The sequence below is a fragment of the Garra rufa genome, chromosome 6 (genome assembly GCF_049309525.1).
Source record: "Garra rufa chromosome 6, GarRuf1.0, whole genome shotgun sequence".
NCBI classification, from domain to species: Eukaryota; Metazoa; Chordata; class Actinopteri; order Cypriniformes; family Cyprinidae; genus Garra; species Garra rufa.
The window spans coordinates 38,833,198-38,959,308 of record NC_133366.1 but is presented as its reverse complement, the minus strand read 5'-3'; the positions used below and the strand labels follow the sequence as shown (position 1 = coordinate 38,959,308).

The 126,111-nt window shown below is 37.6% G+C and overlaps 1 protein-coding gene across 1 annotated transcript; it reads left to right on the top strand.

Moving 5' to 3' along the window:
- Positions 1-47,536: 47,536 nt before the first annotated feature.
- ndst3 (N-deacetylase/N-sulfotransferase (heparan glucosaminyl) 3) lies at positions 47,537-118,603 on the top strand. Its single transcript, XM_073842399.1, has 12 exons — positions 47,537-47,896; positions 49,729-50,994; positions 78,725-78,812; positions 80,727-80,881; positions 87,541-87,726; positions 93,591-93,719; positions 108,268-108,450; positions 112,154-112,250; positions 112,834-112,957; positions 114,329-114,503; positions 118,226-118,396; positions 118,490-118,603. The coding sequence occupies exons 2-12, from the start codon at positions 50,011-50,013 to the stop codon at positions 118,601-118,603; spliced, it is 2,406 nt and encodes an 801-aa protein (XP_073698500.1). The 5' UTR covers positions 47,537-47,896; positions 49,729-50,010.
- The last annotated feature ends 7,508 nt before the right edge of the window (positions 118,604-126,111 follow it).

Genomic DNA, 126,111 nt, shown 5'->3' with positions numbered 1-126,111 from the left:
AAAACATGTAACATGGGCAGCATTAACGCATTTAATTTGTTAACTACTTTTTGCCAGCCCTCTCTCCTTGCTTTTCCAGCCTTTGCAGTTTTCCCTTGCGTTTTAAACTTATTATTATTATAAATTAAACTCTGAAACTCCTGAAATCCCTCAATCAAGAGTTCTTGCTCTGCTGCAGAAAAATACTGAGCGCGCTCCTTCGTCATGTTCGCCGACCAATCAAAGCGTTGCCCATCAATGTTTCTACTATCGATACGTAGCCCCTTTTAAGCCACCCAGTGATCTCAAATAACTTCATCCAGCTATACTAATCATCAACAACAGGTGCGTTCGGAGAACCGGAATAGCGAGCTCATAGTTAGCGCGATGATTTGATCTTGGATGTGCCATTTGATCTTGGATGTAGTAAGCGAGGTAGGAAGAACGGACCCCAGTTTGCTTAAAATGAGTAAAATGATCTGCCAGTGGGTAAAGTAAAATACTCCTGTTTTAAGAATATTTTACTTGTTTCCGGGGGGGGGGGGGGGGGATTAAATATCTTATGTAATTTTGCTTATCTAGTAAATGCATCTTAATTTAAGAATTTTTTGATTATTTTGACTAGAAACAAGATAAAAATACTAAGTAAGGTAAGCCTTTTTTGCAGTGTTCTCTACTTTGCAGAAGATTATGCCAGACTGCTTAAGGTTTTAATTTTTTATTGATAATTTTTAGGGGTGGGCATAGATTAATTTTTTTAATCTAGATTAATCTAGATTAAATCTTGGAATTAATCTAGATTAATCTAGATTAAAATGGCTAATTTGAATTCTGCTGAAGGCATTCAGAATATGTGTGCTACCCAAATAATGACTTAAAGTCTTTGAGAATGGATCATAAAGCTCATAAAGCTGTTCTATGATAATTTGTTGATGAAAATAAATTATGTTCAATTAGATGTACTTGTGTTTACTAACTAACTAACAATGAAATTATTTTTTCTACCTATTAGATTGTGTTTTTTTTAACGTCAACACCTACCCAGCCCATTACATGTTACACCGTACTTTTATTTTGACAGGTTGCCGTGAAGTTTCTGTGTCATACAGTATGATATGATGCTAGTTTTCTCAAATGAAACGTTAAAAGTGACACTCACAGCAGTTTGGGAGATTGAGTTTATCTGTTCATGTGAGATGAAAATGCCAAAAATTACCGGGAGCGTCACGTGTGTTTCAGTATGCGTGTAGTAAAAGCTAGTTTCCGCCATTCATACATACAGCTAGGCAAACGGAACATATCGGATTCATATTAAAACGGTCTTTTTGCATTTCAGGTTTCACATACACTAGTCCATATCGCGATTTGAATTAAGTGACTGACCAACATTTGATTTATGAATCCAAAAAACGACGAATTTACGTGGCATTTCGCTATAGTAGATTCGGTTTTTATGAATGGAGGACGACGTAATCCCGTCTGTGTTTTGGCGGAGGAGACTTAAACGCGCGACCATATTCTATAGTCTTCGGTATACATCCGCGTTAAACTATCAAGGTGAAAGTCATCATAGCTTGCGTAGTTTAGACCCAGCTCCCAACCCAAATTTGAGAATAGATTAACGGCGATATTTTTTTTATCGCGCGATAAGAGTTTCACGTTAACGCAGCACGTTAACGCCGATAACGGCCCACCACTAATAATTTTTAATGTGGCTTCTTTTCTTCATTATGATATCAGGATAGTTGTATCATAAAATGTTTTGACTGAAACAAAACTAAGTTGAATTTTTATGTAATCTTGTTTCTGCCACAGGACAAAAAAATATAAGAATAATTGTAACTTTTCATCTCAATTCTTCGAAGTGTTTTGAGAATAAAGAAGTCAAAGTGTTCTGAGAATAAAGTCAAAGTGTTTCAGGAATAAAGTCGAAGTGTTTCGAAAATAAAGAAGTCTAAGTGTTTCGAGAATAAAGAAGTTGAAGTGTTTAGAGAAAGTCAAAGTGTTTCCAGAATAAAGTCGAAGTGTTTCAAGAATAAAGAAGTTGAAGTGTTTAGAGAAAGTCAAAGTGTTTCCAGAATAAAGTCGTAGTGTTTCAAGAATAAAGAAGTCTAAGTGTTTCGAGAATAAAAAAGATGAAGTGTTTAGAGAAAGTCAAAGTGTTTCAAGAGTAAAGTCGAAGTGTTTCAAGAATAAAGTCGAAGTGTTTCGAGAATAAAGAAGTTGAAGTGTTTAGAGAAAGTCAAAGTGTTTCCAGAATAAAGTCGAAGTGTTTCAAGAATAAAGTCGAAGTATTTCGAGAATAAAGAAGTCGAGGTGTTTTGAGAATAAAGAAGTCGAGGTGTTTAGAGAAAGTCAAAGTGTTTCCAGAATAAAGTCAAAGTGTTTCCAGAATAAAGTCGAAGTGTTTCAAGAATAAAGTCGAAGTATTTCGAGAATAAAGAAGTCGAGGTGTTTCGAGAATAAAGAAGTTGAAGTGTTTAGAGAAAGTCAAAGTGTTTCCAGAATAAAGTCAAAGTGTTTCCAGAATAAAGTCGAAGTGTTTCGAGAATAAAGAAGTTGAAGTGTTTAGAGAAAGTCAAAGTGTTTCCAGAATAAAGTCAAAGTGTTTCCAGAATAAAGTCGAAGTGTTTCGAGAATAAAGAAGTTGAAGTGTTTAGAGAAAGTCAAAGTGTTTCCAGAATAAAGTCGAAGTGTTTCAAGAATAAAGTCGAAGTATTTCGAGAATAAAGAAGTCGAGGTGTTTTGAGAATAAAGAAGTCGAGGTGTTTCGAGAATAAAGAAGTCGAGGTGTTTCGAGAATAAAGAAGTCGTAGTGTTTCAAGAGTAAAGAAGTCAAAGTGTTTTGAGAACAAAGAAGTCTAAGTGTTTCAAGAGTAAAGAAGTCAAAGTGTTTCAAGAATAAAGAAGTTGAAGTGTTTCGAGAATAAAGTCGAAGTATTTTGAGAATAAAGAAGTGGAAGTGTTTCGAGAATAAAGAAGTCGAAGTGTTTCGAGAATAAAGTCGAAGTATTTCGAGAATAAAGAAGTGGAAGTGTTTAGAGAATAAAGAAGTCGAAGTGTTTCAAGAATAAAGAAGTCGCAGTGTTTCAAGAATAAAGTCTAAGTGTTTCGAGAATAAAGAAGTTGAAGTGTTTAGAGAAAGTCAAAGTGTTTCAAGAATAAAGTCGAAGTGTTTCAAGAATAAAGTGGAAGTATTTCGAGAATAAATTAGAAGTATTTCGAGAATAAAGAAGTCGTAGTGTTTCAAGAATAAAGAAGTCTAAGTGTTTCGAGAATAAAGAAGATGAAGTGTTTAGAGAAAGTCAAAGTGTTTCAAGAGTAAAGTCGAAGTATTTCGAGAATAAAGAAGTCGAAGTGTTTCGAGAATAAAGAAGTTGAAGTGTTTCGAGAATAAAGTCGAAGTATTTCGAGAATAAAGAAGTGGAAGTGTTTCAAGAGTAAAGAAGTCAAAGTGTTTCGAGAATAAAGTCGAAGTATTTCGAGAATAAAGAAGTGGAAGTGTTTCGAGAATAAAGAAGTCAAAGTGTTTCGAGAATAAAGAAGTTGAAGTGTTTCGAGAGTAAAGAAGTCAAAGTGTTTAGAGAATAAAGTCGAAGTATTTCGAGAATAAAGAAGTGGAAGTGTTTCGAGAATAAAGAAGTCGAAGTGTTTCGAGAATAAAGAAGTCGCAGTGTTTCAAGAATAAAGAAGTCTAAGTGTTTCGAGAATAAAGAAGTTGAAGTGTTTAGAGAAAGTCAAAGCGTTTCGAGAATAAAGTCGAAGTGTTTCAAGAATAAAGTGGAAGTATTTCGAGAATAAAGAAGTCGTAGTGTTTCAAGAATAAAGAAGTCTAAGTGTTTCGAGAATAAAAAAGATGAAGTGTTTAGAGAAAGTCAAAGTGTTTCAAGAGTAAAGTCGAAGTATTTCGAGAATAAAGAAGTCGAAGTGTTTCGAGAATAAAGAAGTCGAAGTGTTTCGAGAATAAAGAAGTTGAAGTGTTTAGAGAAAGTCGAAGTGTTTCAAGAATAAAGTCGAAGTATTTCGAGAATAAAGAAGTCGAAGTGTTTCGAGAATAAAGAAGTCGAAGTGTTTCGAGAATAAAGAAGTCGAAGTGTTTCGAGAATAAAGAAGTCAAGGTGTTTCGAGAATAAAGAAGTCGAGGTGTTTCGAGAATAAAGAAGTCGAAGTGTTTCGAGAACAAAGTCGAAGTGCCGAAGAATTGAGCTGTAAACCTGGCATTGTGAGAATAAACATTAGAATTCTGAGATAAAAAGTCGAAATTACCTTTTTAAAATTATTATTATTATTATTTTACTATAATTTTTTATTCAGTGGTGGAAATGGGCTTCCATAGTTTATCTCATGAGGACCACAAGATCCATACAGTGTGTGGACCAATTCTCAGTAATAACTAGTTGCTTATGCATGAATATTACTGGCATATTGGCTGTTTATTAGTGTCACAGTTCTGTCTGTTTGTACTTGGTTTCTCCCATTGTCTTCCCCCGTCATTCTGTGATCTATTAGTATTGCCCTCGTTTGTCCTGATCCCCGTCACCTGTGTCTAATTATTAGTTAGCCTTTATAAACCTGTCTTTTAGTTCAGTACGCTGTCGGTCTTTGTTCATGTCTACGTGTTCTACGTGTGTGGATGTACCTCTGTGTTCCTGCCTGTTCATTCAGAAGATTATATTAAAATAGTGTTTATTGTACTCTTCGTCTCTCGTCTCGTCCGTCCAGCACCGAACCGTTACAGAAAGACCGACTGAAACAGTTTGCCCGACACCTTCCCCTGCGTTTATTTTTTCGTCTTTTTCTCAGTGTTTTGTTTTTTTTTCCATTATGGATACCCCCGCCGTCCTCCTTCTCCTAGAGCAGGGGAATCGCTCTCTTGAGGACCACACAAGAGACTTTTTGTTCCTCGCGCCGATGACACATTACCCGAACAGCTGCCTGTGCACATTCTACCATGCAGGACTTAACACCACCACCAAGACGCAGCTGTCCGGGGAGGGTCCTCAAGAGAGCTTTGCCGACTACATTGAGTGGGTGCTGGCATCCTGTGGATCATCCTGGACTGTTGACATCGTCGAAGACCCCTCTAGACCCAGAGCCCAGCCAAACATCACCCCGACACGCGGAGTTTGAGCCCGAATTCATCACCGCGGACGGAGAGCCTGAGCCCGGAGCGGCAGTAATATGGAGTGCCGACGAGCTCAACACATCCGACCAGGTGCGAGAGCCAGCCATTACATCCGCGACGGTGGAGTGCTGCGTGGAGCAAGAGAGGGCGGTAGAGAGCCCTGCCCACTGCACCACCACTGGGGGTGAGCTTGAGCACAACTCTGGGGACTTAATAGACTTTTCCGAAGTTTCAATGGATAACTCTGGTGACTTAATAGACCTCCATACTGAAATACCTACCTGTCATATCCAACCTGTCTGTCTGGACTTCCCACCCACGCTCCTCTTCGGTCGATGTCTGGATCTGCCTGGTCTCCGCTGGTTCCGTCCAACCTCTCAGAGTCTCCGCTGGTTTCGCCCAGCCCTCCAGTGACCGCGCCGCCAGAGCGCCCTCCAGTGACTGCTCGCCCAGAGCCTGCTCCTCCAGAGTCTCCGCTGGAGATGCCCAGCCCTCCAGAGTCTCCGCTGGGGTCGTCCAGCCCTCCTGAGCCCGCTCCTCAAGAGCGCCGTCCAGAGCCCGCTCCTCCAGAGTCACCACTGATCCCGTCCAGTCATCCAGAGTCACCACTGATCCCGTCTAGTCGTCCAGAGTCATCGTTGGTTCCGCCCAACCCTCCTGAGTCACCGCTGTCATCTGTCAGTCCCCCTGCTCACCCTCCGTACACCACCTGTGCAGTGGGCTCGCTGCGGGTCTGCCAGCTTCCGTCGGCGTCAAGGCTGGAGGATTCCCTCAGCTCCACCTCCAGCCTCAGAGTCCAGATCTTCACCTCGGCCCTCCGACCCTGCAGCAAATTAGGAGTTTATTAAGACAAAAGTCGTAGTTAATAGTGAGAATTGGACCTGAAATACAGTGTGACCAATGTATATATATATTTATACTACAGGGCCGTTGAATGCTTGAATCTGATTGGCTGACGAACGTTCTAGAGGTGTGCATTATTTTCAGGGAAACGCACGGCGAACATAGTTCCAGGCAGCTTTTGGCCGCAGTACATGTCTATATCACTTCGCCACACAATTTCAGTTATTTCAAAGGTCCTTACAGCCCAAAACAGCAAAATAACCAAAAGCTACAGTGACACTGGCAAAACTAATATACGGTAAACAACAGGATAAAAACGACAGATTATGTCCATTTTTTTTCCACAATATTACGTTTTATTATGTACGGAAAGCACATACTCTATTTCTCTCGCTCTCTCACTCACAGACGCACACACATACAGTTAGCACTCATGTTAGCATTCGCGCTAATGTTGTTAGCGCATCTCTGACGATAAACAACTTAAAAACGACATGACAGTTCTCACGCGAGGTAACAACGGCGTGGTCTTGAAGAAAATTAACTTAAAGTTTAACTGTCAGTAGAGACGATGCTGCCTGTCACCTTTGAGAGACACAGACTTGAGAGAGGTAATTTAACTCTCTCCCCCCTCTCTTGCCGTCCGTCTGCTTGTCTGTCGGTCTGTCTAAACTTCATTATTAACTGCATTAGTTTGCTATCAACGGCTCAAGCGTCGTTAATAGGTCTAAAATGACGTTTTGGAACTAGCAACGAAGCTGTTGGATGAGCTGCGTAAGAAATTAATCCTACTCACAATAGCGTTTTAAGGATAAAAACCGGACGAATGTCTTGAAATATATAATCTGATCGATGTCTTGAGGTGTGGTAACTGTAGTATAAGCGGAATAATTGACTTCGGGCCGTAGAATTCTGCGAAAATAATGCACACCCGAGGTGGAACGGCCACTCCGCTTCGCGTCGTGACCGCATCACCACCTCTGGTGTGCATTATTTTCTAAGAATTCTACGGCCCGTCGTCAATTATTCCTTACATATATATATATATATATATATATATACATATATATATATATACATACATATTACGGTTTTCCTCTTTTCGGTAGCAAGATGACACACACAGTGATTTACCACAGTGTGCTCTGCACTGAGAAAATCGATTAAAACAGGCTGTCACTGGTGGCAGCCGCATTTAAAAAAGTCTAAAGGTTAAAGTGACAATTAAGTAGTGGATGTTTCATCGCCACTCCCCTTAAGATGGAGAGTTGTTTGGCTTGGTTGCGAGGAGTAAGAGGAATCACGCATGCACATACTCACCCTACTTCACTTTTACACGGTTATACACCGAGCGCATATACAATCAACGGGCCTCCACGCAGCAGGTTATGTACTATAACCCACCCCCGTGCATATTGAAACTTGGCAACCCTGGCATTCAGCGAAGCCCATTACAGTCATTAGTTTGCTGTTTGTCTCCGTGCATTACACACAACAGTGACGTGCCATTTATTGAATGGCTTTTGCTGCTGGGTGAAAAAAGAGAACCAGGGAAAGAAAGCCATTACAAACAAGCGCGTGATTTATGAAATCAATCTCCCGCGCAGTCAGTGCCCCTCATTGTGTATGCGTGCTGCGAGACAGACACAAACTACACACCTTATGCAAAAGAAAAATAGCCTTCGAGTTAAACAACGACCGAGAGAGAAGGAAAAGACCTGCGTAATCAGCTCCTGAAATTAAACATCAAAAATACCGAAATTATTGTGTGTGGCAAAGCAATTTGTCTGCAATTAGGTGACTTGCACATCAGTCAGAGTGCAGAGAAGGGGAACAGAACGTTAATGGAATGGCAGAGGCCATTAAGACATTTTAAAATACAGCCCCGACCCGACGTTTAAAAAAACATGCGGAATTAATAAGCAGGTCGGCGTTAACAAGAGCCGCGGTAATTTGTCCCCTGCGACTTCATTTGCTAGTGAGCCATATTGAGGGTTTTTAAAGAGGTCGTTGTTTTTGTTTATTGTCTCTACGGAGGCATTTATTGAGGCGAGAGGGAAATAGAGAGAGCGAGAGAGAGAGCGGGAAGGGAAAGACAATGAAACGCCAAGAGAAAAGGGTGATCAAAGTGCCAAATTGAAAGACGCCGAGTGATTGAAGGTGGATAAAGGGATGCATGAGAAAAAGCTGCTTCTCCGATCGGCCCGCAGAGGTGTGATGCGAGTGTGTGACGTGACATTTATAAACACAGAAGTAATGAGTAACCATCACACTCTGTTTCAGGAGGTGATAACATTTTGCATGTAAGTATCCCATACCGAAATGTAATATATGACATATATGTCCCTATATCAGAAGTGCTACTCTCATATATGTTAAATATAGGGCAATATATTATTATCACATATATACATCTTCTGGATATATGTAGATATATGTTTATAACATATATGTATTTCCCATAGTACAATTTGTATATAAACATATATTGAAAGTAAATATATGGTCAACTTTTATATGGTATTGCATGTTATGACCATATATGTTTACAATATATATTAAAATTGTATATTGTATTATATGATAAGACCATATATGTTAACAATATATATCAAAATTACCAATGTATATATTGAATTTATGCAAGTTTATTAACCATTTATGCCTAAAAGATACTGCTTATTGTAAATCACATAACAAAATATTTTTTTGCTTAACTTTATTATTTCAATTCAGTTTTCTGGGGAAAAAATACAGATGAATATATAACCTGTTCAAAAAATGCCAATGTACTAGTTACTTGTAGTAAAACGAATGTATTATAGAGTTATTGAGGGGGAAAACACTTCATGTAACTGTTTGTCCATATGTGCTGTCATCATCAATGAACTAAAACGCATTTCATTAAAATACATGAGCGATTGAGTGCGTGTCACAATACCGCTACTGCGCATGCGCCAAAATTCAAACACACCCGCGCTAACGGCAGAGAGTCTGAGCAATGGCTGGGCAATGATACAAGTCATCTGCGGGAAGATGTTTTTCTTAGTAAGTGGAAGGATAACACATAGGCCAATACATTCACATAATAAACGACAATGATTTTATAGACGGGCACGAAGACAGACCGACATCACTGAGAGGAAACGATGAAACGCCTTTGAATGTGGCAGCGGTGCAGGTAATTTATGCTAATTTGCTCAACGCTTTATTCCTACGCTAATATTTCATAGAAACTAAGTGTTATATGATTGTTTTGGTCTGCAAGAGCCTCTGTCTCTATATAGAGCAGATCAGTTTTTTAAAATATTCCCTTGCATTGTTTTATATATGATGTTATGTTTACAGCTGCATTGATGTGTTTTGCAATTTGCTTGCATTAAAGTTAATTTTAGCTAACGTTACTGGGTAGGTTAATGAACAATCTGTATGGAGATACTGCGAGCTAATTGTTTTCACTGGATAAGCAATGCCACATTTGGAAATTATTTAAAGCTGTCTGACAAAAATAACGGATGAAAATTATAACGTTTATCTCTGAGATGTAGTCTAGACTAGAACTATAAAACTGCAAAAAATGGAATTATTTAAATAAAAGCACCTTGAATTCATATAGTAAATTACAGTAAGTTACTTGGTTATATTGCACCAAGTGCATTGACATGTCAGTGACATGCCTAGAGTGGGTGCTTAAGAACATGTATGTTGTGTACATTGCATAAAGTACACTAAAGGATGTGATTATGGGGTTTTAAAAATATGGTTAATCTATCGTAGTCAATTTTGTTCATATCTTTGCTGATAATTGTGCTATTCTCGTTTGTGTCCCATGAATAGGTAATGAGTCCCGAAATTCTCATAAAACAGAAATGGAGGCCGAACCTGCAGATGTGGATGGCAGTGATGTGAATCATGGAGCGTACACAGAAAAGGTTAAATATGTAGACAAATCAAATCAACAAAATATGTGTCTCCGTGTACTATTTAATAAAATTCTAGTGCATTTAATCTATAAATAACTAGAGGTTTTGGATATGGTAAGATTAAACTTATTTTAGTGAATGAAGTACCACATTTTAGCTATCATGGTTTTTGGGTGGGTACACAAAATATTATTTTATCCTTGCTTCAAGAAAATCCTCAATCTATCTGCTTTCTAACAGCTTCATATGGCCGTAACATTTATCTTAAACGTGGCTTTAAGCACTATAGATTATTAAAGTTTCACTTTCACTGTGACAAAGGCAGTAAATGTGGTGCGGGAAACTATTAATTGATTATTCTTCAATTAATTGCACTATAAATTACACTACAATGCAAAACACAGTAAATTGATAAACTGTTCGGCGTGATGACGTTTAATGCCTCCGACAGGCCCTGTAGTCCCATTTAGCAGCATGCTAGCAACCATCTTTTTTAAGAAACATAAGAGTTTAAAAATTAAAATACGAATCAAAAGTAGGGTTTAACTGATGTTTTTTTATGTCATAGAATAAAATGTGAAAGGATTATGAGTTTGTGTGAACGGCAGACCTTATTTTAGGGGATTTAATCAAAATTGTCATGCAAAAATCCATGTAATAGTTCCACCCTGTTTTCTCCAGGCCAAAACAATGCACATATTAGGTATTATGAATGTCAACACTTTATTTAATTGATGCTAAATAGCAAGTTAAATTGTAACCTTAGCTGTGAACTCTGTCATTGAGCATTTGGGCTACTATATTTTAGTTCTTCATGTATATAGAGACATATTATTTGAATGGGCATGCAGGCTGTGCTTTGTTGTTCTGCCATGTCCTTGTGGTATCTGGGAATATTTTACAACTACAACTTAAAAACATATACATAATTAGTATTCTGCAGTTTTAAAATAATCTTTAACTTTACCAACTGTTTAATATTCAGTATATTTGTCATCTTATAGTAGTTTATCACTTTGGTACAATGTTGGATAGTATATGGTTCAGAAAATTTATTGTAATTATCTTATCAAAATCTAACTTTTATCTTTTTTTTTATATATACAGATGCTGGAATCCAGACATTTCTTCACCTGGGGCCTTCTGGGGATGGCAATAAACCAAAAACTAACCAAGCTGTGGGAATACAAACCTGTAGACCTTTAGCTGGACCACTACAATTGATGTTTTGTTTCTTATGCCTGTTCAGTGTTTTAATCAGTTATATATGTAATTGTTTCTTTTTTTCTGTTTGATTGTGCATGTCAGTAACATTTTTTTTTCCTATTTAAATAAATTCTGTTTAAATAAAGATGTTTCTTTGTGTACCATTTAACATTTAAGGCTCAAGGTGTGAAATGTGCAATGCACTGCAACTTTGTAGAGTGTAGTGTCTCACATGTGTCCTGTATTTAAAGATCAAAGATCACATATTAAAATATTAAATATGCATGAAATATATGGTTTCATATATGTCTAATTTGTATATAACATAATAAAAAAATGCATATATCTCACATATATTAATAATTATATATATTCCATATATGGCAATACATGTATTATACATACATAAACATATATTTTTGTATGGGGTAGACTTATATGTCAATATATGAAATTGTTCCATTTTCTAATAGGAATCATATATGGATATGGCATATACAAGACATGTATTTAATACATGGGTATTTCATATAAGCACATATATTACATTTCGGTATGGGATGTGTGTGTGTGTGAGAGAGAGAGAGAGAGAGAGAGAGAGTGTGTGTGTGTGTGTGTGAGGAAGGCTGGCCCTTTGCTTTGGCCTACAGGTCTTATTGGCGCTGTAATTTAGTGTGACGGACCTCAGCTCGGGTGATAAAGTGTGACACACAAAGTGTGTGCGCACGCGCGTGTGTGCTCTGGATTGCCAACGCTGCATAATTGCGCAGCAGTGTGGATAATGAATTAGGCAGTGCTGTGAATGATATGTGCTGTATATTATAGAGATGGACTCAAATGTCTCTATCTATCTGCAACGTCTCAACTCCCTGGCAAACTGCCTTTCTCACCTTTTTCAACCCCTCTCTCTCTCTCTCTTTCTTTTTTTTTTCTCAAAAAAACCTAGAAAAGTTAGTTTAAAATGTCAGTATAAAAAGTCCCTTGGGTTGCATTAATTTATTGTCATGAAAGAATACCACTGCCATTACTCTTGTATTTATAGGCATAGCTCTCCTCACACATATCACAGGTTTGCTGGACTTATTATCACATCCCTGAACTTTTGAAAGTTAATTTGACATGCCCTTTAATGTCTTCTGGTAGGCTGCTGTACCTCTACATCCTTTCTGCATGCTACCCTGTCACGTTTGTTGCCAAGTCTCTCCTCTTCATTTCCTCCAGTGTTGTTTGAGTGTCTTCCATGTAGTTCCAGAAGAGAGTGGGCGGCACTCAAGATGATGACAGGAAGTTAAGTGGAATGCTCTGAAGCCTGGTTTGATATGTTGCTATAATGAACATAAGCCTAATATTGCTACTTACTGGCATATTTACCTAAATATTACTTAACTAAATATTGTTATTTATTGGCATTGATGGGTTACTGAAGAACATCCATGGAGACTTTCCATTGCACAAAATGTTTTTGTTTTGTTTTTTTAATAGTGGAAGAAAAATAGTAGAACCTTTATTTTTAGGTACTTTAGGTATTCATTTATTTTTAATTGTAGATATAACAGCCAAGTGATGCAAGTGTTGCTAGAAGAGAATGATTTAGTCTGCATATAAACAGTACAATATAAAAGAAAATCTTTTTTCTTGTAAGACGTGGCTGTTCATAAAAGACCCAGCCTGCAGGATGCTCAGACTGAAGCCAAGATTTAAATTTTGCTCAGTATGATGTGCTGATAAAATTTTCATGTAGCAATGTATTCTGAGTCAATTTTATAAGCTCTGAGGATATTTTTAAAATTGCCAGATAGCTACATTTCAGCATCAAGTACAGCAGGCTGGAATCATATTCCGGCATACTATCTTTTTTTCTTTTTTTGCTCTGAGGAGAGTAGTGCAAAACTGCAAAATCAGCTCCAAGACACACCAAGTAAAGAGTAAACTGAGCTTACTGGTTTATTGAAAGTGAGACTCAAGCCTTCCACTGGCTCAGCGTAGGATTTCAGTCTTGGTTTGATTTGAGGTCCACCTTCTGCTTTTTCTTTTGGTTGTTTTTTGGCTTTTATTTAACTGTTGACAATATAAATAACAATAGAAACTGTGTAAAACACATCAATCTTTCTGGAAAATATCCCATGCAGAATTTATCTTGTTGACTGTCTTAATATAAAGTTTGAATCGAGTGCATACCAGGTCATTCCTGCTATCAACTACTTTTTCATGAACCCATCATCCATCATACACTCTTAAAAATAAAGGTGCTTCACGATGCCATAGAAGAACCTTTTCGTCTAAATGGTTTCATAAAGAACCTTTAACATCTGAAGAACCTTTTTGTTTCACAAAAGGTTCTTTGTGGCAAATAAGGTTCTTCAGATTATAAAAAAGTAAGAAAGAGATGGTTCTTTGACTGAATGGTTCTTTGTGGAACCAAAAATGTTTTTTTTTCTATGGCATCGCTTGAAGAACCCTTTGAAGCACCTTTATTTTTAAGAGTGTATGTATTCTTAATATATCATCATAATATGTTTGTCTTTTTTTTTTTTTTTTACATGGAAAACATATGTGACCCTGAACCACAAAACGTAGCATGCGTATATTTGTAATAATAGCCAAAATATATATTATATGGGTCAAAATGATCGATTTTTCCTTTATGCCAAAAATCATGAAGATATTTAGTAAATTTCCTACAGTAAATATTTAAAAACCTAATTTTTGATTAGTAATATGCATTGCTAAGAACTTCATTTGGACAACATTAAAGGTGATTTTCTCAATATTTAGATTTTTTTAGCACCCTCAGATTCCAGATTTTCAAATTGTTGTATCTCGTTCAGTTATTGCCATAACAAACCATACATCAATGGAAAGCTTATTTATTCAGCTTTCAGAGGATGCATAAATCTCAATTTAAAAAAAAGAACCCTTATGACTGGTTTTGTGGTTCAGGGTCACATATTATTATTGCTGCTTTTGTTGTCCTCAGTTTCACTGCATCAAAATTCAACATTGTTTTCAAAACATATTTAAAAATGTGAATTTGCAAACTGTCAATCTCTCACTAGGCACCGACTAGCTTTTTTTTTTTTTATCCTGTTAGACATAATTTTCTGTAATTAATAGTTAATAAGTTCATTTGTAGCATTTAAATGTATTTTAGCTTTTTATTTCCATCCTGTTAGACATACATTTCTAATTTATAATCAGTAGTTAATAATCAAATTAATTATTAACGTTTAAGTGTCTACACCAAGGCATATTAATGAAAGTCTAGTGCCCCCTTTTAGAAATGCTTACTGAAGTAAAACACAAACATTGTTTGAGTTCAAAACATTAACCTGCATAACAGGTCTGGCTTATCTTCAAATGGACATTTTTTAGATTATTTCCAGAAAAAGAGGAACAGATTGACCCTAATTGAAAATTGCAAGGTCCTGGATGACCCAATTTTTGTCACTTGTAATACACATTCTTCTCTCCACAATCCTTACAACAGAATGTTTGACCTAAACCTATATCCTGTCAGACTTTTTAAAGGAGGCGACTATGAGATTTTACCCATCATGCCAAGTGGTGGGCGGCAGTGTTGTGATTGGTTTCTAAATGGAAGTTGTTTCAAGGCCAATTAACCAGCTACTGAAATTAATCTCTCTACAGCAGTTATAAATTAAAGTCCTTCACTGCTTGCCAAACACTGCTGCAGGAAATGAGAAAGAACTGGTGAAAATGAGGGGACTGGAAAAAGGATGAAATATAGGCAAACTTATTAAAAAGGGGCTAGATGAAAAGAGAAAGACAAAACACACAAACTCAAATATGGAGAGTTTAGTAAGGCGTGATGAAGAGTCAACTGTGTATACTTCACCATATTTTGGTGACAAATTTTTATACCCGGTTCTTTAGGGGATGTCCAAATGGTATGAATAAACAATGTTAGAAATAACAACAAAATTCAGTTACGTTAGGGTTATGGTATATTTATAACTATAACTGTATAAAAAACAATAGTCAGTGGAATTTTACCATTTAGATATTTTAGATTTATATTAAAGTGTGCATAGTACTAAAGGGAAAAAACTATTAGTTTGAAATGCTATGCCAAAAATGTAAGGAAGGAGGCCTGTTTATATTAGATAGATAGATAGATAGATAGATAGATAGATAGATAGATAGATAGATAGATAGATAGATAGATAGATAGATAGATAGATAGATAGATAGATAGATAGATAGATAGATAGATAGATAGATAGATAGTGTAATTGTAACTTTATATCTCATAACTATTACTTTATTTCTCAGAATTGCAAATGTGGTGCCATATTTGACACCAACACATGGTTTTCACATGTCCCTTTACTGATACTGATGTGACAAACCAGGTTTGAATATGTGGAAGTTAATGCAAATGACACTTAAGAGCTACTGTGCAGGGCAAGCATTTTTTACAAAAACCTCAGAGGGTTTTGGATATTATGGAAGGCCTTTTCTATCTTATATATAAATTATTCAGTTCTTTCATTCAGTTTCGGCAGATACATTACTTTTGAAATTTGGGGTCGTAAGTTTTTTTTTTTTTTTTTTTTTTTTTTTTTTTTTAAAGGTATCCAAAATGTAGATGAATTTGTTTCTTTATTGTAACAGATTTGGAGAAATTTAGCAATACATCACTTACTCATTGGAAACAAGTGGAGTGAAACGGGTAAAATCCACGGAATAAGAGATAAAATGCATTGTTGTGCCTTTGGATGTCAGAATCTGAATGGAAATCATTTTTATAGAATACTGTCGTCAAAGACGCCATTTGAAGCTAAAGCAGACAATTAAACAGAGATTAATGGATGAAACCTGCTATGATTACTCTACTTTTAAAGCATAAATTTGATTTAAACAATACATAATATTCACATTTGCAGTTCACAGGGAACATATTATATTAGCCTTACAGGTACAGCATTAAGTACTATAGGAACTAATAACATTTTAAATTCACCTACTTTATCTCCCAATTCTGACTTCTTTCTTGCAAATGCAAGTTTATATCTCATATTTCAGACTTTATAACTCATTTTAACTCAACAATAGCAAGTTTGTCCATTCTGAGAGGAAATCGTCTCTAGATTATGTATGTAACCATGGTTCCCTGAGAAGGGAACGAGACACCGCGTCCCCTAGGGGTCGCTATTGGGGAAATGCTGCAGCGTGACTCGTGTCTGAAGAATGCATATAGAAAAACTCCATGAAATGGCCGGCGACAGCGTATGACGTCACCGCGGCGCGCACGTCGCTGCTGGTGCGTCACTACCGGGCGACACAGTATAAAGAGTCGCCGAAGTAAAGATACACCCGCTTCACTGTCTGAAGCTTCTCGTCCGAGGCATGGTAAAAAGCGTAGGGGACGCGGTGTCTCGTTCCCTTCTCAGGGAACCATGGTTACATACGTAACCTAGAGACGTTCCCTTCCGAGGGAACTCTCACCGCGTCCCCTAGGGGTCGTTATTGGGGAACGGTATACCCACGTCTCCATGCTGAGGGGAGTGCATAGTAGCGAGCACTAAGTGTAAATTCTGTGAAGAATTATCCCTATAGGACGAGGTGACAGCTGTCAGAACGTAACCTCCCCGGCCAAAGCCTGAACTGTTACTTAACTAGAACAGGAACTGCCAGTACTACTGAGTACTACTGAGTCTAGTTCCCTCAGTGAACTGACTCAGAAATAGCGACTAACAGGCCTGTCCCAAGACAGAGACCGTTCTAGCAGGGGTTATCCTCAGATAACGCACCCTGGATAACAGATGGTCAGGAGATATCTAAGGTGATATCGAGTGAAGTTGGGCCCAGGGAGACCGGGGTTTTAAACCAACTCAAAAAATGGGAACGAGGACCGCGTAACCCATACCATATAGGATTTTAGAAAAGAACCCAAAAACTTGGTGGGAACTTACCACTTATGTGGATTTTAGGAAGTGCACAAGGATTGTGTGTGCACTTACCACTATTGTGGATTTCAGAAAGTGCCCAGGGTTTAGCGTGGGACACTACCCTAGTAAAATGGGATTTGAAGACTGTGTTTTCCCCCATTTGGGGGTTTCATTATGGAGCTACTGACCATCATGATAGTGGACGCAGACAGCGGACAGACCCCTAACCCCGACTTGCAGGGAGGAACATCCATCCTTAGAAGGCATATTCTGAAGGGACCCTTAGTGTGAAGGGGAGCATACTAATGCCAGTCCACATGGATGCTTACTAGGAGAAAGTGGTGCTCAAGAATTACCCTTCATTAGAAGGGGGAGCATACTCATCCCACTAGGAGCCGTGCTCTAAAACGGGACCCTTGCGAAGGGGAGCGAACGTGCTCAAATCAGGACCTTGAGAAAAGATAGTGGTTATTTCTTCCTTAGTCAAGGCAGAAAAATTCACCTTGCGGCAGTGGCGCTGCTTTGAGGGAACCTTGAAAAGGTGAGCTGCCAACAGCCTGAAGAGGCTTCAATCATAGGAGCCTTCGCTTCTAGCACGTTAAGGGTAGGCTTCAAAGCCCTGAGAAACAGGGAGAAATGCCAACACCCGCCAGAAGGTGGTGCTCTAGTAGGACCCTTTCCACAGAAAGGGGAGCAGCCAAAGTCATTTCAAGGTCCTGAAAAGGGGGAACTCCTAGTTAGTCATAAAGCCTGAAGGGGAGGTGACACTCGACCCGGAAGTCAGGCGCAGACAGGCTCCTAACCCTGATTAACAGAGAGGAAAACCCGCCTGCCAGGAGGCAGCGCCCGGATTTCAACCTTCTTCAGAAGGGGAGCTTACTCCTCCTGCCAGGAGCAGCGCTCTTAAGTGGAACCCTTTCTCAAAAGGGGAGCAATCATACTTGACTCAGGAAGCCTGATGACAGATTCTGCCCAACCAAAGGGGAATTTGTCCATACGACAGTGGTGCTACTGACGAACCTTGAATTAAGGTGAGCTGCTGTCGTTGAAGAGCTCTGAGAGGACCCTTTCCGCGGAAAGGGGAGCTACTAAAGTTACTTCAAGTTCCTGAGAAGGGAGCTCCTGGATAATCATGGGGACAGACTCCTAACCCTGAAGGCCAGGGAGGAACGCCCGTCCTGATGAGGGGCCCTCATTGGGGACCCTTTCCTCGGAAAGGGGAGAGCCCAGCTCGTGCGTGAGGCTTGAAGAGTGAGAATCAGCCTGGACAAGAAGGACAGGCCCCTAACCCAGATGAACCGGGAGGAGAACCTGGCTCTGTCAGCGAGAAACAGTACTCTAAATAAACCCCTTCCGCAGAAAGGGGAGTACTACCTCGGTTGAATCGACCCTGCCCTCGGGCTAACAGGGGGATCGACAGACCCCAGTCTAGGTGGAATTATGTTCCTGTCTCAACGGGACATAAATCCCCCGGAGCAGGAACTTATGAGGATAGACTCCTAACCCTGAAGGCCAGGGAGGAACGCCCATCCAGCCGAGGGGGCGCTCATTAGGGACCCTTCCCTTGGGAAGGGGAGAGCCCAGCTCGTGTGTGAGCCTGAAGAGTGAGAATCAGCCTGGACAAGAGGGACAGGCTCCTAACCCAGATGAACCGGGGAGAAAACCTGGCTTGTCAGCGAGAAGCGGTACTCTGAATAAACCCTTTCCGCGGAAAGAGGAGTACTACTTTAGTTACTGGAGAACTGAGAAATTGCTCCTTGGAGACAAAACTCAGGAGGTGCTGGAAAGAACCTTCGGCTGATAAGATCACTTCACAGGATCTAAAGTCCACAGAGAGAGTCTGGAAGAGGGATTCTCAGAAAAAGGCCTGCAAAGGACAATGTTAAACATGCCAAGGGCAATCCTAAGAAAGAAACTTAGGGAGCTTACCTTGAAGAGGACATAAGTCCTATGTCTAACATATGCTGAGAGGGTGGTTTTCCGCACGACCTGTGGCGTGGATAGGACGAACACTGCCATAGCCATAATCCGTAGGATCAGAGGGGGAGCATCCGCCGTGGACTCGTCATGTTTTTCTCTGGGAAGCAAAAACACAACACACAGGCCTGAGACAGTATTAAGTTCCTTTTCTTTATTAAAAGAAAAAATGGATCGTACTCACCCATGAGTGACCTGCATTTAACTCAAACTTGAACAAAAACCTGTTTAAGGAGTTAAAATCCAGACCATCGGTAATGGAGGTTCTTATAGGACATAAGAACCGCTACGTGCAGGGGGCTCATGTTGTAGGACTCAGACCTGGGCCTTCATGGAGTGAAGGACTTAAAGGCAGTGATCTACTTAGTCCAAGTCACATAAATCCAGAAAGGCCAATGAGCCTGGGAAAACTAACAGATCAGTAAAAGACCTCCGGTTAGTCCTCCTAAAAGCAGCCCAAACCGGCAGAGTGGGCTGTCTACTTAAACCCTAGCAGGGGAGACAGCACCATCTAGGCAAGAGCTTAAAAAGAACTGTTTTTCTCTTTTTTTAAAAACCCCCAAAGGGGAGTAATCAGTAAGCCAACACACAGACATCCGCAGATATTTGTGTGTGTAGGAGGGACTACCAGAGGTAAAAAACCGACCGAAAGCCTCCAGCCCTAAAGGAGGAAGAATTAACACACAGCTAGCCTCAGACAGCTGTAGTTAATAAGACTGTTCTGCCATAATCATGGTCGAACTAGTCTAGGAAAATCTCCCCCTTTTATATATACACATTATATATACACATACACGCATACATAACATGCATATGTATATACATACATACATTCGTATTATGGCAGTAAATTAACTCCACAATCGCGACGCGCAGCCCATATTCGACGCCGCGAATGCGCCTGTTAATGCCGCGAGAGGCAAACACACTCATGCAAAATGAGGAACAGAGAAACTCACCTCCCTCCTTTGCGACTGCGTTTTCGCGATAAGCCCATTAGTCCCTCGGGAGCTGGACGAGCTGTAATTTACCACACCCACGTAGCAGAGAGTCGTAGCAAGTGGGTATGAGAGCGTGCCTCTCGTTACAAACAAGCAATGAATGCACCGATTGCATTCTACTCTCTCAAGAGCTAATCTTGCTTGCATTCTCCCCTCACAGCTCGGGCAGTGTGAAAGTGCGGGTATCAGATTAACACACACGTCACAAGCAGGCCTCCGGTGAGAGAATATGCACTCCTAGACAAAGAGAAGGCTGAAGACTGCGAAGAGGATGTATCTTTACTTCGGCAACTCTTTATACTGTGTCGCCCGGTAGTGACGCACCAGCAGCGACGTGCGCGCCGCGGTGACGGCATACGCAGTCACCGGCCATTTCATGGAGTTTTTCTATATGCATTCTTCAGACACGAGTCACGCTGCAGCGTTTCCCCAATAGCGACCCCTAGGGGACACGGTGAGAGTTCCCTCGGAAGGGAACTGATCTTTCTCCATATCTGTTCTGATGAAGAAACAATTTGTATTACCTGAGTGCAGTGTTGGAGACGCATTACAAGTAATGTGAGTTACGTAATCAGATTACTTTTTTCAAGTAACTAGTAACACACTTTTTAATTTACAAAAAAATAATAATAATAATAAGTAATGGCAGTTACTTTTTTCCCATTTATTGATTAAAAGCTCTCTTGTCCCCATGTTGAGAGAAATTGGGAGTAAGATGTTACTTTAGTTCTAGAATAAATGTGAACGTGCATTAATTCATCTCACTCCCAAAAAACAGATTCAGTATTCCTCAAAATGAATAAAAGCAGTGAAATGCAACTCAGAATATGACGCACCTGCAATAATTAAATATGTTAAATACAATACAAATATCCTTTATGTATTTGATCCCATTTCATTAACCAGTGTCTTTGCTGCTGACCTTTGATGATCCAATTCAACCATACTAATAAGCAAAAATTACTACAAAAATTATTGCAATTTTACTGTTGTTCTGTCAAATAAAACAAAAAAGTAAGATAAAAATAAAGCTAACAATCATTTTAACAGCTCTATTAATACATTTATTATAACATAATCAGCAACGCTGCATTTATTTGTACATTAAAAAGCACATGCGAGATTCAATAAGGGGGGGTTTAAAAATTAAATATTATTTTACTAACTTATTAATTTTAAGTTAAATTGTGCTTTGTTGGTAGGTTATAATGTCTACTAGAATGTTAAAAATGTTCAGTTAGTAATTTCTTTTTTATTGTTTTGTAATTGATTTTTTATTGATTTTTATTATTTTATTTATTTATTTATTTATTTTGAAAAGCAAGACAAAACTGTAAAAAGCACATTTTGGCTATTTAATTTGTGCCATGGTGAAAAAGAAATTGGCAAAATACATGAGGGAAAAAACACGAAAACCTGTGTTTGGCAATCGGCCTTCGGCCCAGTGTTTAAATTTGTTCAGCTTCAGCAAAGAATTTTCCATTTCGGTGCATCCCTAATTTTTTTATTGCTGAAGAGTGTTGAATTTTCTTATTCTGTGTTCTAAAGTACAGATGTACATTTACTTTTTCTACAGGCTTATTCATTTCACTTTTTGGTGTGAAAGGGCTTTTACATTTGCCAAAATTTACATTTTTATATAAACAAACGCAAGCCCTGCCCAGATTTAAAAATTAACACAATAGTAACATAACGCATTACTTTCCATAAAATGTAACTAAGTAACATGATTAATTACTTTTTTAGGTAGTAGCGCAATATTGTAATGTGTTACTTTTTTTTACTTACTATTCCTTTAATAAATTATGCTATAGAAGTCTACAGGAAGCCCATCTCCACATTTTATAGTTAAAAAAAAATAACTAAACAAATAAAAAAAAGTATAAATGCAACTTTATATCTCATAATTGTGACTTTATTTCTCAGAATTGTAACTTTATTTCTCATGAATGTGACTTTATACAATGCAATTTCACTATTTCTTAAAATTAAAATTTCTCAGAAATTCATGTTTTATTTCTCATGAACATAACTATATCTTACAATGTGACTGTATCATTTTTTTCTGTCATAAATGTGACTTTTTAAATTGCAGTGTGACTATATCTTGCAATTTGACTATTTCTTAAAATTGAAACTTCTCATAATTACATTTTTTATTTTTCTTAAACATGACTAAATCTTACCTTGACAATTATCAAATATTGCAACTTTATTTCTTGTAATTTTGACTTTTACAGTGCAGTTTTTTTTCTTTACAATACTTATTTTAATCCCACAGTCAGTCACAGTCACAGCCACAGTCTTTATTTCAAGACAGGAACAGGTTTCTATAGAAATCACCCATTCACATGTTTAAATTTGCTTAGTCCAACTGAGATTCACCTTTATTAAAAAAAATTAAGTCAGTGTTCGAACCCAGCATAACATTTTTTCCTCATTAGTGTCTCACCTAGAAAACCACCAAAGCTCTTTAAATTAAAAAAGATGCATGACGCCACTGCTACCAGCCAATCCAATCAGCCAGGCCTCACAGCACTACTCCAGTGTGTGTGTGTGTGTGTGTGTGTGTGTGTGTGTGTGTGTGTGTGTGTGTGTGTGTACCTGGTATTCATCACGTTGTGGGGACCAAATGTCCCCACAAGGATAGGAATACCAGTAGATTTTGACCTTGTGGGGACATTTCTCAGGTCCCCATGAGGAAACAGGCTTATAAATCATGCACAATGAGTTTTTTTGATGAAGTAAAAGTGTGCACAATCTCCTGTGAGGGCTAGGTTTAGGTGTAGGGTAGGTGTAGGGCGATAGAAAGTACGGTTTGTACAGTATGAAAACCATTACGCCTATGGAATGTCCCCATAAAACATGTAAACCCAACATGTGTGTGTGTGTGTGTGTGTGTGTGTGTGTGTACCTGGTATTCATCACGTTGCGGGGACCAAATGTCCCCACAAGGATAGAAAAACCAGTAGATTTTGACCTTGTGGGGACATTTCTCAGGTCCCCATGAGGAAACAGGCTTATAAATCATGCACAATGAGTTTTTTTGATAAAGTAAAAGTGTGCACAATCTCCTGTGAGGGCTAGGTTTAGGTGTAGGGTAGGTGTAGGGCGATAGAAAGTACGGTTTGTACAGTATGAAAACCATTACGCCTATGGAATGTCCCCATAAAACATGTAAACCCAACATGTGTGTGTGTGTGTGTGTGTGTGTGTGTGTGTGTGTGTGTGTACCTGGTATTCATCACGTTGCGGGGACCAAATGTCCCCACAAGAATAGAAAAACCAGTAGATTTTGACCTTGTGGGGACATTTCTCAGGTCCCCATGAGGAAACAGGCTTATAAATCATGCACAATGAGTTTTTTTGATAAAGTAAAAGTATGCACAATCTCCTGTGAGGGCTAGGTTTAGGTGTAGGGTAGGTGTAGGGCCATAGAAAGTACGGTTTGTACAGTATAAAAACCATTACGCCTATGGAATGTCCCCATAAAACATGTAAACCCAACATGTGTGTGTGTGTGTGTGTGTGTGTGTGTGTGTGTGTGTGTGTGTGTGTGTGTGTGTGTGTGTGTGTGTGTGTGTGTGTGTGAGTGTGTTTGTTTCCTGGTGCTTCACATCTGACTTTTTCCACTTAAAATGAGTGTGGTGTGTAACATTAGTTTTGTGTGTGTCTGCTTTGTTATAGCGGCAGGTGCTATGGGAAAGTTTTGGCCTCTGAGGAAAATAAAAACTCTGCAGGGATCCTAGTGAGAGCCGTGTGTGTGTGTGTCTATCAGGAGAGTGTGAAGGAGACTATTGTCTATTAATTTTCAGCGGAGTGAATCTAATCTATGTGGCTGATTTTCTTTAAGATGCAGACACGCTCCCGCAGTCACACAGCGTGAGACAGGAGTGTAAACAACGCACATATGCTAATGTATGATAGTTAGTCAAAAACGTGTGGATGTCTTCCTGTGCATGAGTTCAACATGTATGTGTGTGAGTGCGGTGTGTAGCCCTTTTTTCCTGAAAGGCTTTGCAAGCCTCTGAGCTGAATGCTAACTGCCTTGCCTGGGGCACAACAGGCTACTACAACCTACACACACAGACACACTCTTGCAGGGTTAAGCACTGGTGAAGCTCTAGAGCCCCACTTTCATATATTTTGCAACAGAGGTTAGCTTCGGAGACACTGTGTGTGCGCATTTTTGTGTGTTGGAAAGAGATTTGTATCTGTGAATGGTTCACTTTACATACATTTGTTTAATAATAGAAAAAATAGAAATAACTGATTATTTGATATTATTGTACAGAGTTATATTTAATCTATGACAGACATTTGTTTCATTGTGTGAAACAATGCTGTGCCGAATTTGGAACCATTTGTTTCGATTTGTCCCGTAACTGATTGCGACAGACCAAGTTTGAATAATTGCAATTAAGTACAAATAAGACTTGAGAGCTAATGTGGAGGGCAAGAATTTTTCATTTCCTCATTTAGAAGATTATGGAAGTCCTTTTCCATCTTTAATTGTGAGATGAAGTAAAGGCTGAAACAGGCCTTTTTAGAATATAATGGACTGCATGGATGGTGTTCAGTTTTAGTGAATGAGTTTGGACATGATAATATGGTTCAAATTAATGATTCAGTGTTTCACTTGAGTTTTTGAGATTTTGTAATGTTTTCGAAAGTCTCTTATGCTCACCAAGGCTCCGTTTATGTAAAATATTGTGAAGTATTGTTAAAATGTATAATACCTATTATAGTAAATAGTATATAATAAATAAAATATAGTTTATTCATGTGATGGCAAAGCATCATTACTCCAGGCTTCAGTGTCACATGATTCTTCAGAAATCATTTTAATATGCTGATTTGGTGCTCAAGAATTATTTCTTATTATTATAAATGTTGAAAACAGTTGTGCTGCTTTTTATGCATGTATTTATGTATTTATTTAAACGCCGGAAAAAGATTAATCGTGATTAATCGCATCCAAAATAAAAGTTTTCGTTTACGTAATATATGTGCGTGTACTGTGTATATTTATTATATATTTATAAATACACACACATACTGTATATATTTTGAAAATATTTACATGTATATATTTTTGTTAATATAATTAAGATTATATATAAATATTTTTAACAGATAAACATAACATACTTTTCTTAAATATATCCATGCATGTGTGTGTGTAATTATGTATACATATTTAATATGCACAGTACACACATATATTGTGTAACCAAAACTTATTTTGTATGCAATTAATCACAAAAACAATTCATTTATTTTATATATACACTGCCGCTCAAAAGTTTGGGAGAAGCTTCTTAAAAATACAGAAAAAAAATAATATTGCAAAATGTAATTACAATATAAAATAATGTTTTTTATTTTAATATACTTAGTTTAACCCCTTAACTGTCACTCCCATTTTTGAACAGAGACGTGAAAATGAAGAATTCAAGCTTTTTAAATTTTACAATTCATGAACGAAAACATTTTGTATAATATTGATGTGCATTTTCCAAGTTAATGCAATGTCTGATTTTAAAATGGTTTTCAAAAGATGAATTTTGAGATTTTAAGTGTTCAACTGATATATCATTTCTTATTATGTGTGATAGGGAAAAAGGCAATGAGGAAGTCTGTTTGTGACAAAGGTCAGAACTCCTGTTATGAAGGAGATTTTTGAGGTGCACTCTTGTCATAAATTAATCTAATATGTTTTCTACATAATTTGTAACACAAAAAAAGGTAAATATCTATTTAGTAGCCATAGACCTTTCCAACGATATATATTTTGTCATGATTAGATTAGGATTTATTTGTAAAATGGTGAAGTAAATTTTGGGTCCTACAGAGGGGACCGGCAACAGTTAATGGGTTAAAACATCATTTATTAAATTTATTTCATCAGCTGTTACTCCTGTCTTAAGTGTCACATGATCCTTCAGAAATTATTCTAATATGCTGGTTTATTATTAAAATTATCAATGTTGGAAACAATTATGCTGCCAAATATTTTTTTGCAACCTGTGATTCTTTAAAAAGAAGAGCATTTATTCAAAATATAAATCTTTTCTAACCATATAAATCTATGCTATCACTTTTTATTAATTTAACACATCCTTGGTGAATAAAAGCATTATTTCTTTAAAAAAAGAAAGAATAACAATCTACTAACCCCAGACTTTTAGATGGTAGTTTATATTGTTACAAAAGATTTCTATAAATGCTGTTCTTTTCAACCTTTTTATTTGGTAAAGAATCTTGGGGGAAAAATCACAAGTTCCAACAAAATATTAAGCAGCACAACTATTTTCAACATTGATAATAAATCAGCATATTTGAATGATTTCTGAAGGATCATGTGACACTGAAGACTGGAGTAATGATGCTGAAAATGTAGCTTTGTGTCACCGGAATAAATTACATTTTAAAATATATTCACATAGAAAATGTTTTAAATTGAAATAGTATTTCACAATATTACCGTTTTTTCTGTATTTTTGATCAAATAAATGCAGCCTTGATGAGCATAAGAAACATCTTTAAAAACCATTAAAAATCCCAAACTTTGTGTGGCAGTGTATATCTTTTCATTTATTTTACAGAATTATTATTTTTTTAACTATGATTTGAACTGTGATTAGGAACTATGATTATTACTATGAGCTATGATAAATAGAACATTTAAACAAGCAAAATGTATTTGGTTTTTTTTTTTATGTTATTGTTTACGACACTTTATGTATTTATTTTGATTATTTACTTACTGCCTTGACTGACTGATCCTAAATTTTTGAATGGTAGTGTGTATTCTTTGGTTCTCTCTCTTTATTTTCATTTAGTTTAGTTTATTTCATTGCTATGCTTCACTATTTTATAAATGAGGGTGTTTTCTACTTTCAGGGTGTTTTTGGGTGTATAGAAATTATCATTATCTCAGTATAGCCTTTGGAAACTCTTTATAATGATAGGTGTACCAACATGTTTTTTGTGTTTAAAAGTATGTTTAATTTAATTATTTAAATATTTAACTAAACCTGTCAAAGTTTCAACTTCCCCAACACTGCTGTAAGTTTTCATTATATGAAAAAAGCAGCTTGGACATTCCGCAAAATTTCTGCTTAAAAAGGAGAATCGCAAGATTAAGTTACGGCCAAATTTTCTTTCAGTTATGACTGGTACAACAGTCAAGAGAGAAAGCAAAAGAGGGAGAGCTGGTGAAGTAGGGATGATCAAGACTTATAAGAAAAAGCTGTGAACTGTGTGTTGAGCAGGTTGTGTGTATCGGCAGTTATACGCCTACGTCCTCCTCACAAACATGGAGGAGGGTAGAGAGGGATGTGGTTCACCACAACAGCAACCGAGGTGACGATCTACCTTAACACAGAGAAATACTCACATATACGCGTACAAGTACACATACACACACACACACACACAAACACTCACACACACTATGTCAGACTCCCACGCAGCTCCACAACACCCACAGACCCACGTGCTTTCTTCAACATGTTTACAGTTTAAGCCACAAGAACACTTGTGACTGACACACACTTTAACCATACGCTAATAACACAATAATAAACCCCTACACACACTGTTACACAGCCACAAGGCAATTCATGAAGCGGTTCGCCTGTTATCTCAGTGTTACTTCTCAGAGTTTTCAAGCAGCAGTTCATGATTAGATAAAAAAAGAAACCCTGTTTAAACACGTCTCCCACACATACGTTTAAATTCTCAGCTATTTTTGCCCAGATTCCGTGTCATTTCTTTTGATTTGATATAATTACATTCTGCTCTCTGAATGGAAGCACTTTAAAAAAGACACAACTCATCAAACTGTCATAGCAGTCAGACCAGATTATTTTTCTCAGTACAATATGAGGTGAATATTATGTCCTCTGTCTCAGATAATGAATAAATTGTGGATTTTAATGTCTAAGTGACTCTTTGAAAGACGTCATTTCAATGAAGTGCATGACGGTTCTGGAACTCTGGCGCTGTTTATATATTACAGATATTATTAGCATCATTGTGAGTGATTATTTCAGGTTGGGGAAAAGCTGTTTGGATTTATGAAAGGTTGTTACTTGGGAGATGAGGCCCTTTGGTACAGCACTAGTGATAACAAAACACTCTCACGAGATCAGTGTTAATGTCACTGACGTAATTACTGACAAAAATGTTTGTTAAAAAAAGATGTTTTTGATTTCATCTGCAATAGCAGGCAAAGTTTTAAAATATGCATCATGATAAAACGATTTAATAATCTTGACAGAAATGTTACAAGAAAAAATACTTTGCGTGTATATATATATATATATATATATATATATATATATATATATATATATATATATATATATGCTTTTATGAGAGGGTTCTGTTTATTTTATTTTTTTTTCTTTAATAATGATAATAGAAATAGAAATAAATAGAAACAGGAATGGATAATGTAAAGACATTTAACACCAAATCAGCAAATTAGAATGATTTCTGAAGGATGATGTGACACTGAAGACTGAATTAATGGCTGTTGAAATTTAAAAATGTTAAATATATTAAAATAGAAATCATTTCATTTAAATTGTAATTATATTTTACTGTATTATACAGTTTTATTAAAAGTTGGTTAAATAAATGCAGCGTGGAGAATATAAGATTTTTATATATTTATTTTTAGTGATTGTTGCTCATTAGTCCCTTGTTTGTCCTGAACAGTTAAACTGCCCGCTGTTCTTCAGAAAAAAAACCCCACAAATTCTTTTTTTATTTTTCAGCAATTCTGTGTATTTGAACCCTTTCCAGCAATGACTGTATGCTTTTGAGATCCATCTTTTCACACTAAGGACAACTGAGGGACTCATGCAAATATTACAGAAGATTCAAAAACTCACTGATGCTTCAGAAGGAAACATGATGCATTAAGAGCCGGGGGGTAAAAACTTAGTAAATGTAACTTTTTTTGTCTTCTGGGAAACATGTAAGTATCTTCTGTAGCTTCTGAAGGGCAGTACTAAATTTAAAAAATATGATATTTAGCCAAAAATAAGAAAATGTACACATATTCATTATGTTCAAAAGTTTATACACCTGGATCTTAATGCATCTTTTTTTCCTTCTGAAGCATCAGTGAGCATTTGAACCTTTTGTAATAGTTGCATATGAGTTTCTAAGCTGTCCTTAGTGTGAAAAGATGGATCTCAAAATAATACAGTCATTGTTGGAAAAGGTTCAAATACACAGAAATGTTGAGAAACCAAAGAATTTGAGAGACCTAAAGGGTTTTTCTGAAGAACAGCAGGCAGTTTAACTGTCAGGACAAACAAGGGATTCATGAACAACTATCACTAAGCAAAAAAAACACAGCTGTGAATCATTCAGATAACAACACAGTATTAAGAATCAAGAGTATGTAAACTTTTTAATGGGGTCATTTTTAAAAATTCCACTATTATTTTCTATTGTGGACTATAAGTAAGCGTCTTTTATATGAAATGTTTTATTCAGGTAAGTACTAAATAAAAAATAGCATGCATTTTGTGCTGTATGATCCCTGTAACCATAGCCTATATATAGTTTCATACAAGGGTTTTTATTACATGCACATTTTAATATATTAGGATATTATTTAAGAGAATATTTAATATAACATGACCCTAATTTTGTACATTATCTATTTTTATTGACTTATTAAAAATGGAATTTTCAGTCAAGATACAATAAACAAAAATAAATTAATATGACATGACACTATTTTGGTCATTTTTAATAGACAATTTAATCAAAGATCAAATTATCACTGCATAAACCACTGTAACCAACCTACCACTAAACAATGGTGGTTAAATATACAGGCCTAAAAGCTACAAAATCACTGGTCAATTCTGATTTTACTGCTTTGGGTCTGTGAGATGAAACGTTTACTTTATGCTGAGAAAACATTTCGCTGTCACGGGTGCTTAATAAATCAGTTATCAGATCCCAAATATGCGATTACTGCCTGAGCCCTCCGTGTCATCATATTCATATTACTGCACTCAGCAAAAGAGCAGTTGCCAAAAGTAAAGTGGTTTGGCCAGAGTGATGGAGAGAGAGAGAGACAAGGAGGGAGGTGGAAGGGAGAAAGATGGAGGAAAAAAGAAGTAAAACAGTAGAGACAATGTGAGGTGGGAGAGACGGAGAGAGAGCGAGAGAGGAAGGAAGAGAGAGAAAGAGAGATGACTTGTATTGGCAGTGAAAAACGTGTCCAGAATGATCATATCTCAGTGACAGGGAAGCTACTCAGCAGAAGTGGGGACTGTGTAAATGATCTGCCCCTGGACACACACACATACACATGCACACACACTGACCTTGCTCAGTCATGGGGAAAAAAATGAAAAAAAAAAAAAAAAACTTGAGTTACGGTGTGAAATTAAAGGCGATCTACTGCACCTCTCAGTCATAAATCACCATGTAATTACTAGAGTCCATCGATCCCTATCTCGCTCTCCTCTCTCTGCCTCCTCTCTACGTCTCTCTCACCCTCATTCCTTCCGTCATTCTCTCATTTTTGCCTCCCTTTGTCTCATCTCTTTCATTTAACCTTTTACAGTGGGACCATCTCTCTTTCTCTCTTTGAATGTATCTATCAGTGGGGCAGAAGTGAAGAGGTGGGTGTAGGCTGAGGGAAGATGAGCACTTCTCCTCCTCGAGCGGTGAAGCTCTGCTTTGGTTGTCGAATAATGAATAAGGCCCTGAAGTTGCCGGAGGAAACCACTCTGTTATTATCGACAGCCTCAGCCACCACCTTTAACTTTGTTACCGTGACTCTATCAAAAAATCAAGCAGTCAAGGTGCATTCAACACTTCAAACACAAAATAATCATCAGAGGTTCAACTAAATCACACATGAATGATCATACTTAAAGGGATACTTCACCTACAATTTTAAAAATAAAGGTGTTTTTGCAGTGATGCCATAGAACAGCGGTTCTCAATTCCAGTCCTCGCGCCCCCCCCGCTCTGCATATTTTGCATGTCTCGCTTAGTTAACACACCTGATTCAGATAACGAGCTCATTAGAAGTGAGGTGCGTGCAGGATGTGTTCCGATTGACATTGCCTGCACAGTGTTCATTGCTCCCTGCTCCCTAAGCGGGGGAAATCTGTTTACTATACTTCGAAACATTCATTCACATATTTACGCTACGCCACCGCATGTAGCGTCTTCACACACAGATGAAAATTACTAGAGAAGTGTGACATAAATGCATCTGTAAATAAATGCATTTTAAATTTACGTCTCGCACGCTTTAATGACCTTCAAATGGAACACATACGCTCGCTTCGAACTAATGAATAATGGCGGAATATCCCGTGATGTCCACTTCGAAGGGCAGTAACGTTGGAATAGAACAAACGTCGGAAGCGATACATGAAACACGCAAAATGTGCAGAGCGGGGGGGCGCGAGGACTGGAATTGAGAACCGCTGCCATAGAAGAACCATTTTTGCTTCCCCAAAGAACCTTTCAGTGAACAGTTCCTAAAAGAACCATTTTGAAGAACATTTTAAAAATCTAAAGAAGGTTTTTTGACTATAAAGAATCTTTTCTGCATTTGAAAGGTTCCATGGATGTTCAAGGTTCTTCAAAGAACCATTGATGCCAATAAAGAACCTATCTATAGTATTTAAGTATCTAAAGTACTTATGTGAAACACATAAACATATTTAAAAAAAAATGTCAGTTTTAGTTAATATATATATAGAAACATTGTCTCACTGAAAAAAATGTGCCTCTACCAATAAAACTCCAAAAACAGACCTTCAGTTTCCAGCTGAAATAAACACTTATTTCTCTTCACACATATTATAAGTAGTTAATTGATTCAAAAGACATATTTTTGCATGGTTCCTAGAACATTATGAGCTCAAAACACTTTTTGTTTGCATTCCATAACCAGCTCCATATGTATGTCTTTTTTAGATAGTGGTAAACTTGTTTGTAAGCTCACCCGGTACAGTATTGCACTTGCGATGCAGAGCATTCTTAAAGGGATAGTTCACCCAAAAATGAAAATTCTGTCATTAATTACTCACCCTCATGCCGTTCCAAACCCATAAGACCGATCGATCATCTTTAGAACAAAAATTAAGATATTTTTGATTAAATCTGAGACAGTAAAGGAACTACCACATTTAAGGCCCAGAAAGATAGTAAGGACATTGTTAAAATAGTCCATGAGATCAATGGTTCAACCTTTTTATAAGCTAACCAATTTTATAAAGCTACAAGAATACTATCTGTACACAAAGAAAACAAAAATACCAACTTCATTCAACAATTTCTTCTCTTCTGTGTCAGACTTTGATGTGCAATCATGAGAGTACCACAACAACAGCAAGCTAAGATGGCATGGTTGATTCAGCAAATATGTTTTTATCTCACGTTTGTGTCAGTTAACACTGTCGATTAGGTTTACGGTAGAGTTTAGTGTGGGTGGTATGTTATTTTCAAATGCGATAGAGCATTAACCATTAACCTGCTCCACTCAGCTGCTGCTATATGCACAACAACCAACATAATACAAAGGCTGCCAGATTCACATTCATTTTTTCAGATAAAACTGAAAGCAACACTTTCACTTGAAAATTGTTGCAAAACATGCAAGAAACCAACACAGTCTTGCAGACATGGCACCATAGGCATGTTTTTCCAACTTTATTTTACCTGGGTTGGTGCTACCCAAGCTCAAAGTCTTTAAGGTGGGTCAGTTTATGGCCATATTGGGAACACACTTGTAGACTTTATAACCTTTTCAGCACTGTGCTCGTTGTCTTCCATTCATATTTCCACACCATGACTGAGGGTAAGGTTGTATGAATTTATGAATGAACCGCTCATTTTAAAATCTTCCCAGTCTACTGACATTTATTATAACATCTGTTTTGAACATTACAATGCACATAACTTTCGTTAACTCTACAAAAGTTTTGCAAGGCGCAAAATACATACCGCCATGTACATTTTGTGACATATTCGATGTGAAATGTTGAAAAGTGGCACTGAAATAGTGTTTGGTTTCCTATTACCTATTTATTACCTAATAAATCAAAAATATTTTACACTTACCATTAGGGATGTGTCCGAATCATACCATGTTCACGAACATGTTCCTTTCTGCAGAAAAGAAATGACATGTACTACAAAATACAAGATGGGAGATAAAAATATATTTCAGTGCTTTCTCTTGCAATTATATCGTTGGGTAATTATACTGTATATAAATTATAGGCATGAGGGAGGTGTTATTAATATGCGGAGCATTGAAACCGTGTTTGCGCACTTGCGTTTTACTTTCACTTTCAGGATCACACATGGAACGGCAGTAGGCCTACTTACCACATATTTTACAAGATTAGATGTTTGTCAGTGGTGTCCAGGATCTGCAAATCATTCGCCATCATTCTATCAATCAGCTTTTCTTACTCTGTTTATGTGGTAAGTAAAATATATATTATGTACTGTAATAACAGGCTATCGCTAGAAAGCGGCTAACTATATCCCTCTAGTGGCTCAGAACGTGTTGTTTGTTTTTCATGCCTTACCGAATACGGATTCACAACTTGGCTACATCCCTACTTCCTATAATGACAAAAGATCATTAATTAATATAATATTTTTCCAAACACTCGCCCTCGGTGAAAATGCACTCTTAAAAATAAAAGTTCTTCACAATGCCATAGAATAACCTACTACCTCACACTATTCATAGACAGTAACAAGACTGCTCTGACACTTTTACACTTCACAAGCTCTGTTGCACTACATTGTTTACATTGTTTACGTGGTTTGCACTCTCTACCATGTGCCCTTACTTGTATATTGTGTTTTTAATTTTATATATTATGTTTATTTGTATTTATTCATATTATTGTATTTAATGTTACTGTTTCTATTTAATGTTACTGTTTGTATTTAATGTTACTTGTATGCACCATGGGTCTGAGAGTAACGCAATTTCAATTCTCTGTATGTCCTGTACATATGGCAGAATTGACAAAGTTGACTTTGACTTGACTTTGACTAACCTTTTTGTCTAAATGGTTCCATAAAAAACCTTTAACATCAGAAGAACCTTTCTGTTTCAGAAAAGGTTTTTTGTGGCAAATAAGGTTCTTCAGATTATAAAAAGGTAAGCAAGAAATGGTTCTTTAAAGAACCTTTGACTGAATGGTTCTTTGTGGAACCAAAAATGGTTCTTCTATGGCATCACTGTGAAGAACTATTTGAAGCACCTTTATTTTTAAGAGTGTGGGGCAGGATGTATTTGTTTTTCCTCCTACATTGCTGTTGCTGTTTGGTCTAACAACATCATGCTATTTTTATTATTATATTAACTAGAACATGGATTTTTGAAATTTGTGAATCAATGCAAATCGCTAGAAGGCTGAATCGTGATTCAAATTGATTTTTCCCCCACCCCTACTGGAAAGTATAGCTCCTATATAACTGAATAGAAAATACCGAAATTTAAAAAAACAAAACTGCTTGCCAAACTCCAATTTCAACATATTTCAAATCAGCAATAAAATCCTACTCTCAAAAGACACAAAAAAGCTGTATATTTTAGATTGGTGCAGTTTAAATCAAATGTTGAGTGTACATTTCATGAACCCACCCACCATGAAACAGCAAGAACTGTTGTAAAGATATGAATTAGCGAAATTGCTGTTTGGTGAATAACAGCCATATTGTCATTTTCCCATTGATTCTAAGTGGCTTGTCTCTGTTACTGTCTCTGTAGGAACCCTATCTCCAAGCAATCCTGGAGTGAGAGAAAACACTTCAAAAAAATTGTGGGGTAAAATCACACCATCAAGCATATGCCTTCAACAAAGACCAAACTGAGCGATGCAATCTGTGAAACTTGTCCAAAATTAACCAATAAAATAATGTTTTGAATTGAATTTTTTTAACTGAACAGTTATCAGTCACAAAAACTGTGCTTAAAAACAAAAACGTAAAACTGGATGTATAAGTCAGTGAGTAGGTGAGCGGGAACAAACTTCTGTGTGTGTGTGTGTGTGTGTGTGTGTGTGTGTGTGTGTGTGTGTAATTACTGTCTGTGTGCAAGGCTCCTGACACCACGACAAGTGAAACTGCTAAAAACATGCACACTTCCACACCAACTGAAAAGAAATATGACAGCTATGAAAAGAATCTGCATTGCTTTTGTGATACTGAAACACATGGTGCAACATAGAAATGACTAAAATCATTGATAAATACTCTCTGCCGTTCCAGTGAAATTTTCCTTGCACAAAAGGTTCTTTCAGGTGACACTAGTTCAACCTAATGTGCTTAGCTCATTCTCATCTGTTACTGGGTATATGGATATGCGCAATTGTGGTTACTGTGATTCAGTTAGACTGAAACTGATCAATAAAGAAAGTCATTTCAGGAGTCATTTAGGCATTGATCAACTGAAAATATGTGTGTGTGCCTATTGCTCTGGCCTGAGGACAGGTTTATAAAATAAGAGGTACAACGTGATGGATTACAAGTGCTCTATAAGCAGCATACACAGCTTTTAAGGACAGTGTTGCCGTTTTCAGTATAATTTGGAGCATTTTAGATAAAAGCACTATTGTTTCCTTAAAATCTCTGTTTCTTGTAATATTTATGTGCTAAAAAATAATTTTAATATTAAAATATTGCGTATGGTATCATTTCAGTTTAGTTAACACTAAACGCATTTAAAAATGGATGCAAGATTATTTATTAATGATAAAAAGTATCTTCTTGTTTAGAAAAAGTGACTTCCTGTGTGACTCAGAATGATGCCGAAATGAAAATACTGCACCATGTTGCTTGTCAAAACTGAAATGGAAAAGCACTTTTTTTTGATTGTTTCAAACTAGTTTTTCAAAAAATGTTTTTAAAAACTTGTATTTGTGTAGTCTTGCATGCACAGAGCACTTTTTTCTCTGCTAGATTATGTTTGAACACAACAATTCACTGCTTTCTCTAGTACTACAAAGCTATACAGCTCACAGCATCTTTACATCTCTAAAAGTCCTATTTTCACCTGACACTGACCAAGATTATACATTGTGAAGTTTTAATATAACCTTCTCTTCCAATTAAAGTGAGCTGAAGTACAGAAACCTTACCAACCAGTTAAAAATAGCTAATCATTTCAGACGTGCTACATACATTATTCTAGTTTCATTTGCATTGGTTGGACATTCTCAATGATGGGTATTGCTGAGGAAAATCACGGTCTGTTAGTCTCAGGCATAACCTGTTCTCTCCATCCATAACCTTAGTTCATAAGATGTCTTAAGGGTTGTGGATCATTTCTGCTGCAACAACAACAAAAAAGTACCTGGATCTGTTGGCATTCTCGTTCAGTTCAATGTCAGTTGCGTGTTTTTTATTGTTAAAATTTTTTTATTGTTTTATTTAACGCTCACTGCCTGTTAGGGATAAGGTTAAGGTTAACCTAAAATGTTGCTTCTAAATAGTACTTCTTAAATTATTACTAAACAGTAAAATAGCTGAAATCATTAAAACAAGCATATTTACAAAAATATTTACGCATACAAATATTGATTAAAAACGAATGTTCAGTGAACAACAAAATGTTGTTTTTTTTTGGTACAATGTTGCTTCTAAATGCTACTTAAGTTTAAAATATCTTAAACCCTAGTGTACCTAAATCTGTTAGCATTCATGTATATTTCAATGTCAGTTGCTTGGCTGGAACATTCAGCCCCAACAGTATGCAACCTTGAATGCTGCCATTTTGTTTATTATTTTATTGTTTTATTTAAGGGTTGTTAGAAATAGGGTTATAGTTAATCAAAAAATGTTGCTTCTAAATAGTACTTCTCAAATTATTACTAAACAGTAAAATAGTCTAATTTAAATAATTAAATTAGATTTATTAGATTTAATTTAAAGAATTAAATAAAGCATATTCACAAAAATACACATAATATATATATATATATATATATATATATATATATATATATTTTTTTTTTTTTTTTTTTTTATTGGACAATGTTTCTTCTAAATGCTACTTAAGTTTAAAATCTTAACCCTAATGTACCTGGATCTGAGTATTCTTGTTCATTTCAATGTCAGTTGCTTGGCTGGCGCATTAAGCCGCATTAAACTTTGGATGCTGCCATTGTTGTTTATTATTTTTTTACTTTATTTTATTTTATTGTTTTATTTAGGGGTCACTGCCTGTTAGGGATAGGGTTAAGGTTTACCTAAAATGTTGCTTCTAAATAGTACTTCTTAAAATTTAGTTGGCGTCCTCGCGCCGACAAACAAGAAGCTGAACAAAGTCTTAGGAGGGGGCTTCGGCGGAGGATGGACTACCAGAAGGTGGGCAAAATACAGGGAGTCCAGGGAGGTGACGACGGAGGGAGGAGCCAAGGAGGTGACAGGAGGGGACTGGAGCAGGAGGAGCCAGGTGGGACCCAGAACGCAGCCATGATGGAATGCCACGGTGGAGCCGATGGTGGAGGGAAGGCTGACGACTCCATGGGGCCGACCGACGGAGGCGGAGCAGGTGGTGGTAGAGCCCGAGGCGGAGACAGAAAGCCGATGGTCATGGGCGACACCAAGGATCCGGAGAGCCAAGGCAGAACCCAAGGTTCTGGTGACCAAGGCGGAGATGGAGGTCCGGAGGTCCGCGGCGGAGCCGGAGCGACAGAGGACCGAGGCTGTGCCCGCGGGAGGGAGGAGGTCCACAGAGCCGGTGGAACGAAGCGACGAGGCGCAGCCGGAGGAGAAGAGTCCAAAGGCGAAAGAGGGACGATGGAGCCCGGTGGAGCTGGTGGACCGACGGTCGACGGTGGAGACGAGGGAGCAGAGAGCCGGGGTGGAGCCGCAGGGTCGGAGGGCCGAGGCGGAGTCCAGGACTCTGAGGCTGGAGGCGATGGTGAGGGATCCTCCAGCCATGACACCGATGGAGACTGGCAGACCCGCGGCGAACCCACGGCACAGATGGTGGGCTGAGGGTGAGCAAGGGGACAGACAGAAAACAGCGGGGATTCTGGAAGGCTGGGCGGAACCAGCGGAGATTCAGGACAGCTGGACGGAACCAGCGGAGATTCAGGCATAGACAGAAGAGGGAGGGTGGGTGGGTGGGTAATCCAGGCAGACAGGTATTTCCATGACAAAGTCTATTAAGTCTATTGAGTAGGGGATCCATAAAAAACACACGAAGGAAACAAAAGACTGGAAAAAACGAACGGGAAACAAAACGGAGGTGAACACGCAAAAATAACTGTTTTGGTCGGTCTTTCTGTCACGTTTTACACAGGAACACATGAACAACGACGTAGTAAAAGACGTATATTTAATAAATCCAATGAAAACTCAGGAGACACAGGAACACCAGGTGATAACATCAAAGACCGACCAGGATAGAGGACAAACACACACCTTAAATACACAGACTGATTACAAACACTGGTGCAGACAATGAGGGATGAACCAAAATACACAGAGCAGTGGGGGGAGATGATGGGTGAAACCAACTAAATTGTCCAGGGGTGTGACAGTTGCTTCTAAATGCTACTTAAATGTAAAATATCTTAACACTTAAGATATTAACATTTTTGTTAATTTCAATGTCAGTTGCTTGGCTGGAGCATTCAGCCCCCAAAAGTATGCAACCTTAGATGCCATCTTTGTTTATTATTTTATATTAAAATTCAATCAATTATTGATTGAATGTGTAATTTTCCAATAAATAACCAGATGCTTTTTCTGATGTGAATAAAATGTATGATTTTTAAATTAGTTTTACATTTTTTGAGAAATTGTTCTTAAATTTAAGGCTGGTTCTGCAAATGTTTTGAAAATGCCTTTTCAGAAAATGCACCTATGAATAGCTTACTAATCTCCACACATTAAACTAGGAATAGATTTTAAATGTAGATTTCAGCTTTATTGTAAACTTTCCACCAACAAAAAAAGACCATCTGAGCGTTTTTTAATCTAGGTTAATCTACATCTATTAAAGAGCCATTTAAAGTGCTTGTCAAGGATACCTGAAGAACACTCAAAAACGTTAAGAGAACGTTTCCCAGATAAGCCTGGCTGATTTGCTGATGGAAAATGATGTGTGTCTGCTGACAGGCTGCTTGAAGTATAGTTGTTGGCTGTCATAGTGATGCTATCTCTTCACCAATCAAAGCGCAGGTAGGGGATGACAGGGAATTTATCTCTGTGTTAGAGAGCTCTATATCTCATGGCCTCAATTACAGCATAGAGTGTTAAGCCTTCATTCAGAGGGGTGTGTTTGTATGTGCGTGTGTTTTTGATGGTGTAAAAGAGGAAGAAAGACATGAATCAACAGCAATACCCTGACAGCAAGCAGGGGGTTTTGAAGCCTTGATAGCGAGATCACACAGTAGCGATGTGCTTGAGTGTGTGTGTGTGTGTGTGTGTGTGTGTGTGTGTGTGTGTGTGTGTGTGTGTGTGTGTGTGTGTGTGTGTGTGTGTGTGTGTGTGTGTGTCTATGTGTGTCAGTGAAACAGAGACTGGAAAGAAAGCTACAACATTAAAATGTGAGACTAAAATTTGACACTTTAAAATTGTTGTTAATATGCATAAATTTTAAGCTCCATCTGAAATGTATCTTTTTAAATAGTTAGTCATTCTTGTCACTGAAAAAAAAAATCTAAACATCATTAGAAACCAGATGAATTTTCTCTACAAGCAAAATTATGTATTAAAAAAGCTTGTTTTCAGAGAAAATGTCGTGTTAGTAAGTATTTATGTGTCATCCTTAATTGGAAAATAATTTTTCTAGCTTCAAAGAATAAACTTCACTACATTTTGTTAAGAAAACGCCAGTGAGGTCCTAAAAAGACTTCAATATATAATATCTAAAGCCATGTCTTAATATCTACACATTTTTTCTTCTTAAACAAGGCATTTTTATTTATAGGTCACTTCTGCATAGGGCCTAATTAGTAGAGGAGCCCCCTCACGTAGCCCAGGAAAATGTTCCTGTTTTTTCCCTGACTTTGATGGCTTTGTGAAATATTACAGAGACATTTCGCCGTTGAAAAACAGCTGACGACAGCATGAATTTCCATGCTGGTTTATGCTGTTTAATTCTGGTTTGGCACTGGTCTAGCTGGTTCACCAGCACAGCCTGTTTGCTCGATCAACTTTTTTTTTTTTTTTTGCTGATTTAGCTATTAAGGCAGCCTTTTGTGAGACAAACATCACTTCATTATTCAGTGCTTGAGAACAAGTATCCAAAGCACAGCATATAATGGTTGCCAGGTATCCTATCTTTTTAGAATTTCATTTTTAAATTTAATCATATTTGCATGGATTATGTTGATCATTGTACACTGAAATGCAGCCCGTCAGTTTAGCTGCGTTCACGCCATTTTGTAATTACCGTAACGCCATAACACGTGACTTTTTACTAGCTGTCCACTTCCTCAAACTCAAATTATGCTTTCTATGGCACTGTACTACCTGACAGTCACAGATTAATTTACTTCTGCTGCTACTGAAAGGTGTAATTCTTAGTATGAGGAACAGCTTGAAATGTCACATCTTGAAATTATGGTAATTTCGTCATGGTGTGAATAAAAGATGGTGAGGAGGAGTGCTAAAATAAAACTTTGCCCTCCGATCAGTATACTGTTTCAGTGAGAAATACATTACAATACTGAAATAAAGTCGGTAGCAACTTCTGGTTCATGCAGACTTTAAAGGCCCAAGATGTACTAAAAGTCTCAGGTGTCCCCAGAATGTGTCTGTGAAGTTTCAGCTCAAAATACCCCACAGATCATTTATTATATCATTCATTTATTATATCAACAATGGCTATTTTCAGTGGAAGCAGAAACGTGTTGTTTTCGTGCATGTCTCTTTAAAAGCAAATGAGCTGCTGCTCCCCGCCCCCTTTTTCAGAATATGGCTGTGCCTTTACAGCTCCTATCAGATACTCTGTTTGGTTCATGTCTGTCTAGCTGTAATACATTTTTTTAAGCCGTATCAGTTTAAACGTCCGATATACAGTTTTCTGAGTGCCATAGGCGTACTTTACAGGTGGGATGGGTGGGACATGTCCCCACCACTTTTTGCCATGGTCGATATTGTCCTGATCAATTTTTGTAAGCATCTCACGGCAGAGGCATATCTGATGCAGTTGTTTTTAAAATCACGCTGAATGTTCACTGCAATGTTTTTAGTGACAGAACATTCTCTTGTGGCTCTTGCACAGTCTCACACATCAGTGCTTCAATGTATCGCTTTAATATTGTGGAGACTGTTCATTCTGGTTAAATCACAAAACAAAACACAAATTGTTTCCCTTCTCTACGATTACTGATGAACATCTCTGAATTTAATAAGGGGGGGACAAAATTTGACGTGGGCAGATTAGAACCCAAAACCTCCTACACACCTAACGCAAATTCTACCACTAGACAGTTTAGGAATGCAAAAGTTTATTGCATATCTATGCATTCATTCACTCACGTGAATAATTTTGTTTTTGCCTTCATTATTATAGGACAGTATTGGGCCTGAAATTTTAAAAACAGAAAAAAAGAAAGTGTCCCACTCACTTTTTAAAACAATGTTATGCCACTGCCTCTTATGCCCTTTTTTACAAGTCTCAGATGTCCCCTAAAGGTGTCTGTGAAGTTTTACCTAAAAAAAACTGATAATTTATTATATAATTTAAAAAAAACTATTTTAAGTGGCTGCAGAAACACTTTGTTTTCGTGCTCTTTAAATGCAAATGAGCTGCTATTCCTTGCTCCCTTTTCCAGAATAGAGCTGTGCCTTTACAGCTCCTACCTCAGATATTCTGCCAAAACACATCTGTTTGGTTTAATTATCATATATGACGCTGAAATTGTGAAAAATGCCTATTTTGAGTGGAAGCAGAAACATGCTGTTTTCGTGCATGTTTCTTTAAATGCAAATGAGCTGCTGCCCCCACCCCCTTTTCTAGAATAGAGCTGTGCCTTTACAGCTCCTACTTCAGATATTCTGCCAAAAGACATCTGTTTGGTTTTGATTATTATGTCTATCATGCTGAAATCATGCATTTTAAAGCCATATTAGTTTAAACATCTGATATACGGTTTTCTAAGCGCACACATCCAAAGCATGCGTACAGAAAGCAGCTGTCACACAGCATGTGAGTACTGAATTAAGTTCATGTCTTATTGCGCTTAAACTGTCAAATACACACAAGTTTATGTTAAAAACACACATGAGTTACAAAAACAGTTGGTTATGTCTGTGAAGGTAAACAGCTGGGAAAGAAATTGTTTATATGTTTATATGTAACATGTTTATATTAGATCTGTGTGGCATCAGCGTAATATACAGTAAATAAATCAATAAACTGACTGCTCACTTGTCTCTTCCGAGATTGGGACAGAACAGTTAGCATGCTTTGCTCAAACTTTCACTATGCTGTTAGAAATGGTACACTGTAGTCACTTGCGAAAACAAAATGGCAGCGCCATAAGTGGAAAAATGCAGATTAAGAGGCAGTAATATTATAATAAGATCCCCTTTCTACGTCACAGGGGAAGCAAAATCTGAGTGGGGTTTTTTCACACTTGCAGAGAAAGACTTGCCAAAACAAAACCAGGCTGTCCATTTTTCACATTTTCTAGGTTGGTAGATGCATCAGGGACCTGATTATAGCACTTAAACATGGAAAAAGTCAACCACAGTCAGATTTTCTAATATGTTTCATGATATTGTCACGAGAAATAAAGGATGAGGTCTGGGTCCAAATGCAGGTAAAGGGTTTTTTAATTAAACAATAAACAAATAAATAAACATAAACCAAAAGGCCAACACGGCACAAACTGAACATAAACTGAAACACAAAATAACAAAATCAAGAACACGATCAAAGTCCAGGGATTTCAAGAACACAAAATACACAGGAGACAGAAGACAATGCAGACCTGAAAACGGAATGAAGAGTGAGTGTTCTTATACAGAGTCCAGATAGTGAACAGCTGTGAGTGAATCAGTGTTAATGACAAAGACAGGTGAATGCAATCAGGAAGTGCAGTGTAGGGAAGGGAAAACAGCGACCCCAAGTGGCTGAGGGAGGCCCCACAGCCCAGATCATGACACTACCCCCTCCCCACGGAACGGCTCCCAGACGTTCCACAAGTCTGGAGGGTGGAGGAACGGGGGAAGGCAAATCAGGGGGAGGGACGGCGGGCCAGGCCCGTGCAGCGCAGTCACCGCCGCGTCAGGAACAGAGAGCGCGGTTGCCTCCGCGTCCGGAACAGAGAGCGCAGTCGCCTCCGCGTCAGGCGCAGAGATAGCGGTCATGGCCGCGTCCGGAACAGAGATCGCGTTCACAGCCGCGTCAGGCACAGAGTGAGCGGTCAACGCCGCGTCAGGCACAGAGTGAGCGGTCACCGCCGCATCAGGAACAGCGAGAGCGGTCACCGCCGCCTCAGGAACAGCGAGAACGGTCACCGCCGCCTCAGGAACAGCGAGAGCGGTCACCACCGCATCAGGAACAGCGAGAGCGGTCACAGCCGCCTCAGGAACAGCGAGAGCGGTCACCACCGCATCAAGAACAGCGAGAGCGGTCACCACCGCATCAGGAACAGCGAGAGCGGTCACCGCCGCCTCAGGAACAGCGAGAGCGGTCACCACCGCATCAGGAACAGCGAGAGCGGTCACCGCCGCCTCAGGAACAGCGAGAGCGGTCACCACCGCATCAGGAACAGCGAGAGCGGTCACCGCCGCATCAGGAACAGCAAGAGCGGTCACCGCCGCATCAGGCACAGAGTGAGCGGACGCCCTTCCTCGAAAAAACGCCTCCGCCCTCGCCATAAAGTAGGGGCGCGTCCGCGCCGCCCCAGCATTAAGGGCATCCATAGCCGCCAAACAGGCGTAGATGGTCTCAAACCGAGCGGCCGACGCCGCCTCAAATGACATCTCCCCCGCTGGACCCAATGGGGAGGTCTGCATTCTGTCACGTTAAATTAGGGAGGGTCTGGGTCCAAATGCAGGTAAAGGGTTTTTTAATTAAACAATAAACAAATAAATAAACATAAACCAAAAGGCCAACACGGCACAAACTGAACATAAACTGAAACACAAAATAACAAAATCAAGAACACGATCAAAGTCCAGGGATTTCAAGAACACAAAATACACAGGAGACAGAAGACAATGCAGACCTGAAAACGGAATGAAGAGTGAGTGTTCTTATACAGAGTCCAGATAGTGAACAGCTGTGAGTGAATCAGTGTTAATGACAAAGACAGGTGAATGCAATCAGGAAGTGCAGTGTAGGGAAGGGAAAACAGCGACCCCAAGTGGCTGAGGGAGGCCCCACAGCCCAGATCATGACAGATATGTTTCATATATTTAAAATATGAGACATTGCCTGACTTTTGTCTAATACCTTGTCATTTGTCAACTATGCAAATGTGGCCATTCAGATCGGTTTTAGAGTTTAAAATAACACCAGTGAGTTGCACTTATATTATATTACTAAAAATGGTGACCTAGAAATGGTAACACCTTGATAATTAACTGGTTTTAAGTTAAAAACATTATTTAATATTGCTGAATCAACCTAAATGCATTAATTTATGCCTATGCTTGTATATGAAGCTGTTTATGAGGACTTTATAATTAGAATTTATGCAATTCATAATGACATTACATAACATAATATGCAGTGAAAGAATATGCAGAAGTATTTTAAACATGTTAATGTTTGAGGGGGGAGTTTGGGAGTTCATAATTTGCTATAATTTTCTTTTCTTCATGTGGGGGATGGTTTTGATAAGTTAAAGTGTTGGTTCTGGGTTTAAATCTAAACGGTTGACTTGAGTGGGACACAATGGATCCATAGACAACTGAGGAGCCTCAATTAGAATAACAAATACGAGCTGGGCTTCCCCTGTCACACACACACAATACACACTCGTCACACACACAATTACCCTCTTACACACCGCACACACACATAGACATTCAGAGTATTCTCTCTGTCTCTCTCACTTACGATTTTCACACACATATTCCCCTCTGTCTTTCTCTCACAAACATACACCTTCTCTCTCTTTCTTACTTTCTTCGGACTCTATAGGGCAGAAAACAATAGGTAGTAAATAATCAAATTAAACGCATGTTTTAGCAGAGAACTGCTGGAAGCTTTCAGCCCCATTAGCTCCAGAAAGGAAGGAGGGAGAGGGGAGAAAAGGGAGGAATGGACAGGGAGGGAAACAGGGATGGAGAGCAAGAGGAAGGAGAGCTGAACGCTTGCCAGACCATCACATTTGGCCCAAATGAGGCATACACTAATGCTGCCTCTTCAGAGTATCTAAGAACTGTGTATGTGTGTGTGTTTGAGAGAGAGAGAGAGATTCTTTGGCTCCTGTCTGTATCAACTCATCAGACTTGCAGGCCACCCAACTGAAGCCCTCATCCTGCTTTAAATAGCTGTTTAACTTTGAGCGTGTGTATGTGTTTGCATGCCCTTAGTGGGTGCTGGTTTGTTCTAATCAAATCACACAGGGTTTTAAATTGTGGAGTGCACTCGTGTTTGTTGTATTGCATTGTAAACATGTCTCTAATGACCTCCTTGGTTGTTTATGATTACAATAGTTTTTGCTTCCTGTCAGTTTTAAAAATCTCTAATCATCAACCAAAACTGCACCCCCTTCATCCTGTGTAAAATCACATCAATCTCTTTATCCCAGTTGTGGTTAATTTTGTAGAACAGTTTGGTCCTCGCTGCCTTTAGCATTTCCGCAGTAGTCAGCACTGTCCTGTTTCGTTTTGATTTAAACCCTCAAACCGTTTTGATTTACGAAACACAGAACACAAAATCCTACTCATGGAAACCAGACTAAGTGCTTCCAAAGGGCTATGGAATTAAATGCTAAGAGAAGTAGGATGTTAGGGTTTAAGTATCTAGAACTGTTTTTTTTTTTTTTTTTTTTTTTTTTGTATCTTAAAAGCAAAAGAAAATCACGTGTCTTTTTAACAAATACATTCTTGTTTTTTTTTTATTCTAATCTCTCCCATTGTCCCATAGTCCTCCTTGCTATGGCTATATTTCATCTTAGAACTGTATTATTTTGTAATGTTATGAGTCTAGAATAAAAGGAATTTAAAGCAAGCATGCTTGTTGAGGAAAATGTAATGGTCCAATTATACACCACCACACTGCCCACCAGGGGCAATGTTTTTGTCTGAGAAATATTATGGCTCATGCTTTTTACACCATTTCAATTTTTGTTATGTTGTACACTGTATTTTGCTAAAACTTTACAGTAAGGTTCATTAATTAGCATTACCTAACTATATTAGTTAACATGAACTAAATGAACAATACTTCTACAATACTTCTTATTTATCTTAATGTTAATTTTAGCATTTACTAATGCATTATTAAATCACAGGTTGTGTTTGTTAACATTAGTTAATGCACTGTGAACTAACATGAACACAAACATAATTTTAAAAATAGTTTGTCATAAACATAAAAGTATTATATAAATATATTGTTATTACAGTATTTATAAGACATTTGTAACAATATTGTCAAGAAAAATGACATTTACTTTTATAAATAAAATATAATTTATGGTAAGGTAACTTAATCAGTTTTTAATCAAGATTTTGCTCTATCATTGTTACATTTTGTCTGGTAAAATTACATATTTTGTTGTTATTGTTGTTTTTTACTAGAAAAGCAAATTTGTATAGAGTAGTATAAGTCAAACCAAAAATGATTCAGACACCACATATAATTTTTGATTTTGTTTTTACTAGTGGGTGCAGGACCCTATATGTAAGTGAGGATAGCAAAATAAAGTAAACTGTGACTTATTATACCCAAAAATATTTCATACCAGTAAAACTGATAACAATTTGGGACCAAAAATTATTCAGACACTTTGACCTGACCATGTTTTGCTAAAGTGTTTTTTTCTTTAATTGCTAATGCAACTTTTTTACACAGACTGAACAAAATCAAGCATTGCTTGGTAATTGGTCAACAAAGTATTGATAGTTGTGTAAATATTGCTATGCTACATGATGACAATATCCATTGCATACCTTTCTATCAAAGTTATGTGACATTATCCAGATTAATTTGTTCTGACACAGTTCTTGCCATATTTTATTACCATTTTCTAAACTATAAACTGTAATAATGTGAGAAATCTCAAAGGTGCTGAATAAATTTTGGTTTGACTGTATATATACCTAATGTGGTTTTATTTTGCGGAGCTGCTTGTCCACTCAAATTTAAACACTACTAGATTGTTTTCATTATTAAACTAAGAAATCAATTTGTATTTAGGGATACTGTAGTAAAAAAGTATTAGCATTTGTCACACTTTCCATATAATTTCATACACCTTATCCTACCATTACATTACAAACCATAATATAAAGTGCCAATCACTCAGCATCTATTCGTCTCTCTCTCTCTCTCTCCTCTCTCGCTCTCTCTCTTTGTAGGTGAGCTAAAGCGCAGAGAGCTGTAGCGGCACTATTCAGTCACTGGTGACAGTGGACGGGAGTCGTATGTCTCAGCGCTCCTCTCGGGATATTCTCTTCAGTTCGTCTTTTGAGCGCTCCTCCTGTCTCCAGTCCTGTCTCTCCTCCTGTCTCCAGTCCTGTCTCCCCCCTCCGCGCTGCTTTAATCCGTGTCGCAGTGAGAGAAAGGGAGAAAGGGGAAGAGGGCGCGGAGAGAATAGCGAACCGGTCCCCGCATCATTCCAGATGGCTGCCTCTGAATCAGTGGATGAGATTGGGCTCTCGGGTTCAGAGCTGTAAGGAGCTGGTGTTCCGGAGAGAGGCGGCTCTGCTGTGACAGCTTCCCGCTCAGCACTGCCTCAGGTTCGGTTTAAGGTAAGGTCTCGTCGGCTGGAGATGCAGCGAAAGTGCAGCTTATTTTGAGTTACGTTTAGTGTTGGAACTTTGGGTTGAATGGGGTGCTGAACGGCTTTGTGTAAGAGAGATTTAGAGATGCGCTGTGCTGGAATGTCACGTTACCGGTATCTGACCGGAGATGCTGTGCGTTTAATTTAACTCCCGTTGTCTTTTACCTAATTATAATTTTCCTTAAGTAAAATCACGTCTTTAAGCGCGACTGATAACGCTTTCAGGTTTAGTTTTTGAGAAACAACCGCTAATGCAACGATAACACAAGCACATGTGTATGTTTTTTGCCATTGTGTATTGGACTAAATGAAAAGTATTTGAAAACAAATATTTTTTCTTGCTTACAGAGCATCGTCATTTTTCTAAATTTACTTAGAGACTAACGACTTTGCCTGTTGTTTCTTTCTTTTTTCGTTTTCTCTTTTTGGTTTAGACATTTCCTCTGGTTATTATTTGCATAAAATTGTTAATATTGCACAGAAAATGTAGCTTGTTTAGGTTTTAACCATTGATATGTGTAGTCTGTTTAACATTAGATGACCGAACCAAGAAATGTATGAGACATTAATATAATACTATTAGTATTAATGTAAGTTAAAGTAGGCACAAGATCTCATATTTTGTGATGTTTCCCAGTTCAAAGAATGCGCCGCCTCGCGGGGAAACGCGCAGACGCGCGCACACGTTGGTTTCACTGTATTTTAGTGAGGACATCTCATAGACGCAGTGTTTTGTTGTTTTTTTAGAGGTATTATATTCTAAACTTAGTCCTTACACAAACCTGTTGACGTTAGTTCTACAACTAAATATAATTTGAAGAGCCTTTTAAATTGTGAGGACTACTTCAAATATTTCACTGTATTTTCAAAAGTGTATAGTCAAATCTGCACACACAGCAGGACATCCTGCAGGCTGCACTAAACTCACTGATTAAACATGGTAGAGCAGTAAAATATTAATACACACATAAAAACCACTTGTGATTACATGACCCATGTCATGTAGGCTAAATGTAAATTGCTAGAATGTCACAATCTCTATTAATCCACTTTCTGAGTAAACCTGCATGTTAGTTATAATGCGGAAGGATCTCAGTTTTCTCGCATTATGAGATTCATTCTGCGCCTCGATTTCACATTCCCACCTTCTTAAATTCCCCTACGATGTTCTCGCACAATGCTGTAATCTGTTATTTCAATCTTGTGTAATTCATGTCCCTTTAATTACGTACTCCAATATCACACAGACCGTGACGTGCACATAGTCGTCGCACACACATAAACAGAGAGTAAACAAGTGCACTTGTTGGATGTACTAGATTTATTAGTTTAGAAGTCAATGCAGTTAATAAGAATATATCCCATACATTTTTTTTCTCACAAATTGTGCCTCTACCTGTGTTATGGTGTCTACTCTTTTAGTAACTTTTAAGACAAAATGCACTTGTGCAGATTACCTGATGTACACAAAGTATATGTGTGACACAGTTGATTCCCATTAGACAAATGATGAATTTCTCCCTTAGAGCCACCCTTAGGCTCCTATTGGCTCATCCTCCAACTTCCTATTTATATACGGCCAATCATACACTCCTCCCGGGAAGTGTTGGCCACAGCTGGTGAAGTGTTGATTGAAAACAACCTGAAGGCTGACGGCTGTATTGCCCCTCAAGAGCATCCATACACACCCTTGATGAACACTTCTGTGACAGACACACACACACACACACATTTTAGAGAAGCTTAAAGTTATACTAATACATGAATTTGCTTGTCTTTTGTTATTTGTATTCTCTGCAGGTTTGTTGGGAGGGTCAAGTGAAATCTCAGGACATGGAGGGTTGCTAGTTGGATGAGGAGTCATTTCGGGAGCAGCTGGTGAGGAAGGTTGACAGTAGTGCTGCTTTTTCAACTAAAAACTCTTTCAGTGGCCTGTCTTGGAAACAAATTTGCCAGTTTTGTGAGATGGTCACATGACTGGAGCATGATTACCAAAAAAGCCAATTTGCAGCTTTAGCCCGCCTCAGTGAACAATCAGAGACTCCCACCCACACACACTCCCACACATGTGCGCCGTTTGCCATGAATCTGGCCACCAAGCTGCGGAGGAATCTGAGGAGGCTGGTCATCCTCCTCGCCACCTTTTGTATGGTCAGCGTTTTAGTCTCCGCCTACTACCTATACACAGGCTCCACCCAGGAACTGGACCTCGCAGACCGTGCCGTAGGTCCAGATTGTGCCGACCTCCGGGCGCTCCCTTTCCGACAGTCAGAGCCTCGGACGCCTAAACCGATCGATCCGTCACGTAAGGATCCGGTGGTGTTGGTGTTTGTAGAGAGTCAGTATTCTCAACTGGGACAGGACATCATCGCCATTCTAGAATCCAACCAATTCCGCTACCACGCTGAGATTGCGCCGGGAAAGGGTGACATCCCGCCTCTAACGCACAAAGGCCGTGGACGCTATGCACTGGTCATCTACGAGAACCTTCTCAAGTATGTCGGGATGGACGCATGGAACCGTGACCTTCTGGATAAATACTGTGCTGAATACAGCGTTGGAGTCATCGCATTTCACCGTGCGAGTGAAAACTCCCAGCCTGCACTGCAGCTTAGGGGTTTCCCACTGACATTGCGAACAAATGTTGCACTAAGAGACTGCTGCGTAAACCCCCGTTCCCCTTTGCTTTACATAACACGGGCGGAGGTAGATCGCGGCCACTTACAAGGAGAGGACTGGACTGTGTTTCAGTTCAACCATTCCACATACGAACCAGTCCTACTGGCTAAACCTCGGCCTAGTGAGATTGGGGCGGCCCAGATCATACCAGGTCCTCAGGGTCTCCATGCTACCGTCGTGCAGGACTTGGGCCTGTATGATGGGGTGCAGCGAGTACTGTTTGGAAATGGGCTGAGCTACTGGTTGCACAGACTCATACTGGTGGATGCCATCGCTTATCTCACAGGGAGGAAGCTGTCACGATCTCTGGAACGATACATCCTGGTTGACATAGATGATATTTTCGTTGGGAAGAAAGGGACGAGAATGAATGTGAATGACGTGAAGGTAAGACGCATGTTAACTGGAGAAATAATAAATAAATTATTAATTACCACATTTGAATTGTGTTATGATAGGATGCATTAATAGAGAAATTCTACATTGTACTCACACACCTACCACAAAAATATTTCCAATCTGTTCCAACTAATCACCAAAGACAAAACAAAGACTAGTAGCCGAGCTCTAATTAACTATGTGGGATTTTGGAAGCAGCATTTGGTTGATATTTAGTCTTTAGAGTTCCCCTCTGCAGGTGTTCACGTCTGATTTACTGAATGTGAATGTTTTTGTGGACAAGAAGGGGATGTTGTGTGTGTGTGTGCGTCACTGAATTGGAGTGGGTGTTTGAGTTGGCCTCAGTCAGTATAAAGAGGCTATTTAGAAGGACAAGAGCACTAAAATGGTGTTCATTCTCTCTTTCACACACTCATTCATAATCTCGTTCCCACGTTTGGCCCCTCTCTGAGGCTGTTCAACAGATTGAAGGGCCGCTCACACTCCATTGTGAGATGACTTCATGACTTCCAGAGCTTTCAGTTTCAAGTGCACGCACATGAGCGTATAGAAATTAATGTGGGCATTATGCAACAATTAGAAATGGATACACTGATTATAGGAGAGAGTCAAATATTTGAAAGAACAGTTCACCTTAATACCTAAATAAAAATATATGATGTTATGGTTACACTTTATTTTAAGGTGTCCTTGTTACAGTGTAATTATACATTTAAGTACTGACTAATAATGGTTAACCGCGTGTATTACTTTGTGGTTAGGGTTAGTATTAGGCTTTGGTTTAGGGTTACTTGCATGTAATTATGCATGATTAATTGTTAATTGTATAATATATTTTTTTCTTTACATGATCTTTACATAACTCTTTTCTAAATTTTGCTGTGAACTGTTGAAGGACAGAAAACCCTGTAAAACTAGTCCATACAACTTCTAAAAGTTTTCTCAAACTATCTAGTAGGCTTTTGTGAGGAACAGACTAAAATGAAATTAAATAAATGAAAATTTAATGAATATCCAGTTGGGGAAATTCAGTACAATGTGATTCACTTTAACACTTAAGGCATTTAAAGAGGTTTTAAACTCAGCTTTCTGATCATTTTTTAAATGTTCCAAATGGTTTTGGTGAAAAAAAAAATCAATATTTAAGTAATTGTACAATGAAATTGTGGCGGCCACCATTGATCTGCCGTGCGCCATGCAGCACAACCCGTCCTATAGGTGGCATAAATGATACTTCTGTTGTTTTAATGGCAGGGCCTATCCCTCACCTGTGGTCTTGGCCACTTAAGAGTGCGTGTATGCGACAGGAAGTTAGTGCGGAAGGTCTGAAAATGGCAAAGCTCAGTGGCCCTAAGGCACACTAAATCCAAGGCATGTTCAGGAAGTTGCGTTCCCTGGAGATGTCAAGGAAAATTATGCAGTGTAAGTTAATTTAATTAGTTTTCACGATTTCGATTTTTAGCACCAAAACTCAATTGTGTCATTCACAGTGACTACTAAACAGAAATTTAGGGATAGTTTACCCAAAAATGAAATTTTTGGCATTAATTACTTTAATGTTGTTCATCTTCAGACCACAAATTAAGATAGTTTTACTAAATTCCGACAGTTTTCTGACAAGGCAACTGACATGTTCAAAGCCCAGAAAGGTAGTAATGACATTGTTTAAATAGTCCATGTGATATATGTGGTTCAACCCAAATTTTATGACGCTACAAGAATTCTTTTTTGTGCACAAAGAAAACAAAAATAATGACTTTATTCAACAATTTCCTCTCTTCCATGTCACTCTTCGACATAAGTTCACAATAGTAACATGATGTATGTGTTTGTGCTGCTGACGCATCTGAATCCTGACAGAATTTTCTTTTTTGGGTGAACTATTCCTTTAAAGTGCAAAGTATTACATGTAAAAAAAAAATGTAAATAAAGCATTGTAAAAACTTTGCCTGCAGTTTTGCAAAACATGTTGTAAGTGTGTCCCACTGATAGGCCTGTCACGCTAACAACTTTTTGCTGTGCTATATATTGCCCCAGAAATAATTGCAATAAGCGATATAATTGTCATTTTAAGACAATTTTATGCCACTGAATTGATAATCATAATATAACATCATAATAATGCAAGAAGGCCTACACACTTTCAAATGACAACAAACTTTTAAATTTTAAGAATATTTAGATCATGGAAATTAAATATCCAAATATTATATACCTTAAAATGAATAAATAGTAAATAAACATTTTCTAATAAAAAGTGCAAAGTAACAAGTAGAAAAAAAGAAAAATGCTCAAAGAACTTGTATGGAGATTTTTCCATCTATAGATTTTTCCCTGACCTTTTTTCTCTGTAAATTAAGAGTGCACACTATTTCTAAAACACACAATCCTTACTTAGCAGTCATATGTCCGTATGCACAAAGATCCCTAAACAAGGCCATATCTGCAGATTTTTTTTTTTTTTTTTTTTGTAGAAGCATTTTTAAAATTGGAAGTAGCACCTCATGACTACACCACGAGGTGCAAAAGACAGGTGCAAGTGGAATGCAAAAAACATGGTGACATTAATTTTTATGTAAATATAATGGGCAGTATATTGCGTGACAAAAAAATGATTGATTTCATGTACATACACTTTATTGTCAAAAGTATTGGGACACCCCCTTCTAATGAACAGGTTTAACTACTTTAGTCATTTCCATGAATACAAATCTTAAAGTTTAAGCATATAATAATATTGTAGGGAATTGTGTGCTTCTAATTTTATAGTAACAGTTTGGAAAGGGCCCTTTTCTATTCTAACATGAAGTGCATAAGGCAAGGTTCAAAAAGAAATGATTGATTCAGTTAGTGTGGAAAAATTTGACTGGTCTGTATAAAGCCAAGTCGTAATCCCGGCTGAACACCTCTGGTGTGACTTTAAGTGCAGACCTTGAGCCAAAAACTCATCACCAAACACCAATGACTTGTACATGCATGGGACAAAAGTATTGAGACATCCCCTTTCAGCAGAACGGAAAAAGGCACTTTCAAATCTATAGAAACATACTTATTGCATTTAAAAATTGTATTTCCATCTCTGTTGCAACAGTTTTGGATTTGTCTAAAATGACTGTACCCATACGTACATGTCATTGGTATTTGGCGATAGGTTTTTAGCTCAAGGTCTGTATTTAAAGTCACACCAAGGTGTTCAGCTGGGATCATGACTTGGCTTTATGCAGACCAGTCAAGTTCTTCCACACAGACTGAATCAATCATTTCTCTATGAACATTGCCTTATGCATAGAGGCGTTGTCATCTTAGAATAGAAAAGGCTCCTATCCAAACTGTTGCTATAAATTAGAAGCACACTCCCTAGAATATCATTATGTGCTTAAACATTGAGATTTGTACTCATGGAAATTACTAAAATGGTCAAACCTGTTCATTAAAAGGGGGTGTCCCAATACTTTTGGCAATATAGTGTATATTGTGTGATAATTCGATATATTGATTATTGCGACAGGCCTACCCACTGGTTAATCAAAAGTTCTACAGACATTTGCGGTCTACAGACTTTTTTATTTTTTTTAATGACAGTGAATTGTTGCGTTTCCATAAATATTCCATGAGGGTGATTAAAAATTAGCTACCTAACACTCACACATCATTGTCACATTTTAAAACATTGAACTCATTGGACACAGGAATGGCACATTCTTTATGGTATCATTTCCTTATGGGTCATTTCCTTGCTAACTGTCCATCGATTCCGAACAAACAGACTCTATAAACAGTATGATACCATTAAACCTAGCGTGGGTACACATTTAATTTCCGAATCTAATGTTCTCTGAGAAAGGTTAGTGGCTAAGCACGTGACACCTCCCCAGATGTTGCTAGCTAAGAATGTGCACTGTTAAATTCTTCCCGATTGGTCTGAGCTAATTTAGACCTGGCAAATGAGCCAGCGGTAAGATGGAGGTTCTGGAGGGGGTGCTCAGGGAGAGAATTAGAGCTAGTCGCTCTGGAGCACGGCTGGAAATGTCAGCGGAAAATTCCCAGAGGATTCTGGGGAAAAACAAGGCGTGTAGTGATGGGGGAGAGAAGTGGGAAGGCTTTGATCCACCAGCCATTGTTTTCAGCCACAGTTACTGCTGGTTATAGAGAAGCCTCTGACTGCTTATGGCGGGCTGTCACAATCCAGAACAGGTGCGTGTGTTTGTGTGCGTCTGAGGAAAGGCCGAGACTAAGCCAGTGGAATGAAATGGCAGATAACAGTTAATCAATGGAAACCCATGGTTCTTAACTGGTGGGTCGAGAACCAAAATTGAAACACCAGTCTGTTCTGATAGGATAAATGCTAAATATCAAAAATAAAATTAGACTAATTGTATAATAACACACTGTTAGACCTTAAAAGAGAGAAGAAAACATTCCTAATATATTTTACTGTGTATTAGTAGAAACTTGGTAGAAACTAGACAACATGTCTTCACTCTCAAAAACCAAGTTAAAATGCTAAAAGCAAAAAAAAACATCTCTGTCAATAATATTTGTTCTAGGTTCTAAGGCAAAACCAGTTGAAAGCCACTGGTTTGTAAAATTTCACAAAAGTTCTTGTTAGATTACTGTAACAATCATACAACGGATACATCTTGACTTTTGTTAGAATAGGCTCATCTCATGTATTTGTAGAGAGTATAAAGATGAGAGAGAGAAAACAAGAGCAAGAGTGAGAGAGAAAGGAACCCTGTGTGCTCTAGATGTAGGTGTTGTAGATTAGAATGTCACTCTTAGTGACTGGTTGCCATATCTCCCATCAGCCCATGGGGCAGGCTGAAAAAACAGGGGACACCAGTGATAAATGACTTGATGCACACTTGCACACACTCACAAACACAAATGGGATTTACCCTCACTTTACGTTTGTGTATGTGTGTGTGTGTGTGTGTGGATTCCCCAAGCAGAGATTCTGCTGAAATTGCAGTTAAAGTGACCTTGTGTTGGTGATTGTGTAACATGGCATTTCAGCACAGTTGCCTTTGTATGCTTGTGTGTGTAAGTGACAGCATGTGTAGTACTGAACTCACCTAGCTTAAACTGTAGTGTTTATGGAGTATTTATGAATTTCATTATGTACACATGGGGAATATATCAATGCAATTATATTTAAAGTGATTTTGCTGATCTTTTTCCCATGGAGTTTAGTTTTTAATATAGGTTTAATATGTTTTTTGTATATATTTAATTATACACTATCGTTCCGGTGATATATTACTCTTTTTTTTCTCCAAGACTGCATTTATTTAAAGCGGACATCGGATACAAAATTCACTTTTACATGGTGTTTATATATAAATGTGTGTTATCAGTGTGTGGACACAACCATCCTACATTGATAAACATCCATCAGCTCCTTTTTTTTAATCCCCAAAAAACCTGAACCATCACGATTATCAAGCCGTTTTAATTTTCTGAGCAATACGACATCATATTGCTCAGGCTCCGCCCACGACTGCTGACGGACTCATCCAGTTGTATGCTGTCCGCCATTTAGTATGTAAAAGTAAGCGTAAGAGTCTTTGTTTTCTCCCAACATCAAAGCCACTGAGGAAGCAGTGGATTAGTTTTGTTTTTGATGGTGCCACCAAATACACAAAAAAACAGAAAAGAGGTGCGGGGTGAGCAGTAGATCGTTATCATTTAAAGAGTCATGCGCTGAAATGGCTCACTTGTTTTTAACAAGGTAAAAAGGTGTTGTTTTACATGACCATTAAGGAATTTTAACCAAAGTATGTTAAAGACATTTCATATAGACTTTAAAGAATCATACCAACTTGTGGAAAATGGGCATCAGATGCCCCCTTTAATCAAAGAGTGAAAACAGTAATATTCTGAAATATTATTTCAATTAAAAATAATTGTTTTCTATTTTAATGAATTTTTTAGCCGACATTACCTACTTACAAATAGAAATCTTCTGTTACAGTGCAAATTCCTTTACTGTGCCTTTTAAATAATTTAATGCATCCTTGCTGAATAAAAGTATTAACAGCATTTAAAAAAACATCTTCATGACCTTAAACTTGTGAATTACAACATTTTTACAATTTTATTCTTTTTACTGTTTACTTTTTTCAAAAACAGTTTTGAGATTCACTGACATGGTTTTGTATGCTGACATGATTTGACTGTTTTTTGTTTTCATTTTTTAATTATGGTGCTGAAAGCAAAAAGCACAAATAATAAAACACAGCTATCATCTGTGAATAGATTCAATTATTCATTTTCACCATCACTCAAAAATGTTCATTGAAGGGCCTGTGTAGCATTTTTAATGTGTTAAAATGTCAACCCAGGTTCATGAAAATACGTGTCTCTATATACATTTATGCAACACAGTAATTGCACACCTTATTGCACATTTCACGGCAGTTTCAAAGTGAAATGTCTACAGAGTGGCACTAAAACACACGTTGCTCATACGAATTTGAGCTGTTTTGTTGAACCGTTTATTCACGGGGTTTGTACTGGAGCACTTCATCACTCCAGTGTAAGCACTGTATCACGTGAGCTACCAAGCAAACCTACTGAATTAGAAAACTCATATGTGACCCTGGACCACAAAACCAGTCTTAAGTAGCATGGGTATAGCTGTAGCAATAGCCAAAAATACATTGCATGGGTTAAAATGATGGATTTTTCTTTGATTGCCAAAAATCATTAGGATATTAAGTAAAGATCATGGTCCATTAAGATATTTTGTAAATTAATCTTAATTTTTGATTAGTAACATTCATTGCTAAGAACTATATTTGGAAAACTTTAAAGGCAATTATCTTAATAGTTAGATTTTTTTGCACCCTCAGATTCTAGATTTTTAAATAGTCGTATCTCAGCCAAATATTATCCTATCCTAACAAACCACACATCAATGCAAAGCTTATATATTCAGATGTATAAACATCAATTTAACAAAATTGACCCTTATGACTGGTTTTGTGGTCCAGGGTCACATATATGAAGCTGTATATGTGACGACAATGTTCAAAAGTAGCAGTTTTCAGTTATGCATAACACAATATTCTGCAAGTAATTCTGTGAAAATTAGGCTTTATTCATCAAAAAGGAATAGAACTTGTGGGAGTTTACTGCCTCTAGTGTTCATTTCAACTAGAGACTGCAGTGATTTGTACATATAGGTAAGTTTTCTCAGTTCTGCAGAAATGTCAATGAGCCAAATGTATTTAAATATTGCCGTTTATTACTATGCTTACAGTTGTGGAAAACCATGGAATGACTTGATTATTTTTAACTGGATTTTGATTGTGTTTGGTGTCTTGCATGAGTTCTAATTGACTACAAAGGCTGTTCGGTCGAAATAATGGTTTCTCTAAAACAAATCACTCTTTTCATTTCTTGTGGCCCTAGTAGACTTAGAGCGGGTCATTGTGTGTGTGTGTGTGTGTGTGTGTGTGTGTGTGTGTGTGTGTGTGTGTGTGTGTGTGTGTGTGTGTGTGTGTGTGTGTGTGTGTGTGTGTGTGTGTGTGCATAGTGAGTTTGATTCTAGGCTTTGAAGCAGCATATAGATGAGGATTAAAGACAAAGCTGCCACTTCTTCAACTGCACACTGACTTCAACATGTACTGTAAGACAGAATCACAGCGAACAGAATCACAATATCAAAGCTATACCTGCACACATTCAGCCAGAGATACAGAGCAGAATCAAAGTGACTCCTGAAGCCTCCCTCTCACACACCAGCTCACACATAGACACAAATATGGGTTAGAAAACAAGGGAAATGAGAAAGAACAGAACAGCCGCTCATTTCCGTTACAGACACTTCTGAAGAGAGAAAAAGTGATTTAAAGGGAGTTAACGAAATAGTTACTCACCCTCAGGCCAGTCAAGATGTAGATGAGTTTGTTTCTTCATCGGAACAGATTTGGAGAAATCTAGCATTACATCACTTGCTCACCAATGAATCCTCTGCAGTGAATGGGTGCCGTCAGAATGAGAGTATGAAAAATTAAATAAAACGTCACAATAATCCACAACCACTCCAGTACATCTTTTAAAATTTTGTGAAGTAAATAGCTCTTTGTTTGTAAGAAACAAATCCATCACAAAGACATTTTAACTTTAACTTTTAAAATTCCATAATCTATAATAATGCATCCTCCAGTGAAAAGTCAATTCCCTCTTGTCCTCTCACAGCAAAATCCACCAACATATTAGTACTGTTTTGGACAGTTGTCACTTCTAAATGGTGCATACTTCTCTACTAATTTAGATGAGATGGCTTTCTCAATGGAAAAAGCAATATAAAAGATAGAGGACTTTTTAGGATTATTGATAGAGGAATATTCTAGCTGGAAGCAATGGTGTGAAGTTAATACGTTTTAATGATAAATATGTTTATTGTAAACGCACAGCTTTTCAGTTCACAAGATGGAGTGGATTACTTGGATTATTGTGATGTTTTTAGCTGTTTGCACTCTCATTCTGACGGCACCCATTCACTGCAGAGAATCCATATGTGAGCAAGAGATGCAATTCTAAATTTATGCAAATCATTCTACATATAGGATGGCATAAGGGTGAGTAAATTGTCAAAAAAACGTACACATTCCATCTAAGGACCTGTGTAGAAATGGATTTCCAGAATGTTCCTTATGGATTTATTCTGCTTTTGTTGTGAATGCAACATAGCAAATTTACAGTGAAATTTGAATGTGGTCTTGTGTAAAAAAAAAAAAAAAAAAAACTGAATGTCATGAGGTCTAATCCACAATGCAGCTGCATCTCACCAAGAACCACCCACTTAGACTGGAAAAGACATTTTGTCCAACATGTAAAGCTATGAAGTTACTGTACCAACTGCCTTTTTTTAACTTACTGTTTTCTGATGTGCACCACAAACTTGTAAAGAAAAAAAAGTAGCAGAAAATATATATGGACTTTTAGTCATCACAAATTCTGCCCTGAAGTGCTTAGTGTATCAACCAGCTCCTTGTTAACATGACTTCTCTTCCCTGTGGACTGATAAAAAAAACCCTGTGAGCCCTGACTCCCAGAAGTTGTCAGATTAGAGCTTGCCAGATTGAGCAAAGGCTTTCCAGTTTTGTGTGCAATATGCATCTGACTGTGGGTGGTTCATGCCGTCTGTGAACAAGACTAGCTTAAAAGTAGAACTAACAGGTTTTGGTAATGGTTATGCAACGTATCTAATTGCATTTGTTCAGTGATTAATTTGCAAAAATTTTGACACATTTCAAAATCTTCATTTTTGGTATTATTGGTACTTGTAAAAAAGTGTAAAAAAAATGGCATTTTCCTTTTTTTATTCTATTTTTTTTTTTTTTTTTTTTTTTTACAGAACATGTGGCGTATACACTATATTGCCAAAAGTATTGGGACACCCCCTTCTAATGAACAGGTTTGGCTACTTTGGTAATTTCCATGAGTACGAATCTTTATAGCAACAGTTTGGACAGGACCCTTTTCTATTCTAACATGACAATGCATCTGTGTATAAGGCAAGGTTCAAAAAGAAATGATTGATCCAGTGAGAGTGGAAGAACTTGACTAGTCTACAGTAAGCAAAGTCCTAATCCTAGTTGAACACCTCTGGTGTGACTTTAAATGCAGAACTTCATCACCAAACACCAATGACTTATACACTATGGACAAGAGTATTCTTTAGAACAGAAAAAGGCACTTCCAAAACTGTGGCAACAAAGATGGAAACATAATTAATGTATTTAAAAATTGCATTTCCGTCTCTTTTGCAACAGTTTTGGAAGTGTCTAAAATGACTGTAGCCATATGTACAAGTCATTGGTATTTGGTGATGAGTTTTTGGCTTAAGGTCTGCATTTAAAGTCACACCAGAGGTGTTCAGCTGGGATTAGGACTTGGCTTTATGCAGACCAGTCAAGTTCTTCCACACTGACTGACTGAATCAATCATTTCATTTGAACCTTGTCTTATGCACAAATGCATTGTCATGTTAGAATAAAAAAGGTGTCATGTCCAAACTGTTGCAATAAAATTAAAAGCACACAACATAGAAATTACTAAAGTAGTCAAACCTGTTCATTAGAAGGGGCTGTCCCAATACTTTTGGTAATATAGTGTACTTTGGGTACCAGTTTGTGTTTTTTTTTTTCAGTCCCAACCCCTCAGTTTTCCACTTTGCTTCCAATCCAATCTAATTAGTCCAGTCTAAATAAAGGCAAAAATGCCAAAAAACACAGTGCACACACCAACTTGGATAGCCACCTGTTTCTAGACTACATTTCTGGCGAAGTTCCAAAATCAGTGGCAGTTTCTCGTTTCTTTTGTATGTTTTGATAGGTAAACAGACTCTGCTGAATGGGAAAACCTCTAGGTCAGAGATTTTGTAATTTGTGCACCTCGTCCATGTTTGATTGTGTAGTGTGCGCTCCGTTATGCTAACAAGACGACAGCCCGTGTGAACAGTGCGGTGATTTCGGTAGTTTGAAAGTCATGTGAACCTGACACTTTCAGAGCAGATTGAAACTGAAGCGTCAGTCTGATGTTAAATCTGAGCTTCAGGAGGTCAAATACAGACCAACCAGAGAAAAACTCACACACCAGACCTATTTTCAGAAAGTATTGATCCAATGATATTTCTGCTCTGAGTAAGATGGAGCTGGTGTATGTGTGTTTCCGTTACAGGGCTACGGAGGTTGCTAAGCAGCTGTCTTCATTTTCAGCCGCACACTCACGTCAACAACACACTCACACGTGTGTGTCCTCTCACACTTGACACATTATGAGCCGTGTCGGGGAAGCTACTTGCCAAGCTACATAATTTAAGGTATAGACGAGCTACCCTTGAGAAAATTTGTTTTCAAATATCAAAAAGTAGCTAACTACATTGAAGATAAAGGATGTTATCTTTGAATGATATATGATTCAGTTAAAAAGAGCCATGTTTATAATGTTTAACTCTAAAACTGTAGTAGAGTGAATTGTGGGTTTAAATTTCAAGACTATAAAAGTAGAATAGAATTAGTAACAATGTTACATTAATTCTGAACACTAAAAAAGTTTGAAATATTAAAAAGGGTAGGTTATAGTTTTGTTAAATAAAGTTTTGCTATTCTGATTAGATGTCAGTATAAATATGCATGCATTGAGAAAGAGAGACAGAAAGAGGGTGGTAAGAGGGAGGGGAAACAGAAAGCCGTGTTGCTGAGAAAAGAGTGTTGCTGTGACAACAATATGTTTGGCATTTGTGTGGGATTATTTCTTTTTGCCAACCTTACTTCTCTTTCCACCTTTATTTTTGTCTTCTTACCCTTCTTATGTCCCCCTTTTTATACAAGTACAAATGTACAAGCTTTAGCAATCACTCCTGTTTGTAACCTGCTTTAAAAAAAGCATAGTTTATCTAGATGATACTCATTCTGCATCTGCATCATAGTTCATGGCCCTCTAATCCAAATCTTACCCTAAAAAGTGCCTGGAAGTGCTTTGTACATTTAGGCCGGATGTTTTAATGCCCTGTTATGCCCCTGTGTCAGTGATAAAGATACACATTACGCAAAGCTGTTGTTTCCTCTGCGTCTTAGGTCAGGTAGAGTGTTTTCTGTTGCAGCGATAAATCTCTAAAGGAAAGTATTGTTAAAAACATTCATCCACCTACGTCTGTGAACACGATATAATAGTAACAGCGTCAGAAAAGTCATGTCCATTCAAACTGAGTGGGCACGTGCCTCCTCAGATTTCTGAGCCAAGTGATTTTTAAATGCAACTTCAAAGACAAAAAAAAGTGTTTGCATCTTTGACAAGTAATTTGTTTGTTTATTAGAACTTGAAAAAATGGTCACCTAAACCACTGTGGCAGAAATGATAGGATAGACATTCGGTCAGTCCAATCAAATACTTCTGCAGATCACCGTTTTTCATCTATCACCTTTTTACCCATATGTTGCATGAATATCATATGTCAGATCTGCTGTTTTCCATAAGAGCATGAACACAAAAATGACAGTTCTCAGTGCTTTGATTTTGAAGTTGCAGTAAACAGTGTATAAATCACTCGTTTTTCTAAAGGAACATTGTCCAACAGACACCAGTAGGTCTACGCAGTAGGTCTCTCTCGTTTCCCCTGAGCCCATTGAGTTTTAACAGACTTTCTAAAGCATGTGGTGAGTTTGTTGGGGAGTAATTGAGAATGAATGGGGGAAAGTCACATGAAAGGAGGCGTAATATGATTGGATTTGACTGGTTCATGTGGTGATTGGTTTATACGATAAATCCCGACTCCTGTGTTCCATGCATTAGGAGCTGGGGGAGAGGGGGTGAAAACTTTTGCACCGGATTAAAAATTTGTACATTTTTCTTATTTTGCCAAATATATATATTTTTTTCATTTAGTACTGCCCTTCAGAGGCAACAGAAGATAGTTTCATAAATTACATTTACCCTGATCTTCAAATTTCAAATGTTTTCACCCCCCGCTCTTAATGCATGCTTTTCCCTCTGGAGCATCAGTGAGCGTTTGAACCTTCTGTAATAGTTGCATATGAGTTCCTCAGTGTAAAAAAGATGGATTGTTCAGGTAACAGCACAGTGTTAAGAATCAAGGGGAACTAAACTTTTGAAAAGGTTTTTTTTTTTTTATTCAACTATTATTTTCTCTTGTGGACTATATGTAAATATCTTTTATGTGAAATATCTTATTCAGGTCAGTACTAAATAAACAATAGCATTCATTTTGATCCCTCTTATTTTGGTAACATAATTAACATTTTGCAGATTCTGAAACGGGGATGTAAACTTTTGAGCTCAATTGTAGTGGTGTTAATGGGTAAAAGACTAAAGACTAAAAGATAGTAAAAGACTATTTTTAAAAAAGCAAAATAAACAACTCACACACTTAGATATAACCACTTTGTTACATCAAAATAAGACTTCTATATATCTTAAATATATCTGTGAGAGTTTCTAGAGTAATCAGCTTGGTGAAATTTAAAGTAAATCTCAGTGTCTGTGACCAGTATTTACCAAGCTTTGATGCTAAATATTTTAGAAAAAAAAAATAGTCTGAATTATTGTGCTCAGATTCTGTTGCACTCTGTCAATAGTGCTGCTGCTGAGATCAATAAATATAAAGTAAAAAAAAGGAATAATAAATAAACAATACTAAACTACAGTTAAAACTACTTAAAAATTACATAGTCACATTTCTTATAGTCATGTGTTTTTATATCTTGGTACCAGTTATTGAAATTGAAATGCTTTTACCTTTTAGTGTACAGGGGCAAAAAATTCAGCTTTCTTAGCCCCATGTGCCCCCTTGAGGAAGGCCACTTTTTGTCCCACAGGAAGCAGGATCTACAGAGAACGGTCAAAGCGATACAAAAACACATACATATTATGTGTGTTATGTACGAGTTGAAGTATCGTTGCGCAGACTGATCGCTGTTTGACATCAAAGTAGCACAAAAGCCATCTGCTCTCAATAGGTTTCACTATACTTTGATGTCATACACCGATAGGTCTGCGAAGCACTGCTTCAAGTCAAAAGCAAGTATGAAGACAGGACAACAAAGCCAAAACCTGGATATTTTAGACAATATAGAAATCCTGGCCAGGACATGTCTGGGAAAAAAAAAGCATGTATGGTCACCCAAATTTAGGTGACATCAGCAGGATTAAACATTTTTGTATATATAACAATGAACTGACAGACATAAAAGTAGCATTTTTCCTCCAGTAATCTGAAAATGAGGCTTCACTGAGGTAGATTAATAGGCATGTATATGCGCATGCTCTTTTTTTCTCTTGGCCTCAGGAATAAGCAATGATTTCATGTCCAATAAATATTACATGCAGAGCCTTTCCCGGATTCCCTGGTGCACGCACACACACATGTACACATATGCACATAGTCTGCCTCTGAAAAGCAGATTTGATCCGCAACAGACGATGTTGAGCTTTGTGGCTTTAGAAAGTCATTAAACACAGACCTAATATGAACTGACTGAGGTAAACCAAATGGATGGATGGATGGATAGATAGATAGATAGATAGATAGATAGATAGATAGATAGATAGATAGATAGATAGATAGATAGATAGATAGATAGATAGATAGATAGATAGATAGATAGATAGATAGATAGATAGATAGATAGATAGATAGATAGATAGATGGTTTGTCAGGTTAGTATTTAGGAAACATGTTGCTAACAAAACTCTAGAAATGGCTGTCTCTCTTTTTTTGTGCCTCTCTCTCTGTCATTCTCTGGGGGCATGTTCGTCTTCTTGCCTGCCCAGATGTCTTCAGCTATTTGTCAGCATTTCAACAGGTCCCCTCCTCCTTCCCTCCACCACTTTCACTCTTTTCTCCCTCCTTCCCTCTCCCTCCATCACTCCCCTGTGAGGAATCGATCAGTGCTTTCAGGTCATTAACATGCATCTCTGTCACTCTATCTTCTCCCTGATCGGCCCTCAATGTCAGCAGAGAGACGCGAGAAGAGAGGAGAGAAAAAGAAACGTTCAGATGAAAGAGTGAAGGATGAGAAGCGATAATGTAAGAACCCGAAAGAGGACAGTGAGTTTGATAGGAAAAAGATAGAAAGAATGAGTGATAAACATACAACGCTCTTGACACGGATGTTTTTTTATCCCTCGCCAGAGGGTCGTCTACATAGGTGTGCCAAATGAAATGAAGCACAGCTGTGGTGGCAATCTTTAAATATAATTCGCTCACTCTGCAGTCTGATAAAAGCTAGTCAATCTGATTAACTCTGGTTATCAGTCCCTCACTGTTTTTTATGAGGATCTAAATACTATGAGCTCACTGATAAACTGTTTATATTTGAGTGTAGTTTTACGGAAATGTTTGGAATAGCTTTATACGCTCAGCAGAAGCTTGTGAAATTTTTAAAAAAGCAGTCACATATCACTTTGACACATTGACTGTCTGTGTTAACCTTCTGTTGCACAACTTTGCAGCAAATTGTCTTTACTTTGTTAACACATGATGCTTTTACGTTTGTCAAAGGTCCACAGAAGTGCTTTGAAATACACAATGTTATTCTATGTGTTGATGTAATTTCAACTGAAACAGAATGACAGGATGGTACATATCAAACAGCCATGCCCCCTTTTTTTAAATAGCCAGTAGAATTTTGTATGACAGTATGACAGAGTATGGCAGCCACAGTCTAATAGATTACCTCTTTAGATTCAATATGAAACTCTTACTAAAGCAAAACAGTGGTGTTATGACTCTGAGGATGTGTAAAAAGTGTGTTATGTCTTCTACTCATCAATGCTATTTCTCTAACCATTTGTCCTCCTAATCTCATCCATGTCGCTATAAAATATAGCAATCTGTGTCAAATTCTATGGATTTGGTACGTTTTATGGTTTACGCTGACCTGCGAATATGAGAACTAGGGCTGTCAAAAAAAATATGACTTTCGATTATTCATTGAATTTAAAATAAAAACCATCATTCGAATGCAAAAGCGTTGCATTCAAGTTTTAGGTGTGCTTTAAGGATGCAGCCTTATCAGTGGCACACAAGACGCGATGACGCAATTGTTGTTGCATTATAATGTTTTTCCAATTGAAGCCACTAGATGTTGCGCTGCTGCATTGTTCATTAAAAATATTGCGGAAAAAGAGAACATCAGTGTTGAGAACATCTTGTTTACGTCAAAACTTTAAAGGGGTATTTCACCCAAAAATGAAAATTGTATGTTTATCTGTTTACCCCCAGGGCATCCAAGATGTAAGTGACTTTGTTTCTTCAGTAGAACACCAACAAAGATTTTTAACTCAAACTGTTGCAGTCTGTCAGTCATATAATGGCAGCCAATGGGCACCAAATCTTTTAGAGCAAAAAGAAACACACACAGACAAAACCAAATTAAACCCTGCGGCTCATGACGATACTTTGAGGTGTTAAAGGTGTTTTTACCGTTTTGAAATCCATTCAGCCGTTCTCCTGTTCTGGCGACATCACTTTTAGCATAGCTTATGTCACAGGTGAGAAATCACACAACAAGGTCGCTCAGTGAAATAGCCCCGGAGGGTGGATTTATTAAACACTTTAAAAGGTGAGGGAAGAAATAAGGTGAGTGGTTAGTAAAAAAAAAAGGTTAGTACCAGCACGTTCAGCATGAGACAGTTGTCTGTCGAAATGAGAGCGGTGGCGGCTTTTCAAGCCGCTTGATGATGGGCTGCAGCTGTGACCAATCAGCCCGTAATGAGGACGTGCAGGTGCCGTGCGTGTGTTGCCAGGGCGACGCTGATGAGCCCAGAGAGACTCGTCACACCCCCCCCCCCCCCCCCCCAAGTGTCGTTCTGGCCCTAAGAACGAAAGGAGACAGTAGGGGTGAGATAAGGGGTGGGTGGGGAATGACCCCTGACAGACCTGCAAAAGCTGTCCACATCCGTGAGAGTCCATCGGCGTTGGCGGCCCCGGCCCGTTGTCGCACTTCGAAGTGGAAGTCCTGGAGCGCGAGGAACCAGCGGGTCACCCTGACGTTGGTATCTTTGGCCCGGGCCATCCACTGTAGGGGGGCATGGTTGGTCACCAGGGTGAACTTACGGCCGAGGAGGTAATAACGCAGCTCCAGGACTGCCCACTTGATGGCCAGGGCCTCCTTCTCGACGGCGGCGTAGTTCTTCTCTGCCTTGGACAGCTTCCTGCTGATGTATATTATGGGATGTTCCTCACCTTCCTGGATCTGCAATAGGATGGCTCCTAGTCTGGTATCGGAAGCATCCGTCTGCAGCAGGAAGGGGCAGCCGAAGTCGGGAGCGCGGAGCACAGGCGACGAGGTCAGTGCCGTCTTGAGCCGAGCGAAGGCCTCCTCGGTGGCTGTCGTCCAACAGATCCTCTCAGGCTGCCCTTTCCTGGTCAGGTCTGTCAGGGGGGCGGCTAAAGAGGAGAAGTTGGGGATAAAACAGCGATAGTACCCCGCCAACCCCAAAAAGGCTCGTACCTGGGACTTTTTCTGTGGCTTCGGAGCGGTGCGTATGGCCTCCACCTTCTTCTCCTGAGGTCGGATGAGGCCACGGCCGACCTGGAAGCCCAGGTACTTCACCTCGGACAGCGCTAGGTGGCATTTGTGGGGGTTGGCAGTCAGTCCAGCCCGCCAGAGCTCCGAAAGCACCCTCCGCAGACGTTCCAGATGTTCATCCCATGCCTTGGAATGGACCACGGCGTCATCCAAGTATGCGGCCGCATAAGCTTGGTGGGGCCTCAGGATGATGTCCATCATGCTCTGGAATGTTGCAGGCACTCCATGCAGGCTGATGGGGAGGGTCCGGTACTGCCAGTGGCCACTAGGGGTAGAAAAAGCAGTCTTTGGTTTAGCAGAAGAGGTAAGTGGTACCTGCCAGTATCCCTTGGTTAGGTCCAGGGTAGAGATGTACCGGGCCCTCCCCAGGCGGTCCAACAGCTCGTCAACCCGGCTGGCCAACAGAAACAGCTCCTGGGCGATGGCTTTCACTGTGGCTTTCCGCAGGGGGACTACTTCTGGATAACGGGTGGCGTAATCCACGATGACGAGGATGTGTTCATGTCCTTGAGCAGACTTAGGCAATGGCCCCACAAGATCCATTCCGATCCGCTCAAAGGGCACCTCAATGATGGGCAGGGGAATCAGCGGGCTGGGGGGAGGAGTCCTGGGCGCCGTGCATTGGCAGGTCGGGCAGGCTTTACAGAACCCCTTCACGTCGACCTCCAGGCCCGGCCAGTGAAAACAATCCCGGATTCGTTGAATGGTGTTTGCTGCCCCCAGGTGACCTTGCCATCGGATGGGAGTGGGCTAGCTCCAGGATGGTTTCCGTCTTCGTTCTCGGAACGACTAAGAGTTCCTTCTCCTCCCCCCTTCACTGGGCGACGCAGTATAGCAGAACGCTCCGGACAGTGAAGTGCGGGAGAGGATGGAGCCGTGGGAGAAAGTCATTGCCGTCAATGGCTCCAACTTGGCCACCTGCGACGGCGACGGTTCCCTTCCGGGCTGGCGGGCTGAGCGGCGGCGGTGAGCAGGCGGTCGAACCCCGGCCAATCTCTTCCAAGCAGTAGGGGGACTGGTAAGTTTTTCATCAATCCAGCCTCCACGGGCCATGGACGGCGGCGATATTCACGCGGCAAGCTGGAACTTGTTGGGTGTCCCCGTGCACACATGTGATCGGTAGGTAACTCTTTTGGCCATGGTGAGGAGGACACAGCTGGGCCTGGATGAGGGAGACTGCACTGCCCGAATCCAGAAGCGCCCGGACGGGCTTGCCGTTCAGCTTGACGTCCGCCTCTGGAGCTGCAGGTGGTACACGCTGATGGACGATGCAGCCCGCCAGCCAAGTCCGTGGAGGTGTCATTGGTTCAGCGGTGGGCATTGGCTCGTCCATTGGAGAGGGAACCATCGGTCTGCCAACTGCGCGCGAGGTGCCCTCCAGCTTGCGTCGCTCCTGGACCACCCTCCAGGGAAACGGCGGCGCTCTCTCCCCAGCCTCCCGATGGTGAACAGCATCCGCCAGCTCGATCACCTCCACGAGGGCGAGGACGGTGGCGGGGTTCCTCATGCCCACCGCCTGACGATGGGGCCGAGGCAGGGCGCGGAGGAGGCGATCGATGACCACTCGTTCCACTACCTGAGCTGCGTTGGGTTCTCCAGCAGCCAATGTTGAGCCAAACGGATGAGTTCAGCGGCCTGGGCTCGGGCTGGCACCCGGGCTTTAAACTCCCACTCGTGGAATTGCTGCACTGCACAGATGGGGGACAGACCAAGCCTGGCGAGAATTTCACGCTTCACTTCCTTGTAGTCTCCAGCGATCGCAGGGGGAAGAGAGAAATAAGCCTGCTGAGCTTCACCGGTGAGGAGGAGTGCCAGCGCCGAAGCCCAATCTTCCATCGGCCATCCCTCACGGTTGGCCGTATTTTCAAACATTTGTAAGAATGCTTCAACATCATCGTGAGCCGTCATCTTTGGTAAGAGCCAGGCAGCCCGCATTCGGGGGTCAGGTAGTGGAACTGGCTGGGCAGCTTGGGCACGGAGGGCAGCGAGTTCTTCTTCAGCTCTGCCCTGCCGAGTGGCCAGATGTTCCACAATTTGTTGCTGGCAGATCCTTACTTCTGTAAGGCGCTGCAGCAGTTCGTCCAGCTCCATGGGAAGAGAGGGCTCCGATCGGTGCTGAGGGGGTGAACAGAAAAAAATTATAATTTTAATGCGGTGCAATGCGAACACATGTGTGTGATTTCTCATGCAATTGCCCACATTCTCCACCAGGTGTCACGGGTGAGAAATCACACAACAAGGTCGCTCAGTGAAATAGCCCCGGAGGGTGGATTTATTAAATACTTTAAAAGGTGAGGGAAGAAATAAGGTGAGTGCTGTCTTCGTTGCTGGTGCTCCTGCGAAGTCCTCGTGCTCGTGAAGTTGGGTGTCCAGGCGTGCTCAGTCGGGCTGTCGGTCACTCGCTGCCTTCTGTTTGACGAGAGAGAAAAGGTTAGTACCAGCACGTTCAGCATGAGACAGTTGTCTGTCGAAATGAGAGCGGTGGCAGCTGTGACCGATCAGCCCATAATGAGGATGTGCAGGTGCCGTGCATGTGTTGCCAGGGCGACGCTGATGAGCCCAGAGAGACTCATCATAGATCATTGAATCCTATTAGACCAATAGCATCGCGTTTAAAAATGTCCAACGAGTTTCGGTATTTGTCCTATTTAAAACTTGACTCTTCTGCAGTTTTATCGTGTACTAAGACCGGCGGAAAATGTAAAGATGCAATTTTCTAGGGCGATAAGATCAGGAACTACACTCCCATTCTGGTGTAATAGTCAAGGAAGTTTGCTGCCGTAATGTGGACGCAGCAGGCGCAGTAATATCATGCAGCGCCTGAAATTAGTTCCCAGCTAGATAACTTCCAATGAGGAACGCTCCCTGTGCATGCAGTTGGTCACGTTGTGCTGCGTGATATTACTGCACCTGCTTCGGCCATGTTACAGCAGCAAACTTCCTTGACTATCATGCCGGAATGGGAGTGTAGTTCCTAATCTTATCGGCCTAGAAAATCGCAACTTTACATTTTCCGCCGGTCTTAGTACACATATAACTGCAGAAGAGTCAAGTTTTAAATAGGACAAATACCAAAACTCGTTGGTCATTTTTGAACGCGATGCTATTGGTCTAAAAGGATTCAATGATCTATGCTAAGCTATGCTAAAAGTGATATTGCCAGAAAAGTGATATTGCTATTTATAGTGTAGGGGGAGGGACGCTTCAGATTCTAGAGAGCATTTGATTGGACAGAATGTTTGATGAGGAGCTGAAGTGCAAGGTGATGTCATCAAAACCGTTTATGCATATTGGTGGAAATTAGAGACTGTAAGTTTTGAATGCTTATATGTTGTAAAAGCAAATTTTGTCATTGTTTTGGAACACATTAGCTTATAACCTTAAGGCTAACATATTTCTTCTAAAAGCCAAAAAAAATTAAATAGTGATTTCATGGGGACTTTAATGAGCGAACCTCCATTTCCAACCTGATCTCATGATGAAAACGTACCTGTGGGAACTTTGTCGCAAGATGCGAAATATGAACCGCTATGTATGTTTCGTGACATATTCAATGTGAAATGTTCACTGAGTGGCGCTAAAAGAACATTCGTTTTTTTGCCCCTGGAACAGATGAATGTACATATGGTACGTTTTATGTGATGTTGTTTTTTTCTGTGTCGCCATAGTTCTGGTCATAGTTCTAAGTGGTGCTATGACTCTAATGCTGTAACATTTTAAACTAATGTACAGTACCATCACTCAGTGGACATTTCACATTGAATATGTCATGGCACGTACATAGCGGGACGTATTTTGCGTCTTGCGGAAAATAAATTCCCACAGGTACGTTTTCCTCAGGAGATCAGGTGGTGAATTTCAAACATTTAATGTAATTTAATTGTATGTTATTTACAATTCTTTAAATATATTTATTGCCTAGAAGCAGTTTGTGTGAGAGTGTAATGGATTTAAATGTAACAAAGACCAGCATGATGATTGTTATTCAGATGTTTTTTTTTTTATTACCCATTATTAAATATCTACCTTGTAGTATTTACTTAACATTTAATAAAATAAAAAAGACCATTTTCATTAGTTTCAGTCATGTAGCAGTGTTTGATATTCAGCAATGGAAAAGAATTTGATTAATTTCATTTTATTGTCACATACTGTAGTGTTGCCTCCTGGAAAAGAAGCCCTTAAGTATAACTTTTATGAAACTCTAATTTATGTCTATTTTATGCCAGAATATTGAACTTTTATTTAAACATCGCCTTCAGTTAAAGACAATTCAGCAAAAAAAGTCTCATGAAACTGTCCATTTATACTGCTCACCTGTATTGAGCAAGTGAATTATACATCTCTCCATTACGTCTTAAGGGCACTGATTAAATTTCTGTGGAGCAAAAGTCAGTAGAATGCACTTTCCTTGAAGAAACCGTATCATTGTACGCTCTGATTACTTTGTCTGATTACTAGCTGGGTGGATCGGAGCGTGTGCTGTTACTTATTAGGCTGAAGCTGATTAATGAATTCAAATTAGTGATTCTACCACTTCAGTTCATCCAAGGCATTTTAGGTCAACCAATGACAATAAGTTTCGAAATGAGCTTAATTGTGTGCAATCTCTATTTGACGTTGGCAATGACAGCTTGTGAGGGTGCAAATGAAGCTTTTGTGTATGTGTGTGTTTTCTGGAAGCTTCCAATGTCACTAGTTTCCAGACACAGCATCTGGATTATTGCAAACCACAGAAGTGATGCCAGTCGTAATCTTGGCAAAAACAACTGTTCCTAGTGGCTGATGTTAGTATACACAAGTTTCAAATATTTTTTTATGTATATTTTAGATATATTTCCCTTATGCACTTCAGTTATGCAAGAAAACTGCCAAGAAAGAAACTACAAATTTTGCAGAAACATATTTTATGGCATTTTTGATTTGTTAGAAACATTAGAGGGGAAAAAATATTTTTTTATATGTGTTTTTCTGAAGTTTATACACTGCTGTTCAACAGTTTGGGATCAGTAAGACTTGCTATGTTTTTTAAAGAAGTCTCTTATGCTCATCAAAGCTGCATTTATTTGATAAAAAAAAAAACTGAAAAACAGTAATATTGCGAAATGTTATTACAATATAAAATAATAGTTTCTATTTTAATATATGTTAAAATATAATGTTTTCTTGTGATGCAAAGCTGAATTTTCATCAGCTATTACTCCAGTCTTAAGTGTCACATGATCCTTCAGAAATCATTCTAATACGCTGAGAAGTTTATTAAAAATATAAATCTTTTCCAACAATATAAGCCTTTGCTATCACTTTTTTTAACTGAACACATCATTGCTGAATAAAAGTATTCATTTCTTTTAAAAAAAGAAAGAATACAATTTTACTGACTCCAAACCTTTGAACAGTAGTGTACGTATATTGTTAGAAAAGATTTCTATTTAAAAAAAAAATGCTTCAAAAAAATATTAAGATCAGCATATTAGAATGATTTCTGAAGGATCATGTGACACTGAATACTGAATGATGCTGAAAATTCAGCTTTGCTTACAGGAATAAATTAGATTTTAATGTATATTAAAATAAAATAAAAACTTTATTTTACATCGTAATAATATTTCATTATTTTTTTCTGTATTTTTGATCAAACATAAACCTTAAAGAAACCTCAATAAAAACCATTAAAAATGCTTACTGATCCCAAACTTTTGAACGGCAATGTAGATATATTTTAAAATATATATTTTATAATATATATATATCATAAAGTTTATCCAGAGTGTTATGGAATAACAAACTATAAATAGTTAACCCTGCCATTTATTATAGCAACATATTTTTCACATGAATAATACTAAAAAGGTAAGTTAGATTATATAAAATCAAAATTTTATAAAATATTACAGAAATATTAGATTAGAAATATTAGAAAAAAGTGTTTTATAGTTTAAATAAACTAAATTTCTATGAGTTTTCTATGGAGGATAGTCTAGATCTGAAAATTTTTAACTTTTGTGGTTACTTTTTGGAAAACTAAATATGCTGTTTCAATAAATGATAATATTAGCATATTTTAAAAATAAGTTAAAATATTTTAACAATACATTTGGTAAGCTTTTTAGCGATTTGTGGCAAATGCATCATGGAATACAGTTCTACTGGGAATATGACACTCACTTAATGTCTAGATTTTTCCATAATGTTTTGTTCTATGCATTTATATATTAAACAGCTCAGAAAATGTCAATAATATGACTTACAGAGTCAGATGAAATTATGTTGTATTGTTATAGCATGACATATTAATTATATTAAGTTTTACAAGCTGTTTAAACGTAATATGTAAAAATTGGTCTAAAATGCATATGCCTTTTAAATCTTTCATGTTTTCATACATTTTTAGGAGATTTCCTCTTTTATTAGATGGCCAGATCCCTCTAGTCCTCCCTAAACCTCTCTGTAATTCACACCCAGTGCAAAACTGTTGGTTTAAATTCTCTACATGTGGACATTTTGCACAATGTGTTAAGTAGGACTAGCTCACAGATTTACATTGTTTGTTTGTCCTGGAACAACCTTCTCACCAAATAATCATACCTGGACCCCATAAACATCCTTAACCATAAACTACCCTTGAAGTGAGACCCACAAGACTGGTTTATAAAAATGTAGCCCAAGCCTAAGGCTCAAAACTTACAGCAACACTCAAACCTCTAAACCAACAAGGAGATCATATTGGAATAAAGCATGTGAAGGTTTTTCGTTATTATGAATGACAAAAAAAAACAGGTTATTTTAGGCTCTTATGACAGCATATCTCCAAGCTGACGGGAAGCATCAGAGCTACGATGCCATTATGAAGCTGCTTCTTTGGCTTATTATTGCATTAATGATTCATGCGCACTCTTTTGAAGTGTGCGCAGTAAACGTAAGGAATCGATTTAAGACAGAGCTGTTTAAAACCTGACCGTTAAATAATTAATTTAGCTCAGTTTGTTGCATTTTAATCAAGAGGACCCTGACAGTGGATGAGAGTGCAGGCTGTAGAAATGAGCTGAGGAAGTTTCGGTAACTTTTCAGATATGTTTGTTGTTTGTGTTGCTATTTTAGATTCACATTTTGGAGGAGCTTTGCTATTTATCCATGTACCGTGTGTGTGCGCATGTCACGGTTTGCTTAGAGAACGGGAAACTTTGTCTGTAAAAATCTCCTAGAATAGCTCCGTCTCTCTCTTTTTTCCTTCTGTCATCCATTTCAGGTTCACTCTCTTCTCTCATCCTGTCATTCCCCTCCCTTCTTTCCTGCACTCTGGTTTGGCTTTATTATCTTATGATGTCAGATTCCCAACATCCCAGATTCCCACATCAATATTAAATGTGTTCTCTCTCTTTCTTTTATTTGCACTCTTCCCTCTCACTCCTGCAACAGAATACGTCCCAACTATATTTTGCAGGGTAAGATGAGGTCCCGTTTGTTGTCACACGAGGAAGAGCGAATAGGTCTGCTTTTTTTTCAAGGCATCTGTTATCATTGGATAAAACAAGACTCATTGGATAAATTAAAAAGAAGTGTCTATGACACTTTTTTTGTACATTTTAAATGTGATTTTTTTTTGGCTGTGGTTGCTTCTGGTCATTATAAGCTGAGAATGAACTGATCAGTTGAAATCCTATTAATTAATCAAACTGATCAACTGAAAAGTAAAATACAATTCTACATAGATTATTTCTTGTCTTTAATTTTTTTAGATGTAATCTATTTATTAATTATAATATAGTAAATTTGTGCTTTTAACAAATATGCTTTCATTTATTGAATTTATTTAATGTTTATTTTATTTTACATGTATATTAATATAAAATATAGATTAATATATTTGACTGATGCTTTTTAAGACTTTGATACGTTTTCATTATTATTTTTTAAATTTTTTATGTAAATATCAGAGAAATATCTTCATTGTAAATACTTACATTGTATAATGTAATGAAAAAAATGGGTCAACCGCAAACCGCTATACATATATATATATACACACACATATATATTTATATATATATATATATATATATATATATATGAAAAAAGACATTACATATTATTTAGCAAGCCTGTAACCACCTAAATCAATGACTGAAAAAGAAAAGCAATTTTGGTAAGTCCAAAATTAATGTTTATGACTGTTATGGTCAGACTGGAAGAGTTTGCAAAAGTAATGTCAAATATTTAAAGAACAATTTGACTGACAGCAGTGGTCCTACAGGCAAAGTTGTTCAGAACAAGGAGATCAAATGTATGATGTGAAAATCTATAGTGTAGGCATGAATATATATGAACATTTCTGCTATTTGAGGTCATTTACCATAGAAATATTGTGTTTTTAAAGCCCTTTTAACTATTATTTGCATGTTTAAAATCACCTGTTGCATGTGCTCACCTAGTTTTGTGAAGTTTTGAGTTTTTATTTAGGATTTATAGGTTTTTGGGTATATCTGGACATTGCCTCTTTTCTAAACTACCTCATTATAGCTACCCAAAGGGTAAAGACAACATTTTTTTGATAACTACTGACCTAGAGAGTCCAAAGAATTGTACTGCAGTGTTTTTTTTTTCCCTCGAGATTGAGCGAAAAACCTAGGAAGTAGTTTTTTTAAACATAGTCTCAATTGTTTAACAAACAATTTGATTGTCAGCAGTGGTTTTATAGGCAATATAGTTGTTCAGAATGAGGAACATATGAATGTTGTGTGTATATGTGAAGAACTACGCAATATACAATCGTTTATGCTCTTGAAAAATGTGATATTGACCAATATTGACAATTTTTTTATGTAACCTCAGACTGAGCTCTTACATAAGTGTTCTGAGTTTGGCAAAGATATCTCATTCCATTTAAAAGTTATAGCCATTTTAGGAAAAGTGTTTATACCCGTTTCAAAAGTTTTGGCATCCCTTTGCGACGGTGAGTCGAAAGTTCTTTTTTTTGGTAATTATTGATATACACTCTTCAGAAAGTCTTTTTGCACTGGTTTGGTTCAGGTTGGACAAAAAACCTACAACTGCGAAACTTTTTTTTTTTTTTTTTTTTCAAAAAATTCAAAATAACCGAAAATCAAATCCGTTTTTGCGTTTTCTGTCCTGAACCAAGGATTCCGACAACATTTGAGCCTGAGATGAACAGTTTTGAGTGATTTCATACTTTTGAGAGCACCCCCATCAGGCCAATTGGGGTGAGCCTTGGTGATGTTGTAGACGGTATGCATACTACCATCCCTCCAAGTTTCAAGTTTTTATGGTTTGGTCTGCCCAATCTGTTTTAGAAGGAGATTGGAGATCCTTGGCCATTCTAACAGTAGGATTTCAGGATTACAGTAGGATTTCAACCCCTAATTATTAAAACATATACTGTAACTAGACTAAAATCTTTACCTGACAAAACAAAACAAAACAAAACAGAAACAAAAAACTCCACTCATTTAGGTCCTCTAATTGAGTTTGAACATTATAAACAGAGCTATTCTTACAATAAAATGGTTTATATGGTATTGAAACCAATCAAGTGCTTTGGCAAAGTAAAAAGCATACACTGTAAATTATATATTTTAAAGTTGCAAATAAAACAAACATTGTTGGAATCATTTCACAAGAAAATACGTTTAGTTTTTCTTATTCAAAATTTCATCTTTTGTCATCTGTACATTGGGTTAACTTACTCAAAGGTTCATCTTACTCACTCCCCTTTACCTTCTGTCCTACTGTGCCATGAGGCATCAAACATCAGGCTGAACCTCCCAAAAGACACATAACACACTCCACTCAATATTCAAAAAGCCATCTCACCGAAAGCCTCAGTTTTAGTAATATCACATTACGACATGAACATTGAATTAGACGACAGTTGCTTGTGAGGGCAGATCATTTTAAATTAATGAGCGCTCGATCAAAATGCCACTTTATTAAGTTAAGATGCAAAACGCACAAAGACTGCTGCACGGTCACGTGGGCGAGCTGATTTGATTACCAGGATGCGAGTACCTGTGCTGATTTTGTTGCTGTTGTTTAGTTGAATGTAAATGGAATTAATTACCAAAATGTCATCAGGGATAACTGCCACACTCTCACTGGAGGATAAAATCAAATATATTACACCTGTCTCCTGGGTCCCGTCCGTGTGTGTCTGCCTGTGTGTGCCGGAGTGTGTGTCAGCATATCTTCCCGAGCTCTGTGAGTAATGACTTGATGACACCGTCTAAGTCAGCCAACACGCCCCTTCCTGCCTTCTGCGATATTACCATATATCCTACAAAACAGTGACACACGCGCTCACACTCGCTGTCAGTTGTCAGACAGATATTGATTGTATTTGCATGGTGTCTTAGGCTAGAAATATATGAGACTGTTTTATTGGAACTGCTGCAATGAGGCACCTGCCAAACCCAAATGCCATTACTCATCCCGGAAAGATCGATCACATCCTTTACGCGTATTCTCAGACCACGCGCACGTATACTACCGCATGATGTTAATTCAAAAAGCTCAATATTGTGATGTATATTATGCTTGATTGATATGTAATGGATAAATGGGCATTCACTGTACAGTGGCTAGGCAGTCAACAGTGCAATCTTCAGATTCTAATACTTGATGTTTCTATCTTTCAGGCTCTTCTGGAAACACAGAACATGTTGAGGTCATACATCTCTAACTTCACCTTTAACCTGGGATTTTCTGGGAAATTCTTCCATACAGGTAACTGTGTGTATGTGTGTGTTGGTGTGAAAAGATAAGATGGAAACACTAATTTGTTGCAACATGCATGATTTGATCGCTATAAAAAGGTGTTTTATAATATTCTGATTGGCATGGTAACAGAACTCTGCCATAGCAGCTGTGAAGTTTCTTATGTTAAGAGTTCACATGTTCTATTTTTGTGGTGTGTGTGTGTGTGTGTGTGTGTGTGTGTGTGTGTGTGTGTGTGTGTGTGTGTGTGTGGATAACTAAATTAACTTTATATTAGTGTCACTGATTACTTTTGCAAATTGTAGCTTATTCTGAAAAAGAACCACATAGACAGGAAGAGACCAGTGCTATTTTAGTATCATTGATACACCATTATAGTTTTAGTTAATATTATGAATTTAATTTAATTACATTTTTAGTTTTAGTTTAGGGTTCATTATTTTAGTACTGCAGCTTGAACTGAATGAAAATTAGAAATGTTGCTATGGCAACTATCTGAAATTAAATAAGTTTAAGTGTATTTATTAGCGCTGTCAATCTATTAAAAAAACGAATTAATCGCACATTTTTTCTGACATTAATCACAATTAAACCAACCTATCATTAAAGTTTCAAATATACTTTTATATTGGAATAACATCACATTCAATCCTCAAATTAATGTAGAAACCGAAAAAAGAGAGTATATTTTTAATATTTGTTAAATATTTTTTTATGACTGAAGGTGAGAATCACTGATACCAATATTTCTGATATCTCCAAGTTTTTTTTTTCGTTTTTTTTAATATTTAACCATTGATTATAGCCATTCAACATTTACAGTATTATTGAGAGCTATCAATATTAAAGGAGAAGAACAAAAAATTTACAGATAATTTACTCACCCCCTTGCCATCCAAGAGGTTTATGTCTTTCTTTCTCCAGTCATAAAAGAAATTGTTTTTTGGGAAAGCATTTCAGGATTTCATTCCATATAGTGGACTTCTATGGTGCCCCCAAATTTGAACTTCTAAAATGCAGTTTAAATGCAGCTTCAAAGCCACAGAAGAAGGGTTTTATCTAGTGAAATGACTGGTTATTTTCAAAAAAAAATTATATCCTTTATAACCTCAAATGCTTGTCTTGTCTAGCTCGGCGCGTACTCTGTGTATTCTGGTTCAAGACAGTTAGAATAGACAGTTGGAGGCGAAAATGAGATTGGAGTTTTTCGAACTTAACTGTCTTGAACCGGAATACACATAGTACACACAGAGCTAGACAAGATGAGCATTTGAGGTTAAAAAGTATATAAATTGTTTTTGTTTTTTGTTTTTTTAATAACCGATCGTTTCACTCAATAAGACCTTTTCTTCCTTGGCTGGAATCGTTTAGAGCCTTTTGAATCTACATTGAAACTGCATTTTTGAAGTGGGCACCATAGAAGTCCAGTATATGGATAGAAATCCTGAAATGTTTTCCTCAAAAAAACGTAATTTCTTTATGACTGAAGAAAGAACGACACAAACATGTTGGATGACAAGGGGGTAAGTAAATTATCTGTAAATTTTTGTTCTGAAAGTGAACGTCTCCTTTAACATTTATTAGACTTTAAAACATTTTTAATTTAAGTGAACTAAAAAAATCTTCACATAAACCTATTGTCTACCTGTGCTTATAAGCAAGTAGGAAATATACAGAAAATAAATAAAGTTATCAAAAATTAAATACTAAATTAAATAGATGAATCCTTAAAGCTACAAAAGTTATTGATTTCCTCTTTTTTTCTTTTGTTCTTTGATTAATAGGCATCACAGCAGCTGGGTTATTAGGTTATTTAGCTGCTATCATTTTAAGAGCTGCCACTACTGAACCTGAATGAACGGATCTGATGTTCATAGAATTTATTCGCGCTTTGAGCTAATGAGCTAATGTTTGTTTGTGTAGGTACGCAGGAGGAAGATGATGGAGATGATCTGTTGTTGAAATATGTTGATGAGTTCTGGTGGTTTCCTCATATGTGGAGTCACATGCAGCCTCATCTCTTCCACAATGAATCCTCTCTGATGGAACAAATGATCCTGAACAAAGACTTCGCTTTGGTGAGAAAAACTACACCTCTAACTTACCCATACATAATCACCGAACAAAACCATCATCCAGGTATTATCATATCCTGTGAAATTCTCATTCACCTAAGGAACCATTAGCCCGGCAGCGAGTCGTGTCATTTACTGTGTGAAAATGAACACTAATTATGCGTGTTTTACAGGTGCTTTGAGACTTCAGTTGTTCCTCAAACAGAGAAGTGCCTCTTATGATTTTGACAGAATCATTGAAACCTACACATGAACGGGGGAGAGTGTGAGTGCGAGTGTGTGTGTGTGTGTGCTCTCATTTAGTTATCTCTCAGCAACACTCCTGCATTTATTTGTCCCCCTTTTTCTGTGAAGCACCACTCTCATGTCACACTCAAAGACACTTTCCTTGCAGAATGTAATACTCTGACACATATATTTACCCTTCATGTATTTCAGAGTGATACGCATACTGTAAATTGATGCAAGCGACCCGAGTGCAAATCCGGCTCATTCCATTTCCTGATCCCTTTCACTCTTCTGCTCCTTATCGTTCCCTGTCTGACTTTTCTGGACAAGATATAAATATATATATATAAATGAGGAATGCCCTACTAAAATATGACAAAAACATTCAGATTTCTAAGAGAATTTCAAAAGAAAAGAACCTAGCTGTATGCTGGCACACAATAGGGTAATCATTGGCGTTCCTCATTGTCACACAGCCTGTTTTATTTGGTTTTGAGCTGTTTGGAAGCTAAACAATGCAGCTGAACCGTTAGAGAGGATATCTGCACGACCCACTGAACAATTGAATTGTCACGCAAGTAAACTACCCTTCCATTGTTGTGCAGTGCCACTCGTGCTCTTGTGGTGTGGTGCTTTGGCCTTTTGTTTCTTTTTTGCTCTTAGAATTACACTTTGTGTTATTGGAATAGTTCACCCACAAATAAAAATTTCATGAGAATTTATTCACCCTCAGGCCACTTAAGATGTAAATGAGTTTGTTTCTTTGTCGGAACAGATTTGGAGAAATTTAGCATTGCATCCCTTATTCACCAATGGATCCTCTGCAGTAAATGGGTGTCGTCAGAATGAGAGTTCAAACAGCTGATAAAAACATCACAATAAGTTTACAAGTAATCCACACAACTTCAGTCCAGCAATTAACCCTCTGGTGCTCTTACATTTTGCATTTTTTAAAGTCGTAGCTTTATCGGAGTGGTACGAAACTTTGTGACTTTATGGCACTTGGTATGTGAACACACAAAAAAAATTGAGAGCATGATTCGAAGAAGCTAAGTGGTTTTTGTGGTCATTTTTGGGAATGAATGTGAAATGAATCATTCAACTACAGTGCGGTATAAAAGTGGACAGCAAGTGAGGGGTTACTCTCTAAAACATCAAGAGTGCAAAACAGATACATCCACTCACACACACATACACAATTATACTGTGTAGCCAAAATGAGTCAGAAAGCTGAAATAAGAGGTTAACATTAGATCAGACCCAGAATGATTAATCTTTGATAAAACATTCCTGTTCATTTTTGTTACATTGTTAAAGAATCCATTGTAACCCAAAGGTTGCTGGTTCGATTCCCACACATACAGGAATTGAAGATGGGGATTGTGAATGAACAGTGCCTTTTCCACCTTCAATACCATGACTGAAGTGCCCTTGAGCAAGGCACTGAACCCCTAGTTGCTCCCCGTGCGCTGGAGCAATGGCTGCCCACTGCTCTGGTGTTTGTTCACTTCTCAATGCTGTGTGTGCACTTGGATGGGTTGAATGCAGAGGGACACTTTCGAGTATGAGTCACCATACTTGACAATACGTCACAACTTTCAGAATGTTAATGTTTTGTGTGACAAATTGCTTTCTCTGTGTTCAGGTTTGACTGTAGTAATAATGCAAAAACTGACACTTCAAATCAACATTTTAAACAAACAAAAAAAACTAAACCTTTACAAAAATTTGTCTTTGAGAATGTCTAAATATAAATCCAAATCCACAACTTAATAAAAATATTTAATTAATTTAATCAAAAGTATTTACGTCTAAAATCAACTAAAGAATTAATAGGCCTTTTATATAGAGCTATATAGAAATATATTGGCTAAACCAATATAAAGTTGTACATGTTTTTCTTATTTTATTATATTAAAATTTGTTTTTTAAAGACATTATCTATATTTTAACATAAAATACTGCCTTAATTGAAACATAATATAATTTTCAATGGGAAAAAATGATCATAATTATTGTATAAACAATAATTAGAACCATGAAATTCTCTCAAGGTACCAAAGAAAAAAAAAATATTATTGAACAAAAAATATATAATAAATTACAGGTGTGCTGTCACTTTTGACCACAAGTGTGACTCCCAAATGAGGAGCAACAGAGGGTAATGTCTTGTGCTAAACAAGCTAAAAGCTGTGTGCTTTTTAGTATGTGATGTAAAGCAAATTTCTTCAAATCTGTTCTGATGAAGAAACAAATTCATGTATGTCTTGACAGTGAACTACTCCTTTAATGATGAGGTACAGAAAAAAATATTTAAAATTATGTTTATATATTTATATGTATACATCAACATATTGCAGATGGTTGTGTACTCACTAGCTGTCTATCTAGACTTCATCTGCAATGTCAGGATATGTATTAGCATCACTGTCACTTGGCTGTTTGATGATTAGAAATACAGGCGTGTGATGTGAACGGCAGAGTGAGTGATAAACTACAGAGCGTAAAGTGCCCCTGCTGGAAGTCACAAACAAGCACAGTCTCTGTCTGAAAACATAACCGCCAGCTAAATTATAATTTGAGTCATGCGCTACGGCTTGAGCAGTTTAGCTAATAGTTTTTTATGCAAATGTGGTTAGCATTAAAATGTGACTAAAATTAAGATTTAACAAAGCTCTTTTGAAAACAATAGTCTGTTTTATAAAGCTGCTGATTGATTTATCCATATCATTATTATCTTTGTTGTTTATTTTCCCCTCACATTATCATTTTCAATCATTTCATCTAAATAGAAGCCTTCATATTACAAGGGCTTTTAATGCATTCAGCCAACTGAGAAATAGAAATATTAGAAATCAAATTAGCCTAATATGTTTTTACGCAAAAACAGTTTTGCACAAAAACTACCATCTTAACTACATTTTTCACCAGCAACAAGCTACTTTTTCTGTCAAGCACAATAGTAGTATAGTGTAACAAAACAATACAGTTTCTATAACACATTGTTTGCTATAGATCTGAGACAATAATCATACTCATTCTAAAAGCTAAAAGCTCTTCTACAATGCCCTCTCTTTCATAGCCTTAGTCAGATTCACTGTAGTGAATCACTTTGTTCAAATGATTTGTGTAAGTGAACTGAATAAAAAAGAAATCACAGCATGCGACAGTTTTAAAGTAGCACCCTAACACCGGTGTTTATTGCTCTGTGTGTGGGGTGTAAGGTTTTGCCTACATTATGCCATCCAGATGTCCTCACAAGGATTGTAAAACCAGAAATCAACTAAATTTTGGAGAGCAGCCAACAGTGCCTGCAAGGAAAAAAGCCCAATAAATATACTAAATAATGTCTTAATTAAGATTTATGTGATTTATGGGTTCATTAGCTCATTAATAAAATAGATGCCGGTGGAAAGTATATCCTATTAACAGAAAAACAAATATGTTTGTGTGTGAATTGCATCTCTCTTAAATTCTAGATGCAGCAGAAGTAGCAACACATCCTTTTTTTTTTCATTTCGTGACACACATCCGAGTAAAACAAATGATTTAAAAGAAAAATGTAGGACGGGGTCTTGGTTCAGTTCATTGGTTACTGATTGAATGTAGGCAGGCTTAATGTGATCTTAAAAAAAATGGAACAAATGCATAGATGAATCATTCACAATAAGATCAACACACATTTGGAAATATACTGCTAACTTTAATACATTTTCCTCTCTCAGAGCTGCCATAAGGATCTGTTCATGGTCAATGACAATCAACAAACTGAACACTTCAAAAATTTCCCAGAAAAATCTCCTAGTGACCAAGGTCAAGCAGTTAGCATGCGCTTGACTCTGGGCGCAGAGTTAAACAGAGTAGTGTCTGTCAGCTCAGAGGGCAGAGACTGTGAGAGCGGAGCTGACAGAGAATTTTAATGGGCCACGAGCAGAAGTTTGATAATCTAGAGAAGACAGCTTTGATTTGCCTTTATTGGTTTGGGGGTTTGATTAAATCAGAGAGCTGTGCAGCTATGCTAACAGACGAGTGTACATGAGAGGATGGAGAATGTGGGCCGTTGTGTGTGTGTGTGTGTGTGTGTGTGTGTGTGTGTGTGTGTGTGTGTGTGTGTGTACCTGGTATTCATCACGTTGTGGGGACCAAATGTCCCCACAAGGATAGGAATACCAGTAGATTTTGACCTTGTGGGGACATTTATCAGGTCCCCATGAGGAAACAGGCTTATAAATCATGCACAATGAGTTTTTTTTGAGGAAGTAAAAGTGTGCACAATCTCCTGTGAGGGCTAGGTTTAGGTGTAGGGTAGGTGTAGGGTGATAGAAAGTACAGTTTGTACAGTATAAAAACCATTACGCCTATGGAATGTCCCCATAAAACATGTAAACCCAACGTGTGTGTGTGTGTGTGTGTGTGTGTGTGTGTGTGTGTGTGTGTGTGTGTGTGTGTGTGTGTGTGTGTGTGTGTGTGTGTGTGTGCGCGCACAATCTCTTGAGGGAAATTCTAAGGATTACTGGATCCTCATGATATGGAAGTTAAATCTGCGAATTCACCTCAAAATACAGTTATCGACTCAGCTGTTCTTTAGATGTCTGTTATCTCACCTATCTGATTTTAATTAGTTAGCCCAGAGGAACTTAAAAATGAAAATGGATTTTTCATAAAAATCATAAAGTCCCGAATCAATAGCTCTGAGGTAGCTCTGTGTAACTCTGAAGATAAGTGTGAATGAGCGCAACAGCTATAAGAATGTGTGTGTCTGTGTCTGGGAAATAGGATTTTTGGTCATTTTGTCTACTTAAGCATTTAGCAGATAAATTAACCCAGGACTAACCCAGTGCTAAATGTTGGTTTGTATACATATATGCATCACAGTGTGTTCTAACCAGTTATGACATGCAATAAGCTAACTCTTCAGTAATTCTAAGGGTTTTTTTGTCATATCCAGAGACAATTATGACAAGCAACAATCGACAGGATGTATTACAAAGATTTCTGATGTATAATGTGGCACTAAAGACTGGAGTAATGAGAATTCTTTGCCATCTCAAAAATAAATTGTAATAATTTGTAAATAAATGCAGCCTTGTTTCATAAACATTATAAAAATCCCACCCAAATTCAGGGTTCCAATGTGAAAAACCTAGAAAATTGATGACTAATTTTCCAGTTCTGGAAAATACATGGAAACTTTGTTGTCCTGGGAAATACACATTACCAGTCAAACGTTTTTGGACATTAAGTTTTTAATGTTTTTTAGTCTCTTTTGCTCACCAAACCTGCATTTATTTGATTCAAAGTACAGCAAAAACAGCAAATTTTGAAATGTTTTTACTATTTAAAATAACTGTTTTCTATTTCTATTTGTTTATATTTTAAAATGTAATTTATTCCTGTGATTTCAAAGCTGAATTTGTAGCATCATTACTCCAGTCATATGATCCTTCAGAAATCATTCTTATATTCTGATTTGCTGCTTTAAAAATATTTATTATTAATATGTTTTTTTTTTAAGAATATTTTTTGAGGTTTCTTTGATGAATAGAAAGTTCAGAAGAGCAGCATTTATTTGAAATAGAAGTCTTTTGTAACATTATAAATGCCTTTATCATCACTTTTTCAATCAATTTAATGCATAATGGCTAAATAAAAGTATTAATTTCTATAATTTCTTTCCCAAAAGACTCCAAGCTTTTGAATAGTATAGTGTATAATGTTGCAAAAGCTATTTATTTCAGATGAATACTGATATTTGGATCTTTCTATATATGAAAGAATCATTAAAAAATGTACTCAACTGTTTTAAATATTGATAATAATAGTAAATGTTTCTTGAACAGCAAATCAGCATATTATAATGATTTCTGAAAGATCATGTCACACTGAAAAGTGGAATAATGATGCTGAAAATGTAGCTTTCAAAATCTTGGATCAAATAAATGACTGGTAGATTGTATATACATATACATTATTTATGTATTATTTATTTATTATTATTTTTAAGGATATATTATTTTCAAATATTTTTAGAAAAAAATTTTTTTTTTTTTTTTTGTTTGTTTGTTTTTTGCTGTGGTATTGAAACTGGTTCCTTTTTTTAAGACCTCTTATTAAAGAGACCATTTTATAGTTAAGTCATGGCCATAAACTGTGCGCTTTTCAAGACTTTAGGAAGTGATCCTTGTCTTTTATTCCTGCCTCGATTAAATCGAAAATGTCCTGTAAATGTCCTCAGTGTCCTGCAAAAAGATCACTGAAAGAGAGTGGGAACTTTTCTCATTTTTGTTTGGTGTTAAATATTTTAAAGTCGTAAGCCATCCACTTCAGTACTTGATTACTTAGGTATGTTTCTGAAAGATTGTAATATGCTTGTTTATGTGCATGACTGCCATCAGCTATGAAGTATTTAATTGTGCTTGTATTTCTCATTACAGGAGCATGGTATTCCAGTAGATCTGGGATATGCCGTGGCCCCTCATCATTCTGGTGTATATCCGGTCCATATTCAGCTGTATGAGGCTTGGAAGAAAGCATGGGGGATACGAGTGACCAGTACTGAGGAATACCCACATCTCAAACCTGCACGCCACCGCAAGGGATTCATTCATAATGATATTATGGTACGGCTCAACACATAGAGGATCACATATCATTACACCACACAGAAATCGTACGTGTATGTTAAAAAATGAATTTTCCCTAAGAACAAAATCGCTGGAAACTATCACACACTCAAAAGGTTAATATCACAGAATATTAATATTAGAAAGTGTAGTAGTTTAATAATTAATATTTGATTTCAACCACAGGCAGTGTCTTACAAGACCCTTCCTCAGTGCCTTCTTAAAAATGTAGCGTGTTTTAGTATTTTGTTCTAGCTAACCAAAATAACTTTTCTTAACCCATTAGTACGCTAGCAGGCGAAGCTGTCAATAACAAACTTACTTAACATACACGACATCAATGATTGTGGACAAGACCCATCTCATGCTTTGCAGGAGGCTGTAAAGATTTGCAATCTGCCACTGGTTGCTACACAGGTAGTGTTGTGAAAAGCAGTGAGACTTGTCTGCAAGAGACTGCCAAAATACAAGCAACAGCTAGCATAGCAAATCAATGAAGCACACACACACTCCAAAAGAATTAATGATGACACACTGGGACTCAGATGAAATACCCCATAGTGCATTCACCACAGCCAAATCTATTAGTGGTACACACACACAGATTTTGACTACATGTCCCCAACCGCAGCTTTGAATCAATTTTTTAAATAGCTTTTGCTGTCTCTGTCCTTCATTTCTGGTTAAGGGCTCTATGGCTATTTGAAGATTTCATTTAAAGTGATAGCTCACCCTGAAACCAAAGCTCTGATATAATTTATTCACCCTCATGTAATGTTCAAACCTAGACTTTCTTTCTTCTGTGAAACACAAACGGAGATGTTAAGCAGGAGTAATTTATTTGTGTTCCACTGAAGAAAGGTCATAAAGGTTTGTAACAAAAAAAAAAAAAAACATTTTTATGTTTTATTATTATTATTTGTCTTTTGCAGTTTCTTTAATAAAGATCAATTTAGATGCCGGACTTATAATTTTGTAATAATTCTTAATTCTTAATATATAACAATGTCTTGAAGTAATTTTATTTCTTTCACCCAATTGCTAAATTGTTTTTGTTGAGGTCAAAGCGCAAACCTAATTAGATTTTAGATTCATGCTTGGAAAAAAGAAAAAGCAATCTGACAATTTGTAAAACATAAAACAGCTTTTAATCTTTTATGCAATTTTAGTCAATTCAATTATTTTAGGCTGCTAGATATTTTACTAAAACTGATTAGGAAAATGAGTTTTTGAAGCACAATGCAATCTATTTCATAACTCTTATGAAACAGCAGGAATTAATGCACCCTTTATTTGGTTCTCATGAATACTTGTGCCTTGTTTTTGAAGTTCAGACAAACAAATTAAAGTACTTTCTTTTGTTAGAGTACCAGCCCACTACACCATGTTTTCTTTGTTCTTTCTAGTGAATTAGAGATGTGTCACTTTCTCTCACTCACGACACAAAAGAACAAACGTTGGCAGGCCTACTTCAGATCAGTTTTGTTTTTACACACAATTTAGCTGTCATCATCATCTCTAGCTTTTTAAAAGCGTTCTGTATCAAGCTAAAGGCAGATGTTTTGCAGCAGGTGCCTGTGAGCCCAAATCTCTGGCTTATTTTATTATTTAGCAGATGCAGCAAAACAGGTTTTAGGTCAGTTGTTCGGACACCTGTGGCCTAACTACTGGCCTCCTCAGTGCAAGCATGACAGGTTTCAGATCAGAGATCCAGAGCGCTGAATCCTGATGCGTATGGATCCGTGGAGTTATGAAGCATGTCAGAGTGTTACAGTCTGATTTGGCTCCGCAATACAGCAAGTTGACAACATACTATAGAACTAACTGCTCCTTTCACAAACCACCACAATAATATACTGACAGGGCAAGTTGCATTCAATGAGAAGAAAGGGGAGGGAAGGTGGGTGGCAGAAAAGCGAAGAAGAAGGGCAGAGCACATGAATAGATTCTCATAAATTCTCCAAGCATGCTGGTGGGACAGGCAGTTTAGTGTGTTTGCACTGGAATTGAATTTTAGGAGATGGAGTAGATTAAAATATTAAATCAAGACCACATGTGTGCAATACAGTTGTTCTTTGCCCATCAAGTGTGTGTGTGTGTGTGTGTGTGTGTGTGTGTGTGTGTGTGTGTGTGTGTGTGTGTGTGTGTGTGTGTGTGTGTGTGTGTGTGTGTGTACCTGGTATTCATCACATTGTGGGGACCAAATGTCCCCACAAGGACAGGAATACCAGTAGATTTTGACCTTGTGGGGACATTTCTCAGGTCCCCATGAGGAAACAGGCTTATAAATCATGCACAATGAGTTTTTTTGTTGAAGTAAAAGTATGCACAATCTAGGGTAGGTGTAGGGCAATGGAAAGTACGGTTTGTACAGTATAAAAACCATTACGCCTATGGAATGTCCCCATAAAACATGTAAACCCAACATGTGTGTGTGTGTGTGTGTGTGTGTGTGTGTGTGTGTGTGTGTGTGTGTGTGTGTGTGTGTGTGTGTGTGTGTGTGTGTGTGTGTGTGTGTGTGTGTGTGTGTGTGCATTTCAGCAACGGCACGCGTTTAGCTGAACATATAAAACACAGAGATGTTAAAGTGGGAAAATCAATTAAGTTTAAGCTAGATGGAAAGATTGGAGGGAGTCCCAAAGATCTGTTCCAGCTCAATCAAGCAGTCCAAAAACAAGCATATGGGTGATGAAAGCTCTTATCAGTGCATTAGAGCCCAGTGTGTTTGTGGGTGTGTTAATGTAATAGATTTTGCTGTTTTAGCAGTTTGCTGGAGAAGTAGCTGCCTCTCTGATATTTACACACTGTTACAGTGTTGAGAAATTGATTCTGTTGGTCCTTTAAATGTATCAGCTTCTCTCAACCTGCGTCTGTGGTACACGGACATACGCTACACTGTTCAAAAGTACATAAAAATGTTTTTGAAAGTTTCTTATTTAATATAATTTGAATTTAAAAGAACCATTTTCTGTTTTAAGATATTTAAAAATGCAATCATATTCATATGGTGGCAAAGCTAAATTTTTAGCAGCCATTACTCCAGTCTTCATTGTCAAATGATTCTTCAGAAATCGGTCTAATATGCTGGTTTGGTTCTCAATACACTGCAAAAAAATGCTTTTCTTACTTAGATTTTTTGTCTTGTTTCCAGTATTCCAAATATCTAAAAATTGTAAATCAAGAAGGATTTTCTAGACGAGTAAAAATTATTGTCTTGTTTTCAGAAAAAACAAGTCAAAATTAAGTGTTTTTGCTTGAAACAAGCACAATAATCTGCCAGTAGGTTAAGAAAAATAATTTTGTTTTCTGTTTCTATGCAAAAACTCACGTAATTTTGACTTGTTTTTTCTGAAATCGAGACAATCATTTTTACTCCTCTAGAAAATCCTTCTTGATCTACGATTTTTAGATATTTTGGCTGGAAACAAGACAAAAAATCTAAGTAGGAAAAGTATTTTTTGTGTAAATACCTTTTCAATGTTTAAAATGTTGTGCTGATCGTTTGGTCATCATCAAATCAAAATCATTTGGCCATTTCATCATCAAAATGCAAAAATCTCCTCATTGCTGGAAAGGAAAAGTAAAATAAACCTTTATAAAACATTTATGTTTAGTCATATTCATGTTATTCCATTATTTTCTTCTTTCGTTTTAATACTAATGGCAACTGGCAACTTTCAAGCCTCTAAAGATTCTTTCTAGTGAATAATGACTTAAATTTCAATCTGTTCTTCATACAAAGCTATTTCAGCTAAATGTTTCATAGCTATTTCATAGCTAAAAGTTTCTTATCTAATGTCATTTAAATTTAAAAGAACCAATTCCTGTTTTAGTATATTTTAAAATGTAATTTATTCATATGGTGGCAGAAATTTAGTCTAATAATTCATATTCTTCAGAAATCAGTCTAATATGATTTGATAAAGATTTGATTCTCAAGAAATACCTTTTATTATTAACATTTATTATTATTTTCAATGTTTAAAAATGTTGTGCTGCTTTAAATTATATACAATAATTTGTTCTTTTCTTGGAAAAATCTGATGAGAAATGATCAAGAAATGTGAAAATGCAAAGAAAAATGCAAAAATCTCATTGCTGTGATGGAAAAGGTGAGATAATAAAGGAAAAGTAAAATAAACCTTTATGAAAACCTTTATGTTTAGCCATATTCATGTTGTTCCATTATTTTCTTACTTTATTTAATACTAAATGGCAACTGGCAACTTTCAAGCCTCAAAAAAGACAAAAGTTGACTACTTTTCTAGTGAATGATGACTTAAATATCAATCTTCATTCTTTATACAAAGCTATTTTATAGCTTCGGAACATTTAGAATAGGGCTGAATAAAAATATTGATTTCTCAATTTTAATTGATTTTCATTTTTATGAAACAAGTCTGATTCTTAAATCCCAAGAATCGATTAGTCTAGCCTGTTTTCAGTTAATGAAAGAAATATTGTAGCGCACCTCCTATCCAACAAATTAAAGTAAGATTTGTGCTCTGTTACTTTTGTTATGAAAGTCTCAGATTTTAATTTTGTTAATTTATTACAATATTCAAACAATAAATGCCATTTTTGGGTGGTTTAATCTGAAGTGTCAGATCGCTGTAGCGCCTCAGTTTAAGAGAAGCGGCAGTGCCAAGCACCTGTGAACTGATCGTCTCCTCCACTTTAAAACCAGTTTCAGCATGAAATAAACATCTGAAATAATTTAAAATAAAAAGTATAGCTTACCGAAATCTGTATCCTCTCTCAAGTAATTGCTCAAACTGTGTTTCAACCATGCAAAAACATCAAAATAACAGCTTGTAAACAATGTCACGTCACATCACATTTACCTCAGAAAAAACCTATTCTGTGACCAAAAACCCGTTAGTCAGCTGGAAAACTCTAGAGAGGAGCATTTTGCTGTTCATTGTATTTTTTACTGTTTCTCAATGTTTGGTTTACGTGTAAATAAACAGCCACCATTTAAACATTTATTTTCCAAAGACAAATTGGAGTAGAAATATAATTATGTAATTGTAACTTTATTATTATAAAAACTTAATTCTAGGTTAAGTGTAATTTAAGCATTTGTATACAAATCAGTTAATTTTAACCTTTAGTATTTTAGTAATGTAGTACCAACTGACTCTCCTGTATATTTTACAGCATTTATTGAGATTTTTCTTTTACTTGGGAAAATTTGGCATGTACAGTACTGAACCTGATATATATTCAGAATAATCGATATCAAATCAAATCGGAAATCGTATGGCAAGCTTGTGAATCTAATTTAGAATATAATGCACAAGGGATTTCATAGCCTACTTTAATGACACTTTTGTATCCTTACATTGAAACCTGAAAGCCTCTGTCACATTCTTTTTGTAATTACATTGAAAAGAGCAATGTCAAAATACAGATAATGTGCTTTACTGTAACTGGATGTGAGCTAGAAAAGGAGACTAAGGTTTTTTCTCAGCAGTAATTTTGTCACACTGAGCCAAAGTATATATTTTTTATTCTCTTTACTTTTCTCTTGTCAGTCTTTGCCTGTTTGCCACATGTTTTATTGAAGCATTCAGCTTTTTCCCACTGAGAAATTATTCTGCTTTCTTTGACTGATCTAGACAGAAAGTGAATGGATGAATATATATGGAGTTGTTTCCACACATCACTTGAATACAGATTCATTGACATGAGACCTAAAAGGTCATGTATAGAACTGAAACTGACAGTATTAGATGATAAATGACAGAGAGGTTTATTAATCCACCATTAGAAGATATTTCAGTAGTTTGGTTTGCACTGTATTGACTGCAAATCTTTGTAGTCTCAAACTGTCTGTGTGTGTGTTTGTGTGAGAACAGGTGCTGCCCCGTCAGACATGCGGCTTATTCACACACACCATCTTCTATAAAGAATATCCAGGAGGCCCTAAAGAGCTGGACAAAAGCATACGAGGAGGAGAGCTGTTTCTGACTGTCCTTCTCAACCCTGTGAGTGTAAAACCCACAGACACACACACACCCCGCTACTCCCTGTCGTCTCTGCTCATTTCATTCTATCAGCCTGTTGTATTGTTTTTCCCCTGTCTTATTCTGTCCTCATGCCCCCTCCTCTCTCTTTCTCTCTGGGTTTCCATGTTAGTGTTGCTTATAGATTTGTTCTCCCAGCATGAATCACTGTTCTTATGTTGAAACTCTGCTCTGCTTGAATCAGCAGCGAAATGAAAAACAAGAGCGTGTGTACAGTCGTGTATGTGTGCTGTGTTTCTACATTAATTCAATGTTTCTCAACTAGTGGGTTGCGACCCAAAATTGAGTCACAGGTCTATCCTGATAGGGTCATGGACTGCGGGAAAAAATAATAATGCATCTAAACATATAACAGTACATAGTTTGGATAAAAAAAAGAAATAGGTTATTAAATTTTAAAAAGGAAAAAATGCTTCCCACATATTTTGTTGTGCATGTCAAAGGTTGTGCAAGCAATTTTGGCTCAAACCCGTGTGTTCTATGTTTGTTTTGTTGCTGTTTTGAGTCCATTGTTGTTCTATTACTAATCATTATTGGTTGAGCTGAAGTTAGATAAAAATAAATGACAAACTTTAACTTAAACAAAAATAAGAAATGTTTCATTGATAACCAACTGAAATACATTGAAGTACAAAAATGAATAAAACTGAAAATATGAAATTTACACATTCAGTGGAGATCAAAATTAGAGAAAAATCTACAGTATAAATACTTAGATGGTTAATCTTCACCACTCAAAATTTGAAGGAATATCAGCTGTAGGTATACCACTGTTCTACTCACTAACTAACTGTTTGACAAAATAACTGATGCATTTCAACAAAAATCTATATTTTGTGGAAAACAGTGAACGAAATTCAAAAACAGAAAACACTGTAGCATTAAAGAAGATTACAACTTAAATTTTTGCAGGGTTACAGCTGTCAAAAAATGAGTAGGAATGGTAGAAGTTCTTGCTTTGAATGACGTCTGCACATCTTTGGCCGTAGGACAACACTAGTTTCTCACACTGCGCTGATAAGACCTTGGCTCACTCTTCTTTCACTTTCTTCCATAGTTTGGTAACTGTAGCGGGTTTCTTAGCCATAACTTTGTCGACAAGGATTTTCCAGAGATTTTAATCGAGCTTAGATCAGGACTTTGGGCTGGCCATTTCATTATTTCAGTGTTCTTAGCTTCAAGGAACTGCCTTACCTGTATTGCAGTGTGACGGGAGCATTGTCTTGCATGAAAATTGCAGGCTGATTGAGAGATGCTTGCAGGGAAGGAACTACATGTTGCTGAACGAGGTTCTGCTGAATATTTGCATTCGCTCTGCCATGTAGCTGTATAAGAAGCCCAACTACTGCTGCAGAAAACACTTCCTCCTCCACTTTTCACTGACTTCATTACACAGTTTGGGTTGAGTCTTTCCCCAGTTTCATGACGAACTTAATGTTTCCCATCAGACCCAAATAATTAAACTTGCTCACTGAAGTGAACTTTGGACCACTTCTCCTTTCTTCACACAACATGCTCCTCAGCAAAGGTGAGCTTAGCCTTTTGATTCTTTCTGCTGATGACAGTCTTGGTCACAGCAGAGTGATCCTTACCATGTTCAGTGCTGAACTGGCAAGCAATTCCAGCTGCATTGTTGAACCGATTTCCATTAAGAGTCTCTGCATTATCCTGTCTTATTGTGCATTTGACATATTTGAATGACAAGCCTTTTCAGTGGACTCAAATATATTAGTGTCATTGTAAATCTGCGATACTCGGCAGTTTTGGAATGACTAGCTTCTCTTGCAATGGCTGAAAGGGTCATGCCTTAGGCCTTCATCTGGACAAATTGGAGGAATGCTTCCAGTTAAATAGGGTTTGACATATAGTTAAGGAAATTAGCACCATGTGCCAGATTAACACCAATATCTTGGAGGTATCTGTAAGTGTTCTCTAATTTTGATCAGAGTTCTTTTTCAGATATCTCATTTAAGTTTATTCAAGAGGTCATCGGATGCCCGTTTTCCACAAGTTGATATGATTCTTTAGGGTCTTAATAAAAAGTCTTTAACATACTTTGGTTAAAATGTCTCAATAGTAGTGTAAAAAAACACTCGTTTTACCTTGTCAAAATCAGCCCTTTTTAGAGCGAGCTATTCTGTTGCACGTTCCTTTAAATGTTAATGAGCTCTGCTTGCCCCGCCCTCTCTGCCGTGGGATGACGAGCCGTAATGTTTACTTTAGCCACGTTTAGCTGCAAATTTGATAACTAGCACATTATTAAGAAAGGCCATTTGCAAAGATACATAAAAAAAACCTTATGCTGCATCACGAAATTATTTGCACAAACATAGAAGCGTATTTAGATTGGGATCAGCGCTGTCCTTTAAAAAACAAAAGTTACGTTAATCCTCTGCATCTTCAGTGGTTCAGATGTCAGGAGTAAATGATGACTGCTATGTTCATTAATACATCCAACAACAGAGGAGACATTCTTGTCTTCCCCTGCACCTGAGTCAGCACAATGGCGATCGGAGTCGGATTTTTTAGCTCAGTGAGGGCGGGTCTAAGGTAAGGCACTCATGTCAATCAACTATCGTGGGAGTGGCCTCTGTCAGATTATTGTCACACCAACAAGAAGCTAAGAATAACCTGATTTTAAAAAGGGGGTATTACTTTTAAAGATAAAAAAATACCACTGGATGGATTTTACCATTGTAGGGTGGTTGTGTACACAAACTGCCAAAACACATTAATGTTCAAACAACATGTAAAAGTGAGTTTTGCATCCGATGACCCATTTAATTTTGTGCTCCAGAATACAATCAATGTATGAAATATGCTTAAAAACCCTTCTACTCCTGTTAGGATAACTTCAAATAGGACTAAACAGTGACCCTGAAATTTAGAAAATTGTAGGTTGTTCTCTAATTTTGATCTTCACTGTATATTTAAAAAATGCATACTAAAACTTTAAATCAAAATGAAAACTGAAAACATAAAAATACAAATTCTAAATATGAATACATACTATAATCATGGTCACACTTTATTTTAAGGTTCAGTTCTCACGATGAACTTAATGCTAACTTTTGGTTAGTAATTGCTTATTGTTATTGCTTAGTAGTTAGTAAGGTAGTAGTTAAATTTAAGTATTGGGTGTAGAATATGTTCCAACATGCTAGTATGCTAACAAGCAACTAGTTAATAAGGAAAATTGGTCCTTATACTAAAGTGTTATCATCACCATTTAAAAATACTACTAAACTAACACTGGTTGTGTCGCTGAAGTACTGTGGAGCATTATTGGATACTGTAAATGGGTTGACGAATAGATACTGTATGTATTGTGAACACCTTGGACTAACATCCTGTGCATTCTTTATGTGTACAAAGTATGAAAATTTAATGTTTAAAGAGTCTGTGTGTGTTTGTTTGTCTGAAGAAAGCATCAGAGTGGATCTTCTCCTTTGGCTAAAGGCCATTAGTAAGGGTTGACTCATTCCCATGGTACAGCACTGACCTGAAAAACAAGCTGAATGTAATCAGAGATTGTGTGTGTTCTCATGTTCGCACAGATCCTGATCATCTGCTTATACCAGCAATAATAATAACAACCCACAGAGACCGATAGAGAGAGAGGGGGTGAAATGAACATAAGGAGATATGGAGGTGTGAAGATGTAGTATATTGTAGTCAGTGTGTGTGGAATGAGATTGTTCACTTCACACTTACCTTGCCAAAGCCAACAGTGTGTGATAGTGTGTTAATAGTGTGTTAAGTGTTTGTGGCTGTCTGAATAAAAGCGGAACCGATGGGAAATAGATATTGAAAATCATTTTTCTTTTTCATAGTGTGGATCAGTACACTATGGAAGCCCGTTTTCTGTACGGAATAATTTTTTTTAAGGCATGTATACTAATCAAGAACCAACCTTAACTACGACATTAGTGCATGTGTGAAAACTTGTCCAAAAGTGTTAATTAATACATAAACACATGTGAATAATTATATATAAATAATAATAATGTAAAGATTAAAAAATGAATATTTTGTTAAATCAAATAATTGCCAGAGCAAACAATAACAGCAGAAGTTTGAATGGAAACATTTTTTAATAACTACTGTATAAAACCAATATCACACTCCCACAGTTAAATAATAATTAAATTATATATAAAATAATGTAATATATACAATTAAATACAGAATGTAAGCCCGTTTATGCCATTAAATGAAAAATAAAAAAGGTAATTGCGATTTTTTATTTCACAGACTTTTTATCTGACTATTTTTTCGCAATTGCGAGTTTACATCTCGCAATTGAGACAATTTTCTTAGAATTGTGTGATACAAACTTGCAATTCTGACTTTTTTCCTCAGAATTGTGAGATATAAACTCACAATTGCAAGTTATAAAGTCAGAATTACATGATATAAACTTACAATTGTCAGTTATAAAGTTAGAATTGTGAGATATAAACTCATAACTTTTTTTAAACAACTTTTTTCTCAGAATTGGAAGTTTATATTTCGCAATTCTAACTTTATAACACGCAACTGCTAGTTATTACGTCAGAATTGTGAGATATAAACTATCTAAAGCGATTCTGAGAACAGTCTTTTTTTTCCCCTCAAAATTGGACTTTATAATTGGCAATTGCAAGTTTATATTTCAATTCTGGAAAAAAAAGTCAGAATTGCAAGTTTGTATCACACAATTCTAAGAAAATTGTCTCAATTGCGAGATATAAATCCACGTTTGTAAAAAAAAATCTGACCTTTTTTTTAAGAATTGTGTGAAATAAACTCGCAGTTTTGAGAAATGAAGTCAGAATTACGTTATATAAACTAAAAAAAAAAGTTTTCTCAGAACTGCAAGTTTATATCTCACGCAACTGCTAGTTATTAAGTCAGAATTGTGAGATATAAACTCGCTATTATGAGAACATAGTCTTTTTCCCCTTAAAATTTGACTTTATAACATGCAATTGTGAGTTTATATCTCAATTCTGAGAAAAAACGTCTATAAATCCACATTTGTGAGAAAATTGGAATTCTGACCTTTTTATTTAGAATTGCGTGATATAAACTCACAATTCTGAGAAATGAACTCACAATTGTGTGATATAAACTTGCTATTGTGGGTTATAAAGTCAAAATTGCAAGATATAAACTCACAATTTTGTTTTTTTTTATACCACGCAATTCTGACCTCATAACTAGCAATAGTGAGTTTATATCTCACAATTCTGAGGAAAAAAAGTGAGATAAAATTGTGAGATTAAAAAAATCGCGTTTTAATTCATAAATAGCTCATATTACAGTAATATTTCATCTATTGTGAGGTGTTACCAATTGTTCAACGAATTGCTAAATACTTGTAGTGTCTGTTCTAAATGTATGGTGTGATTATTGTCGAATGTGCGCTTGAAATATTTAGAGACTGAAATACAGGTAATGTCAAAAGGAAGATGTGTGGGTGTGGCTTTAAGAATAGACTCCACCCCTAGTAAATTAAACATCTCTAAGCAACACTAATCCAATGTTCAAATTTAATCAGAACATCACACTGAATGAAGGATAAAGCAGACAATTAGATTCCTTTGTGGATTTTGTTTGAATATCTTTCAACAATAGGCAGCCAAACGAAACTATTATTGAGCTTAAAAGTGCTGTGCGAGCTCTGTAGAAGCACATTACCAGTAACATGATCACACATCTGTCTTTCTACATTAAAGTCAAACCCATCACATACATACATTAATCTGACCGTAGGCTCTCTGATTTATTCATCACAGCCGCATTCTTCTGTGTTAAAATGAATCACTGTTAACATGAAGACACACCACTACTTATTAATGACATACATCACTCTCTTCATACATACATTCTTCTCTTGTCTCCTCTTCTCTTCACATTCAGTATCAGAATCGATTAAGCATTTTATGGCAGTGATAAAAATGTTATTACATTGAAAAAACATTGGTATAACATTGATTGAAAAAGGAAGAAATTTCCAGCATGCCTTGTGCGCTCTTTGTCTTCCTGTCCAGAGGGCTTTAAGGGAAACTCATTTATCTGCCCATTCATAATTGAGGTCCTCTCCCTGAAACGAGGTGTGTGTGTGGTGTGTGTTTGAGAGCATGAGGTTAACAGAGCATGAGATCAGTTACAGAGGGAAGAACACTGTGTTTTTGACACTCCATTTTACCCTCATTTATGCCCTTCCCAGAAAACAGGACAGTATGCATGGGGCGTTTGTTAGAGGAATATTTTACACGAAAATGAACACTCTGCTATTGCTTGCTCACCATTATGTTGTACCAGACATGTGTCCTGTTGAACAGACCTACATTTATGCTATTAAATACACTCTTATATCATCTTCCCCTTAGCCATAGCTCTCAGATCAAATATATTCACATATGGTCGACTGGATTTTGTTAGGCTATATATATTTATGTGTTTAAATATCGGGGAATGAGCTGTTTGTGTGTAAATGAACACAGTGCCTCACATCACTCTGAAAAACAGTGCAACAGACTATAAAACTAATTAATTTGCAGCCTTTAAGATTAGATACACACACTAAGCCATATCACAGTTTTAATTTTAGTTTGATTGACATGATTTGCCAAAGCAATGGTGCAATGCAATGTTAGTTATTTTTAATGTTATTATGAGAAGTGTAAATATATTTTTGTTTCATTATGAAACTGCGGCAGGACCCATTAATCTGTGGGTTACCTGTCTAGGTAATTATTTGGAAAATAATTCTTAAGATATTGTATTTTCACCGAAAATAGGAGTTTGGAACAGCACAAGGGTGATTTTTATTTTTGAGTGAGCTGTTTCTTTAAGAGCAACACAACAAATTCAGCTGACATCATTATGTATGTTGATGTCAACTTTCAATTATCCTGATAATGGATGGTCAAAGAACATGCAGCACTGAGAGAGAAAGAGAGAGGGGGACTATAAGCGGAACTAAGCAGTTTGTCCAGGAAATAAAAGGGTGTCAAATCCGAGAAAAGGATAGAGGGAATATGTGTTTGTATGTGTCTAAGCAAGAGAGAGAGAGAGAGAGAGAAAGCATAAAGGACAGAAAGAGAGAGAGAAATGACGCTTGAGGACAAAATTTTCCAGCTGGACTCTCCTGTTAAATGAGCCGATGGTGTATGTGTGTGTGTGACTCTGAGTCTTATTAAGTTATGCTAGCTTCGGGAAAGTTAGAGAATGATACAAACAACAAAATGGTTGTTCAGCACCACTGTTTTTTAATCTGTATATTAAAAGAATGTCTCATACATTTAGCTCTAAACGGAACAGCTGTAAAATAGCATCAGAATATGCAAACATGAAAATTGCATTGCTGAATTGTCCAACCTTTATGCATAAAATGAAAAATCACATTTTTTGAAAAATTGTATTGGACTGGAAGCTTTTAATCTAAAAAAAAATAATAATAATGGCAAAGCACTGAAGTGAATGTCATACAGTTGTCAAAAGTTTACATATATCTTGCAGAATCTGCAAAATGTTAATTATTTTCCCAAAATAAGAGGGATCATACAAAATGCATGTTATTTTGTATTTAGTGCTGACCTGGATAAGATATTTCACATAAAAGACATTTATAGTTCACAAGAGAAAATAATAGTTGAATTAATAAAAAATATGACCCCGTTTAAAAGTTTACATACGCTTGATTCTTAATACTGTGTTGTTACCTGAATGATCCACAGCTGTGTTGTTGTCTCTTTTTTTGTTGTTTTTTTTTTAGTGTTCATGAGTCCCTTGTTTGTCCTGAACAGTTGAACTGTCCACTGTTCTTCCAAAAAATCCTTTAGTTCCCACAAATTCTTTGGTTTTTCAGCATTTTTGTGCATTTAAACCCTTTCCAACAATGATTGTATGACTCACTGATGCTCCTGAAGGAAAAACAATGCATTAAGAGATGAGGTGTAAACCTTTAAACAGAATAAAGATGTGTACACCCCTGGCTTTTAATACATCGTGTTTTCTTCTGGAGCATCAGTGAGCATTTGAACCTAGTAGTAGTTGCGTATGAGTCCCTCAGTTGTCCTCAGTGTGAAAAGATGGATCTCAAAATCATATAGTCATTGCTGGAAAGGGTGGAGAAAAACCAAAGAATTTGTGGGACCTGAAAGATTTTTCTTAAGAATAGCAGGACAAACAAGGGACTCATAAACAACGAATGAATCACTAAACAAAAAAATACAGCTGTGGATCATTCAGGTAACAACACAGTATTAAGAATCAAGTGTATGTAAACTTTTGAACAGGGTTGTTTTTATAAACTCAACTAGGCCTGTTATTTTCTCTTGTGGACTATATGCAAATGTCTTTAATGTGAAAAATCTTATTCAGTCAGCACTAAATAAAAAAATATTTTGGTCAAATAATTAACATTTTGCAGATTCTGCAAGGTGAATGTAAACTTTTGACTTCTACTACTTAACACGGTCTTAGTTATTCTCTTATTAATCAGACTGACTTCTTGAGACTTCTTGAGTTCAGCTCACTGACTCAATGATCTGGTTGCAGCAGTGAGCAGTTTTGGGTGAACAGTTCCTTTAATATTCAGCCAGTGTGTGTGTGTGTGTGTGTGTGTGTGTGTGTGTGTGTGTGTGGGTGTGGGTGTGGGTGTGGGTGTGTGGGTGTGTGGGTGTTAATGCCATGGTCAGGCCAAGTCATTATAAGTACATATGATAATCATGTAGCTCCACTCTGAACAAGTAGGTCAAGATTTATACTGCACAGAACAGAAAATCAAGTTGGATTTTGGCAGGTGTACTGTATATGGAGAATAGAATAGAATAGAATAGAATAGAATAGAATAGAATAGAATAGAATAGAATAGAATAGAATAGAATAGAATAGAATAGACATTTATACTGATAAGACTACAGTATGATACAAGATTAAAACTGGTTTATTATAGGGAGATGGACTAGAATCAGCAACTTGTAGTAAAAGAATTATATTTTTTTCTAGTCTAATTGATTGTTACTTATAAAGGAATAGGGAAAAACTTTTCCTGCTCTTACGTTGTGTTTGTTTGTTAGTTTGAGTGTCCAAGGGCAAAAGCTGTATGTTACAACTTAGCCTGTTTTTTTGTGTGTTGCACCATTAAACTTACATTTATTGCAGGCAATTAACCAGACGCTGATGAACCAAAATGTGTCTCAGGCGGCAAAATCATGGCCAGAATTGTATAGCTGAATCTGACTTCAACCCAAATAAAGTAATTATCCTCTTACCAGAAGTAGCGTTTGGAATAAAATTATCATTATAATAAGAGTTATATTAAAGCATTAGTTCACATCCAGAATAAAAAAATCCTTAAAAACTATTCACCTCATGTCATCCAAGATGTTCATGTCTTTCTTTCTTCAGTCAAAAAGAAATTAAGGTTTTTGAGGAAAACATTCCAGGATTTTTCTCCGTATAGTGGACTTCAGTGGGAGCCAATGGGTTCGAGGTCCAAATTGCAGTTTCAATGCAGCTTCAAAGGGCTCTACACGATCCCGAAGAATGAAGGTCTCATCACAGACAAAGAACTAACCGCATGTGACCTTTTCAACATGATTATGTTTATATATATTTATGGTTAAAAATGCATAACTTTTAATTTTGTTTCGAAAATGACAGATTTCACTATGTAAGACCCTTATTTCTCGGCTGGGATCGTGTAGAGCCCTTTGAAGCTGCATTGAAACTGCAATTTGGACCTTCAACCCATTGATTCCCATTGAAGTCTACTATATGGAGTAAAATCCTGGAATGTTTTCCTCAGAAACCTTAATTTATTTTCAACAGAAAGAAAGACATCAACATTTTTATTCTGGAAGTGAACTAATCCTTTAAGTTGTTTAATATTTGTTATATACATATATAAACATAATATTTATTATATTTCACAACCATTCGTGTATTATATTTCCTGTTCTTCCATTTTAACTCAATAAAAATTTAATTTTTTCGCCACTGACTGTTACTGATTGTTATCAGCTACAACAAGATGTCTGCTGTCTTAATGAATGTAAATGTCCTGTTATGTGACTACAAATTATAGAGAGCTTAAGTCTGGCTTTAAGAACAAATGATGCAAGCAAATTACTGTAGTTACAGTAACTAGTAGTTATTATGGCCCTTGTGTGAACTTCACATCTCAATTTAAGTAACCTTTCTAAAATGCAAGCCTGTAATGCTCATAGTCACAGTGAAAGGTGAGCAGTGGTAATTGGAGTCTCTCATCCTTGTTTGTGTGTGCGCATGTGTGTGTGTGTGTGTGTGTGTGTGTGTGTGTGTGTGTGTGTGTTTGCTGGTTAAATTTTCATGTCTTTTCCAGGCTAGTGATTTATAATTCTGTCAGGTCCTGAACCTCTTCCAGAAGGAACATCTGTTTGGAACCCTTTAGATCCTCTAGCTGTGCTTGTGTTTGTGTATGTGTGCATGTTCAATAGGTAGTCCAAATTTAGCTGTTAAAATGGTGGCTTGTGCTGGCATTCTCAAGTGTGTGTTGGACAAGCAGGATAGATGCTTTTGGACCTGAGATCCTTTAAGGACGCTTTTTTTTTCTTGCTCACTCGCTCTCTTTTCCTCTTTTTGCTTGCTCTCTTTCTTTGCCCTGGCTGCTAGCGCTAGGTAAAATGAATCATGCAACCTATGGCTGTGTGTGTGTTTGTGTGTGTGTAGGGGTTGTTGCTTTCTGGTGTCTATTTTACAAAGCTTATGTGTGTGTTTGTTATTGATTGCTGAAAGCGCAGCATAAATCATATCTTGATCAGTCTGTTTGTGGTACAGCAGAACTTGTTCAGTGGTCAGATTGATGTTGTACATATGGGAAAAGCCTGTGTTCTTATGTGTGTGGAGCGAAGGCGAACATTCACCACAATCCCACCAAAATACTTTATAATGCTTGACATCTTTTTAATATCACGGGTCCCATTCGTTTTCCCGTGAGGGTTAAATTGAATTCAGCGGCTGCGAGTGTGTACGCTAGAGTGTGTGTTACACCGGTCCGGCATAAAGCATGCCAGTGTGACAGAAGCTGCTAAACTTGTCTCATTATCCCATAAATATTCCCCGCCCTGTTCACGGTCACCTAGCATCCCATCCATCAATCAAAGCCCGCTGCCATTGCCGAGCCGCCAACATATCCACGGCAACCTTCTGAGGGAGCGCCACTTAGGGCCTGATACAGAGTCCATTACATGCTCCAACCAGATCCTGGCTGATTATAAAACGCTTTTAGCTTACAGGAGACAGTGTGTTCTAATGGATCGCAGTCTTCTCTTTTACCTTCAATTTAATAAACAGTTATATAATGCAGCTGATCTCATTTCCAGATAAATGTAAGAGTTATATGGGAAATGAATTGCTATAACGTCTGGATGCTTAGTTGGCTGTAAAGTTTATGCAGCTTCTGACAGACTTGTGCTGTCTTTTGCTGCTTCATGAGTTTATTAGGGGCCAAGCACCTATTGTATCCATTGGATTTCTTCTTCTTCTTCCATTCTTAGGTCTATGGCAGCCTATAGAATCGCTTGAGGGATGGTTATAAAATTTGGCATGCTGATAGGGTAGAGTCTCATCAATAAAACCAGCAAATTTGGTGTCTCTAACTCAAACTCTCTAGAGCCACCACTTGTACAAAGTTTCACTCATTCTTATGCTAATAACTTTTAAACTGCAAGGTCTAGAAGGAAAATTCTTTTACCTCAGATTCTAATTCCGTGTCAGATGGACTCCAAAATTTCTAATTTTACAACTCAAGATTTTTAATGGTTTGCAAAACCTACTTTTTCAAACTCATCGTAGACGGTTCATTCAGTTTTCACCAAAATTGGCACAGATCATCTGCGGACCATCCTGGCAAGAAGTTATCAAAAGCTTTTTGATAAACCCATCCATTCTCTAACACTGTGAAAACGAATTTGATGAAAAAAGCTCACCAGACCAGCTGGCTACATCTCTCCAACGCTTTGTCATATTCAGACCAAACTTGATGTGTGTTATGATAACCATGACCTGAGACTATCTGCACAGTTTAGTGCACCTAGGTCGGTTATTTGTGCTTATAACTTCTGAATGGTTCACAAAACTGGTCTCTTAAGATTCAGTGCAACATGCCAAGTCGAACAATACCCAATCTTCCCATGTCAGCCATTTTGGCTGTTCAAAATTTTTCATTTTATTGTAAAATGCTATATTTTATGAACACATTGGTGTATCATTATGAAACTCTGTCCACACCATAACAATTTGACAAAAGTGATGAACCAGCAAATCATATTACTAGTGATTATATTTATGATTGTCTAGGCATTTTGAGTGGAAATCATCCTAAAAAGCTTTAATTACTCATTATTGTAGTTGGACTGATCCTCCATGTCATGCTTAAGTCCTCATTTTGCCTCTGTTGTGCTTGGCCCCTTAATTGCTGCTTGCAGCTATATTTAAAGATTGTTTTTATTTAACAACCATTACTAATATTGATTTCTGCTAGTAATAAAAATGGAGAACCATTTTCTATTTCCCCTTTTTTGCTGACAAAATAAGAAATGAAAATAATAATTACAAAGATAAAAACTATCTATTATATTTTTTTATTATATGTGACCCTGTACCACAAAACCAGTCTTAAGTAGCACTGGTATATTTGTAGCAATAGCCAAAAATACATTGTATGAGTTAAAAATAAAAAAAAAATGACAAAAATTATTAGGATATTAAGTAAAGATCATGTTCCTTGAAGATATTTTGTAAATTTCCTACTGTAAATATATTAAAACTTAATTTTTGATTATTAACATGCATTGCTAAGAACTTAATTTGGACAACTTTAAAGGTTATTTTCTCAATATTTAGATTTTTTTTGCACCCTCAGATATTCAAATAGTTGTATTACATACATCAATACATCAATGGCTGAATTGTTTTTGATCAAAAACACAGTAAAAACAGTAATATTGTAAAATATTATGACAGTTTAAAATATTTGTTGCTACATAATTGTCACAATAATTCTATTTTAATATATTTAATAATATAATTTATTTCTGTAATGGCAAAGCTGAATTTTCAGTCTTCAATGTCACGTGTTCTTTCAGAAATCATTCCTAATACGCTGATTTGGTGTATATATATACTATCACTTTTGATAAATTTAATTATTTCTTAGTAAAAAAAAACTTACCCCACACATAAATAAATATTTATAATAATATAATAAATATTATAGTTATTTATTTATTTATTCATTCATTATTAAAACCATGATGCAGCATTGTTTTACTTGTGAGCACTATTTTTTCTGGTAAGTTCAGAGTGTTTAATGGCATTATTGGATTCTGTTCTTTATAGGCTGAGATGGGAGAATCTGATATAAAAGAAAAAATAAATAAATCTATAAATCAAGCTGATTATCATTCTCTCTTGAAGGTTTATATGCAGTTTTTATTATAGAGGTGAAGGATGCCTAGCTTCAAGGCCGTCATTGAGGAGGGACAACTGGGAATGCCGTCCCGGACCCTGTGACGAGCGGAGGCCCCTAAGGGTCTCTACCTCATAACACTACTCGTTGCACCTGGACGAGTGTGGGCACACCCATAAAAACTTGGTCCTGGGTCGGGTGAATTTTAGCATCAGCCCTGCCTGGCATTACCGGGAGTGTCTGTTTTAAACTAGGCCACATATTCCCTCTCCTCTCACGACGCAACCTACTAAACCAGTCAAGCATAGAGACCCAATAAAACTTCGTCACTCTTCTTTTTTCTCCTGTCTTTCCCTCCTCACTCCTCTCACCTTTGCTCTTCTCTCAGCAGACCCTTGTTAATTGTATTGATCCTAATCTCTGCAGGCACTGTCCGCGAGTGACCTTACTCTAGTGGATTACATCAGAATTACAGCTCCACTCCACATGAAGTGGACGCATCCGCTGGGCTTACCTCATATGAAAGACCGCTGATCGGCCTGCAGTAATTGAATGTGCCCCAGGGGTGCTCTGAACCGCCCCATAAAGGGCCCGACGCAGGAAATCAGCACACCCTAGTGCAGTGTATAAGGTTGCTAAGCGACATTTAGCCTTTATCAAAGATTGCCACCAAACCAAATGATCAGCATCACTTTAACATCTGCTGGGCCGTTTACAAAGCATTTTTGATCAAATAAAATCATGCACGAATGCAACTAATGCACATTTATGGACAAATGTGGAGACAGATTATATTTAATTATTTCTCTCTTGTCTAAAGCTCTTATGAGATAAGGTGTTAATATAATGGAAGAGCAAAGGTTTAAAACCTGAAAATTAATATACACAATACTGCAACCTACAGGTAACACTGAGGTGTTACAACTAAGGTCATCACACTCCCTTATTTCACTATATTAGCAGAAATGTTATAGTAGGCAAGGTTGCTGTTTGCTTATGACACGTGAGTATTTACTTATGATAAATGAATGACAACTCAATTTCTCTTTTTCTTCCGCTCTGTAGATCAGTATATTTATGACTCATCTTTCCAACTATGGGAATGACCGCTTGGGATTGTATACGTTCACTAATCTGGCAAACTTCCTGAAATGCTGGACCAACCTGAGACTCCACACACTTCCTCCCCTGCAGCTCGCGCACAAGTACTTCACACTCTTCCCAGAGCAGAGACACCCGCTATGGCAGGTCAGTCATGATGGAAAGACACAAATTGTCTTATCTTAAGTTACTTTAACATTTTATGATGTTAGCACTTTATGATTTTTTCTAGTTTGATGAGAACTAATTCTAAACAATATTTGCATCAATACACTACCATTTAGTATTTTTTGGAAAATTTAAATACTTTAAATAATACACGTTAAACTGATAACTGATCAAAAGTGTCACTACACAGTGGAGATCAAAATGAATGAATCTACAGGTCTAAAAATCCTTGATTTTATCTGAAATATTGTTCTCTTCTTCACTCAAAATTTGAAGGAGTATTAGCTTTAGGTATAGCGCTGTTCTTCTAACATGTTTAAGAAAATATCCAAGGCATTTCAACAATAGTAACCACTGTAGCACAGAAGAAGAATACAGCTAAAATTTTGAAGGGCTACAGCTGTCGGAAATTAGTAGGAAGTGTAGAGGCCCTTGCTTTGAATGACTTCCGCACATCTGCCGCAGGACATCACTAGTTTCTCACACAGCACTGGTGTGATCTTTGTCCACTCTTGTTCCACTTTCTTTCATAGTTGGGTAGCTGTAGCTATACATTTGTCGGCAAGGATTTTCCAGAGTTTTTCAGTCGGCTTTAGATCTCTAGGCCGCCCATTTCATTATTTCAATGTTCTCAGCTTCAAGGAACTGCTTTACCCGTATTGCAGTGTGACAGGGCCTTCTCTTGCATGAAAATTGCAGGCTGATTGGGAGATACTTGCAGGGAAGGAACTCCTGCTGCAACAAAACATCCCACAAACCATGACACTTCCTCCTTCACCTTTCACTGACTTATTTACACACTTGGGTTTCAGTCTTTCCTCAGTTTGACGCCAAACAAAATGTTTCCCATCAGACTCAAATAAGTTAAACTTGCTTTTATCACTAAAGTGAACTTTGGACCAGTTTTCCTCTCTCCACACAACATGCTCCTCAGATTCTCTCTGACAATGAGAGGTTTGATCACTGCAGAGTGTGTTTTCAGTCCGACTTCTCTTAAATGTGCCGAGACTGATTCTTACCATGTTCAGCCCTGAACTGGCAAGCAATTCCAGCTGCAGTATTGAACCGTTTTCCCATTGAGAGTCTCTGCATTATCCCGTCTTCTCGTGCATTTGTCTTACATGAATGACCAGCCTTTTGGGGAGGACTTGAATGAATTAGTGTCATTGTAAACCTGCAGTATTTTAGAAATCACCGATTTGGAATGACCAGCTTCTCTTGCCTCTGAAAGGCCCTTTGACCTTCATCTGGACAACCTTCTGTCGCATGGTTTTAGTCTCCTTAGAACAGCCTGCCATCTTGCATCTTGCAAAAAATTGGAGGTATTCTGCCAGTTAAATAGGGTTTGTCATATAATTAAGGAAATTAGCACCAGGTTCCAGATTAACACCTATAACTTGGAGGTATCTATAAGTGTTCTCAAATTTTGATCAGAGTTCTTTTTCAGATGTCTCATTTAAGTTATTTATACTGTGCTTTAGAATACAATACATTTTTTGAAAAATATGCTTAAAAACTGTCCTTCTCCTAGCTCCTGTTAGGATAACTTCAAATAGGACTAAGCAGTGACCTTAAAGTTTAGGAAATTATAGGTTGTTCTCTAATTTTGATCTCCACTGTGTGTGTATATATACAGTCAAGCCCGAAATTATTCATACCCCTTGCAAATTTTGATTTAAAGTTACTTTTATTCAATGTTTTTTTTTTTGACCGGAAATGACACAGGCTTTTGCCAAAAGATAATAAGAGGATGTACAAGAGGCATCATTGTGGAAAAAAAATATTTCTCAGCTTTTATTTACATTTGAACAAAAAGTGGCATGTCCAAAATTATTCATACCCTTCTCAATAATCAATAGAAAATGCTTTATTGGCTATTACAGCAATCAAACACTTCCTATAATTGCTGACCAGCTTTTTGCATGTCTCCACTGGTATTTTTGCCCATTCATCTTTAGCAATGAGCTCCAACTCTTTCAGGTTGGAGGGTCTCATTGCCATCACCCTGATCTTTAGCTCCCTTCACAGATTCCCAATTGGATTTAAGTCAGGACTCTGGCTGGGCCACTGCAAAACGTTAATGTTTTTGTCTGCTAACCATTTCTTCACCGCTTTTGCTGTGTGTTTTGGGTTGTTGTCATGCTGAAATGTCCACTGGTGCCCAAGCCCAGGTTTCTCTGCAGACTGCCTGATGTTGTTGTTGAGAATTTTGATGTATTGCTCCTTTTTCAAGGTGCCATTTACTGTGATTAGGTTCCCTGGTCCACCGGCTGAAAAACACCCCCAAAACATTAGGTTCCCACCACCATGTTTGACAGTAGGGATGGTGTTCTTAGGGTTGAAGGCTTCTCCTTTTTTTACGCCAAATGAAGGCTACATCATTGTGGGAAAACAATTCAATTTTTGTTTCATCTGACCATTCATTCCGACCACGTCCTCTGAGATTTTTCACAGTGCAGAACATCTTGTATTTTTTAATAATACTTTGCACTATAGCCACTGGAACTTCAAAACATTTAGATATGGTCTTATAGCCCGTTTCTGACTTGTGAGCAGCCACAATGTGCAGCCGCAGGTCCTCAGTGAGCTCCTTTGTCTTAGCCATGATTGTCCACAAACCAGCAACAGAGAGCTTCTGTTTTTCACCTGTTGAGTTGATTAAAACAGCTGTTCCCAATGAATCAGGGTAATTAGGATGCTTTAGAACAGCTTGGACTATTTGGAATTGTATAGAACTTTGGATTTTCCCATAGACTGTGACAGTTTGCAAAGGGTATGAATAATTGTGGACATGCCACTTTTTGTTTAAATGTAAATAAAAGCTGAGAAATATTTTTTTCCACAATGATGCCTCTTGTACATCATCTTATTATCTTTTGGGAGAAACCTGTGTAATTTCCGGTCAAAAACTTGCTGGTTAAATAAAAGTAACTTTATGTCAGAATTATGTATACATATATACATATGATTTGATATATATATGATTTTATTTTATTTTCATAGACACCAGTCAATGCTTTTTGAGACTTATTTTATGATTACTTTTAAGATTACAGCATCTTTAACCTTACATAAAATGTCCTTAAGAAATGATCACAGGTAAAAGCAATCCTGTGCAAACTGACATAAAAAGCCCACTCTGTCACCTGTAGACCTTGTAACTATGTAGTACATCAAGCACTCCATGTGTCTCAAGTGGATGTTGACCAATGAAAAGCCACCAGAAAATGAAAGGATGCACTTAACAACTTCTCACAGGGACAACACTTGGATTTATGGGAGTTTTGCACAATTTTAGCTTATTTTTGTTTGGTTGCTCCAATTATGTATTATTTTGAAAAGATGCTGCATGTAGGTGTTAAAGCTTTGCCTAGTTTTTTGGATAAATTTCTCATCATGTGCAAATTGATGACACATACAGACATCTACAGTAACAGTACAGTAACGTTACATTACAGACATTCTGTATGTCCTGAAAACAAATCCCATCCGAATAGGGCTCTAGAACATCTATTAATATCTGTCATATGAAATCTGAAGATGATCTCAAGGATTATCCATATACTGTAAGCGTCAAGCTGCAAACCCTGTCTCGTCCACTGTCTCCATTCTTCTGTTAACAGATCATATATTAATTTGATTGAACTTTATGCCTGATCTTGTTTACGATGTTGTGCTTTAGAACCCATGTGACGACAAACGACATAAGGACATCTGGTCCAAAGAGAAGACCTGCGACAGGCTGCCCAAGTTCATGGTGGTCGGGCCTCAGAAAACAGGTAATTCTGTTCTTCTGTTATGAGAGAGTGTTTCTTCCGTCTTTCCTTTTTCAGGGCTTCAAAGCGGCATGTGTGTGCGTGTGTATCTCCTCGCTTCGCTGTTCCCCTTGATCCTGCTTCATATCTCACCTTGTGCTGCTAGAAATGATGAAAGTGCAACCACAGGCGTTCAGCTCTAGAGGAGAACAATACAGACACATCCCCAGAGGGCTTTGGGGTAGAACAAGGGAAAAGACAGAGCGCTGTTTTGGGGCTGTAAGATTTTGATTGGTGTCAAGACACTGTCTTGTTAAACACTTCTCCTCTCTGCACTCATCTTCTTTCCTGCTGTATCACAAACTCGCAACACACACACAGAAAAAAAAAATCCATAAGGTAAATGGTGTATTGATCCCATGTCTCTTAGTTTCTCGGTCTGTGGGCTGAATCTCCAGGCCTAAAATGTTTCTCTTCAGCGCTATCAGCTGCACATATAATTTCATCATTAGCAGGGGAAGGGCTTGTTGATTTACTTCTCCTCCTTCTTCCTTTCTCTCCTGCCCTCTTCCTTTCTCCCTTCATCTCTATCTGTCTCTCTCAACAGGCACGACGGCACTCTACCTCTTCCTGATCATGCATCCCTTCATCTCCAGCAACTTCCCCAGTGTGAAAACATTCGAGGAAGTTCAGTTTTTCAACACCAACAACTACCACAAAGGCATCGACTGGTGGGTGTGAAGTGGCCTCCTGCACACCAGACACTTTCGTGCATGGGATTCACTTTGTTAAAAGTGTTTTTGAAGGAATACGCAATGGTTATGATGCCACATAAGTGGTTAAGGTGTAGCTAATGAATATTAAGTAGGTTATGCACAAATAATTAAAGGGATAGTTGATCCAGAAATGAAAATTCTATCATTTATTACTCACACTCATGTCGTTCGAAACCCGTTAGACCTTTGTTCATCTTCAGAACACAAATTAAGATATTTTTAAAGACATCCAAGAGCTTTCTGTTTTTAAGAGTTTTCATTTTGGGGTGAACTATCTCTTTATACATGATCTTCTACTGTTTTTGAAAATATTCATAGTGATGTATTGATCTGGAGAACAGTATTGTTTCTTTTCTAAGTCAAAATTGTAATATAAATAATATTATTACAAACTAAAAATTAAATATGTATTTTTGTTAGAATTTCTATTCTTAAGTTCCTACGTTCTCATTAAACTGTTTTTTTTTTAAAGGAGCAATTATTCTCACTGGCATATTCAAGTGCTTAAATATGTTTGTGGCAAATTGAATTTGAAAATGTCAGTTCTTCATCTGCTACTGTCAATTTTAGGGTTTTATAGGCCAGGGGATAAATTGTTATTAAATTTTAAATTGTTGGTCTAGTGTTAACGTCTTGCGGCAACTTGCTAATTACAATAAGTTCATTCATTATTCATATTTTGAAATTTTCATGGGCCAAATCAAATCATTTAGTGCTACCTTACATGCAGAAAATATCATAGAGAGAACCCCTGAAGACCCTCATGACTGGGTGTCTTTTAAAAATATATCTTAAAATAATTTGATAGTTAAAAAATGTATTTTACATTTTAAAAAAATGTATTGAAATATATTTGGGAAATGATAAATGTGTATACTAACATGTACGGAGCTACACACATGACATGCCATGAATTACAAATTTGTTTCCATAACTTATTCATTTTTGGCCACATTTGATTAATTTGTTCTCCCTCAAGGGAACAAATTAGTACAAAATGGCCATGAAATATGTAAAACTAGGTAACAAATTAATAAGTTGCAGGAACAAAATCTTGTTTTTGTGGACACAATATGTTGTGCGGGACAATAAGGGCAATATTTGACTTGGTTAAACTAGATTTTTAAAAGATATTCCCTTTTTTTTTTATCTTGGACAGTCTTATTTGTCATTGACCTAGATAAGCCTTAAGCACTTTTCATAAAGTAGTGGGGACAAAATCTTCCATGGCAAAATGTCCCACCGTAAATGACACCTATGCTTGTGTGTGCATGCATTTGTCTTTGTGTGAGTTTTCTCTAACTCAATACACCTCTTTTCTCAAAGGTACATGGAGTTCTTTCCTGTACCCTCTAATGTCAGCACAGATTTCCTGTTTGAGAAGAGCGCAAATTACTTTCCTTCTGAGGAGACGCCCAAAAGAGCCGCTGCTCTCTTGCCTAAAGCCAAAATCCTTACTCTGCTGATCAACCCTTCAGACAGGGCATACAGCTGGTACCAGGTATGACACTGACCGTTCACAAAGCAACCACTAGTAGAATTTTCCAAATTTTCCAGTTGTGTGGATGGGTGAAAGAGACTGCTGTACAGCAAAATGTCAAAAAAAGTCAATGCCATTGACCATGTTTACATGCACAAGAGTTTACTAATATTAATTAGGATTAGGATTTTGATTGTGTTTTGAAAATTCATACTGTCTGCACAACTGTTTTCAACATTATAGATAATCATAGGAAATTTTACTTGAGCACCAAATCAGCATACTAGTATGATTCACAGGAATAAATTAATTTTAAAAAAGATATTAAAATTGAAAACAGTTATTGTAAGTGGAATAGTCATTTATATCTCTTCATATTCAGACAAAGATCATTCTAATTGCTTTGTAAAGCTGCTGCAGTGGCAGCTGTGAAAAGTCAAGCTGTCAAACAAGTACATCAGAATACATAAAACATTCATGTGATAGGTACATGAGAATGAGAATGAATGTGCTGTGCAGAATTACTAAAATGCAGTTTAATAAATGCAGACAAGAGGCATTTATTATTCTATAAAGGAATGAAAAAATAAAAGAGAGATACAAATTCATCCATAAAGCCAAAAACTAAAAGAGCTGTCTCTGATTTAACGTCCGACGAAACTGCAGGTACACATTACTCTTTCAGACCTAAAGAGGGCAGTGTGTTTGATAATTTCTCACACCTTCACTACATTTACTCTTGTTTAGTGATAAGTGGTATATATACAGCTTAAATACATAAAATGAGGTCTTGTGTGTATGCGTGTTGGGGGTGCTTGGTGGATTTCCGTAGGAAGCAAGCGTGCACATGTTCATGTGTGATATTGTGGAGAGATTGAATATGTGTAAGTGTGAGTGAGAACATCACAGGGTGTAAACGCAAGTTAGAGTCTGTGTGAGGCAGAAATCTCATCAACAGCATGCACAGGAGGGCACAGTATGAAGCTGCTACCGTACACCACAAGAACATGAACGATTTTTGGATCTCATCTAATGTATTAAAAGTATATTATTCCAGATTAAATACAGTTTAGGCCCTATACATTCTCTTGCTTATTGCTTATTACATGGCTACTTAAATGGGTTGTGAACTGCCTTTTCATTATTTTGTACTGTTCTCTGATGTCCCCTTATAATGTTATCAAGATTTTTACATCAAAAAACATAATTTAGAAGTAATTGACCATATTTACGGATTACTTTCTTGTTTTAGACAAGCCAGCTAAGTAATTTCCGGTCAACTGTATTGTGCCGTAATAGGAGTGTACTTTGCTTGTTTTCTCTGCATAATCCGTTCACAATCAAAAAAAAAAAAAGTCTTGTTTGTCTAAGAGGACCAAACGTCCATTCAAGAATGACAAACGCGAGTTAAAAAAAATATGCGAGTAAATCGGCTTAATATGCGCGAGTCATTGCTTAGATTGACAATAATAATTGGACGAAACATCTGACAAGCTGATGTAAAAAAAGATGTGCATTAAAGCTTAGAGCTGTGCATTAAATGATTTAGACTAAATTCAGAGTAACAAAACTACAGCAGCAACAAGTTTGTGTTGGTTAAATATAGGCTATTTAATAACTTTTACAGTTCAAGATAAAGCTTAAAAAAATGTAGTTATTAAATTATATAAAATGTTTCAAATTCATATCGATTCATATTGAGTGCATTATTTAATTCTTATACCATTAATATTGAACTTATTTAATTTGTAGTGAACTATATATAAGTTTTTAAATTGTGTCTGAGCTTATTTATTTATTTATTTATTTTAATGACTTTCTGCACTTGCTATATTATATACTTCAGTGCGGTAAAAGTAGTACAATTTATTATACTAGTACTTTTATGATAAATCGAAAAGCAAGACGTCTTGAAAAAACCAAGTACTATGGAGTTAAAATGGCAGCTGCAGCCAATGATTGATCCTCTGCTGCCATCTTTTGGTTATATGGGTAATTTCATGTCATTTTTATCTTAAAACGATGTTGATTTCCGTGAAAAGACCATTTTTTTCCATGTCGTCTTTATAAATGAAAAGTAAAACTTTGAAGTTTGCATATGGTCAATTGGCTATTTTTTATCCTGTTCATCATCAGAACCATCAGAACTCTCTGTTTGAATAGTCATGGGAGATTTTAAACTCGGAAGTAAATGCCCACTGCTATGATTGGCCAACAGTTGTGTATGTTTGACAGCCCACATCCTTCACAGATGGGCACTGCTGAGATTTAGGTTAAAAACGCATAAATATTCAGTACATATCAAATGATCTGTAATAAAAGACAAAGCAATAGTGACCTCATAATAAAAACAGTTACTCACACTTGTGTGGTGCAACATTTCTTTAGGATCCAAAAGTCAGCACAGCATCGTCTTTTAGTTTCAATCTTTCTGAAATTCTTGCATCGAATTATGCTTTGTTTGTAAATGAATCCGTGGTAAAAGGACTGAGTTCTTTCTAGGGCTACCCCCTAATAGTTAACAAACCGTTAGTCGACGAGAAGAGGCTTGGTCGACCAAAACTTTATTTTTTTTCACAGAAAAATAATTCATTCCTGTAGCGTGAAAGCTTAAAAGTAGAGCACTTATACTGCATGACAGATAGAGGCGCCGGTGTGGTCACTTGCTCTTAAAATACATTTTTGCTTATACAGATAAAAGTAATACATCTTTTGAATCTGTAAAGACTCAATGTTTATTTGTGTGTACTCACTAACAACGAAACCTTGCACTGTTGTAAAATAAAGCAAACAGGACGTGCTTTCTGCCGTCTCTGTGAACTTGAGTGCAAAACTTTGAAACTGTGTATTATCCTTACATATTAACCAATTCAAACAGAAAACAAATACTCTCAGGTTATGTAATCCATATGAAATGTACATACAGCCTCATAACTACTGAGAACACTGACAAGTCAGTGTTTCCGACTTTATCTCTTATGCCAAAAACAAAGAAAGCGCTAGTTTATCGATAAATTATTAAAACGTAAATGCAGTCTCTTTGCAGTTTTTTCCAGACACATTTCAAATTATTATATCTGCTGGTGCACTGTGGCTTTTTTGTATGCACTTCAGCACTTATTAGGCTTATTTATATGGTTTATTAAGAAACGTGCAACTAATAGTTGTCTAATGCTTAAAATGAACATCTACAAGTCGACCAGAAAAATCTTTATTCGAGGGCAGCCCTAGTTCGTACTAAAGCTGTCTGGAACTTCATTAAAAAATAAAGTTCATCCACTTTTTCCTAACATTGGGATCAAAAGAAACGCTATGCAAAGACTGTTTTTCCACAACTTGGCACTGAACAGTGTCTTGTTGTCTTTGGTGCGTAGACCTGCATTTGCCTCTCGTTATTTACACTACATGCACAAATCAGTGGGGGCGGGACTAAACAGGCAGCGATGTAGAAGCAGGCGTTATTCTTCCTCTGCGGAGGCAGTGTTTAGCCACACTATTACGACATAAAGTGGCACATTTCACAACCTGTCATTTTTTATTCAACTGGCTTCAGTATAAGCTGTTTTTAGACTAACAAGAAAGTTTTGAGTTCTGAAACAGGATGTTTTTATAGTATAATGACCTTTCGTATTTTAATTAATGACCAGTCAAAAGCAGAATATATACTTCATAGATGATTTAAGATATTTAAATCCTTGTGCAATTGGTTTTGGTTTTTAAAACTGTTTTAATTTCAATGGCAGCATCAGAGGGCTCATGAAGACCCAGCAGCGTTGCAGTTTAGTTTCTATGAGGTCATTTCCGCAGACCAGCTTGCTCCACCTGAGCTGCGTTCTCTCCAGAACCGCTGTCTCGTACCTGGACTCTACGCTACACACCTGGAGAGATGGCTCACATACTACCCTCCAAACCAGGTAACCAATCTGGACCACCCCTTGCTGATTTCATTATTTTTACAATACATTTTCTAAATCTTGTACTTCCTGTCTGTCTCTCTCTTCCTGTAGCTAATGATTATTGATGGACAGCAGTTGAGAAATGACCCAGCTAAAGTGATGGACGAGCTTCAGAAATTTCTGGGTGTCACTCCCTATTACAACTACTCCCAGGCACTCACGTAAGGGTCACACACACATGAACACACACCATATGTTTGATATCTCAGATGGGGACCTCCCAAATTTGCATAATTTTGGTTATTCTATAATATCCTTAACCCAAAGCCTGAATGTTTCACATTTTACATAAGTTAAATAAGTACATTACTATTAAAAATTTCTAGGTTTTAAAAAGAAATGTTTTTGAAAGAGGCTTCTTGTGTCCAACATGACTGTGTTGATTTCATCAAGAATACAACAAAAAAAGTAAAATTTAGAAATATTATTACAATATCAAATAATTGTTTTCTTTTTCTATTTTGTTCTTTTGATGGCAATACAGAATCTGAATTCTCAGCAGCCATTACTCCAGTCTTCAGTGTCACAGAAATCATTCTGATTGCTCTGATTGATGCTTTTTTCAGCAATCTTTGATGAATAGAGAGTTCAAAAGAATAGCAAGTACTTAAAAGGACAGTTCACCCAAAAATGAAAAATCTGTCGTTAATTACTCACCCTGTTAGACCTTTGTTCATCTTCAGAACTCAAATTAAGATATTTTTGATGAAATCCAAGAGCTTTCTGACCCTGCATAGACAGCAATGCAACATGTTCAAGGCCCAGAAAGGTAGTAAGGACATTGTTAAAATAGTCCATGTGTCCAATGATGTTTGAAAAAAATAACATTATAAAGTACTGATCCTAAACCTTTGAGTGGTAGTGTGAAAACTTGAAAATTCGCATAAACTATATCAATATAAACAGGAATGACAAACATGAAAACATAAATGTCTAATAACAAAATAACTTTCCCCACACTTTATGGATGTAATCTTATATATGTAAAGATATTTTAGCCACTAGCCTGCAGTCGTCCTCTAGTGTTCGCATTAACATTTCATGAATGAAGTTGTTTCACTCATTGGTGACATTTTGCTGAGAGAATTAATGAAATGGTCATAACAGAAAATTAAATAAATGCATTTGCACTGTTAGGTACAAAACATATTTAATAAATCGCAAGCTTTAACTTTGACAGCCCTACAAATAAAAAGTTTCTTTTATGCATCTGTGTGATGTAGGTCCAGAGAAGGTTGTGTTTTTTTAGTTTTTACCCTCACTGAGGAAACATTTGGTCCATACTTAGATACACAAATGAGACATACACATACACACAGATGGACACAAGCTCATCCAGAGATATGATACAGGAGCGAGCCTGTCATCCATGCTGTCCCTGGTCCCATGTGTCTGAGAATCAGCTGATAAAATGAGTTGATAGATCCGTGTTCTCAGCAGTTGATGCCTGTATAATCTGTACAGAGCCCGAATGAGATTAATTGTGATAATCTGGCTGTAGCCATTAGCACAGCATGAGAACAAGACGATTAACTTCATCGGGCCTCTCCAATTAAAAACAGCTCGTTAGGCATCTAACACTTTCTCTGTGTGTTAGATTGCTGTTAAAGTGTCATGTACATTAGAACAATTTGGGAGAGGAGGAAATGGTGTGCACGTGTGCAAGACAACGATTTGCCATGTCGTTCATTATCAAACCACCTGTCAGAGGATGAGGCCAATTGATATTTCAAAATTAACACTCAGCATGTTCAATCATGTTTGAACTCACTCTTGCTGTTAGAACTTACAGACTGTCTAAAAGAAAACATCTGTCACAACTCATGCCTCATAACAACTTTTACCAGAGAAATTTATTTAATACCTAAGTGTTTTTTTTCTTTTCTTCAGAACACCATGTGGCAACACATATGTGGGATATTTCTCACATGAAACCACACAAATATTTTTATATATATTTTTGTCATAGGTGCAGTTTCACAGAGTGACAAAAATATAGCTTTTATGGTAACTACTTTAGTTAACATGAACCTTTACTAATGCATTATTACAATTAAAAGTTGTGGTTGTTAATATTAGTTAAAGGAGAAGTTCACTTCCAGAACAAAAATTTACAGATAATGTACACTGTAAACAAAATCTGTAGAAATTACAGTATTACTGGCAGCTGGTTGCCAGTAACTTACTGTAGATTTTAATTTATGCTATTTACTGGCAACAGTTTGTTCAAAGTTAATTGAACATTAAACATTAACAAGTCTTTATCTTTACAGAATAAAACTAAAATAACAGCCTCATGAAAACCATTCTGGGTGTAACGTATCTGGTCTTCCCTGTCATCATGAACTCTTGCACCACACTTCATGGACTGCAATCCCCATAAGCCACTGCACCAATCACTGCACACAGCTGCTCCTTGTTTCCCACTGATCTGATTGCTGCAAACACCTGTTTCACATTTACCCACATGCATTTAAGCCACTCACACACACAGCCACCTTGCGAAGTCTAATTGTTCCTATGGTCATTATTCTAAGCGTGTTTCTCTGTATTGGATTACCTGTGTATGACTCTGGACTGTGTACCCCGTTATTGATTCCTGCTGCCTGCCATTGCGACCACTGCTTGAGTATTGAACTGTTTCCCGGATTACCTACGTTGTTCCTGTTTTCTGGCGTTTACTCCTGCCTGTTGACTATTCTAATAAAGCCTTGCAAATGGATCCGCACGTCTCTGACTCCTCCTTGTGACAGAAGACTTCGCCACACCCGGATCCAGCGGCTTTACCCACCAGCAGAACTACCCTCCAAGAATGAACTCAGCAGACCCCGTAAGTTTACTCTGTTCCGTGTTTCAAGATGGCCGTCCCATCGAATGTTACGTTGAGGAATTTCTTACGTACAGTCACCTGACACCCTGTAATGAGTCAATGTTAAAGGAAGGTTTTTGGAGCGGGCTGGACACTGATATCAGTCTGAGTCTACCCGATGAGGACCCTAGTTGGACCCTCGCACAATTCATTGACTTTGTGTTATTGTTTTGTGGATCTCCATTCACTGTGGGATTACTCAAAGGGTCACAGCACAAGATGTCTGTCAGCTTAAAGCCTGTTCACAAGATGGCTGCCTTTCCAGAAACTGCTCTCGGGATGTCTATTCTTCCTGAGTCGGCATTCAAGATGGTCACTCAATTGGACCCAGCTCACAAGAAGTCTACCACGCCAGAGCCTGCTGGAAAAATGGCCCATCCGAGGTTAATTTCTAGCTTGGAGGACCCACCGCTGCTGTCGGCTCGAGCAGCTGGTCTCCCAACCAGCCTTCCAGAGACTCCGCTGATTCAGCCCAGCCTTCCAGACACTCCGCTGGTTCCGCCCAGCCTTCCAGACACTCCGCTGATTCAGCCCTGCCTTCCAGAGACTCCGCTGGTTCCGCCCAGCCTTCCAGAGACTCCACTGGTTCAGCCCTGCCTTCCAGAGACTCCGCTGGTTCCGCCCAGCCTTCCAGACACTCTGCTGATTCAGCCCTGCCTTCCAGAGACCCCGCTGGTTCCGCCCAGCCTTCCAGAGACTCTGCTGGTTCAGCCCTGCCTTCCAGAGACTCCGCTGGTTCCGCCCAGCCTTCCAGACAATCCGCTGGTTCAGCCCTGCCTTCCAGAGCCTCCGCTGGTTCAGCCCAGCCTTCCAGAGCCTCCGCTGGTTCCGCCCAGCTTTCCAGAGACTCCGCTGGTTACATCCAGTCGTCCTGAGATTCCTGTCTGCCCGGTTCTGGTCACGGAGCTCATGCATGGACTGTTCCCACCCACCCTCCCTACTGCTCCAGTCCTGCCACCTCTGTCTCCTGACAGTCCCTCTGCTCACCCACATCCCACCTTCGGTGCAGAGGACTGGCCGTGGGACTGCCAGTCTCCTTCGGTGTTCAGACTGAAGGATCCCTCACCATCACCTCCAGTCTCAGAGTCCTGGACTCCACCTCGGTCCTCCGACCCTGCGGCTCCACCCCGGCTCTGTGCTCCCTCGTCTCCGTTGTCGGCCGTCGGCCCAACAGCTCCTCCGGGCTCCATCGTCTCTCCGGCTCCGCCCCGGTCAGTCGTCACCCCACCTTCGCCTCTGGACTCTACTCCTCCGGCTGCGCCTCGTCACTCCGTCCTGCCGGCTCTGTGGACCTCCTCCCTCCCGTGGGCACAGCCTCGATCCTCTGTCACTCCGGCTCCGCTGCGTACCTCCGGACCTCCATCTCCGCCGGGGTCGCCAGAGCCTTGGGTTCCGCCTTGGCCCTCCGGATCCTCTGTGTCGCCCAGGACCTTCGACTCTCCGGTTCCGCCTCGGGCTCCACCGGCTCCACCTCCGTCGGTCGGCCCCATGCAGGAGCCAACCCTTCCTCCTCCATGGCTTCTCCCTCCGTCGGCTCCGCCTCATTTCGTGGTTCCAGTACCCCTACATGGACCTGGCCCTCCATCCCTCCCCCTGTTCCGCCTCCGCTCCACCACCCTCAAGATTGTAAAGGTGGTTAGAGCGTCTGGAAGCCGCTCCTTGCGGAGGGGCTATGTAACGTATCTGGTCTTCCCTGTCATCATGAACTCTTGCACCACACTTCATGGACTGCAATCCCCATAAGCCACTGCACCAATCACTGCACACAGCTGCTCCTTGTTTCCCACTGATCTGATTGCTGCAAACACCTGTTTCACATTTACCCACATGCATTTAAGCCACTCACACACACAGCCACCTTGCGAAGTCTAATTGTTCCTATGGTCATTATTCTAAGCGTGTTTCTCTGTATTGGATTACCTGTGTATGACTCTGGACTGTGTACCCCGTTATTGATTCCTGCTGCCTGCCATTGCGACCACTGCTTGAGTATTGAACTGTTTCCCGGATTACCTACGTTGTTCCTGTTTTCTGGCGTTTACTCCTGCCTGTTGACTATTCTAATAAAGCCTTGCAAATGGATCCGCACGTCTCTGACTCCTCCTTGTGACACTGGGAACCAAAATCTGAAGGAAAAAAAACAGAAAAAGGTTGATGAAGGTTTCTGGTTCCCAGAATGCTTTGCAGTAGGTTGTTATTTTATAGTTTTATTCTGTAAAGACAAAGACTTGTTAATGTTTAATGTTCATTTAACTTTGAACAAACTGTTGCCAGTAAATAACATAAATTAAAAATCTACAGTAAGTTACTGGCAACCAGCTGCAGAACTACAGCAAATTTTTTACAGTGTACTCACCCCCTTGTCATCCCAGATGTCTTTCTTTCTTCAGTCGTAAAGAAATAGTTTTTTGAGAAAAACATTTCAGGATTTTTCTCCGTATAGTGGAGTTTGTACTTCCAAAATGCAGCTTCAAACAATCCCAAATGCAGTTGTAGACAATCCCAGCCGCGGGAGAAGGGTCTTATCTAGCGAAACGATCGGTTATTTTGGTTTAATAAATACAATTTATATACTTTTTAACCTCAAACGCTCATCTTGTCTTGCTCTGCCTGAACTCTGTTTTTTACGATTCAAGATGTCGAAAAACTCCCATCTTATTTTCTCCCTCAACTTCAAAAATCATTTCAGCACTACCGAAGATCAAACACTCTTTACAAAAAAGGTAAAACAGCGATGTAGGGTGATTTTGAAGTTGAGGGAGAAAATTAGATGAGTTTTTTTCAACATATCCTTGTCTTGAACTGTCTTGAACTGGGGAAAAAAACAGACTTCAGGCAGAGCAAGACAAGATATTTCCTCTCCTAGAATCATTTACAACCGCATTTGGGATCGCTTGAAACCGTATTTAAACTGCATTTAGAAAGTTCAAACTCGAGGCACCATAGAAGTCCACTATATGGAGAAAAATTCTGAAATGTTTTCCTCAAAAAACATAATTTCTTCATGACTGAACAAAGAAAGACATGACATCTTGGATGACAAGGGGGTGAGTACATTATCTGTAAATTTTTGTTCTGGAAGTAAACTTTAATGCACTGTGAATTAATGAACGACTGTATTTTTATTAACTAACATTAACAGAGATACATAAATAGTGTTATAAATGTATTGCTTATTGTTCATTCGTGCTGGTTAATGAATTAAATAACATTAAATAATGGAACCTTACTGTAAAGCAGCGGTTCTCAATTCCAGTCCTCGCGCCCCACCACTCTGCACATTTTGCATGTCTCTCTTAGTTAACACACCTGATTCAAATAACCAGCTCGTTAGAAGTGAACTCCGTGCAGGAACTGTGTTCCGATTGACATGGTCCCTGCACAGTGTTCATTGCTCCCTACTCCCTGAGCGGGGGAAATCTGTTTACTATACTTCGAAACATTCATTCACATATTTGCACTACGCCAACGCATGCAGCGTCTTCACACACAGATGAAACTTACTAGAGAAGTGTGACATAAATGCATCTGTAAATAAATACATTTTAAATTTACGTCTCGCACGCTTTAATGACCTTCATATGGAACATATACACTCGCTTCAAACTAATGAATAATGTCGGAATATCCTGTGATGTCCACTTCGAAGGGCAGTAACGTTGGAATAGAACAAACGTCTGAAGCGATACGTAAAACACACAAAATATGCAGAGCGGTGGGGCGCGAGGACTGGAATTGAGAACCGCTGCTGAAAAGTGTTAGTGAAATTCGTGGTTAAATGAATTTGACAGAATATACCAAAAATGAATATTAAAAAAATGTCCAGTGAGAAATGTTTGCAGGTACATTTTTCACCTATTAACTAATGGAACCTTACTGTAAAGTGTTAGCGTTTTTATTAAAAATGGGAAATTGATGGTTAAATGAATTTGGCAGAACATGCCAAAAATGAATACTAAAAAATGCCCAGTGAGAAATGTTTGAAATGTTTGCAGGTATATTTTTCACCTATGACTGGCAAAATGTTGATTTTAGAAATTAAATTTAGTGATAATTACATTCACTCATCTCAACTTCGAAACAGAAAATTAATTAAAAAATGTAATTTAATGATATAATTATTACAAATTATATAAAAGTATATTATAATTATTTTTAATTATAAAAATAAACTTTTCCCTTAAAATAGTGCACACTACAATTAAATATATATATATATATATATATATATATATATATATATATATATATATATATATATATATATATAAATTAGGGGTGGGCATAGATTAATTTTTTTAATCTAGATTAATCTAGATTAAATCTTGGAATTAATCTAGATTAATCTAGATTAAAATGGCTAATTTGAATTCTGCTGAAGGCATTCAGAATATGTGTGCTACCCAAATAATGACTAAAAGTAAGTCTTTGAGAATGATAATAAAGCTGTTCTATGATCATTTGTTGATGAAAATAAATTATGTTCAATAAGATGTACTTGTGTTTACTAACTAACTAACAATTAAATTTTTTTTCTACCTATTAGTTTGTGTTTTTTTAACGTCAACACCTACCCAACCCTAAATTTAGCCCTTACTGTAATAAAAAACAAAACAAAACAGTATTATTGTTGTACAGTGTGATAAAAATATACATCTACGTATATATATCTATGGTAGCCAGTGTTTCCCCTACGTTTCCAGCTTTGGGGGCGGGGGGGGGGGGGTTACATGTTACACCGTACTTTTATTTTGACAGGTTGCCGTGAAGCTTCTGTGTATACAGTATGATATGATGCTAGTTT

Excerpts from the sequence above, each read along its gene's own strand:
- ndst3 (XM_073842399.1), top strand. The coding sequence starts at position 50,011 with ATGAATCTGGCCACCAAGCTGCGGAGGAATCTGAGGAGGCTGGTCATC. Across the intron at positions 50,995-78,724 it reads TGAATGTGAATGACGTGAAG|GCTCTTCTGGAAACACAGAA; the intron begins GTAAGACGCATG and ends TCTATCTTTCAG. Across the intron at positions 114,504-118,225 it reads GGGCATACAGCTGGTACCAG|CATCAGAGGGCTCATGAAGA; the intron begins GTATGACACTGA and ends TTTCAATGGCAG.